The sequence below is a fragment of the Mesoplodon densirostris genome, chromosome 6, assembly GCF_025265405.1.
Source record: "Mesoplodon densirostris isolate mMesDen1 chromosome 6, mMesDen1 primary haplotype, whole genome shotgun sequence".
NCBI lineage: Eukaryota > Metazoa > Chordata > Mammalia > Artiodactyla > Ziphiidae > Mesoplodon > Mesoplodon densirostris.
In genome coordinates this window covers 123,002,388-123,130,684 of record NC_082666.1, presented here as the reverse complement: position 1 = coordinate 123,130,684, position 128,297 = coordinate 123,002,388, and the positions used below count along the sequence as shown (strand labels likewise).

At 39.2% G+C, this 128,297-nt stretch overlaps 1 protein-coding gene across 2 annotated transcripts; it reads right to left on the bottom strand.

The window, feature by feature from the left end:
- Positions 1–16,773: 16,773 nt before the first annotated feature.
- PPP2R2A (protein phosphatase 2 regulatory subunit Balpha) lies at positions 16,774–101,866 on the bottom strand. 2 transcript variants are annotated; one of them, XM_060102586.1, is made up of 10 exons: positions 101,557–101,866; positions 99,633–99,707; positions 47,939–48,036; positions 33,853–34,018; positions 26,821–26,933; positions 25,932–26,109; positions 23,954–24,118; positions 22,872–23,041; positions 20,297–20,388; positions 16,774–17,774 (listed from the first exon to the last, which is right to left on the bottom strand). In XM_060102586.1, the coding sequence occupies exons 1-10, from the start codon at positions 101,561–101,563 to the stop codon at positions 17,495–17,497; spliced, it is 1,344 nt and encodes a 447-aa protein (XP_059958569.1). In that variant the 5' UTR covers positions 101,564–101,866; the 3' UTR covers positions 16,774–17,494. The 2 variants fall into 2 exon arrangements, with proteins under 2 accessions (XP_059958569.1, XP_059958570.1); XM_060102587.1 differs by having other exon boundaries at positions 47,939–48,033.
- Positions 101,867–128,297: the final 26,431 nt, after the last annotated feature.

The following is a 128,297-nucleotide window of genomic DNA, read 5'->3' as shown; positions in this document are numbered from 1 at the left end:
TGTTTTTCATATATGATGTGAGGAAATGTGCTAATTTCATTCTTTTACATATAGCTGTCCTGTTTTCCTGGCACCACTTATTGAAGATACTGTCTTTTCTCAATTTTATATTCTTGCCTCCTCTGTCGTAGATTAATTGAGCATAAGTATGTGGGTTTATTTCTGGGCTCTCTGTTCTGTTCCTTTCATCTATGTATCTGTTTTTATGCCAGTACCATACTGTTTTGATTACTGTAGCTTTGTAGTGTAGTCTGAAGTCAAAGAGCATGATACCTCCAGCTTTGTTCTTTTTTTCTTAAGACTGTTTTGGCAATTTAGGGTCTTTTGTGGTTCCATATAAATTTTAGGATTAGTTGTTCTAGGTCTGTGAAAAATGTCATGGGTATTTTGATAGGGATTGCATTAAATCTGCAGATTGCGTTGGGTAGTATGGACATTTAAAAATATTAATTATTTTAATCCAAGAACACAGGATATCTTTCCATCTTTGTACCATCTTCAGTTTCCTTCATCAGTATTTTATGGTTTTCAGAGTATAGCTCTTTCACCTCCGTAGTTAAGTTTATTCTTAGTTATTTTATTTTATTTTTTATGAGATTTAAATAGGATTATTTTCTTGCTTTCTCTTTCTGATAGTTATTAGTATACAAAAAAGCAACAGATTTCTGTATATTAAGCTTGTATCCTGCAACTTTGTGAATTCATTTATTACTTCTCCAATAGCTTTTTGGTGGAGATTTTAGGTTTTTCTCTGTGCAGTGTCTGTCATCTGCAAATAGTGACAGTTTACTTCTTTCTGTATTTTCTTTGGGAAGGTGTCTGTTAAGGTCTTTGGCCCATTTTTTAAAAATCAGATCGTTTGTTTTCTTTGTTGAGTTTTAAAAGTTCTTTGTATATTTTGCAGAACAGTCCTTTATGAGATATGTCTTTTACAAATATCTTCTCCCAGTCTGTAAATTATCTTTTCTTTCTCTTGTCAGTGTCTTTCAAAGAGCTGAAGTTTTTTATTTTAATGAAGTTCACCTTATCAATAATTTCTTTCACAGATTGTGCCCTTGGTGTTGCAATGAAAAAGTCATTGCCAAAAGCAAGGTCTTCTAGATTTTTTTCCTATGTCATCTTCCAGTTTTATAGTTTTATGTTTTACATTTAGATCTGTGATCTGTTTTGAGCTAATTTTTGTGAAGGATGTAAAGTCTGTGTCTAGATTCATTTTTCTTCTTTAGCCTATTGATGTGATGGTTTACATTAATTGATTTTCTAATGTGAACTGGCCTTGCATACCTGGGATAAGTCCCACTTAGTTGTGGTATATACTTTTTTTAATACATTGTTGGATTTGATTTGCTAATATCTTTTGAGAATTTTTAAGTTTATGTTCATGGGAGATATCGGTTTGCAGTTTTCTTATAATGTCTTAGTCTGGTTTTGGTATTTGATACCCCAAGTTTGGTATTTGGTATTAGGGTATGCTGGCCTCATGGAATGCATTAAGAAGAATCCTCTCTGCTTCTATCCTCTGAAATAGATTCTAGAGAATTAATATGATTTCTTCATTAAATGGGTGTTATATAATTCACCAGTGAACCCATCGTGGCCTAGTGCTTTATGTTTTGGAAGATTTTTAATTATTAATTCAATTTCATTAATAGATATAGGCCTATTTAAATGGCCTGTTGCTTCTGGTGTGAGTTTTTTCACATCTTATCGTTCAAGAAATTCATCCATTTCATGTAGACTGTCAAATTTGTAAGTAGAGAGTTATTCATAGCATTCCTTTATTTTCCTTTTAATGTTCATGGGATCTGTATTGATGTTCCCCTGTTCATTTCTTATATTAATAATTTGTGTCCTTTCTCTTTTATTCTTAATTAGCCTAGTGAGTGGTTGATTGATTTTATTGATCTTTGAAAAGAACCAGCTATTTGTTTCTTTTATTTTTTCTATCAATTTTCTGTTTTCTATTTCATTGATTTTTCTTTTAGTTTTTATTACTTATTTTCTTCTGTGTACTTTTGACTTAATTTGTTCTTCTTTTTCTAGTTTCCTAAGATGGAACCTTACATTATTTATTTTAGATCTTTCTTCTTATTTTAATACATGCATTCAATAGTATAAATGTCTCTAAAGCATTGCTTTCACTGCCTTCCACAGATTGTGATTACTTATGCTTTAATTTTCATTTAGGTCAAATATTTTTATATTTCTCTTGAGATTTATTTGTTGACCCGTGTGTTATTTAGAAGTGTGTTGTTTAATCTCTGAGTCTTTTGTGATTTTCCAGCTTCTTTCTGTTATTGAATGCTAGTTTAATTCCACTGTGGACTGAGAGCAGTTATTATATGACCTCTATTCTTTTAAATTGGTAAAGGTGTGTTTTAGGGCCAGAATGTAATCTAGCTTGGTGAATGTTTGATATGAATTTGAGAAAAATGTGTATTCTGTGGTTTTGCATGAAGTAGTTTATAGATATCCGTTATATCCAGTTGAACAATGGTGCTGTTGATTTCCACTATGTCTTTAATGGTTTTCTGCCAGTCTAATCTGTCCATTTCTTACAGAGGTGTGTTGATGTCTCTGACCATAATAATGGATTCATCTATTTCTCCTTGCAGTTCTAGCTGTAAAGTATAAAGCTTTTTTTAAAATTAATTAATTTATTTATTTTTTATTTTTGGCTGTGTTGGGTCTTTGTTGCTGCACACGGGCTTTCTTTAGTTGCAACGAGCGGGGGCTACTCTTCATTGCAGTGAATGGGTTTCTCATTGCGGTGGCTTCTCTTGTTGCGGAACATGGGCTCTAGGAGAGTGGGCTCAGTAGTTGTGGCTTGTGGGCTCTAGAGCACAGGCTCAGTAGTTGTGGCGCACAGACTTAGTTGCTGCATGGCATGTGGGATCTTCCCGGACCAGGGCTCAAACCCACGTCCCCCGCATTGGCAGGCAGATTCTTAACCTCTGTGCCACCAGGGAAGTCCCCATTCCTTTACTTTTAATCTATGTTTGTTTTTCTGTTTAAAATAAACTTTTTTGTAGGTAACATGTAGGTGGGTGGTGTTTTTTGATTCACTCTGACAATCTCTGTCTTTTATTTGGCACATTTAGGCCATTTATGTTCAAAGTGATTATTGACATAGTTGGATTAATATTTACCACATTTATCACCATTTACTTTTTTTTCTTTTCTTTTATTCAGTTTATTTAAACTAACTAAATAAAAACAGTTTACCCATTTCTCCTACCCCGGTATTGTGCCTCTGGTGACCACCAATCTCTTCTCTGTATCTATGTGCTTGGTTTTATTTATTTATTTATTTGATTCCACATAAAAGAGAGATCATATGGTAATTGTCTTTCTCTGTCTGACTTATTTCAGTTAGCATAATGCCTTCAAGATACATCCATGTTGTGGCAAATGGCATGATTTCATTCTTTATTATTGCTGTTGCTTGTTACTGTCTTCTGTTTTTTGCCCAGGTTTTTCCTATTTTTTTTTTTTTTTTTTGGAGGGGACAGCACTTCTTTTTTTTTTTTTTTTTAATCTTTATTTATTTATTTTTTTTATTTTACAAATTTAATCAGTTATACATATACATATGTTCCCATATCCCCTCCCTTTTGCGTCTCCCTCCCACCCTCCCTATCCCACCCCTCCAGGCAGTCACAAAGAACCGAGCTGATCTCCCTGTGCTATGCGGCTGCTTCCCACTAGCTATCTACCTTACGTTTGGTAGTGTATATATGTCCATGCCGCTCTTTCACTTTGTCACAGCTTACCCTTCCCCCTCCCCATATCCTCAAGTCCATGCTCTAGTAGGTCTGTGTCTTTATTCCTGTCTTACTCCTAGGTTCTTGATGACATTTTTTTTCTTAAATTCCATATATATGTGTCAGCATACAGTATTTGTCTTTCTCTTTCTGACTTACTTCACTCTGTATGACAGACTCTAGGTCCATCCACCTCATTACAAATAGCTCAATTTCATTTCTTTTTATGGCTGAGTAATATTCCATTGTATATATGTGCCACATCTTCTTTACCCATTCATCCGATGATGGACACTTAGGTTGTTTCCATCTCCGGGCTATTGTAAATAGGGCTGCTATGAACATTTTGGTACATGTCTCTTTTTGAATTATGGTTTTCTCAGGGTATATGCCCAGTAGTGGGATTGCTGGGTCATATGGTAGTTCTATTTGTAGTTTTTTAAGGAACCTCCATACCGTTCTCCATAGTGGCTGTACCAATTCACATTCCCACCAGCAGTGCAAGAGTGTTCCCTTTTCTCCACACCCTCTCCAGCATTTATTGTTTCTAGATTTTTTGATGATGGCCATTCTGACTGGTGTGAGATGATATCTCATTGTAGTTTTGATTTGCATTTCTCTAATGAGTAAAGATGTTGAGCATCCTTTCATGTGTTTGTTGGCTGTCTGTATATCTTCTGTGGAGAAATGTCTCTTTAGGTCTTCTGCCCATTTTTGGATTGGGTTGTTTGTTTTTTTGCTATTGAGCTGCATGAGCTGCTTATAAATTTTGGAGATTAATCCTTTGTCAGTTGCTTCATTTGCAAATATTTTCTCCCATTCTGAGGGTTGTCTTTTGGTCTTGTTTATGGTTTCCTTTGCTGTGCAAAAGCTTTTAAGTTTCATTAGGTCCCATGTGTTTATTTTTGTCTTTATTTCCATTTCTCTAGGAGGTGGGTCAAAAAGGATCTTGCTGTGATTTATGTCATAGAGTGTTCTGCCTGTGTTTTCCTCTAGGAGTTTGATAGTGTCTGGCCTTACATTTAGGTCTTTAATCCATTTTGAACTTATTTTTGTGTATGGTGTTAGGGAGTGATCTAATCTCATACTTTTACATGTCCCTGTCCAGTTTTCCCAGCACCACTTATTGAAGAGACTGTCCTTTCTCCACTGTACATTCCTGCCTCCTTTATCAAAGATAAGGTGACCATATGTCCGTGGGTTTATCTCTGGGCTTTCTATCCTGTTCCATTGATCTATCTTTCTGTTTTTGTGCCAGTACCATACTGTCTTGATTACTGTAGCTTTGTAGTATAGTCTGAAGTCAGGGAGCCTGATTCCTCCAGCTCCATTTTTCGTTCTCAAGATTGCTTTGGCTATTTGGGGTCTTTTGTGTTTCCATACAAATTGTGAAATTTTTTGTTCTAGTTCTGTGAAAAATGCCATTGGTAGTTTGATAGGGATTGCATTGAATCTGTAGATTGCTTTGGGTAGTAGAGTCATTTTCACAATGTTGATTCTTCCAATCCAAGAACATGGTACATCGCTCCATCTATTTGTATCATCTTTAATTTCTTTCATCAGTGTCTTATAATTTTCTGCATACAGGTCTTTTGTCTCCTTAGGTAGGTTTATTCCTAGATATTTTATTCTGGTTTTTCCTATTTTTGTCTTCCACTCTTTTCCTGTCTTATGTAATTTTATTGGACATTTTATATGATTCCATTTTCTCTCCTTTCTTAGCATATCATTTATACTTTTTCCCCTCTTTTTTCAGTGGTTACCTTAGAGTTTGCAATATACATTTACAACTAATTCAGATCTACTTTCAAATAACACTGTACTGCTTCCCAGGTAGTATGAGCAACTTATAATAACAAAATAATCCTAATTCCTCCATCCCTTCTCTAGTATTATTTATTTATTTATTTATTTATTTATTATTTATTTATTTAGGGCTCTGTCGGGTCTTCATTGCTGCACGTGGGCTTTCTCTAGTTACAGTGAGCGGGGGCTGCTCTTTGTTGCAGTGCATGAGCTTCTTATTGCAGTGGCTTCTCTTGTTGCAGAGCATGGGCTCTAGAGCGCAGGCTCAGTAGTTGTGGCGCATGGGCCTAGCTGCTCCGTGGCATGTGGGATCTACCCGGACCAGGGCTCGAACCCATGTCCCCTGCATTGGCAGGCGGATTCTTAACCACTGTGCGACCAGGTAAGTCCCTTCTCTAGTATTATTGTTGTCATTTATTTCACTTACACGTGAGCATATACACATCGTTGATATTATTATTATTTTGAACAAACTGTTATCTGTTAAGTCAGTTAAGAATAAGAAAAATACCTTTTTATTTCACCTTCAGTTATTCCTTCTCCAATGCTTTTCCTGTCTTTCTGTAGATCCGAGTTTCTGACCTATATCATTTTCTTTCTCAAGAAAAACATTTCTTGCAAGGCAGGTCTACTGGAACAAATTTCCTCAATTTTTGTTTGAGAAAATCTTTATTTCTCTTTCATTTTTGAAGAATAATTTCACAGTATACAGAATTCTAGATTTTTTTTCCTCTCAACATTTTAAATATTTTACTCTCTTCTTGCTTTCATGATTTCAGAGGAGAGGTCACTTGTAATTCTTATCTTTGTTCCTCTGTAGATAAGGTGTTTTTTTCTTTAGCTTCTTAAGAATTTTTTTCTTTATCTTTGATTTTCTGTACTTTGAAAACAATATACCTTGGTGTCATTTTATTTTGTTTTGTTTTGCTTTTTATATTTTATTCAATTTTATTTATTTTTGGCTGCATTGGGTCTTTGTTGTGGCACGCGGGATCTTGTCGTTGTGACCTGTGAGGTTCTCTCTAGTTGTGGTGTGCGGGTTCCAGAGTGTGTGGGCTTTGTAGTTGCAGCACGCAGGCTTAGTTGCACCGTGGCATGTGGGATCTTAGTTCCCTGACCAGGGATCGAACCCCTGTCCCCTGCATTGGAAGGCGGATTCTTACCACTAGACTACCAGGGAAGTCCCTGTTTTGTTTTGCTTTTTTTTTGTGGTACGCGGTCCTCTCACTGTTGTGGCCTCTCCCGTTGCGGAGTACAGGCTCCAGACGCGCAGGCTCAGCGGCCATGGCTCATGGGCGCAGCCACTCAGCGGCATGTGGGATCTTCCTGGACCGGGAAACGAACCCATGTGCCCTGCATCGGCAAGCAGACTCTCAACCACTGCGCCAACAGGGAAGCCCTTGTTTTGCTTTTATCCTGCTTGGTGTTCTGTGTTTTTTGTATCAGTAATTTGGTATTTGACGTTAATTTAGGGGAAAACTCTTAAGTCATTTTTTTCAAATATTTCTTTTTTTCCTTTTTCTCCTTTTTTCTCCTTCTGTTATAAGCTGTGTATGTTACACCTTTTGTAGTTGTCCTACAGTTCTTTTGTAGTTTCCCTAAATGGGAAAACGATGAAGGAGATCATAGCAAGGCACATCATAATTATGTGGCCAAAAAAAAAAAGTGATAAAGAGAAAATCTTAAAAGCAGTAGCTAAAAAACGACACATGACTTACAGAGAGACAAAGATAAGAAAACAGCAAACTCCTCATTGAAAACTATGGAAGGCAGAAAGTATTGGAATTCCTTAAAAGTGCTGAAAGTAAAAAGTCTACCTAGACTCTATATCCAATGAAAATTTCCTTTAATAAATACATTACAAGGTATCACATCATCATTAAATATGCCAACATCATAATAGCTACTGTTTAATGCCAGGAAGTTTGCCACGTCAATTACTTCAGTTGATCCGCATCACACCCTGTGAGTTTAAGTATCATTATCAGTATCATTTTACCAATGAGTAATCTAAAGCTTAGATACATTGAGTAGCTTCAGCAGGGTTATAGAGGACTAATCAAAAAGCCAGGATATATTCACTCAATCATTCAATAAAATATTCTTTGAGCACTTATCAAGTGCCAGGCATGTTTTGGCATCCAGATCATGGCAGTTAAGAAAGCCTCTTTATTGTAGCTTCCTATCTCAGTAGTGAGACAGGTAATTATCAAATGCGTGATTGAAATAACTTCAGATAGTAACGAGCACCGAGAAGAAAATAGAAGGTCAGTGGTTGGTGATTAAGACTCACTGAAGGAGATGTGGACTAGAATATAGTCTGCAGAAACCTCTCTGAGGAGCAGACATTTGAACTAAGACATAAAGGAGCAGCCTTGTGATGATCGGAAACTTGGCATGCTCAGAGCGCAGGCAGGAGGCCTGGGAACGGGAGCAGAAGGTACGGACGGGAGCACGAGAAGAGGAAAAGGGAGCGAGACAACGGCCTGTTGTTCTTTAGCACTCGGTAAACTGCATTAGGGTTTCCTTGAGGTAGGGAAGCAGATTTCAGTTAAGGCAAAGTACATTACTGAGTAAAGCCTGAATTACTCCCAACTGCCCTGGTCAATGTCCCTTTCCCATATTTATTATGATGAGAAAAGCCACATGCAAGTGAGTTCCTAGTTAGGGGGGCAGGACATGTGGCCCAGCCGGCCCCACTCTGGGGGAAGGCCTGAAGATGAGTCTGTACCATAACGCATGTTATTTACCATGAGGGGACATTTGTGTATTACGTATGAGTTAAGCTGGGTCTAGATGCCAAAGAGTTTGTAAATACTACACTGTATGTAGTGGATGTATACACATTGCCTTCATCCAAACCCAGTTAGCTAATACATCAGGTAGAAGGTGGTGTCAGACATTTACAATAGCAGCTAAAGTTATTGTGTACTTAATATGAGCCAGGCTTTATAGGTACCTCATATAGATAATTTCCTATTTAGTTCTCTCAACAATCTTACAAGTTAGGTATTATTACTGTTTTACAAATAAGAAATCTGAGACACTTGCAAAGTACCATACACAAGATGACAGTGATAGAGCGAGTACTCGAACCCAGAACCATTTGACTGCAAAGCACAGACTCACCGCTACTATGCTCCCTTTTCATTTTCACACACATGTGAATGAAGTGGCCAGTGTATTCTGGTTGTAATCTAGTTTCTTGGCCTCCAAGGCACTGTCTAGAAAAATGGCTCCAGTTGGGCCAGATTCTTCTTTACCCGGATTTACAGAGATCCCACCTGAACACATCAGCTGCACTGCCAGGCACCCTTCCTTCAGAACTTTTTACTAATCACAGAGTTCCTACTTATTAGTTATGGGGTTATGCGAAGTTTAGTCTATGAGGTGTAATTATTTAGCATTTGACTTGTAGGAAAGGATTGGTTTCCTTTCAAATGCTCAAAAAAAAAAAAATGCTGGCTGCCTGTGCATTCATCCGGGGAATGATTTCTCTCAAATTATAGTTTTACTCTCCTGTCAAGAGAAAGAGCCACAGTTGTATCATGCAGAAAATATTTTGCCTTGATCCCTGAAGTTTCATCGAGTTTGAGAACTCTGCAGTGTTATTGCTTTTGGAAAAATAAGGACCAAATGATATAAATCAGTCAGGAAATGGACGTACTGATCCACAATTTTGGGAACTGCTTTGGCACCTGTAATATTGATATCTAAATTAGGATCTTAAGGGAATTCCCTGGAGGTCCAGTGGTTAAGAATCCGAGCTTTCACTGCTAAGGGCCTGGGTTCGATCCCTGGTGGGAGAACTAAGATCCCACAAGCCACACGGTGCAGGGCCAAAAGAAACAAACAAAAATAAATTAGGATCTTAAGCTTGTCGCACTAACAAAGCTTTGTCTACAGCCTTTCTGGTGGATACTGTGTATCCAAATTTTAAATGTAGTCTATTGATCTAGAACTTTCACTTTCAGGAAATTGGCCTAACAAAATAATCAAAGAGTCTGTACATGGATAGTCATTGCAGCATTATTAGCAACAAAAAATTTAGAAAAAAAAACTAGATGTGGCCAATAAAGTCAGTTTAATACGCAATGGTATATCCTTGTAATGCAGTCATTAAAAATGAAAATGTTTATCAGTGATGGGAAAATGTGGGCCATAATGTGAAAATAGTTTACAGAACAGTACGAATAGCACTCCATGTTTTGTATATATGAAAGCAAAACAAATGATCTCTGAGAGGTAGAACTGTGGATGGACTTTTTTTTTTCTTTACTGGCAGTCTAAAGTAGTGGTAGGACTGTGGGCTCTGGAGATGACCAACTGGGTAGTATTTACTAGCTGTGTAGCTCTAGGCAGGTTATTTGGAGAAAATTAATTTATGTAAAATCCTTAGTACAGTGCAATTATCATCATCGTCATCACCATTATAAAATGGAACTTAAGTAAAAATACAGATGTATGAGGTCTTTAACCTCAGAGAGACATTGTGTGTAATGTAGCGCAAAAAACCACAGGACCCGGAGTACGAAAAACCGGGTCCCGTGTCCAGGCTTACCAGTGGTGAGACGCTGGGCGAGTCACATCCTCTCTGAGCCTGATCAAGGGTCGAACAGGGACAGTCATCCTCTCTCACTATCTCAGGGATGTAGTAGGGATCAAATGGGATGTTTCTAAGAGCGCTACATAAACCATGATGTACTCTGCAAACTATTTTATAATTATTAATTATATTGAGTATGAATTCCATGTCATACCCAATTACAAATAATTTTGCCTTGTTTTGGCCCTAATTCTAAAGCAGAAGAGGTGTAAACTTAGTGGTTTCAGAAGGAAGAGAAGTAAGTAAACATGGTAGAATAAATTGAAGAATGAGCTGTTGAGAGGCCTTCTCATCCAGTGACCAAATCAACTTTTCTGCAAGATCGGTCATCATTTGCTGCCAGCTGAGAGTGAAGGGAGGCTAAGAGGAGGAAAGAACTTTATAATATTTTCTTAGACTGGCAGGGTTCCAGGCGTGGCATCACACCACATCCTGACCACCTTGTTCTTTGCCACTTAAGGTAACAACTACATAACCTGATCAGTGGATTCTTCCAGGCGTTACTAAGTAAACTGTGGGCAGCAAGAGTCTGATCTAGATTGGGGCTAATAAATGAACATTTTCGTAGATACTGTGAGGAAGCAAAATGTCACTTGGAAAACTTCAAATTATGGTGCTTCATTCCGCGGACTCTGCTGAGAAATTCAGAGAATAATACAATAATAATAAATTTCAGTTCTCCAAAGGGACGTATGTTACAGTTCTCTTTGTAGAGTGACTCACAGCTGTTGTGACCCTTGACAGAACAATTTTATAGTGTCATCTTTCAAATGAGGAGTCTGGTTTAATGACATTTGAGGTCCCTTTAAGCCATAAAGTAATTCTTTATTGATGTATATAGATCAAGGTTAATTAATGCTACTGGGGCACATTATTTGGTATTTTGGAGTGAATACTTCACCTATACCAAATTTTCCCTCTTATAACCTTAATGGAGTTCAGAATTAGAACACCACTAATAGAAATGAGAATGCAATGAAGGAATAAAATGATTCATAATAAAACTATCAAACATAAAAATGAACATAAAATAACTTTTTCTCATTTTAAGTTGGAGAAGGACTTTCTAACAATAAATAACTCTGGTTTGACTATGAAATAATAAATGAAAACCCAGTTTATGGTATTTTGTTAAAGTAGTCTGAGCAGACTAAGACAAAAGATAAGAGAATGTTATGAATAACTGTGCTCATAAATGTGACAGCTTAGGTGAAATGGACAATTTCCTTGAAGGGCAAACTGCCAAAACTCATTTAAGAAGTGATAGATAATTTGTGTAATTTTATGTCTTCAAAACAATTGAATTCAGATAACAACCTTTCAGTAAGGAGGCCCAAGTGGCATCACTGGTGAATTCTACCCAACATTTAAGGAAGAAATTATATGAATTCTATCTACAATCTTCAATAATATAGGTGAGGAGAGAAACATTTTATGAGGTCAGTATTACACTGACCAATGACATTAAAAAGTAAGGAAACTAGAGATCAATATCTCTCATGAACCTTGAAGCAAAAATACTGGTTCCACAATTAAAAATCAGTGTAATTCACCATGTCAACATTATGAAGAATGATCATTTTAATAGATGCAGAAAAAACATCTGACAAAATCCAACATCCATTCATGATTAAGAACTCTCAGAAAACTAGGAGTAAAAGGGAATTTCCTCAACCTGATAAAGACCATCTACAAAAATCTACACCTGATACACTTAATGGTAAAAGACTGCATGCTTGCCCCCTAATACTGGTGACAAGGCAAGGATGTGTCTGATATCACCATTCCTTTCACCATCATACTGGAAGGTCTAACCAGTGCAGCAAGACAAGAAAAAGAAATAAAAGGCGTTGGAAAGGAAAACTGGAAAGACTGGAAAAAAATAAAACATTTATTATAAATAATAATCTGCAGACATGACTACGTAGAAAACTTTTTAAAAATCTACATAAGTGAATCTGGCAAGGTGTCAGGATACAAGGTCAAAATACAAAAATCAATCGTATTTCTAGATATTAGCAATGAACATTTTGGAAATTGAAAATTTTTAAAGTACCATTTACAAAAGCACACACAAAAAAACCCATAAAGTACTAACAATATATGTGCAAGATCTGTATGCTAAAATCTAAAAACACCGATAAAAGAAATCAAAGACCTATATAAATGGAGCAACATGCTGCATTCATGGATCGGAGGACAAATATTAAAGAGGTCCACTCTCCCTGAACTGGTCTATGGATTCAGTGCAATCATCAAAATCCAAGCAGGTGGTTTTGTTCTTGTCAACAGGCTGATTCTAAAATGTACATAGCAAGGCAAAGGAACTAAAATTAGCAAAACAGTTTTCAAAAAGAACATAGTTGCATTACTTATGCAAAGCTACAGTGATCACGCAATGTAGTATGGGTGAAAGCTCAGACGTATAAACTAATGGAATAGTTCAGAAATAGACTAATGCTGTGTCAACTGATTTTCAGCAAAGGTGCAAAGAAAAATGAACCTCAATCTATATATGGTACATATATAATTTTTATATGTAAACAGATACAAAAACCAACTCAAATCAATCAGACGTAAATATAAAAACTGAAAACTATTAAACTTCTAAAAATATTAAAAATTTTTGTCACCTTAAGTTAGGCAGATTTCTTAGATATGACACCAAAAGCATAACCCATTAAAGAAAAAGTTGAAAAAGTGGACTTCTGTGAAAATTAAGAATTTCTGCTCTTCAAAAAGCTCTGTGCCAAGACAAACCTCATACTGGGAGAAAATACTTATAAAGCATATGTGATAAAGTCTGGTATCCAGATTATAGAAAATAATGTCTGACTAGAAATATGTAAACACAAATTGGGTTACCATTTTTGACTTTTTCTGATTGACCAAGATAAAACACGAGGTTTTTGTCCATTATTTAGAGTGTGAAGATAGGGGTGTATTTGTGATGGAACTTCCATTTTTGGAACAGAAATTTGACAATATGTACCAAATCTTAAATACACCCATATCCTTTAATACAGTAATTACAGTTCTAGGAATGTATCCTAAAAATCTTACACACCAAGGCTGGTATGTATGGTCACTATTCCAATATTTCCACTTGCAAAAATGAAAATAAAAATCAATCTTGGTAACAGGCACCAGTTAAATAAATAAAGGATCAGCCACAGATTATGAGGCTATGCAGAGGGGAAATCTGGCTTGAAGTATGCCCAGAAGAGAGAGAACAAAAGAAATTCATACAAATGTGAATGGGAGTTTTCTCTGCATGATTAACTGCTGGGGTATTTTTTCTTTTTTTTGGTCTATTTGAAGAACATGTATTCAGAAGGCAGAAGTTACTTTTTTTGTAAAGGAATTTAGACATTCCAGAGTTAACTCAGCATAAACGTGCAACCTGAAATTCCTGGTCTCCTTGTAAAGGAGAAAGCTAACATGGTACATAAGGATCTGATTTTCCAAGGGGAAGGGCGCAGACTGAGTCATCTGTGAGTGAGAGGGCAGTTCATAATTCTCTTCCAGCTTCATTTTTGCTACTCCTCCCGTAAGGTATGACCATGACAGCATAGTTGATATTTGGGTTCCCCCTCCATCACTCACTCCAGGATCATGCTGAATAGCGGTTTTATTTGGGCATAAATACACTTCGGACTTTCCCTTTATCAGGTTCCCAATTTCGTTTTTAATAATGAAGCTCTTTCAATATAGAAACAGAATCTCATTTATGCATTCTCAAAAATCAAAAATTGTGTTGGTCAAGGCTTAACTGGTGTCCCCTAGTGGGAAAGTCCTCAACTAACTGGCTGCTGTTCACGTAAGTGCAAAACATTTTAAAAAGGTAAATAAATACTAGCTTTCTCCCTTTAGGCCAGTTTAATTATTTTTGTTTGCCAAATTCCTCCTTTTGCAGGAAACTAAAGTTTGTAGTGCCTTCCTTTTTATAGGTACGTGCTAAGGTGGGCCTTTTCATACGTATTATTAACTTTAAGCCTGCAAGGTGGGCGTTCATTTCTTATGCAGTAGGTCACAAAGTTCAATACCATTATGCAATAACATGTCAAGGAGACAAAACTCAATTTATCATTACACTTAAAACCAGCATCTGAGAACCTCAAGATTTTGTAAATTCTCTAAGCTTTTGATCAACATCAAAGAGTGAGACATAATGTCTTGACCTTATATGCACAGTTACGAGATGAAGCTGAACGAGTTTCCAAGGCTTTCTGGAGAGGAGGGGTGTGTAAACCACCTCTTTTAACCATGGTCTCTCTCTCACACACACACAAAGCTTTAATTATCAACCGTCTGAACAGATAAATATCTAAAATAGTAGTGCTCTCAAATACTACAGTAAAATTGACTTGATTCTTGATTACCTAGCATATACCTGTCTTTTCTTTCTGTTTTGGGGGTAGGGGTTGGGCTTGGCTTTGTTCTTCCAGAAGTGCACATTACTATCTCCCCTTGAATTTTTATGTGGTAGAAAGAAGATGCTGAAGCAGTGTTCCCCAACAAGGTAATGGTTTAAATTTCACTAAAATACTTCTATCAGTAACTGTTTAGCTTTCACAAATAATTTTCCAAGAATAAACACGTTACTTGTATAAATACTGTTACAAACTAAAAGAACCTGTTTTATTATTTTTAGCTTTCCTTAGGAATGTCTGTGAACAGAATAATCCTCACATTGAAGGTTTTTTTTTTTTTTTTTTAAATCCTCACTTAATTTGAAAGGAAAAAGAGTGTGAATGTACTTTTCTATTCCAGAAAGTCTCAGGGCTTCACAGAAGAAACAGTAATACCCAATAGTTAAGTTATATAAACATGAGCTTATACAGATACAGATTTTATATAACTATTGCCCAGCCACTAAATAAAGATCAAGAGATTAACAGAATGAAAGTTCTTTTTCCTACCATAATTTTTCAAAAAGGTTAAGACAGAGGAATAGAATATGTATATATTTGTAGGTGTCAAGAGAAGAGGAGAATACAAGCAACTTGACAAGACTAAGTTTATTCTATAAAAGATTAACCACGACCATGAGTGGCTGGGCTTATAGTTTGCTACACCAAAGAAATTAAAAGTTGATACTTGAGAATATTGTTATAATAATTTATAATAGCATTCCTTTATAGAGGCATTTTAATTTGAGCAATGTTTCTCTCTTAAATATATAAAACTAACCCCTAGTGTCATGGATGAGAATCATAGCTACTGCTAAATGAAACAATTTCCAAGAGCTGTTTGATGGTGTTATTTCAATACCTACACCCAAACTTTAGGGAAACAATCTCCCAAAAAGATCTTCTGGAAAGCTGCCTGATCAGAGATAAAGAGTATCAGTGTCTGCTCATGGCAGGGGAATAGCCCACTTCCAAGTCAAGCATGAAGAAAAACACAAATTATGTATGTACCCAAGATCCCCAAATAAATTAGTAAAAGTACCATTAAGAATTATCAGACATATAATCAAAGTGTTTAAATACAAATTCAAATTTGTTAAGTCCAAAAGATACAGTAATTTTATTACATATAATTTCTCCTGTGTGCTAAAAACGTTAACTTACAAGACATAATATCTGTATAAGTGTAGAGGGAATTACGGTGGAATTCTTTAATCATTTTTCATTGGTGAGAAGAGAACAATAAGGTAGTGGACAAATAATGAGAAGCACTCAGAGTCCTCAAAAATTCAAGGTTGTATATTACTGCTCAACCAAAACATACTACCATTCTCTAATAGAAATGCCTACTCATTTATCTTTTAAAAATAAAGGTCATTCTTTCTCCATTAAAGCTTCTGCAAGACTGACACAAAGGTTCATTCTACCTATTAAAAATAGGGGTACTCTTCATCTTTGGATAAGGTATCACCATTTAGGGAAAATGTAGTCATATACATATTACTAAATTTTTATTTGAGGCAGCTGTTAGAATCCATTAAGCACTTTTGGAACACTGTACCTTTAAACTTTGTCTTTAACATTAATAGCTTTGGAAAACCAAAAATAAAAGAAAAACATCTATGACAAAGTACATTTCATTCAGATTTGATAGCAGTAAAATACAAAAAAAAATTTAGTGCAGTGTCAATTTTATCTATGTAAATCACTTGAAGATAGTTTTATGTTATGGTTTATGACTGACTGATTAAAAAAAGTTTTAACTTGTTTAAAAAGTTTAAGACTTTGACTTAGTATTTAGTAACGCAAAAATGAGATTAAGCACTGTAAAGTCTTTAAAAATGAAGTTCTACGAATTTGGTTCCCATTTACAACAGTTTCATTAACAGATAATGAATGAAGTGTAGATACAATGTATCCAATAGCCTTATAACTACAGTAAAAAAAAAAAATCTCTAGTAGCATGTATAGATCATGATATCCTTAGCAATATCAATATATAGTCAAAACATGTTCGTACAGAACCGATACCTCTCCTTCTCCATGTGAAAGAACACTGGTTAAAAATAATTAACAGAAATTCCCATAAAACAATGGAACCTCATTTCATTTCACTGCACCCAAAGCTATGACACAAAATATTGGCTTAAAGGGGTAGATGATTAAAAAGAAAAAGAAAACCAGATTCTCCATTCTTTGTCACTTTTATTCAGTAGTAGTTTTTTTTTTTGTCCTTATTTTCAGTGCCAGACACGGCAAGGAGTGATTACAGCCAACTGTTATGAAAACATTTGTTCGCAACACGCACCCCCTTTACCACTGACCCCAGACTGACTCGTTCCGTGTGCTTTCGTTCCTGCCTTGTTTATACCACCACCAAGACTGGGTGGAGGGGCGAGGGTAAGAGAGATGAGGGGGAGAGTCCAGGAGGCCGGAAGAGGAGGAATGCTACAAGCCACAGTAAGAAGGAGCTGTATTTAATTTAAAAAAGGGGGGAGGGGTGTACCCCACAAATGATACAGTAATGAGGATACACAATTAAATCCCATAAGCATGACTGAAGGCTTTCACTGTGTTTGACGTCATCACAATGGAAGGCATAAAAAGTGGAGTAAATCAATGTTGATACAGTCCAATCTAGTCCATTAGGCAAGATGGTGCAAGAAGTCATTTAAATTAAAAGTGCCCTACCCTTACCTAAATGGCTAGCAGACATGGAGAACACCACAGGGAGGAATCCACAGAGCTTTCTCCATGTAGCTATTAAAAATGTGTTGTCGAATGGCACATTGTCAAACACTGGAAAAGGGGCGCCACAATGGACCTCTCTCTTTTTTAAGTATGAATGCTAGATTCAACTATCTCAACTAAGCAGGAAGTGGGCTCTTCTGCTAGGAATGCCAACCCTAATTCACTTTGTCTTGAAATATATACAGATTGTTTGTAGTAGCTACAGCAATGATATTTTCCTTGGGGTGCCAGGCTGTATGAAGTATTTTCTTGTTGAAGTCTAGGCTGTCAACGCTTATTTCATCTTTCTTTCGCTTGCCACTTGCACACACTTTGCGTGGCTTCAGAACTGTGCGAGGTTTATTGTTTTCCCGTGATGCTTCTAGGGTTATGTCTCGCTTTGTGTTCCGGTCAAACATTCTGAAGAAATTATTGTAAGATCCAGTCATGACAACACTGTAAAAGTAGACAAAGCACTCAGTCAAATAATGAACATTAGTTTTCATTGGTGAAACCTTGCCTAGTCCTCCAAAGAGCGAGCTACTTCAAGGAGATTTGGATGTAAGGAGGGGGCGGCTGACACCAACCCAGGGAACAATCACTGGAATAAACTAGGAATACAGTATTAGTAAACTTGATTTTCTATTAATGACTCCTTTTCGTGACTACCAAAACTGTCACCAAAGTTGAAAGCATCCTCAAGTAAAGCTTGTAAGCAGTACTGAATTATCTTAGTTGAATATTTTTGGAACTTCAGTCTATGCAACCAACCAGACCAGCCAGCTTCTACCAACCAACCAACAACAAAAAACAAAACGATGGTATACAGCTTTCTGTAAGAAACCAATGCTTTATTTTATGATTTACATTATAAGCCATTTACGTCCCCAGGACCCTGTCTGGTTCAGACAATAACGTCTTATGTATGTTTATAAGAAATCTGCTTCAGAGTATATAAAGGAAGTAGCATATAATACAACTATTATTAACAAAATCGTTTAATCTATAACACTAAACATATTTTAAGCAAGTATTTTTTGACAAATATTTTTAATAGCATCAGCCTGCAGGGGCGCCACGTTCTTGCCTAAACCCTAAGACAAGTTCTCTGTCAGTCCTACTCGCCATCCATCACGGCTCAACATCTGCAAAGCAGCCCAATGAGCAAAACTTCACATGTTTGAAACCATTAATAAATTACTTACATCCTTCCCACATTGTTTAAATTATTATTGTAAATAAGATTATAGGACACCGGGAACTGTTTAAGGTAATGCTTGAAAACATCTCTGAATATTTACAAATATTATACATTATACAGGGTCACATATTAAATACAAATGATTAGGACCTATTCATTAATGTCAGTTCTCCCAAAGGACATGTCACAACATTTTAACCAAACTCAGGTCGGTGCATATACCTGAAGGTAATAAAACTATTTCTTTTAAAATAATTTCTGTAGTTGAGACTGGCATCCCCCATGTTAGCTGAACTTGTGAGGTTTTAATGGATTAGGGCACCTAGTCTATGCTATTTTAAAAGGTGTTAGCCAGCATTTCTGTGGTATTCTTGCCAAAAATGTATAACTGGAATCTAAACACGAGAGAATATTAGACAACACTCAAATTAAGGAAAATTCTACAAAATAAATTGCCTGGGGTTTTCAAAAAAGCCAAGGTCATGAAAGACAAGGGAAGAAGGAAGAACTCTTACAGATGAAAGGAGACTAATGAGCTGTGACAATTAAATGAAACATATACTTTTGGACTGGATACCAGATTTTTTTTCTCTGCTAGAAAGGACATCATTGAGAGAACTCGTGCTATTTATGGGGCTCTGTGGATTAGACGGCAGTACTGCATCAATGCAAATTTTTCTGCTTTAGATGCCTATACTGTCATTATATAGGAGAGAGTCTTTCAAAAAAAATTTTTTTATGTTAAGGGAAATCAACAATTTTCCCTGATAATGGAACACGACGTTTAAACACTACGAGGACGAGCTGGCCGAAGCACTGCGCCATATCCTGCTCCACCAGTATCGCCTTCCCTTTCCTGTCTCCTTGACGCCTCGGGTGAGCAGTGGCGTTCAGAGACGAAGCCTGCTTGCTCCTACTCCAGGTGTGCTGTGGCCAGCCTACGGGGCCTCATATTGTAATCAGATAAAAACCATTTTAAAAATCAGACAAAAGATAAATTATCCAAGTTCTATTATCTTCAAAAGCACCATGAAACCTGACTCATATCAAGCTTCAGCAATAAAACTATTGTTGAATAAAATACTCTAATGAGTACCTTGAAAGCAAGTTTAATAATACCAGAATTATGTTTTCTTTTACTATTGTCTGTTCTATTGGAACATAATAAATGAAATACATTTAAAAATGGAATGATTAAGACTTACTTATCCTTCGAAATAATGGTACACATTTTGATGAAGTTGTGGATTATAAAAAGCTTAATTACTTATGGTAATATGGTTAAAATAATACATGGTAATTACCTCTTCTCTTCTATGAGGTATTAATGTAGTACCTGGAAAAACCAGTGTGTAACGCTGCAAATGAAGTATCTACTGCCTAAATATTTCTAAAAACAATTTAATAGCAAAGTAACAACCAAACTGAAATTTCACCATTTTAACCACTGGCATGTCAAAAATGTGATTGATCTGGTTCATAAAAGGTAAAGTTTAAAATTTATATCATAATATATCTAGAATTTTTTGGTATACTTTCACATTTACTAGTGAAACATAATGTTTAATTTTTATCTGCCAACTGCTGTAAGATTACTAAATTTATTTCAAGGAAGCCCTAAGAAAAATGAAGTTGGGAAATGTAACTTATGTCAGTTTAAAAACAGGTTGGCCGTTAGTAAATGCAGCAACCATACTAGGAGTGAAGAAGTAAATTTCTCTCCTCTAATGAAATACAATTTGAATAAGAGGTTCAGTTCAAATTAAAATCAATTTACCTGTCAGATCCATTCCAACAACATTCAAATTTGTCAAATATGCAGTCATTTTCATATAGTGAACAAAGTTTACTTCTGAGGTATTCATGCACCTGGGGAAAAAACAAATATATATGTATACTTAGCTTACACCTTAAGATCTGCTGCTCTTGAAATTAGAAAATGGTTTAACAAGTCTATATTTTTTTAAGGCATATACAAACACGTATACATACCTTTTAATCTCATTAAAACTCAATTCTCAAAACAAACAAAAAACTCAGTTCTCTGAGAAACAGTAAAGGTGTTTTATCCTTTCACAGACATCTGATCCCCCTTCCATGAACACACATTTTCCTCTCTGTACAACAACACCCTTCTGGGCGTGGCACATGTACTCTACAAGCTCGACTGAAATATTTAGGCCAGAAAACATTTAAAACTGGCACAGATAAGAGACTAATTAAATAATACTATAGCAATATTTGAATTTGCTAACACTTGATTTTCAGCCCATTAATTGTTGATAAAAAACGTGCAATACTGTGGCTTTACTTCCTTTTTAACTACCATTTTTGGGGCATAAGTAACTGAAGCCTACAATATCTTATTAAGTGCATACGTTATGTATTGCATGACCCTGCCCTAGTTTGGTGATAAATTATATGGTTATTCCAGGTATGTGTTACGGAAATATTTGATATACTTGTAATTACTTATACAATATCCAAAGATAATGGAAATGTAGCTCTGTTTTTTGAAGTATAATTCTATGTTTACTCACTAGTATTTCACAAAGGGATCAACTAGAAAATAAATTAGTTACATAAAAAGTATTCTGAGAAATGATACAATTCTATATCAATATTACTAAATTACAAAGGACAGTTCCAAAGTATTTGTTGTGATCATAAGGGGAAAAAAAACAAGTTTCTATCTCACTATTCTTTTTTACTTAAAGAGAACCTTAAAAAGAAGTAATGATAGAAAAGAGTAGGTACACCTTGGGACTTCCCTGGTGGCACAGTGGTTAAGAATCCGCCTGCCAATGCAGGGGACATGGGTTCAAGCCCTAGTCCAGGAAGATCCCACATGCCGCAGAGCAACTAAGCCCGTGCGCCACCACTACTGAGCCTGCACTCTAGAGCCCACAAGCCACAACTACTGAGCCCACGTGCTACAACTACTGAAGCCCGCGCCCCTAGAGCCCATGCTCCGGAACGAGAAGCCACCACAATGAGAAGCCCACGCACTGCAACAAAGAGTAGCCCCCGCTCGCCAACTAGAGAAAGCCCACCTGCAGCAACAAAGACCCAACGCAGCCAAAAATAAATAAATAAATTATTATTTTTTTTTTAAAAAGAGTAGGTACCTTCTCAATGCTTAGAATTCTCTATGAAACAACCTAAAGTCACTTTAAGTGTCCATTTCAATTATACATATTCAATAATAGCTGAATCTGCATTGCTACATTTGAGCATGATGTGACTGTACTCCCAATCACTAATCTAGTACAGCACAGGTAGAAAAACTGCAAATCAGGTAAAATAGGTAAATCATGATAATTCAGTCAAGTTTTAGAGTGCACATACAGGGTTTCTCACCAAACAATCTAAGAGAATGACGTTAAGGTTCAGATCAATTATTCTCAGTGGGAATGGGGTGGTGGTGGTCATAGTGGTGGGGATCACTAGGATAGATCAGAATCTTGGCGGTTACACAAATTAATTTAAAAACAAAGCAGTATTGTATCCCTTTGTTGTTTCAATGTAGCATTTATTTTGAAATTTCAAATACCATTAAGGAGACTCTTAAGTGGTTCATGTTTGTCAAAGAGGATTAAAAAGCTTGAGGAACATCCTTCTAATTTTACTGAGAATGTACAATGTGAAGAAGGTACCATGTATAAAGTCTGTGTTCCTAAAGCAGTGTTAAATGTTTCCTACACTGCAGCTTAGGGCATAACACAGGTTTCTACTGGCCCCCCGACCCTATTCCCAGCTGTGCACATCTTCATTCTCTTCTCCAGAAGAAAGGGATCCACGGTAGCGGCTTGGCTGACAAGAAGAGAATCCAGAACTGACATCCTACAACAGAAAGGCAGCTCCTGAAGCTGTCTGCTGGGTTCTCACAAGTCCTTCTCCTTTAGGTTAAGACAACAGTTATTAACCAAAAGGAGAATGCTAGTTCACTTGACCGGGCACACCAAAGCTAAGCTCTAGTTCAACTAGCACGATCCAGACTCCATCCAGGACACCTCGACTAGGACTGACCATTCTCCCCAATCCTCTTCCGCCAGACCTTGATAGAGACCGTAATTCCATCCTCACTTTAAATGTAGATAACGGGAAAAAAGTTATTACTGCACCAAATTGGTAGCTTTACACTTTGAATACACAAACACAACCTATAAAAGTACATATAAATTTAACATAAGGAAAGGCAGTGTACTCATGGACCTCTGAAGGAAAAAGCCTAGTGGTGAACACGCACTGCATGGTACTGGGATTAACACATGGTACAAAATCCTTCTCTATAAACACTTAGAAGTAAGTAAACAGGTTATATACTCACTGAAAGAAAAAATTGCAAATACCTGGTATGTTTCCACAGGCCTGTTTTCCATATTTAAGTCCCAAATTTTGACTGACAAATAGTCTCTAGTCATCATATATCGACCACTATGGCTGAATTTTACATCAGAAATTGAAGAGATGATTTCAGAAAAAAAAGACCTGTTACTCGGATCTTCAGGTTCTTCAAACACTAAAAACAAGCAAAATAGGAGGGCTGAGGGCAATTTGTAAATATTGTGGCTTGGACAAAGCATTTACTCAAAAAACCATTCATCACCTTCCTAAGAGTGAGCTAAAAATGGCAGGGTAATAAAGAACCGAAAAACATCTCTCTGGCTGTAAGAACATACCCTCCCTGAGAGCTTCTTAAGAGAATGAGAGTGACTTAGTACTGAAGTCGAAGATGCAAAAGGACGTATGTAGCACAGCACCTTCCAGAGTCACTTGGCTAATTCAGCAGAACCAGATTCACTCAAGATGTCTGACTTCAGTGCACCAATCTGAGGTCCTGCACATACCTCACTGACTTTGCCTGTACTATCACCATGAGAAACACACCATTCCAACTCATACCCGCATTTTATTTTTTTAGTGGCCAGGTAAAATTATTTTGATAAGCAGCATGTACCAATCTTCATGAGTTTTTAAAATCTTCAACAACTTGAAGATAAGAATAATGCGATCCTTTAATTTTTTTAACCTGGTACTTTTCAAACTTGTTTAAGCCAAAGAAACCTCATCTCAGAAGAAATCTTCCTAGGAAGCTCAAAACATGAAGAAAGGAAGGGAGGGAGCAAAAGAGAGAAGGGAGGCAGGGAAGAAAGGAACTGCTCTACTTGAGTACAGGACTGGAGAACCCAACCCAAGTTCCCAAAGAATAGCATTCCATTAACAATACATCCACTGGGACTCAACAGACATGCCCCCAAGACAGCCTTCTATGCTCTTCCAGTAGAATAACCTATAATCCCTCATGTTGAGTCAGGCAGCTTACCAAAGAGAACAGGAGGTTTAAGACTTGTAAACCTATGTAAATGTAGTTACCATGTCTGAAGACAAACAGAAAATGTTATCTTTTGAAAACAAGATGCAATAAACTTACGTTTAGAATGCCTATCACAGAGGGCGGATGCCCTCATGTCACATAACCGAATAGTTCCTTTACTGCTGCTGTACACAAATGTGTGACAACTGTTTGGATGGAATTCTGCTGCTGTAATCACCTCTGTCAGCTCCTCCATATTGGCAGGCTTGATATCCACAATATCTGGACAGCAGTTTATTAAGGAATTTCCACTTAGAAAAAAGGTCAAGCATAATTTTATGTTTTTCAAATCTAAAATTCATTCATAGACTTAATAAGCACAACTATTAATTCTAAACTGCATATTACTACTTACATGAGTATAAATCCCAGAGGGATCAAAACTCTTAATGCGTGAAAAAAAGTCTGAGACGAAAACATGGGTGAATTTTAAATCACCTTAGAATGTAGAGGTCTTTTTTTTCTGAGTATGATACAAACCCCAGAAGCCATAAGAAAAAGACTGACACGCCATCTTCCTAAATATTAAGAACTTAGTGTACACTCCAAACAAAACAAAAGGAAAAATCTGGAAGGCGGCAAAAAAGGGAAACTGTTTGCACACAAACAATGGAGATGATTTACTTGATGTCAAAAAGGTGCTTTAAAAACAAAGAAATTCCAATAAGAATATAGGCAAATCCAACGAAAAATATGGAAAAGAACAAAAAGAAATATAAATGGTTGATAAATATGAAAACATGCTCAAATCTACTCAGGATGAAAGAAGCGAATCAAAACAAGAGAAGTTTTCACTAACTACACTGCTAAAGGTATAGGAAAACAGGCTCTTTTATACACTATAAACATACCTCGTTTCATTGTGCTTCACTTTTATTGAGCTTCACAGATACTGCATTTTTTTATAAATTGACGTTTTGTAGCAACCCTGCATCTAGCAAGTCTATCAGCGCCATTTTTCCAACTGCATTTGCTCACTTTGTGTCTCTGTCACATTTTGGTTATTATCACAATATTTCAAACTTTTACATTATTATTACATTTGTTATGGTGATCTGTGATCTTTGATGTCACTATTGTAATTGTTTTGGGGTGCCCTGAACTGTGCCCACAAGATGGTGAATTTAGTCAGTTGTTGAAAGGACAACCAAGGGCTTAGAACATTACATAAACTTAGTTGATAAAGCAGCAGCAAGGTTTGAGGGTACTGACTCCAGTTCTGAAGGGAAGTTCTACTGTGGGTGAAATGCTGTCAAACAGCACTGCAGACTACAGAGAAATCATTCATGAAAGGAAGAGTCAAAACTGACGTGGCAAACTTCGCTGTTGTCTTATTTCAGAGAAGTTGCCACACCTCCTCCACCCTTCAGCAGCCACCACTACAGGTATGCCTGTATTGGTAGAGTATGAATAATAGTAGTGTTAATTTTTCAAATGATACCTATTTGGAAAGACATACATTAATACTAGTTATAATAACTAATATTTATCAAGAACTTAAATACTTAAAAACAAACATATATATACATTTCTATATTTATATGTGTATAGTATATGTGTGTGTATATATCTCATATATCACACATTTGTATAAGCACAGAAAAATTTCAGGAGGATAACATAAACAATGAAAATGAGGTTTGGGAAAGTATTTATACTGCCACGCATCATGACTTGTATGAATTTCTTTTTCCAATCTTATTTTTATAATTAAAAACATTTTTTAAGAATAATACTCCACATATTTGTTTCTGTTACAAGAAACAGCTATTTAAAAAATTTTCTGTTTTCATAGGTACAAAACAGATGAATTCCTTAAAATTCTAAGAATCCAATTTTTAAATTGATACATTATGCTTTTTATCAAATAACTTCAGCCAATGTTTAATCACTTAAACACAAAGAAAAAATGGTATAAAGTAAGAAGCTACTATAAAAAGAATCAAAACACACTAAGGAGAGAGGAAAATAAATCCAGTATGGGCACAACATGCATTCTTTACCAAACACCCAAAAAAAGAAACCAAATGGATACTAAAACTCCTGTCTGTAATTTCCAGGTGCCAAAGATTAATCCGCAAGTCATCTGCAGATAAATACGTTTCATAATCACTATTAATAGAAATTGAGTTGATGTGATATGTATGAGCATTGGCAAATATTCGTCGTGGACTGGCCTCAACCATTAGATCCATGGGCCTAAAGACCGGCACCTGTCAATAAGACACATGAAAAACCGTTGATTACAAGATGTTTGTTGTTTACAAGAGCGCTGAAGGTCCAGAACGCTGCATTACTCCAGTTTTTGAGGGAACATAAGACAGTACAATATTACACAGATTTCGTTTTATAAAGCAACTGATGTTGACTGCTTATGTAAAGTGTTGAAATGGGAAGAAAAATGAAAATTTACCTTCTTTTACAGACAGCAGTACTATGAGAATCTGCAGTTTTTCCCAGTTTCAATCTTTTGCTTGAAAGACTTGCAAAGCTAATAAATGTTTATAATTTAAAGTGGCTAAAAAGGAAATTAGCCCGAAGCATCTAATTCTTGGTATTTTTTTAATTGCAACTAGAAGATTTAGTCCATTTCTACTTTTTTCATCTCCAAAGAAAGTTAACCTTGAAACTTAACCTTCTAACAGCTGACAATCAAACCATGAGAGCAGAAGAGAGTACGGTGGCACAGTATAAAACACAGGCTTGTGCTGAGTCCTGGTTCAGCCCCTGACCACAGTGAAACCTCTCTGTAGATCAGGGTCTGTTTAACATTTGAGTTATTAACATTCTATGTGGTTACCGAATCTTGGGAAAGAGCAGACTGTAATTATTCCTATTCATGTTCTGCTGAGTATCTATAACAGGAATACAAAACGTAATTCATCAGAATTAGAACCTTTTTTTTTTTTTTTAAATGTACTTACACGTAGTGTAGTGACTGTAGTTGGATCTCTATACCTTCCATCTTCCTCTTTCAAGTTATACCCTTCTGGTCTTTTGTCCCTTTCACTGATTTTCCATAATTTTATTGTTTTATCTGGGGAGAAAATAAAGAAAGTCCTCAAAAAAAAAGATTAAAACTGATAGAAGAAGAACACTTTAAGATATATTTAAACACACCATTTCGTATCCCAAGAATAAAATCCCTGATCTGACTTAACAGAAAACAGATTTCCTACTACCAGATGAATAAAAACATCCATACATAGAAAAACAGTAAAGAAATCGCACATTTATGTTAATGGCACTTGTAAAATTCCATTTGATATTAAAATCAAGTCACAGCCAGGTCCTTACCCTTCAAAAATAATTAAAGCTAAAGGGAAAAAATTGTGTATTTATGTACATATAAACACATATATGTCTATACATATATACAAACATATACATATATAATGCTTAATATTTAATTTTGCCAGGAGATGGAAACAACCTAAGTGTCCATCATCGGATGAATGGATAAAGAACATGTGGCACATATATACAATGGAATATTACTCAGCCATAAAAAGAAACGAAATTTGTAATGAGGTTGATGGACCTAGAGTCTGTCATACAGAGTGAAATAAGTCAGAAAGAGAAAGACAAATACCGTATGCTAACACATATATACGGAATCCAAAAAAAAAAAATGTCATGAAGAACCTAGGGGTAAGACAGGAATAAAGATACAGACCTACTAGAGAATGGACTTGAGGATATGGGGAGGGGGAAGGGTAAGCTGTGACAAAGTGAGAGAGGCATGGACGTATATACACTATCAAATGTAAAATAGATAGCTAGTGGGAAGCAGCCGCATAGCACAGGGAGATCAGCTCGGTGCTTTGTGACCACCTAGAGGGGTGGGAGGGAGGGAGACGCAAGAGGGAAGAGATATGGGAACATATGTATATGTATAACTGATTCACTTTGTTATAAAGCAGAAACTAACACACCATTGTAAAGCAATTATACTCCAATAAAGATTTTAAAAAATTAATTTTTACACAAACAACAAAGTCAGTTAAAATAGCCTACTATTTAGAATAAAAATGATAAAGAATATCTATCTCCCTTGGTCACACACTTCCTAGCAGTTGCTATCAAAGACTCCATAAATTTCTTCATAGGTCTGGATGGATCTGTTTTTAAAATCTTTCTTTTCCTCTGTTGCATCAGGGATTCAATTCAAGTAAGTAACAGGGCCTGAAAATAATTTACCAATTAAAAGCATACGTCCCCAAGTCCTTCAATCCCTGGTCTGGGAAGATCCCACATGCCATGGAGCAACTATGCCCGTGCACCACAAATACTGAAGCCTGCGCACCTAGAGCCCGTGCTCCACAACAAGAGAAGCCGCTGCAATTAGAAGACCTCGCACCGCAACTAGAGAAAAAGCCCATGCACAGCAACAAAGACCCGATGCAGCCGTAAATAAATAAATAAATAAGAATATGTTAAAAGAAAAAAAAGAATATATAGTGTTTTTAAAAATAAGCTTTAATTGTGAAGTAAGTTTAGAGTTACAGAGCAGTTGCAAAGAGTTTCAATATACCCGTCACCCAGTTTTTTCTAATGTCAGCATCTTATGCAACCTCAGTACATGTGTTAAAACTAAGAAATTAACATTTTACATTACCATTAACTGAACTCCAGACTTGACTCTGATTTCACCAGGTTTTCCACTAATGCCTCTTTTCTGTTCCAGGATCCAAATACCACTGTATTAGTTGTCAAGCTTCCTTGGTCTCTCTGACCTTACCGATTTCTCAGACTTCCCTTCGTTTTCCTCACCCTGACGGCTCTGAGAAGCAGTGGCAAGGTGCTGTGTAGAACGTCCCTGAACTGGGTATGTCTGCTCTTTCCTCATGAGCAGACTGGGATCATGGGTTTTTAGGAAGAGCCCAGAGGCGAAGCGAGTGTACACATAGCACCAACGTGACTTTTCCGCTGGTGATGTTAGATTTGATCATTTGGTTAAGGCAGTAACTGCCAGGTTTCACTACTTCCCCCTTGCCATACTCTATTCTTTGGAAGTGAGTCACTAAGTCCAGTCTACGCTTAAAAGGACAATTAAGTTACAGTCCCTGCATGGAGGAATATCTGTCCACATATTATTTGTAATCCTCCTTTGTAACAAGCGTCCCTTCTCCCCACTTACTTATTTATTCAGTCAACCATTTATATCACTATGGACTCAAGCACGTTCATTTAATATTATACTTTGTGTTACAATCCTGAAACTACACTTATAAAAGTATCACATTCTTAAGGGCCCTTCATAAGCAAATGGATATAACACAATTTGAAACAGCAGTGCATAAGGGCACCGTAGAACTCTGTCATGGAGAGGTGGCAGAGACTCCTCCAGCCCGGCCACCCCTCTCTGCCTGGTGCAGAAGAGCATGCTAAGCTGCCTGGGGGTGCCCTTTGCAGAGACGCAGTGTACACAGAGAAAAACTGCTAACTTCACTAACCTGTAACGTAGTATTTCATCTGAACCCTCTGTAATCTTGTTTTTCAGCTATATTGCAGTTAAGTTATATGTGTTTTCTATGTGCTATTTAGTTTATATATATTTATATAATTTAGGTAAAGAATGATATATTTTAGAATATTTAACTTGTCCCCAAATCTGTAATATAAATGAACCAAGGCCTGAATTCTACATTTTGGGAGAAAGTATCACCTAAGTATGATAAGGATGACCCCCCTCCCCCGGCACATACACATCCCCATGATTATCTTATGGCCTGTTCAAATTCTTCATCCTTACTAAAGATCCAAATAAAGAAATCACGATATACTTATCAAACATTTGAAATAAGACATAATTAGTGTTTGTGGTTCCTAGTAGTGTTACAGGAAGAAAATTCTAAAAAAACAAAAAGAAAGAAAAAAACTTGGGTGAACAGAATTTTAAAACAAATTAAACTTCAAAACAAAATTTTTTTTTTTTTTTTTTTTTTTTTTCTTTTTGCGGTATGTGGGCCTCTCACTGTTGTGGCCTCTCCCGTTGCGGAGCACAGGCTCCGGATGCGCAGGCCCAGCAGCCATGGCTCACGGGCCCAGCCGCTCCGCGGCATATGGGATCCTCCCAGACCGGGGCACGAACCCGTATCCCCTGCATCGGCAGGCGGACTCTTAACCACTGCGCCACCAGGGAGGCCCAACAAAAATTTTTAAGTGATAAAATTTGTAACTTAAGAGACTTTTAAAAACTTTTAATGGCATAAACAAAGGATCCAGAAGTACTACACAGTTTTAGTGCAGTGCCTGGGAACAAGGCAGGTCAGGAATTTTTTAAAAATCAAAATTCTTATGTTCTACAGTAGTGACCTTTTTATCTGGAGTTTTTGGTCCACAGTTGGAGGTACATGAGAATAATCAAACTCCATAAAACTGCATGCACAATTATGTGAATATACTCATTTTCTGTGAAGGGGATTATTAGATTCCTCAAAGAGAACTGTTGCTTCCAAAAAGTTAAGAACCACTGCTCTGCAGTGTTTCCCTGCACTGTGAACACTGATAACTTAAGAAGTCCACAACCCCAGCACCCCCCTCACCAGAGGATCAGACCAGGGAGAGCCATGCCACCAACTCTCCTCTGTGGGTGTGCAGCTTTTAGATAAAATCCAAAAAGCTTCTTAATAATAAGCTGTTAAAACACAACCTGTTTACGAGTGAACTTTGTATTATTCATATATTCAAAGATCCAGGGTCAAGAGATTAGAGTTGGACGTTTTTGCAATGTAGAGAAACTGAGGAGAATTCAGAGAAAGGCAAAAGAAGGTTAAAGAGAAAGAGAATAAAACCACTTGAAGAAACATTAAGTGAATAAAGTTATAAGAAGGTGACTATGAAGTTATTTAAGTAAAAACAATCTGGGAGGGCTTCCCTGGTGGCACAGTGGTTGAGAGTCCGCCTGCTGATGCAGGGGACACGGGTTCGTGCCCCGGTCCAGGAAGATCCCACATGCCGCGGAGCGGCTGGGCCCGTGAGCCATGGCCGCTGAGCCTGCGTGTCCGGAGCCTGTGCTCCGCAACGGGAGAGGCCACAGCAGTGAGAGGCCCACGTACCGCCGGGAAAAAAAAAAAAAAAATCTGGGAAACACTGAACAGTTTGTGATGATCGTGGAAAGCCAATACAAAGATGAAAAGTAAGATTAATTTGGGTTATTCAAAGCTGGAACGTTTGATCCTGTTTTCCACCGCTCTCCCCAGTAGTTTCTAATCTTTTTGTGAGTGTAAAGACCCATTACGTGTGGGGGGAAAAGGTACTATTGTGCTATATCTCACAGAGAAAACTATACGAAATAACAGAAAGATACTGCTCAGATTTAACAGAAGTTGACATTTTCCCATATTTGCTTTCTCTCTTTTGAAAGAATAAAGCTTTTCAGATACAGATTTTTAAGTCCTACTCCTCTTATCCTTTTTCCTATCTCACCATACCCAGACACAGCAGTTTGTAAAATGTCCATACTTGTTCTAGCCTTCCACAATGGACTCTATTTTTAGCACAAAAAATACAGCCCCCACCCCAAAATTTGTATTTTACTTAGTATTCATTAACAACAAAAAGACAGAAACCTACAATGCACTGTGTAGTGTCCTTTAAAATAATTTGTATTATTAATCAATGATTTTTCAGATTTACACAGGAATCCTATTTGGGAAACACTGTTGATTCTGTCCATAGAAAAATATTACATAGATTCACATAACCCGACCCAACCACTGCAATTTCCAGTGGTTTCTCCTTCCACTGAGCTTTTGTAGAGTTTAGTGTCTAGAAAGGCTCGCCTGGTTAAATGATGCCTTATCTCAAATCACAAAGAAGCACATGGAAACCTGCATGGAAGACACATGTGGATATAAATAAGAACTGAAAGAGATTTAAGATTTAATCCATAAGTGAACTGAAATGGGATTTGCTTCCAAATAATACTGAGAAGGATGGGGAGGAGAAGTACCTGAGAAACACAACTGGTGATGAACTGAGAACTGTTGAAGCTGGGTGTTGGGTATATGGGGCTTCATTATTCTGCTTCAGCTTGTACTTTAAAAATTCCCCTCTATAAAAAGTAAAATGATTTAGCCTCTAAGAAGTGAACTGGGACTTCCCTGGTGGCACAGAGGTTAAGAATCCGCCAGCCAGTGCAGGGGACATGGGTTCGAGCCCTGGTCCGGGAAGATCCCACATGCCACGGAGCAACTAAGCCCGTTTGCCACAACTACTGAGTCCGTTCGCCACAACTACTGAGCCCGCGTGTCTACCGCCCGTGCTCTGCAACAAGAGAAGCCACCGCAATGAGAAGCCCGCACACTGCAACGAAGAGTAGCCCCTGCTCGCCGCAACTAGAGAAAGCCCACGTACAGCAATGAAGACCCAACGCAGCCAAAATTTTTTTTTTAAAGTGAACCGCCAAAATTACTAAGAGCAAACACACTTCCTGGGACATTTACTTCCAAAGCAGAAACTACGTAAATGGTGTAATTACATATTATTTGTGTCAAAGAGCAGTATCTGAAGTGCTATTTGAAATAACTTAGTTACCTATGTAAATTAAAACCAAACCAAGATTAGAAGCCAACATGTGACATGAGTAAACATATGACCTCCATCTAGGGTGCTCTAAGTTACAAGCTTTAAATCATTATTTCTATTTATTTTTCTCTTAGTAAGAAGAGAGGGGAATGCAGTTTATGTGCAAAGAGAGGGGGTAGGTGGTACAGATTTCAATGGACTTGTTAGGGAGAGCTTTGACAACCAGAAAAATTGGCACCGAAGAGGAAGCAAACATTTATGTTGTCAGCTAGTGGTAGCATTCTGGGGAACGCATTTCCAATAATTGGATACAATGGGTGATAAGGCCTAAGGTGGATGAGGGCAGCACTTAATACTGTCTACTGGGTCACCCCCGAAGTCACCTGAATTTACATTCTGCCAAGTGCTAAAGAATGGTGAGGTCTAGGTGCTAAAATCTGATTTTATTAACACCGAGGGGATGAGAAAATGAGAGGTTTTCCCCAATCCTTGTGCCAGCCTCAAAAAACTTTTAATCTAAATTTTTACAGACTATGGCTACCCAGAACAGCTGGACGTACCCCTCAAGCACTCTAATGCTTCTCTTTAGACCCAAATCCACAGGGACAAACCAGGTCACACTAACTCATGTGAAAAAAATTTAGAAGAACAAAAGAAATGACCCACTTCTTAACCTGTCATAAGGGACTTTAACTTCTGGTAGAGTCATTATATAATTCTAACCCTCACTTAATAATGTTTCCTGAACAAACAAAACAGTATAAGAAGCATCTTCTTACAGCCATAAGGCTCGCTGGGAAGAAGGCAATGAGTCAACTCCGGTTTGTGTCCTTCCTGGATGAGGATCAAGTAAGAGGAGCGCTCTCCTAGAGAGTATCCTGGAATGGGGGCCGTCCTTTGACAGAGTGTTTTGTATTTACAGTTTGAAATACTCTTTGGAGAGTTAGGCACACTTAAAAAGGAAGAGGAAAGGAAATTAATATTTACCAAGCACTCACTATGTACACTAGGAATCATCACATTCACTCCTCACAGCCGCACTGTAACACAGATATTACCATCTCCAGTTTGCAGATGAGGGAAACTTGATTCAGTGTTAGTAACCTGCCCAAGGCGACTAAGCCAAGAAGTGGCAGAAACAGGATCTGACCCAAACACAATGGTAAAGCTCATTCTTTTCACTACAAACTGTGTGGACTAAAAGAAGTGGACACCTGAGGATCTCTTTCAAAGAATTTGAAAACTAAAAGACAATAAAAAAGGGAAGACAAAAAAGAAGAGTTTACATTCTACATAGGGAAAAAATATTTCCAAATGTCTATTTGCGGAGATCTCTTAACAACTACTCCTCTTTGAAAAGGGGAAAGCATCCTACAGGCTATGTGTACATACTGGGCATATGAAAAGAAAAAATTTACACTTACCATTGGTAGACAATAAAAACTGAGCAGCATTTTTCTGGGGTAACCACCTAATTTTGTTGATCTTTTCTTCTATTTCTAAACTTTTCAAGTAGTCAAACTCTGGTTCATGGCTCTGAAAGGTGCTGTAAACATTATATTCTCCTCTGCTATGAGACTGGATTTTGTTCTAAAATGGAAACAAAAATATTTGGACCAGTTGAGAAATATTTCAAATTAATCAAACATATAATCAATTCCAACAGACCCTGAATCTTATATACGTTATATTGTTTTTTATATTTAAAGGCTTTCAAGGAATAAATATAAATGCTTAAAAGAAAAAAAAAGGAAACGCTAAATAAAGCCTAGTAATTAGGCCCAATTCATAAGGAAAAGCGTTATTAAAATACGGATCATTTTGCTGATTACTTTACTTTTATCTATGACATAGTACAGAGGACTACTGAGCACACATAACAAAAAGTAAAGATTAAATAAGAAAAGCTCATCAGGAACAGCTGGCTGAGGCACACCTTCTTTCTCTGCCCACTGTTTTAAGGATCAGTTCTCTATCATTACTTAACATGATGTATTGTCCTCTTCCTTTCCCCTTCTCATGCCTGCCTTTAGGTCAATTCACTGCTGAAAAACTCTTTAAGAGAACAGCTCTCATAAATGCAACAGCACATCTGACTCCGACCTCCCCCACCCAACACCACAGTTACAGGGCTCTATTACCCACTGAGCCCACATTCAGCAATACCCAGCAGGCCTCACGCCATCAACAACTGCGCACCTTCCTTGAATTATCTTTCTTGTATTATGAGCCTAGCACATACCAACGATTTATTTCACTTAGTATCAGTGTGAGTGAATATAACTTAAGCTATTGGATAAAGAGTCTACCTGTGAACTTCTTCAGTTAACACTACCTTAGCAAAAATGAGAATTATAACCATGTTCAGAATTTTACCTTTTAATCCATCATCACATAATCTCACATAATCACACATCAAAAAACCTTTCCACCAAAAACATTAAATGTCTAGTTCAAAAAACCAATGGAAAAATAGTTTAAAAGAAAGATATTATTTATAATCAACTATTTTAAGTAAAAGTGAATTAGCAAATGAAATGTTTAAGATTACTTGATAATAAGAATGACCTGTTAGTCATTATTATTATTTCTCCTTATAAAAAGAAAACTTTATTGAGTCATCATCTTGTAAGTGTATGTTCTGGGTTGTTTTGTTCCAGTAGCTTGATTATCTGGATTGATCATTCATGGTTACAGTTGTATGTGGGTCCTCTGACTGTAGTATCAATCATTACTGAGTGGGTTTGCCAATACTGAGAATGCAGAGCATACCACAGAACAAAATCCACACTGGGGATACGGAAAGGGTAAAAATCAAACTCAGAACCTTGGTCTCATTACCATACTCTTACACCAAATCTGATAACTAACCCATTTAATGTGTACACGCTAATATCTCACCAGAAGAAATTCCGTAAGTCTTCCATTGAAAGTTACTCAGTCTCTAAACGTTTGTCATGTTACTCTCCAAAAAAAGCTACAATATAATGCAGTGTTTTTAACTTAAGCAAGAGACTACAGTACTATGTACACTAGGTCCCAGAGGTACACAGAAATTTAATAACACAGAATCTCTGCCTTCCGGTAACTTGTGTGTGTGAAACTTTAGTCAAAAATAGAAATTAAGGTCCATATAATTCAGGTAAGCAAAACAAAGAGCCCAGGTAAGCAGGGCCAAGGTATATGCAGAGACTAGGTCTATCAGGGTCTGTATTTGATGATAAGGAAAAGAAAAGCACAACCATATAAAAATATTTTCTACAACAGAAAAATAACATCATCCTTAAGACTCAAGAATAACTACATGGGTCTAAACATGATCTATTACATGATTCAGAAACAAAATCATTGGAGGTGTTTGGCCGTCTCAGTGGATTGCAAGAAGCACTGTTTCTTTCCGACAGGAAAAAAAATATATATATATATATATATGTATATATATATACACACACACACACCACACAAGGAGAAAGTTACAGCTGACAAGTTAAAGATACATGAGGCATGTGCACTCTCTCCTGAAACTATGCTAAAATTACAGTGAATTTTTAAAGACAATGGATAAGAACAAAACAATAACAGCAGAGATGACAGCAGCAGTGACAAATGAAAGAGGTCATAAAACAGATGCCATAAAACAATGACCGACTTAACGAACTGCAGAGAGCCGGACCCTAGCAGACGGTGCGATTTTCCCTAAAACATGGGGAGGGATGTTTACATTATAATGGTCACGACAGCACTGTTCTCGGCATGAACTAAGTACACTGAGCAAACGAAAAAAAGGAACATAATCCCAAGTCCTCAACACTGTGCCATTCGAACAAGAACGCATCAAAGTCAAAGAAGGCTATTTTTGTTTTAAAAACTCTCCTGCAATCAGAGAGAATCATGATACATTCCAGAATGCTTCATATTTGGGTTTTTCTTGCACAGCTTTCCAGAATCTATTTTCTTAACCACACAATCTATTTATGTGAAATCTTCTTAATGAATTTAGAAGCGCTTCATCCCAACACCCGTAATAGTATCTGGCATATAACAGGCATTCAATAAAAATTTTCTAAATGAACAAAAACACAGTCCACAAAAACAAAATCACATACTTCAACATGGACACAAAACAGAAGCCACAAATACATAAAGGATACTATATCATGATCAAGTTTTAAAGCCACAATGAGGACAGTGTGGTGCTCACACGAGAACTGACAAATATACCAATGGAATAGAACAGATGGCCCAGAAACAGGCCTGAATTTGGACAAAAGTGGCACTGCTGAGCCAGGATGGTCTTCTCACTAAATAGTTTTTGGTTAATTGGCTATTCATATATAATAAAACAAACCCTGACCCTTACTATACCTCAAGCCACTCATGTAAACTGATTCCAGGTGAATCAGAAATATAAATGTGAATATGTCTAGTACAACACTGTCCAAGCGAGCTTTCCGCAAATAGTCTGTATCTGTGCTGTCCAATATGGTAGCCACCAGCCACATCTGGTTACTGAGCACCTGAAATGTAGCTACTGTGACTAAGGAAGTGAACTTTAAATTTTACTTAATTTTAATTAATTAAAATTTAAATAGCCAAAGGGATCTACTAACTACCATACCAGAGAGCACAGATCTAAAAGATAACAGAAATGTAGATCTTCCTGGACCTTGGGGTAGAGAAGTATTTCTTATACAGGACAGAAAAAGCAGTTAAGTCTAGAGAAAACATTGATAAACTGAATTATATTAATATTAATAACCTCTATTTGTCCAAAGATACCATTCAGAAAAAATGAAAAGGTAAGTCACAGAATGGAAGATAGATACTTCCAACAAATACAACTGACAAAGGGTTCATATATTCAAAAAGTGCAAAAAGCCTACAAATCAATAAGAAAAATGACAGACAACCCAGCAGAAAACAAGTGCAAGAGATTTTAGTAGGCACTTCACAAAAGATGATATCCAATGGCCAATAAACACATAAAAAGATGCTGAACCTTGGCGTTAATCAAGAAAAGTACAAATTAAAACCACCGTAAGATACCCTCATAACCTCTGAATGTTTAAATTTTTAAATTACTGACAATACAAAGCACTGGCAAAGATGTGGCACAGTCAGAATTTTCATATATTGTTCATGAGAATAAAATTGGCAAAACCACTTTTTACTGTGTTGTCTACCAAAACTAAATGCCTACCCCCCCATGACATGATAATTTCATGCATGACAATGTGCACCAAAAAATCTGATCAAGAGTGTTCGCAGCAGCATTATTAAGCCATGAACTGAAACAACCAAAATGTCTGCATCTATTTATAACAGAATGGACAAATTGTGGTACAGTTTTACAAAAGAACATTATATAGCAATGAAAGTGAGCAAATTATTACACAAACATAAACTGAGCAAAAAGGCCAGACATAAAATACCAACTGTAGATTCGACTTATAAAACGTTCTATAACTACAAGCCAAACTAAGTGTTAGAAGACAGGCTTACAAGGGGAGGAAAGAGAAAGGAATGACTGGGAAGGGGAATGAGAAGGGTTAAAGGAAGGATGGGAAGTTCTGTGTGTGATAATACACTAGTGTTTTGTGCACTTTTCTGTGTATCTTTCAATAGAGCTTTTTAAAAAAACAGCATATAAACTGTGCAGCCACTTTGAAAACGGTATGGGCGTTCCTCAAAAAAATAAAAAATAGGGTTTCACTGGTGACACAGTGTTTAAGAATTCACCTGCCAATGCAGGGGACATAGGTTCAAGCCCTGGTCCGGGAAGATCCCACATGCTGTGGTGCAACTAAGCCCGTGTGCCACAACTCCTGAGCCTGCGCTCTAGAGCCCGCGAGCCACAACCACTGAAGCCCATGAGCCTAGAGCCCATGCTCCACAACAAGAGAAGCCACCGCAATGAGAAGGCCGCGCACCGCAACGAAGAGTAGCCCCTGCTCGCTGCAAGTAGAGAAAAGCCCGCGCGCAGCAACGAAGACCCAGTACAGCCAAAAATAAATAAATTTATTTTTTTTTTTTAAAAAAAGGGGACTTCCCTAGCGTTCCAGTGGTTAAGACTCCACGTTTCCACTGCAGGGGGCACAGGTTTGATCCCCTGTCAGGGAACTAAGATCCTGCATGCCACGAGGCACAGATGGGAAAAAAAAAAAAAAAAAAGAACTACCATATGATCCAGCAATCTGGTATACATCCAAAATAATTGAAAACAGAATCTCAAATGAGATTATTCACAATAGCTAAGAAGTGGAAACAACCTAAATGTCCATCGACTGATAAATGAATAAAGAAAATGTGGTGTGTGTGTGTATAATATACATTTAATGGAATATTATTCAGCCTTAAAAAAAAGGAACTCCTGTCATAGGCTACAACAAGGATGAACCTTAAGGACATTATGCCAAGTGAAATAAGCCAGTCAAAAATGACAAATACTGCATAATTCCACTTATACGGGGAATCTAAAGTAGTCGACCTCATAGAAACAGAAAGGAGAATGGTGACTGCCAGGGACTGGAGGGAGGAAGGAAGTTGCTGTTCGGTGGGTACAGAGGTTCAGCTATGCAGAACTGGGGGATTCTGTTGCATAACAATGTATATGTGGTTGGCAAAATTGTATTGTACGCATGGATATTTTGCCACAATTAAATAACAAACAGCACACAAAAACAAAATACAAATTATAAGAACACATTCAAATGGTTATCTATGAAGGAGAGGTGCATGGGAGAATGGGAGCACATTATGCAAATAAAAGTTAATGTACGTGTGACTACACACGTGCGTGCACGTGTTTGTTTACTTAAAGAAAGGGCCTCACCATGATCTATAATGGTAGTGTCATGAACTCAAGTATGCTCCTGAGGTTCAGACAAGCCAAAACAGAATATAAAACAGCAGTAAAATCCAATGATGTTTGAGCCAAACAAACATTTGGAAAGAGAATTAGAACTTCATTTCTTACACAAAAATAAATTCCAGAGGGAACAATTAAATATTTAAAAGTAAATAAAAGCAGCCAAAAGAAAGTACAATGGCAACTTTCTATAGAATTCTGAAGTGAAAAAGAGCTTCTACGTATAAAAATGAAAGCAAAGAGCAGAGAAAGGTGGACGTCTGTCTGACTAGGTAAGAATATTTAAAGGTTAAAAAAAAGTATACTGGGGAGAAAAGTGCATCTTAAGACAACAGGTTACTATCTTTCATGTGTAAAAGGTCCTTAAAAATAAGTAGGAAAAATATTAACACCCTCCTCTGAAAGATGAAAAGGTCATTTACCTAAAAAATGATCAGCAAATATATGTATAACTACTCATCATCATTAGTATTCAAAATTAAGGAATAATGTTTTGCCTTTAAACTGATGAAGAATAAAAAAACATGATAATGACCCCTGTTTTAATGATGAGAATATGGACAAAGTCATATAAAGTATATGAGAGAAGTATAAATTTACACAACTTTTCTGGAGGATAATTTATCCGTACTTATTGAAAGCCTTAAAAAGGTACTCAACAATTCCACTTCAAAGTATAACCTAATGAAAAACAATGATGAAAAGATGTATGAACAACTTAATGCATAAACAACCTAAGTAAATTATTCTTTGTGGAAATGATACACAGTTTTCATATTTTCCACGATAAACATATTAAGAATAATCAAGAGTTAAAAATGACTTCTTTGGGCCTCCCTGGTGGCGCAGTGGTTAAGAGTCCGCCTGCCGATGCAGGGGATACGGGTTCGTGCCCCGGTCTGGGAGGATCCCATATGCCGCGGAGCGGCTGGGCCCGTGAGCCATGGCCGCTGGGCCTGCGCATCCGGAGCCTGTGCTCCGCAACGGGAGAGGCCACAACAGTGAGAGGCCCGCATACCGCAAAAAGAAAAAAAAGAAAAAAAAAAAAAAAAAAAAAAAAAATGACTTCTTTGAAGGAACATCACTTGACGTTCTATAACAGCTAATTCTAAATATATAAAAAACTGCCTTGTGTTTTTACTAACTTCCTCTGCCTTAAATGAAACTCTGTGAAAATACAGAAAATATTTACTTTGCTCCTAGACCAAAACACAAAAAATTTTAGAAAACATTACATGTATTTTCGTTTGATCACATAAAAATGAGAAAAAAAATGATTTTTTTTTTCTTTTTTTTGGCGATACGCAGGCCTCTCACTGTTGTGGCCTCTCCCGTTGCGGAGCACAGGCTCTGGACGCGCAGGCTCAGCGGCCACGGCTCACGGGCCCAGCTGCTCTGCGGCATGTGGGATCTTCCCGGACCAGGGCACGAACTCGTGTCCCCTGCATCAGCAGGCGGACTCTCAACCACTGCGCCACCAGGGAAGCCCAAAAAAAGGACATTTTTTAAGCTTCCACATAGAACACTATGAAAACTTAGTTACCGTTTTTTAATGCTCCTTTAATCCTATTACTTGTTAGAGACAACCATTTGTTTTATATTTCAAAATGTAGTTGACCCTTGAACAACATGGGAGTCATGGGCGCCAAGTCTCTCTGCACAGTGGTAAGTCCACGTATAGCTCGTACTTAGCCCTCTGTATTGTGGCTCCACAGCTGTGGATTCAACCAACCATGAATTGTGTAGTACTGCAGCATTTACTATTGAAAATAATCCATGTGTAAGTGGACCCACGCAGTTCGAATCTGTGTTATTCAAGCGACACCTACAGTTAGTTTAAAGAGTTTTTGAGTCTTGTCAAACAGCAATTCAGGGACAGTGACAGAAATGGTACAAAACAAAATCAATTCATATCAGATAACAAACCACTATCAATGCACTCAGCAACCTAGGGGAGTTTTCTAGAATAAAGCAAAATACAAGATGGTGTAAACATAAAACAGACAAAAAATTTTCAAACTTTTTCCAAGCTCATCACAGTGATGGTAGTTGAAATACTTGAAGATTTTACAGGATCCTATTCAATTATATCCAATAGTAATAAGCTAATGCTCATTCACTGAGTGCTTATTATGTACTATGCTAATCAATATGTAATCTAGAAGAATGTCAGTCATAATTTCCTATTTATAAAACTACAACATAGGGCTTCCCTGGTGGCGCAGTGGTTGAGAGTCCGCCTGCCGATGCAGGGGACACAGGTTCGTGCCTCGGTCCGGGAAGATCCCACATGCCGTGGAGCGGCTGGGCCCGTGAGCCATGGCCGCTGAGCCTGCGCGTCCGGAGCCTGTGCTCCGCAACGGGAAAGGCCACAACAGTGAGAGGCCCGCATACCGCAAAAAAAAAAAAACAAACTACAACGTAGTGGGAGAGATAAAAAGGATACCTGGTTGCATCAATTAGAAAATCAAATCAAGTGGTATTATTCTTTACCTATGATATTCAAATAAAATTTAAAGAAAATGTGTTACGTTACAATTAATATACAGTTGACCCTTGAACAACGCGGGTTTGAACTGTGCAGGACCGCTCTTACATGGATATTTTTCAATAGCAAATATGACAGTACCACAGGTCAGCAGATGTGGAGGGCTGACCATAAATTACATAGGGATTAACCCCATGTAGTTCAAGGGTTAACTGTAATGCTTTAAAATGTTATAAAATCTAAAAGAGTTAATGTGATATTATTCAGATTATCTAACTACCCAGAATAATTTATTTCTAAACCATGACACAGAGTAAGAGCAGGGCATAGAGCAAATAATTTTAATTACTGGGAATATTAAGAAGTAAACTGAAACTAGAAATCTGGATAATAGATGGCTGAACAAGAGGGGTGGCTGGATGAACGAGTGAATACAAACGAGGACTAGAACCCAGGTCTTTAAACTCTCAGGTCTTTCAAACTCGTTCCAACTTTTCTCTCGCTAAGCCTCTACAGAGAAAACATCATACCTTAATGGCTACTATTAAGAAGTCTGATAAGTACTTTTCTCATTATTATAAAGTTAATGAAACTGATTTTCTTGTGTGATTTACACCATTTAGGCTCATTACTTAGAGGAGTAAGATTTTTTTTCATTGTGGATATTCATCCCAATTTATACAGAATTAGCTTTTTTTTTTTACCCACGACTAGCTGTGTGATCTTAGAGGAAACATTTATCTTCGCTAAATCTCAATTCATTTATAAATCTGTAATAAATTGAGGCATAGTAAGTGAGCATAACATCTTCGTTATTTTACTGTGAAGATTAATAAGATTTAGGGAGCTTGGCAGAGGGTCTGGCATATAAACTGTTGTTGCTATACCCATGTCAGAATGGGAAAAGCAATGGACAGGGAATCGGGATATGAAGGTTCCAGAGCAAGGGTTCACTTCTCTGTTAACTGTATGACTCTCCACGAGTAAACCTGCTGTCTGAGCCCCCCAGTTTCTTTATTGGTAAAAAGAGATTGCATTACCAGAGGTTACAAATTTGGGGCCCACAGACTACTCAACACCCAAGGGTCCATGGGATTTTATAAACTCGGATGTGGTAGAAATTTACATGTTATTTTTACTAATCTCTAGCTGAAATTCAGCATTTCTTTCAATTATGGATGTAGCAGCAGGCCACAGTGTTAGCAATACCACGACTTTGTCACTATAGAAATGACATGTTTTAAAATCACACTTCAGCTGTTAGTCACAAAAAAACACAGATTGCTCAAAAATAAGTGTTTTTAATAAATTGAAAAATATATTTCAATAGTTTCCTTCACAATCCTATGTACTTTATGCACTTAAAACATTCTTGAGAAGTCCACAGACGTTACCAGGCTACTGAAGGAAGCTACGGCACAGAAAGGATTAAGAACCCCGCAAACCCTATAAATTTTAGCTCTGAATTTCTATGAACACAACATAGACATAAAAAGTTCAAAAGAGGCAAAACAAATTCACAGTTAGTTCGGGATAGGGGGTAGTAGTGACAGGACAGAGAGGCTTCTGGAGTGCCAGTAATATCCCATTTCTTGACCCAGATGATAGTTACACAAATGTATTTGTTGTGAAAATCCATAGAACTGTACACATATAATTCTATGCATTTTTCTATATGCATGATCTATCTTGGAAAAACAGTTTAAACATATTTTTAGATAAGATAGCCTTGAAGCTGTATTTTGGAGCTTTTATCATTATCCTGGTATTGGAATGAAGTCAATTTTAATTTTAATTTTCTATCAGGTTAAGTCCCCAAAGGAGTTTATTAAAAGTAAGTAAAAGTAAGTAAGTAAGTAAAGTGAGTGAGTGAGTGAGTAAATAAATAAATAGATAGATAGATAGAGGAAAAGTGATAGTGTCTCTGGCTTCCAGAAATTCTGATTTGGTGGTTTTGAAGTGCAATCTAGGAATCTGCATTTTAACATTCTGGTTAAAATTTTTAGGTGGCTAGGTGCACTTATAGGTGATTCTAACATTTTGTACTCTGAAAGCACAACCTTAGATTAAAAAAATGAATGAAAAATGAAGACAGGTAAAGCCAAGCCTGGTAGCTTAGAAAAGGAAGCTTATTTTATAGATATTTTGATTTGGAAGAAACCACAGTGGTAGTATTTTCTTGAAGTTCTCCTATTCTTTCCACAATACTCCTGACAGATGGGCATCCAATTCTTGCGTACTTATTTCCATACACAAAATAAACTAATCTCTTCTTCCACATGAATCCCTAAGTTACAAGGCTCTTCGTCGTCTCTTCTTCTCCTGGCTTTACAGCCTTAGTCCCTCCCACCATTCCTCCCCAATGTTTCTAAACCTGCTATTCTGCTTGGCGCACAGTAAGTGCTATGTTAAGTGAACGGGGCCACATCACTCTAAAACAGTAGGATCTGTCCCTCCACCTAAACAACAGACTAAACCAAGCCCTTTGTATAAACGACATTGAATTCCGTTAAACCACATCTTGATTTTGAGTCCCATTCCAGTCCTTCTAAATAATTCAGAAAGGGAATACAAACATAGTAACAATACTATCCATCTTTTGAGATAAGCACACGAAGCTTTCTTCTATACTCTGTTAAGGAGTTTTGGGAATACCACATTAAGAACAAAAAAATGAGAAAGAAATCCTAGAAAGTAACCAGCAGTCATAGAAAACAGAAAACAAACGCTGCATAACAATCCAGAAAGAAATCAGAAAGGAACCACCTCTCTGCTCACTTTTCTCCTTAACTGTCCCTTAAAAATATCAACCCTCCCCCAACACTTTAGCTTCTCATGTGTATCAAAAAGCCTCAGAGGAATGTGAAGAAGTTCTGAGCAATCCAAAGCCAACAGGAAACCAACTACTTCAACAACTGCTGATCACCTAATATGAGCACCCATAGAAACAAAGAACCCTTAAAAACTACAGAACACCGCAACTTAACAGCTGCATGGAATCTCCCTCCAAATTATCATTATCAGAAGGAATGTATTGCACCATCCACTTTGTTGTCCAAAGCCATTATATACAAGCTGTGAACACTAGTAAGATGGGTCAGTTATTTCAGGACATGCTATAAAGAACACTGGATTAGACTCAAAGTTTTGGACTCTGACCATGTGATGCACATGATGCCTAAAGTCGATTTACCCTTGTGCCTCAAGTTCCCTACACGCCCTGCTTCTATCACAAAGATTCTGTCAAATAGAAAACCATTCAAACGTGTTAGTTATAAAAATACTATTAAATAACAGCAGAAAATGTTACAGGAACACCAGGCTGAAATATACTCAAACTGAATGAAGACCCTGTTTATTGACCACCCAGTTTCTCTGCCTGGGAAACAGATGGACAGGCAGCAAAGTGTGCCCGACAAGATGACAGGAAGAGGACCTGCCACACCTGAAGGGTAAAAGTGAGACAGAAAGGTGGGTTAAAGATGTCAGAGTTTGATGTGCAAGGTTCACTGCTGCTACAGTATGATCTTTTCTTCTTAATTAAGGGCAATAAAAAAAAGTGAGTGGAAATATGTACATCTCCAGTCAAGTGAATTTTAGCAAGGAACGCTGACCCTGTAGACACAACAGTTCAAACATCACTGTGTTTTGCAAGGAGAGCTAGCAACACCATCAGGGCCTAAGAAATGCTCACTTGTTCAGTGCCCGTGTACCTTGGAATGTATGTATAACAGCTGTGGTTGTTAGAAAAAGCTGGATTAAAATGTAGAGATCCAAGGTCTAATCCCAGCGCTTTGCTATTAAACTAAGCAATATAACTTTGTTATGTAAACTTCTGCTAAGATTTACCTAAACATTAGGAAAAGACTATCTCGAAGTTCTCTTCCAGTTTTTAAACTGTAACACTATTTTACAGACCTATAGCTATGAACTCATAAAATCTAACCTAAATATGTTAGGCATTGATATAAATGTAAGGTACACACATTTATAATCAACGACATAGATGCTGAATGTCCTGAAGACAGCATTATACTAGAAGCTCCAGTATAAGACAGGGCTTAAAAATGTGTAAAATATATTAGATAAAATGCATCAGATTAATATTAACAAGATCAAGTTTCAAGAGGGAAAGCCAGTAATTATCATCTTTGTTATTTAATCTATCCTTTAAAAAATACACTGATATTTATATTAAGTAATTTTCAAAAGACACGCTACTAATCTGAGTTTCTAGATAATTAATTTTTGTCTTTAACTCTTTTTTTTTTTTTTTTTTTTGCAGTACGCGGGCCTCTCACTGTTGTGGAGCACAAGCTCCGGATGCGCAGGCTCAGCGGCCATGGCTCAAGGGCCCAGCCGCTCCGCAGCACGTGGGATCTTCCCGGACCAGGGCACGAACCCGCGTCCCCTGCATCGGCAGGCGGACTCTCAACCACTGCGCCACCAGGGGAGCCCTGTCTTTAACTCTTAAATGCAGTTAAGAATGACAGACAACTTACACTTTTAAAGAACACAAAGCCCCCATGTGAAATGTAGGCTCTCTCAGAAACCCTCAATGTAAATCCCTTCAAGATGGAAGTGCTTAGGAAACAAACTTAATTTTAAATGCTTTTCTCCAAACACCCTTCTTTAAAACAAAAGTGTAGACTGCCATTAATTTTCAGTTAAAAAAAAAATACACGGAAGGGCCGAAAACGCCTACGGGAAAGCCAGCTCTAAATGCTGAATAACAAAATTAACACTCACATTTTGGTTACCTAACATGAAAGACATCAGAGCGCACTGAGAGAGAACATGTTGGAAGTTCTGGGTTCTGGTTGTTAGCTCTGCCACAAAGAAATCAAGTGATCTCTTAATAGCCTGGCTTTCTCATTTGTAAATAAAGGGAAAGGGTAATGACCTGTAAGGTTCCATTTCGACTCTTAAGTATTTCAAAATTCTTATGGTCACGTTTTTAGCTGCTTGAAAACAGGAACAGAAAACTGATTTTGCCCCCCTTCCCACAAGATCATTCTCTGTCAAGAAAAGCTTGAGTCTTATTTTCATATTTTCTTCCAACCAGAAAAAATAATAAATAAAAGGAGACATATTTAGTGTTTGTGCATCTTCGAATCAGACACTATTAATCATTTCTTTTAAAATTAAATTACCTACCTCACTGGGTGTTGTGAGGATTAATTCATTAGTGTTTGTAAAGCACTTTGAGATCCTCAGGTCAAAGGCGCTATAGAAGTGCAAAGTAGTAGTATTATTACTAGATTCTTGCTTATTTAAGGAATTTCACAATCCTTTAAAAGCTAACTCTGTGTTATGATTTAGACATCTATTTGTAAAACCCTGCATTTTATCCACATTACTTTTAACTCTTCTTGAATATCTTACAGATAGACAGGGGCAGAATGTTTGGAAACAAATGATAAAGGTTTAACTTTGATCTACAAATGGAGGGAGAGACTAAGGGAAAATCCATTGTGACAAATTTTGTTCAGCATAAAATTTTAGTGAGAAATCTTGTCAACCAGATTTAGAAGTGTGCCTAAGTTGTACCCAAAACAAAACCAAACCCTACTTTAATCACAGATTCTGCAATGAGAAATTCCTTTCTCCAAAGAGAAAGGGAAACGATTTTCAAATCAACTCCACTTTAAGAGGGGTACTGAGCTTATAAATTACGTTACATGCGTATACATGCAACTGTCATTTAAAACCTTTATACTTAAATCACAGTAATAGTATTAGTATAAACTGATGTCAAAATAATTGAGCAGCTTTTTCTTTAAACTACGCTCCCACCCCCAATTACACAAAGCAAACTATGCACTGAAAAAGATGTCAAAGCAATTTTGCTTTATGGAATTTTAAGAGGAAAAAAAAGAGGGCCAAGGCTTTAAAACCAGTTAAAATCTTTTATTCCACACTTCCCACCCCTTTCTCTAACCAAATCTTCTCACAATTAAATCAAAACAACACACACACGTACACATACACACACAGAGAGCTAAGAGAACCAGAGCCGTCTATACATTGGATACTCTGCTCGATAAACACACTTCTTTACAAATCTGCCCAACATCCTCTGATGAGATTCTCCAGCATAAGCTCCAGTCCCAAGAGCAAACTGAAATTTAGATATTAAACTTTAGATACTTACCTCCTGCTCCTGTTGAAAGATGACGACTCTACCACCTTTATCTCCAGTTGCTAGTAATTCTCCAGAATGATTAAATTCTACTGTAGAAATTATATCTGCTGTATAATTGAAACAAAAATGAAAAAAAAAAACCATTAGTTCTTCTTTCCCAACTCACTACAGAGTTTCTTAATGAGAACTTAGCATGTTTTTCCTAATACATTCCAAGTCTATATATCAACCTGCCATCAGAAATAAAGTAAATCTAAAGTTCTTTCATGAATATTTTGGTTCATCCAGAAGAAAAAAAACTCCCCGGAGTAAACCAGTGACACTATTTTAACAAACAGGAACACAACAAATAATAAAAACACTAGTGCTTTATTAATATTTCACTAAATTCATGAATGTAAAGAAATCAACAACTTGTGAAACATTCTATGACAGCACCATTAAACATTAATATCGGTAATTATTGTGCTAATTTTCTTTCTGATATACTTTTGATAAGCTACTTTATGCAAACCCAAAGATGGTCTATAAAATTAAGACAGATATAAATAAAATGGGGAAATTTTTAAAATGTAAAAATAATTAATTGCAGGTGGAAATTTAACAATCATAAATATGTAAATTCAAATTATGGCTTCTTAAACAAATGTTTGCAAATAGAACACACTTATACCAGCAATGCTTTGTGCTATGCACCTTCAACATGCACAGCTCTTCTTGTGGCTCCCAAACACAGCAGGGGCTACTAGAATCAGTCATGTTACACCCAAAGTCGGTGCTAACTTCACAGTCAAGTTCAAATAAAATTATCAGGGTTTTTTCCTTGCTTTTTGACACCAGAGCCATTTTCCTAAAGAAAAAAATCTAAGTTACAGAATTGGGCATTAAGATAAAGCAATTAAATTATACAATTCACCATTTTTACAAGCATTATGCCAAATTAGGAAAGACCCCATCATATGCATGTTATATAAACAATCAAACTTTTACTACAGGAGAAGGGTCATTTTCTTGCCTATATTATTAGCTAACTGTAAGAATTTTAAAATGTGACTTTATATAGTAAAGAACACTGTATACTTTAAATTTTAACACTTACTGACCAATGTATTGTATCATATCAATAACCTGTCCAGCACAGCATTTTACCATTTTCATTTTAGTGATTTTTCCAAGTTCAGCTTGATTTTAGAAAGCTTTCTTTGCTTCCTCCATTGTCTAGGTCCAAGGCACCTTACCTTTTTGGAACTCTCTGAGAACCTACTGAAAGTTCACATGCTGTCCCAAGAAACTGTACATATTTAAGTACACACAAAAATTTGCATATAATTTCAAAAGGTTTGGACAGCATCCCACCTCCAGGTTAAAACCTTTAGCCCAGACAACTCACCGTGGCCGGTGGTGTCAGGAGGAAAGAATAAATCTAGTGTTTACACTACATGCATATGCAACACCACGGGGTAAAAGTGAATATACTGTACTATTCTGTAAAGCCCAACGTAAATAAATACTTAAAAGCCACTCTATTAGGTGCTCTGTACTGTAGTTACTTCTGTAGTAAATATAATAAAGGATTAAAAACACACAGAGTCCCTGCACTTAAAGCACATTATAGTATAGTTACAGAGAGAAAGTAAGTAGGAGCTAACAATATCAGCACACATAGTTACAACTGATTTGAAGGCTAGATTCTAAAATCAGGGACTAAGGTAAAAGCCATACACAGTAAAAATTATCTTTAAATTCAAATCCCTCAGACAGGCACCACTTTGGAGATGAAAACTGTTTCTCTTGTTCTTTTAAGTCCAACTCAGCCAATTTTCCCTACAGCATTGATAGTTTGTGATTTCTTTGGCTAACTCATCAAATGAACTAGTTAATTTGAATATAAAGTCATGCTTCACCAAAAACACCTTATCTCTCGACTCCAGTGTATGCTCTTGGCTTGGTGAAGTGCTCACACCTGACACCAACTCCAGATTCACCCTCCTTTTCACTCAGTGGAATAACAGGAAGAGTAGGCTCAGTATTTAAATTATGTCCTCTTTCGCCAGGTCCAAATTGTTGCAGCCACCTAAACTAATTCCTTGTTAGGTAGATGAACTATCACAGATAAGACTTAACAGGGCATATGTCAGTGATCACGGTATGACCAGCCTGGCTGGCCTCTCTGTTGGGCAGCGGTAAAAAGTAGGCAGGACAGAACGCTGCAGGATGGGCTCCATTTCTAATGGGGAGAAATGTCGATCTTCCTTAGGTGAGCTGGACAGGGGTAAATCTAGAGGTGATTAAGTCAGTAAGGAGATCATTATAATAAGAGGATTGAGGAGATCTGGGACGGGGGTGGTGGCAGTAGGGATTCCACACCTGTATTATTCTTAGAGACAGAACAAGAATCAAGGAATAGAACAGCAGGCACAATACCCCCAAGTACTGAAGACATCACTGACTCACACAGCTGGTTATAATGAGGTCACTGAACATCGGACGGGGAAGGGAAGGAGACGTGTGCGCACGTGCATGGGGGGAGCACATGCATGGGGGGAGCACATGCATGGGGTGTGGAGGGGAGGACGGAGAAGAGGAAAAGACCAATAATTTAGTGCAGGACGCAACAGGAATAGTAAGACATCTGCTCTTACAATGTGTCACTTCTTATCCTAAGAATGGTTATTTTACAACAGGAGCTGCAGAGTAAAGTGAAATGATAGGTGCTTAGTACCAAACCAGCTTTGCAGCAAGGGTACAAAACTCTAAGAGGTACACTTGAGACAGGCTGAGGAACCCTAGAAACAAATGGCCTACACGGTGAGAGGCTGAACTTCAGGAAACGACAAGAAACAAAGATCTACATCATAAAAGTCAACCCTCTTTAAATCCTTGAGGGAGAGAAATATTGAGTGAAAGGCATACAATTTTCTCATTTTAGATATTTTTAATACACTACTGTTTGTGACTATCTTGCCAAAAGCCAATGAACAAACAGAAAATTTTAGAAATAGCTAACCAAGCCACTGATGCTTAGTGAGTAGTGTAGAGGAATTTTATTTGGGGGAGGGGTAGGCAGGCAGATTCATGGCCTCCTTGCTGTAATTTTTTTTTTTTTTTTTTTTCCTTTTTGCGTTATGTGGGCCTCTCACTGTTGTGGCCTCTCCCGTTGCGGAGCACAGGCTCCGGATGCGCAGGCCCAGCGGCCATGGCTCACGGGCCCAGCCGCTCCGCGGCATATGGGATCCTCCCAGACCGGGGCACGAACCCGTATCCCCTGCATCGGCAGGCGGACTCTCAACCACTGCGCCACCAGGGAGGCCCTCCTTGCTGTAATTTTTATACTGCATATATTTAATATAGCCATATTTCAGATAAGTAAATTATTGTCCTGGCTTGTATGATGAAGTTAAATAGGTACCACGCCATGGTGTTCCCTCCTCCTTCCCCACAATAAAAGAAAGGGGAGAAAAGAAACACCATGATTTCTGGATGCTTGGCCACCCGCACATGTGTGAGAGAGCCACCATATACACAAGCACCTATTAAATCTCCAAGTGTATGACTGCTTTTAAAGTTTTTCTGAGTTGTAAAATGCCTAGGTCTCACAAGGTCTCACTGAGAATACGACATAAAAATGACGAATAAAAGGGAGAATAAGATCAAATTCTGCTTTGTAGACCAAGAAAAATATCCAGGAATCCGTTATGGAGTATGCTATGAAACTGAGCTTTGAGCTGTATGTGCTTCTACACCCTGGTGTGCCAAGAAGGGGATATGGGTTTGCCTGGATACGGCAAGCACCCAACACCTGTAACCTCCAGTTTTGAGAAAGCTCTTTACCTCAGTGTGCCATACAAACATTTGTTTTCAAGTGTGCCAGGATGTGTAAAAGATGAGGAAGCACGGCTCTAAAAATAGTGCTCCCACATCATGTGCACTGATACCCAAATGAGCTTGGTCAAATACTGCTTGCTACCTAAGTTTTTGAAAGTAACACTAACTCTGCTCCTAGAAAATAGTCTTCTAATGTGCTGATTCCTGTGCCACTGAAAACTATTACAGAGTAGACGACTGCAGGAAGTCTACAACAGCACCGTTCGACAGAACTCTCTCGTTACCATGGAGGTGTCCTGTATCTGCGCTGTTCATACAGTAATCACTAACCACAGGTGGCTCCTGAATTTTTAACTTTAGCCGTGTGTCTAGGGGCTATCATACTGGACAGTCTAGGTCTAAAACATTACAGAGTGGACACTGACTTCTACTGAAAAGCCAAGAATGCTGGAACTGGGAGAATTCTGAACCTTTAAACAGTGCACTATGGGTAAAATAAAACTACTGTGCACACACACACCCAGATTGTTACCTCAAGGAGCAGGCTGAAAATATAAATGCATTTCATGAAAATTTAGATTCCTGAATACTATTTTTAAAACAAACTGTTAATGAAAGCCTCAAAAACTTGAGAACACTTTACTCTTGAGATTAAAGTCACTATCATATACTTTAAAAAGGCAAAGACATTAGCCTCACTGTTAGAGTCATATTACTGAACTCAAGGCAGGGTCCAGTATAACACATCAACTAGGTCTGTTCTCATAAACCAACAAAAAACTTCCTCTTCTAAAGAGAAAAATAGGAATCTTTCCTATGACCAATAAAAATGTTATTTCACAATGGAAAAAAACACCTGTGTTAATCATCTAAAGAACATTCTAATACAGTTAATAAAAAGGAAGGACTCTATCAGAACATCAGTCAACGGTCCTACTGTGCCTTAAGTCAACACACAGCCATTTTAGGCACACACTAAAGCGAGATTTAAAAGGCACAATCCGATTTTTGGTAAGAAAACTTAACACAACGTTTTTGACCTTTGTTATGAAATTCTATATACTATTAATAAAAACCAAGGAATTTATAATGTGTTATACAAAATGGAACTCTAATTTCTTCCAACCTCTTCGTTCTAGACTGTCAGCGCCCAGGTTTCATCCTAAGAAGGTGAAATAATCACTTTCTTTTGGGGGTGGAACGGTAATCGGTGGTGGTGGGAATGACAACAGCAGTGTTACTGGTCTGTCTTCGCTTCATCAGGCGCACCACCCCGTCCCCTTGTTACCTACCTTCTCTATTTCTTATGGACTCTAATAAACAGACTAGGACACAATCAGACAACCGAAGGTTCAAAAGTATAACACGCTCAGCATAAAAATCAGATGAGGGAAAATGAATAAATAGTATCTATAAATGGTAGTAATGAACAATAATGACTAAATATTAAGTGATCAAATTATTAGTAGCTCTGACATTCTCTAAATACTTCAACTCCTGCACTGTAAGACACCTGATGGGGTTACTCATTGATTTTATCATTCCATTTCAGGACTACAGTCCAAATAAATAATTTGGAAGAAACCAATTAAAATTAGTACCCACACGGTTACAGCTGAGTTATTAACACACTGGCATACGTCATTTTATTGCACTTCCCTTTACCATTCTTCGCAGGTACTGTGTTTGTTTACAAATTGGAGGTTTGTGGCAGCCCTGCGAGGACGAAGTCTATCAGCACTGTTTTTCCAACAGCGTTTGCTCACTTCATTTCTGTGTCACATTTTGGTTATTCTCTCAATATGCCAAACTTTTTCATTATTATTATTATTTTTAACAGTGATCTGTGATCAGTGATCTTTGATATTACTATTGCAAAAAGATTATGATAGCATTTTTAAAAAATAAAGTGTTTTTTCAATTAAGGTACATACGTTGTTTTTTTTAGACATAAATGCTATTGCACACTTAAGAGACTACAGTGTAGTGCAAACAACTCTTATATGCGTTGGGAAACCAAAAAAATTAATGTGACTCTACTTACTGCAGTCACCTGGAGCCAAACCCTCAACATCTGAGATGTGCCTGTTATGAAATAAGCCAAACGTATTTCAAACATCCGATAATGAGGAAATATAAAAGTAACCTCTAGTACACAGGTTGGAAAATTATGGCCCACCAGCTGTTTTTGTAAATAATGTTTTATTGGAACCCAGCCATGACCATTTGTTTATATATTGTCTTTGGCTGCTTTCACTTGACAACAGCAGGGTTGAACAGTTGAGACAGACTGAAAATATTTACTATCTGGCCCTTTACAAAAAATGCTCCCCAACCCCTGCTCTAGAATATTAATATAATTGGATATTAACATTAAATGAACAAATATGGCTTATGTGGGTACAGAGACACAACAAACTAATGTCAAAGCACACACTGTCTACAGACAGGCACAGCTATAAGATGCCAAGCACTACACTGAGTGAGCATTTACATATTCCTCCTTTAATCCTTGTAATACCACTATGGCATAGACATCATTTTCAATTAATAGGAGTGTACGAAAGCACGGAGAGATTAATTAACTTGCCTATCACACCTCTGTCAAGTGTCAGAGCCAAGATTCAAATTTAGCAGGTGTGAACAATCATATGGATAAGGTGGCAACACAGAATCCTATAAATCACTGGATGACGAATAAAGAAATAATATATGTGTTCAGTTTACTGCTTCTTTTTCATTGCCAAAATGTCTGTGTTCAATAAAACATGTAGAGTCAAACTACATCACCTTTATACTATTTACTAATGACCACATCACAGTTACTTGTAGCCCTACCATAAAACGGAGCATTTTTTTCAGCACCTGCTATATTCAAGGGGCTGGGTGATCCACAGTCTAAATTCTACCGTCTAAAGGGGCTTATAAGCAGAATGTAATCACAACAGATAAACAGTTAACCAAGAAAAGATTTAGTAAATGTTTAAGAGAACCAAAGAAGGAATATTGTAAGGCAAAATAAGCAATTATAAAATGAATTCTAAGACATAAAGACTGAGTAAACATATAAAGATGCTCCCTTCATTTTAAAAATAAAGGGGGAGGAATCAACTAGAATAAGCTGCTTACATGTTTTTACCCATCTGGATTACAGATTCCCAAAAGTTTCACTTGAAACATTTAACACAGCATCCACTGAATGCTGACAAACCTGATTCTGTTGTTTTTCTCAATATGATTAGTCTATTAAAAAAAATTTTTTTACTGACCTAAGAGAATTTTTATTGTTAAATATAGATACACTTTTTAATGAAACAAGAATGTGCAGTATTTTTTCAATAAAATTATGTCAGATCACAAACATTTTTACTTAATCCTAAATTTAACTTAACCTGGTCCAACCTGTTATTTATTCTTATTCCGCCCAGAAAACAATGCATATACTTTAACCCGTATTGCAAATTCACTTGCTCACAAAAACATTACTGAGCACTTACTTTGCTATCACTGAGACATCAGTATTAAGAGTCCCCCCCGTAAGAGCAGCTCACACTTACACAGTGCTGGGTACTGTGCTAAGTACCCCTCAATATGATTAGTCTTTAAAGCTAAGTAACACAGAAGAAAATTTAAAAGGTTAAAATTCATAAAATACTATAAACATTGCTGCAGCAAATAATTCTAAAAAATTCAAGCCTAGCTACTTTATGCATCACAAGATAGCATAAATCTCATGACAAGAGGCTCACAAAAATTCTATGAATAACCATGGTTTCTTAAAATTCTACATTTTAAATTTTATCTCAGAAGGGACCGCTCTGGCGAAAAAAGCAAGTGTCTGCGAAGACTTGCTGCAAGGGCAGCTGCCAGCGGGGCCTTCTAGGCATCAAATGAAACTTTCACGCCTGGAAGAAAATGAGCTCATTAGCAAGTTGGCTATGCTGAATCTTGCTTTTTTGCAAATAATATTTAATTTCCCACAAAACTCTACTAGGTAATCAGTCTCCTTTCCTTTTTGTTACATTTCAGTAAAAACAAAGGTTAACAAAGAACACTACAACTAACTGCATAAACGAAGGTGTCCCAAAAAAGTACCAATAAAAATGTGAAGTAACTTAGCACTTCCTCTTTCAAAAGTCTGAAGTGAAAGACAGAAGTCAAAATTAAAAATCTGTAATTGGTCTTCCGCTTCTGGCCACGGGGGAGTAAGACAATCTGGATTCAGCCTCTAGCTATGAATGACTAGAAAACGGAACAAAATATATGAAACTGTTTTCAGACAATGGACAACATGGAGTTTAGGACTGTGAACCCTTAGAGAAGAGTAAGTGAACCCTGTATTTGCCCTAACTTACCGCCGACAGTGCGGTGAGTCAGGAAGAATCCAAACATAGGCCAGCAACCTCACCGAGTTGTGGAGTCAGAAACTGGGGGTTAGGGAAAGCCAAAGCAGTTAGATTTTTTGGATAGAGTACAAAGAGAAAGTTCAAGGGATCTACAGAGATCACTAAAAATCTTTGGTTTAATACTGATCTGAAGACATGTGGTGTGCCACTCCACAAGGCCTAGAAAAGAACCATCAGAAAGTTTACAAGGGTTCAGAATAAAGAGGTCTCCCACTCAGTCAGAGTAAAGAAACCTCATAATTAATAAGGCATCAGGAAGAGTCCTCAGAAGGCTATCACCTTAGTGGTGAGACTAAATCAGCACCATATTGAATTTGTCTTGACAAAGCTTAAAAGCAAACATTGGAAAACTGATCTCAAGTAACTTAACTACTTGCAAGGATGGAATCCGACAATAACGTAAATTCATGTCTGGCATCTAAAATCACCAGGAATGTAAGGAAGCAGGAAAATATGACCCATAACCAGAAGAAAAACAAACCAATAGAAACAGAACCAGAAATGACAAAAATGATGGAAGAATCATTTTTAGAAGACAAGGGCCTTAAAATAGCTGTTGTAAATATGCTCCATGTGCTCAAGACAAAGAAGGAACATCTGAAAATGAAAAGTACACAATTTGAAATGAAAGATACACCGGATGGGATTAATAGATTAGATGCTGCAGTAGAAAAGGTCAAGAACTTGAAGGCCTAGTAACAGAATCAAAACAAAATGATGCAGAAGGGGGGAGAAAAAGAACAAAGACTTGATTTATAGGATAATATCAAGTTTTCTAACATATGTATGTATCACTGCAGTCCCAGGAAAAAAGGTGGGGAATATTTGGAAAAATGACCAGTATGTAAGTGCTCAAGCATGATGACAGCATATGTAGAATAATCAAACCAAGGGATAAATGCAGACTTACAAAGGTATACAGTAGTGGCAACTCAATAAACTTCAATAGTTTTTTGTTAGTGATGTGACTGCAAAATCATGAAGAATTCCAACATTTCAAAGCATAATCTTCCCCTGATTTACAAAGTAAACTTTAGTATACACATTAAACACATACTAAAAGTACCAAATAGAGTTGGGTTTTAGGCTTAGAAAATAAAGTCTTTTTCAGCACCACGAACATTTGGCAGAATATTCTAAATCATGCAGACCACGGGACAACTTCTTCCTGTTCAAGACTGTCCTGCAAACTGCAGAATAGCTAGCATACTCGGCCCATGCCTAGTAAGTGCCAATAATGCCTGTAATCATTGGTAAAATTAGGTAAAAAAAAGAATTCAGTAGGACTAGAGTTTATTAATATGTATATATTTGATAAAAAGGTATGGTGAAGATGTAATGGTCATAAATCTTTATACTCAAAGATTTTTACTTTATACTTCATATACTTCAGAGTTACTAGGAATAGAAGAGTTGACAATAATTATAGAAGGTGGACAAATCCTTTTCCACACCTGACAGATTAAAAATAGGTAGGGAGGGCGTCCCTGGTGGCGCAGTGGTTGAGAGTCCGCCTGCCCATGCAGGGGACACGGGTTCGTGCCCAGGTCCGGGAAGATCCCACATGCCGCGGAGCAGCTGGGCCCGTGAGCCGTGGCCACTGAGCCTGTGCATCCGGAGCCTGTGCTCCGCAACGGGAGAGGCCACAACAGTGAGAGGCCCGCGAACCGAAAAAAAAAAAAAAAAGGTGGGAAGGCAGGGAAGGGAGAAAGAAAGGACAGACACTTGAAAAATATAATTGACACACACACACACACACACACACACACACACACACACACACAGAACTTTATACCAATATAAAAATACATATTTCTTCCAAAGGGCTTTGCAATTTAAAAAACTCAGGTGCAGCGACAGAGCCCCTTAAAAAATTCTACTTATGGGCCTCCCTGGTGGCGCAGTGGTTAAGAGTCCGCCTGCCGATGCAGGGGATACGGGTTCGTGCCCCGGTCTGGGAGGATCCCATATGCCGCGGAGCGGCTGGGCCTGTGAGCCATGGCCGCTGGGCCTGCGCATCCGGAGCCTGTGCTCCGCAACGGGAGAGGCCACAACAGTGAGAGGCCTGCATACCGCAAAAAAAAAAAAAAAAAAAAAAAAAATTCTACTTATGAAGACCACATTCTCAATCACAATAAAATTAGCTAAAGATTAATAACCACTGGTTCTAATCAACCACTTAGTAACCTTAAACCTCTAAGGGCAAAGATAAAAATCAGTACTGCAATAAAAATATTTTAAAAGGTTTACAAAAACGTTAGTATATAAATATTTAAGTATTGTTCTTTTTAAAAGAGATACAATGATCACTATAAAACTAACCAACTTATAAAAACTGAAAGAATAAAAAACCTGAAATCCCACCACAAGGGATAACCATAGGTAATGAATGAACCATCTTTTAAGCAAACTCATGCAAATTGCAAAATATGTATGAGATGTATTGATATTTATATATGTTATAACTTCTGTAAGACCAATTTCAGTAATGGAATTATAATTAAAATTAACTTTACTCTTTTTTTTTGATCACACAAATAACTACTTTGTAAAAAACTGTAGTCATCTACTCTTAACCCCTCTTCTGAGAGAATTTCAATATAGTATATCCTTCCATAGTTTGTCCACATGTACTTCCCATGCTCAGTACAAAAAAATATCTATTGTGCTGAGAAAGAATGTTATCTACATTATATCGCTGTTAAAAAAACGTTACAAATCATATTTGATCCTACTTGTATAACATAAACAAAACGATCAGAGCATTATGGAATTGGTGACCAGAGCTTAGACAGGGAGACCAGTAACAGATACACGAATGACAGACAAATCTCTACAAAGTAAAAAAAAGTAACAAGGTAGCACTACACACCATTCAAATGACTAAACTTTTATTTAAAAATTGACAATGGCTGGTGCTGGTATTGAGCAACTGGAGCCCTCACATACAGTTGGTAGGAATGCAACCCACCTTGGGGGAAAAATTTGACAGTTTCTCATAAAGCTGAAAACAAACACCATGCAACCCAACAACCACATTACTAGATGTTTACCCAAGTCAAATGAAAACTTACATTCACACAAAAATCTGAATGCAAATGTTTATAGCAGCTTTATTTGTAATCACCAAAAACTGGACACAAACCAAATGATCCTCAACGGGTGAATGAATAAACAAAATGAGGTATATATCCATGCAATGAAGTACCACTCAGCAAAAAAGAAAAAGGAACAAACTACCAATAGAAGCAGTAACATGGATAAAATCCAAAATGCATTATGCTAAGTGATAGAAGCCAGATTTAAAAGGCTACACACTGTATGATTCCATTTATCTGACATTCTAGAAAAGGTATAACTACAGGGATAGGTGTGGGGTAGAGGCTGACTACAAGGGTAGTCAGGCTGACTTCACAAGATGGTATCTTCCTCGCTTTTATACACAAGTCAGAAACTACTTAATACATGTACACATAACAGAAAAGTTCCCCATTTTTCAAGCGTCATGGAACAAAATCTATATAACACAAGAGTTAACTGAGCTGGATCTTTTCGTCTTCTATAAGTTTATTTTATCATAATTTTGGACTTACAGAAGAGTTACAAGGACAGTACAGAGAGTTCCCATCTACACTCACCTAGTTTCTCCTATTGTTTACATCTTACATTACCAAGGTACATTTGTCACAACTAAGGGATTAACACTTGAATATGATTACTAACTAAACTCCACAGTTTTGTTCAGATTTCACTAGTTTTTCCCTACTGTTCTTTTTCAGTTCCAGGATACCACATTAGCTTCCTATGGTCTGTGACAATTTCTCAGGCTTTTCTTGTTTCTGTTGACCTTAACAGCTTTGAAGAGTACTGGTCAGGTACTTTGCAGCATGTCTCTCCATTTGGGACTGTGTTTTCCTCACAGCCAGACTGCAATTATGGGTTACTGGCAGGAAGATCACAGAGAGGAGGTGCCATTCTTATCACATCACATCAAGGGTACATCCTACCAGCATGACTTATTGATGACAACCCAGATGACCTGGCCAAGGTACTGTCTGCCAAGTTCCTCCAGCCACTCCACCCCCGCAGAATGTACTCCGGAAGAAATCACTAAAGGGGCAGAGAGAGGGAGAGGGAGTGTGTGTGTGTTAAGCTCCATCCCTTTGAGGGGGAGTAGCTAGTTAAATTATTTGGAATTCTTCTGTAAAGGAAATTTGTCTCTTCTCCCTCGTTTGTTTATCCACCAATCATCTATCAGTAGGAACTCACAGGCATTAATGTCATACTTTGGGTTATAATCTAATAATATGTAATTCCTGTGTTGCTCAAACTGTCCCTGATTTGGCCACTGAGAACTCTTTCAGACTGGCTCCTGGGTCCCTCTGACATATTCCCATCCTTCTGGTTTTTTTGAGCACTTCTGGAATATTTATTCTAATGTGTAACTTTCAGATATTACCACAAATTAAAGATGACTTCTAACTCATTCTGTAGTGACCTACTAAGTTTTAAGAACTGAATTCTCTCAGTTCTGAAGAGGAGTATAAATATACTGAGAACAAAAGGAACAGCTAGAGCACCGTAACTAACTCTCATCCTGGGATTATCTGACCAAGACTGAGACTTCTATCCTGGAATAGCTTCTCATTTGGTCAGCTGAGGTGCTAAAAGTTAAGAAACTAACTGTGTGTGTTGGCCTTCTTAGAAGTCTTAGCACATGCCTACAACTTGGATTTCATAATTCTAATCTTCCGGTACTCGCTGCTTTTTTTTCTTCTCAGATGTTGGGGAAGTGGGGTGAGAACACAGCAGGCAAACTACTTTCCGTTATAGTCAAGGGCCTGCTGTCAAACCATCCTGGCAGATAACGGCACAGAAATTAATTCTCATTTTGATCCAGTTTGTTTCAGCACTTAGAGTTCTCACTAAGAAGCCTGATATCTTGTAAAGCAAATAACGTCTAATAAAGATGTTAAAAAATAAAATAAATGTAAAAAAAAAAAAAAACAGCACGTTATCCTTGTTCGGACACACGACCATTTTCACGGTCTTTTCTCCTCTCTTCATTTAGTACACCCTATGTGGAGAACACTGAACTTCAGGATTGCCCCACACAGCTAAGCAGAATGTGATTCACCCAAATTTCTTCTCAAAGGTAACTAATTACTCCCTAGCATAGAAAATACTTTGCTGGATAATGCAGCTATAAAATGCCAGTTTTTTGATAAAGGGTAGGCAAGCTGAAGGTACAGTTATTTCCCTACAGACCGCTATGATGTTCCTTTGTCACTGTTGACCTCTAGAGGGAGCTCAAAGTTCTCGTTACTTTTTCCCAAAGGTCAGGACGCTCCTCCCACAAGTTTGCTGTGCCCAAAACTTAAGAACGTTTTATTTCGGCACCCCAAAAAGAAAGTTAAGTGTGTGCCATCCCTTCAGCAATTTCTTGCCCCGCAGAAGTGAGTAAGACGTGACCTGCTCACCTGCGGCGAGCAGGCCCCAACCACTTCTGCCTCTCTCCCTTCCCGACTCCTCTTTCCTACTTTGCACTGGCTAAGGCAGATCACTGTAGCCTGAAAGGCTGCAGGGAGGGCGGCACTCCTGCTGGCGGTAGCAGCCAGTGCACCTCCACCTCCCTCCCGCCAGGGCACATTGGCACGGAGGTGAGGCGAGGCTGCTCACATCTGCTCCAAGGACTGAGGGACCATTACCTTAGCACACCTCTACCACATTCTTGGGGCCACATCTGCAGGGAACTTGTGCAGGAAGTGACCAGAAGTCAGACTGGTCATTTCCCCACTGTCAAATTGCCATTTCTCCTTTCTGTATGACCCTAAGGAAGTAACTCAGCCCCTTGAAGACTTAATTTCCTTATCTTTAAATACCCACTTCAGAGTTGCTTTTAGGGCTAAACAAGCCATAAATGCAAAGAAATGATCCCTGAATTAGGCACACAGTAGGCACACTGGTTAAAAGAAGATGTGGGCTGGGGTTTGAGCTCTGCTGTACAAAACAGAAACAAGCAGTTTCCCTTGTTTCTAGACTATTCCAGTGAATCAATCTAGCCTAGGTAAAAAAAAGTTCCCCAAATGGTTCAGCTGAGCTCCCAGGAGCCTGAGGCTAAAGCCCAAACTAGGAACAAAGTACTGCAGCTGCCGGGCTTGCTGCTTCTCTGTAGATACAGTCAAGAGGCCTCAGGTTGAAGCACAACTGGTTGAGGATAGGATCCTGTACTTCTATCTCTTGGTCAAAATATCACCTCGATTTTACCATGATTTCCAAGAACAAAGTAAGTGCTAACGGCCTTCATAATAACCCTTTCTCAACCTCTGACTCAGTGACCGGGAACACATTATGAGATAAGCTCAACAAAGACCGCTGGCTATTGATGCTCATACAGAACCTACATTGTAATGTTGCCATGAGAGTCAGGGTCCATAAGGTGATTTCCAGAGATGTGTTCTGGAACCAGCCTCCCTTCTTTTTTACTTGTTCCTGGATAATCTGATATCATGTTTGGATAAAATGGAATGGAACAATACCCTCCTGCAACAAAGAACAGAAAGATAAACAGTTGCTAATACATTTAGTCTACAGGGGTGATTTAACAAACAAGCCTTGGTGTATTAATGTTATATATAATGTTAGAAAGTAGAGCTCTAAATTGACCATTCTAAGCCTAGTTACCATCTTCATTAGATGTTCACCAACTTTTAACGGACTCATAATTAAGTCCACTAAACAAATCATCTCATTAGGTTGCCTTATCGAAATAAAATGCAAATAGTTTCTCGTGGAGATTATACAAACAAGCAGTACTGCACAAAGCTCCTGCATCTATGCACGCCTTATTAAAATATTTTTATAACCAGATGGGTATCTGGTTATTAATATCTGCCTAAAATCTTTACAAACTAGGATTATTATGGCCACGCTATAAGAACCTGAAAGCACTTCACTGACCAACCAGCACAAATTTGTTTTCTGACAGAATTCCTTCAGCTCACCTACAAACTGGGTACAAAGAGGCAGAATATTTAGAAAAAGAGGTTAGAGGGCTTTAAGATACGATACAAATAACGTTATCGAATTTATTCTGATGACACAAGGAAGCCCACTGGGGAGTTTTAAATATGAGTAATCCAATTAGACATGCACCTTAGATTACTCAGGCTGAAGTGGACTGGGAATTGGGAGAAGGTTAAGTAGAGGGAAGCCTGGAGACAAACCTAGAGTTACTCCAGAAATCCTGGTAAGCAATGAAGGTGACCTGAGTGAATCAGTATTAGTGTAGTAACAATATTATAAGTAGCCAACATTTAAAATTCACTGACAGTATGTTAGGTATTTAATCTTCATAACAAATCTATGAAGCTAGTGGTATTAATATACCCATTTAACAGATGAAGAAACTAAAGCATGGAAGCAAAAGAGGGCACAGAAGTGTACAGACTTTACAATTCATTTATGAAGTGTATAAAGCAAGGCTTGATCATTAGTAAGCTGGGGAGAGCTGAAGATGAAAGCAAGAATAATGTCCAGGTTCTCATGCTGGCTGAATGTACTCATTACCATCAATGGACAGATATTTTACCTTACTTTAGGTATTCTTTAATAGCATCTAAATGGCAGGTCCAACTTCAGGTAAAAGAAAAAAGCTAAGCACCCACTGGCTAAGTTCAAAAGAGCACGTCACGAATGATTTCACCAAAACTCTTAACCAAAAGGAATACATCATACATTACTACAAAAAAAGTAATTTCGTTCAGAGCATTCTTTTTCCTCATCTTTTCCTTTTTTATCCTTTTCTGCTCGGTTCTGGTAGGTTAGTTTGCTCTAGGTGATAGTTCTCTGACCTTGTTTCAATTGTATTTACACTGCAACTCATTGTTTCTGCTATACTTTTTAAACAGTTATAATCGTATTTTTCAAATAATTTGAAATTAATTTCACGATTCCATTTTCAAAGATGCAATTTCTTTCATGAATCTTACTCAAAGAGAATTAAAGTTTTTCTCCACTTACTTGAACTAAAAGTTCATTCCTCTGACAACTGATTTTATTTTTTATAAATCCTGCACATTTCTGTTGTTTTGCTCATTCCTTCAACAAATTCTTAAGAGAGTCATTCCTTTAACAAATATTTTACTGAGCATCTAATACATGTTAAGACACTCCAGGTTATGCCAGCATTTCTAGGTGCTAGGGATATGGGAGTTCATAAGACAGACCAAAAAATCCCTGCCCTCATGGATCATACATTCTAGTGATGGGGGCATATGATAAACAAATGAATGATAAATATAAAATGTACCGGGTAGTGCTAATAAGTACTATACAAATACAGTAGGGTAGTCAAAGAAAGCCTCCCTGAGGAGACGACTTAGGCAGAAACCAAAATGAACAGGGAATTAGTCATCCAAGCTTGTAAAGTAAAGCATTCCAAGCAGAGGACCTAAGTAGAAATGAGTTTGCCAAACTTGATAAGACGAATGCAGAATAACGTGGTAGAAAAGATGGAGCATTTAACAGAGGCCAAACCATATTTCAGCCTTGTAAGCCATGGTAGGACTGTGGATTTGTCGTAAGTGATAAGAAGCCATTGGAGAGTTTTTAATTTATGTTTTAAAGTGCTCATCTGGTTCATAAGTTATTGCAGTAACCTGAGTAAGAGATGATGATGGTCTGAACTCAGGTGGCAGCCAGAGAAATGGATGAATTCAGAATACAATCTGAAGACAGCACTGCAGAACTTGCTGTGGTTTCAAGAGGTGTCACAGGAGGTGTCAAAGGATGATTCCAAGGTTTTAGAACCACGTCCAATGGAGGAAAGTCAGTGCCATTCACTGAGAAGAGACACACCAAGAAAGAGCAGGTTTGGGGTAAGAAAGGAGCCAAAAATTCCATTTTCACATCTTTGGTGTTGATTTCGACCAGACACACATGTAGAAATGTCATCCAGGCAGCTAGACAGATTTGACAGCTTATGGGAGGAAGAGGAGATATAAATTAGAGTATCATCAATTAGTAGAGACATTTAAGGACTAAATGTGATTTCCTAGAGAGCAAGTACAGATAAGAAAACAAGGTCTGGTCTGAGGACTGAGCCTTCAGGCTCTCCCACCATTAGCTGAAAAGGAGAAAGCAGCTAGGAAAGGAGATTTGCACCGGTACTACTGGTGAGGTAAGAAGAGCTTTTCTGGGCTTCCCTGGTGGCGCAGTGGTTGAGAGTCTGCCTGCCGATGCAGGGGACATGGGTTCGTGCCCCGGTCCGGGAAGATCCCACATGCCGCGGAGCGGCTGGGCCCGTGAGCCATGGCCGCTGAGCCTGTGTGTCCGGAGCCTGTGCTCTGCAACGGGAGAGGCCACAACAGTGAGAGGCTGCGTACCGCAAAAAAAAAAAAAAAAAAAGAGAGCTTTTCTGGAAGCCAGGCAAAGAGAGTCTTTCTAAAAAGAGGCAGTGATGGGGAATTCCCTGGTGGTCCAGTGGTTAGGACTCCGCGCTGCCACTGCAGGGGGCAGGGGTTCGACCCCTCGTTGGGGAACTAAGATCCCGCATGCCACGCAGCGCATCCAGAAAAAAATAAAATAAATAAATGAATAAATAAAAGGAGGCAGTGATGAACTGTGTCCGAAAGTGCATAGAAATCAAGGGAATGCTGAGAATTAAACTTGGATTTGGTGACATGCAGATTTTGGGGGTGATTTTCACAAAAGTGGTTTCAGGGAGTTGGTGTCCTTAAAATAAAAGTTATTTTCTGTGGCTTTATTTTACAGTTGTCAGGAGAAGCAGCCCTGGCACTGAGCTGTCTAGGCTGAAATCACTGCTCTGACAGTTTGAAATCTGGCTTGTGAAGGGATATCCTCTTTACGTCCGACACTGATGAAGATTCTCCCTGACTTTTATATGTCTTGGATTATGCTGGGAAACAGAGGGTTAAGCAAACACTGAAGCCGACTCATCATGCTCCAGAGGTGCTGACTTCTCAGGGGGCTGGGTATACTGAGTGTAGTGTGTTTTCAAGAAAAGCACTTGAGTGATACACTGGGTCATTCCAAGCCTGAAAAATGCTATTCTATTGCCCTATGTGAAGGATAGTTTCACCAATTTAAGATTCTCAGTTTACACAGTTTTTTCCTCAAAGTTTTCTACATGGCACTCCACTCACTGTCTTTTAGCACAGCAGGGTTCAACAAAACCTTCTGTGATCACAGAAATGTTCTATTCTGCACTGTTCAACATGGTAGCCACTAGCCACATGTAGCTATTTACTGAGCACTTGAACGGCCAGCAGTGAGAGAACGCATTTATTTTAATTAAGTTTAACAGTTACACATGGCTAGTGGCTACCACTAACTGGACAGCTCTAGCATACAGAAGACAAACACCGTGTCTACTTGAGATACCTTCCTTTGCCAGTAACCTGTTTCTTGTCTCAATACTTGTACTATTTATTTCCACATCTTAAAATTTAGAAATCCATTAGGCTATTTCTAGGTGTGGATCCCATTTATTTTGCTTGGTACGCACTTCAGTTATCTGTAAAAGAAGAGTATTAACAGACCCTTCCACATGGAAGTTGTACAGAGATTTTTAAATAAGTTTCAACTTGCCAAACACATGGCACATAGTAAGTGCTCAATAAGTGTTAAATATATTCCCTGAGCCCTTTTGATCTGTTCTCTCTGACCTCTCACTCTGAACTTTTATTCTACATGGAATCTACTATTTGTATTTCTTGTATTTTTGTCTATAATATTCATCTTATATTTTCCTGAGTTGCAGGGGTATTTCTACAGCCCTGTTACTTCCTGCCTCCAAAGAGTCAATAGTTAAGAATCACATATTTCACTTAAGAATTCCTTTTTCTGTTCCCTGATACTTTTTCTTCAAATGCTCAAGAGTCTCCTTGAGAATATTAATTAGTTCTTCTTTAAATTTCAATGTCTTCTCTTGTTTCTTGAAGTAAGTCTGTCACCTTCTCTTAGACTGCATCTGTGTCTATCTTTTTGTGTATTCAACTTTAAAGAGAAAGGTCTGTTTATGCAATATTGGGAACTGTGTTGGGTTCAATCAAAAAACATTTAGACCAAGTTCAAATCTTTGGGGATGGGGAGGTGTTTACATTGTTACTTCCTGTATTAGTTCTCAACTGCTGCCTAACAAATTACCCCAAATTTAGCAGCTTAAAACAGTGAACAAGTATTATCTCACAGTTCCCATGGATCAGGAATCTGAGTGTGGCTCAGCTGGGTGCATCTCACTCAGGATCTCTCAAAAGGCAGCAATGTGTCAGACAGGGTACCTGCCATCTCCAAACTTGATGAGGGCTGGTGGGGGAGGGTCTGCTTACACACCAAGCTCACGCACACGGCTGCGGGTCTTCAAGGGCTGCTGGCCACATGAGCTCCACAGGGAAGCTCACGAAGTGGGAGATGGCTTCCCTCAGAGCAAATGACAGGGCTGCCCAAAAGGCTTTGGTGGAAGACAAAGCGTTGTTGTAACCTAACCTTGAAAGTGACATCCCATCACTTTTGCCACACTTGTGGAAGCAAGTCACTAGGTCCGGCCATACTCAAGGGGAGGGACATAAGTACACAAGGACATGAGTGGGGGGCAGGGGTCACTGGGGGCCATCTTAGAGGTCGTCTGCCACACATTACCCTTAGTCAGCTTATCAATTCAGCAATATGTGGTCAGGAAGCAGGACTACAAGGCCAGAGAAGGAAGCTTTAGAGCAGGGAGTTTTAACATTGTGCTTCATGGTTAGTCTCTCTCCTACAACCATGGGTAGCCAGCCCCTCTCAACTGGTCACATTCCCCTTGGTAAGAACCACGCTGAGTCATTCAGCGTTTAACCTTGCTTCAAAGTACAAGATACCTCACCAACCAACTGCCCCACGAACCACCTTCAATTCTAGCTCTGGCTGCTCAAGGTAGGTTCCTTTAGTCACACCCCAGGAGGGATTCTCAACCACATAAATGAATCCAAGTCAGCTAATAAGGACTTCCCTCACTATGTTTCTCATCTGTACCATCTCCTGCCAAAATTCTTTTTAGTTTTGTTACGGCACTCTTCCAGGGTTTCCAAGGAAACTGAACTCTCCCCATTATGCTTCTTGGTCATTTCAGTGTGTTTGTCTGTTTGTTTTAACACATGGGCTTAGATCATCATCCTCCACTGGAAGTCAACACAGCGATTTGTTTAAGTAAAGCACTTTACACATTCCTTCAAAGACTCTGTTTTGATAAATATGACAGGAAATACTTGTTGGTTTTCTTAGTCATATAATTCAATCCTGTTGTTGGATAAAACAGAGACGTTTCAATCTACACCAGTTCCCAAGATACATTCTACTATGGTAATTTAAATAACTAAATTTTGCTGATTTCTAAAAAATGCAGTGTCACCAAACTTAGTTCAGTTTAAGATGCGACTAATTAGAAAACTTAGCACAGAAACGTTTTAACATTATCTTTAGAGGAATCACACACACAGCTGCTCTGCAGGATGAACTAATCAGAGGGCGTTGTAAAGAAGCCTCTACCACTATGTGTCCAGCAGGGGGCACCTAGCACTATGGGATGGACATAACACTTAAAAGACAAATCTGAAGTAAAAAACACCAACAGCATTCTCACTCACAAACGAAAATACCCATTTTTGGTTTAACAATAAAAAAATATTTTCCTATACCGTATTATTCCTATACCCCACCCTCATTCCCAGGAAGATAATTTATTCACCCTATTTCCTTAGCATACTAATAAAGTGGGAAGGAAGAGAATCAACAAAAACTCAATCAGATGTCAACAAATTTTCTGATGTGATACTCTGGTACTGGATAATCGGAATTCAGGTTCTCTGTCTTCTGCTGATGAATGTGTAGAAAACAGAATTAAGAAATACCTTAAGTAGACACAAGGCCACCACATACTGCTGCACAGGATCTAACCTACACAAGCAGCCATCCTGTACAGACATAAAAGGCACAATGCCTAAGGCTTAACCCTGTATCTGATCTCAACAAATTTCTAGGTGATATGTTGAGTCAAATGGCATTTTCAAACATTTTAGCACTTCATTTAAGGAATAAAATTACTTGTTATCTTAGCAAAGTTGTAGGATACAAAACCAATGCACAAAAATCGGTGGCATTTCTATATATTAAAAATGAGCAATACAAAAAGGAAATTCCTTTTACAATAGTATCGAAAAGAATAAAATATTTAAGAATAAACTTAATAAATGAGGTGAAAGACTTACACAAGGAAAACTACAAAACGTTACTGAAATAAATTAAAAACATAAATGGAAAGACATCCCATGTTCATGGATTGGGAGATTTAATAGTTAATATTGTTCAATATTACCCAAAGTGTTCTATAGACTCGATGTAATCCCTATCATCCTGATGATGTTTTTTGCAGAAATAGAAAAATCCATCCTAAAATTCATGTGGAATGTCAAGGGACCTGAAAAGCCAGACCAATCTTGAAAAAGAACAAAGTTGGAAGTCTTACACTTCCTGATTTCAAAAGTTACTGTGAAGCTAAGAAATCAACAGTATGGGACTGGCATAAATGCAGACATATAGTCCAATGGAATAGAGAGCCCAGAAATAAACACTATTCTACTCCACATCTGATCACACATGACCCTTCCACACATGGTCAAATGCTTTCTGACAAGGTCGTTTCAACACATGGTGTTGGAAAAACTGGATATCCACGTGTAAAAGAATGAAGTTGGACTCATACCTTATACCATTTACAAAAACTGACTTAAAATGGATCAAAGACCTCAACGTAAGACCTAAAAGTAGGACTTCCCTGGTGGCGCAGTGGTTAAGAATCCACCTTTCAATGCAGGGGACACGGGTTCGAGCCCTGGTCCAGGAAGATCCCACATGCTGCGGAGCAACGAAGCCCATGCACCACAACTACTGAACCTGCGCTCTAGAGGCCGTGAGCCACAACTACTGAGCCCACATGCCACAACTATTGAAGCCGGAGGGCCTAGAGCCCGTGCTCTGCAACAAGAGAAGCCACCGCAGTGAGAAGCCCAGGCACCACCACAAAGAGTAGCCCCTGCTCGCCACAACTAGAAAAAGCCTGTGCGCAGCAAGGAAGACCCAACACAGCCAAAAATAAATAAATAAAATAAAATTTTAAAAACACCTTAAACTATAAAACTCTTAGAAGAAACACAGGGGAAAAGCATCATGGCACTGGATTTGGCAATGATTTCTTGAATATGACACTGAAAAACAGGCAAAAAAAGAAAAAATAAATTGAACTTCACCAAAATTAAAACCTTTGGTGCAAAGGACACAAGTAACAGAATGAAAAGGCAACACATGGAATGAGAGAAAAACGTGCAAATCATAATCATATAAGGGATTAATATCCAGCATATATTAAGAACTCCGACAGATAAACAACAAAAAAATCCCCAATCTTAAGACAGGCAAAGGACCTGAAAAGACATTTCTCTAAAGATATACAAGTGGCCAATAAACACATGAAGATTTGCTCGGTATAACTAATCATCATGGACATGTAAATCAAAACCACAGTGTAAATCAAATCCACTTGACATCCATGAGGATGGCTATTATCAAAAACAAAAACAGAAAATAACTAGTGTAGGTAAGGATATGGAGAAACTGAAGCCCTGTACAACCTTGCTGGTGGGAATTAAAATGGTGCGGCCACTATGGAAAACAGTACAGTAATTCCTCAAAAGTTAAACACAGAATTATCTTATGATCCAGCAATTGCAATTCTGGGTATATACTCGAATGAATTCAAAGCACAGACTTGAACACCAGTGTTCAAAGCAGCGCTATTTACAAGAGCCAAAAGGTAGAAACAACCCAAACGTGCATGACAGATGAACTGGATAAACAAAATGGTATATACCTACAATGGACTATTCAGCCTTAAAAAGGAAAGAAATTCTGACACATGCGACCTACAGCATGGATGAGCTCTGAGGGCTGTTACAGATGGAACGTTTCTGTCCCCCCGGCCCCCAAAATTCATATGTTGAAATTCTAACCCTCCGTGTGATGCTCATTAGGAGGTGGGACCTCTGGGAGGCGATTAGGTCATGAGGGTAGGGCCTTCATAAATGGGATTAGTGTGCCCTTACAAAAGAGGCCCCAGAGAGCTCTCTCTCCCCTTGTGCCATGTGAGGACACAGTGAGAAGACAGCAATCTGTGAACCAGACACAGAATCTGCTGGTGCCTTCACCTTGGACTTCTAAGAACTGTGAGAAATAAACTGTTAATTTAAGCCACCCAGTCTCTGGTAGTTTGTTACGGCAGCCTGAATAGACAAAGATGAGGGGCATGTTAAGTGAAATAAGCCAGTCACAAAAGAACAAACACTGTATAATTCCACTCTTATTAGGTACCTAGAGTAGTCAGATTCATAGAGACAGAAAGTAGAATGGGAGTTACCAGGGGCTGGGAAAGGAGAGAACTGGGGAGTTACCATTTAATAGGTATGGAGTTTCAGTCTGGTAAGATGAAAAAAACTTCTGGAGATGGATGGCGGCGAAGGTTGCACCATAATGTGTCATGTACTTAATGCCAGTGAACTGTAAACTTATGTATATTTTATCACAATAAATTAGTTATCTCCCATAAGAAATTCCAAGGTAGGGCAATTAAATCCAATGTTAGTTAATTCACCAACTTATTTAATTAAAGATCCAGGTTCTTTTCATCTTTACATTCTGACAAAAGATAGCTACAGGGTTGGGATCTAGAGTTCTCAGTGTGGGAGAAAAAAGACATAAATACAGAATGGGAGAGGTAAGGAAGAACTCTGTGGCAGTCCATCGAAACTGGCTGATCAGTATAAACTAGTATTTTAAAAATCTTATGACAGAGTTATTTCAATCATATATGAAAGTAGGTAGAGAAGCAAACTATAACAAATTCCCACGTACCCAGCTTCAGCAATCACAAACTCATGGCCACTCTTGTTTGATCCATAAAGTCATCCCATATAATTTTTTGCACATCCCAGATATCAAATTATTTCACCCTTAAGTATTTCAGAAGTTATCTCTAAAAGATAAGACCACCACTCTTAATATAGCTAAACACCATACCTGAAAAAAATCAATAGTACTTTATCCCACATGAAAAAAATCAGTATTACAAATATCAAATATCCAGTATATGTTCAAATTTCCAATTGTCTTGCGTCAAAAAAAAGTTTAACTATCTGAATTACGATCCAATACGGTTTTCAAACTGCAATGGATTGATACATCCTTTTAGTTTTTTTAATCTATAGGTTCCCCCCTTTTTTTCTTGTAGTTTATCTCTTGATAAAACGTACTGCAGTTCATCCTATATGAACTCACGATTTAAAAACAAAACCCAGGACTTCCCTGGAGGTCCAGTGGTTAAGACTCCAGACTCCCAACACAGGGGGCACGGGTTCGATCCCTGGTTGGAGAACTAAGATCTCGCATGCCTCACAGTGTGGCCAAAACAAAAACAAATACGCCTTTTAATTTCCTAGTTCTGTCTAGAAAAAAATGACAGGGCCTAGGAATAAAGATATTCCAGCAGTAAAGAATACACTTAGTACATATGATGGTTTCCAAATACCATTCTCTACTAAAAGAACACAAAACTTCTTAGAAAAATAACTCCCAGTATGGCGGGGGGACAAGTACAACTGGAAACATCTTGTGTCAAAAGAATAGGGAATATTAAAAGACTGACTGGGACACGTAAAGGGAGAAGACTTGATGGGTCTCTCACTGGCCAAATTTAGGACAATTTGAGCATCAAAAGAAATGGTGGCATTAACAGATTGGGTGGCATTAATAGATTGTTAATACACTGAACAAAAAAGAACCTACAAGTCCACATTGACACTAAAAAGGAAAAGAGTCGGGAAATTAGAAGATCACCATTCTGCATCCACCAATGTAATAACTGCCTCAGGCAAGGACCATCAGTGATTCACTTATTAATTACAAAGGAGGGAAAAGGGCCTTTTCTGAGAGATCTAGTATATACTATATGACCAAGAGATCAATCATCAATAACAGGACAAATTTATTACATGATGTGATGCACCAGGAAGCACACTCTATGTACTCTTATGTAATATGTCTTCTCAAAAATGTTTAACATTGATTTAATTATGAGGAAACAATTGGTGAAATCCAGAAAGTGAGATATTTTATAACAAGCTTTGACTCTTCAAAATTAACAGAATGCTTTAGTTGGATCCTGAATTGAAAAAAATAGTTTTTTTTTTTTTTTAAGGACAGTTTTTGTGTCAGTTGGGGAAGTTTAAAAATGGACAGTGTAATAGAGAACATTTCTGAATTAATGCTAAATTACTTGGATATCATAATGGTACTGTGGTTGTGTAATAGAATATTCTTGCTCTTAAGAGATAAAAGCTGAGTTATTTAGGGGTAAAGCATCATGCTGTTTCCAATTTACTTTCAAAAAATTTAGAGGCCGGAGTACAGGTATAGATAAAGCAAATGTGGCAAAATGTTTACAACTGGTGAATATAAGTAAAATAAAGAATGGTTATCATCATATCTATTTTTCAATTTCTTTGTGGGCTTAAAATTTTTCAAAATAAAAGTTGGAAAAGGAAGGGATACAGGGATATAGCAACTCCAGATACATTCTCGTACAATGGCAGCAAAAAAGGAAGCTCTCTCCTCTCTGGGTCTCTTTTCAATGGGTTGCAAAGCCTTTCAGGGAACCACCCCTCTGGTTCCTGCCCCCAGGAGAGAGCTCTTCATATTTCATTGTATAGATCTAATATTATCTGTCTGACCTCATTTCACATTTAGCTTAGTCCTAAAACTATGAAGCCACCTATAATGGGAAAAAAAAAGCCAGACTGGCCTTTTCCTATCTAACCAGTGTGAAAACCAAGATCTAAGCTGGCATGTTTCTCCCAAATCTTCACTAAACCAGATAATCTCCCCTATTCTAACCAAGCTATCTATATAGGGCACCCATGACTGGGGGAGAGGGATTCATGCCTCTTACAAAGGAGATGTAGGCCTACTCCACCCCACTTCAAACAAGACACAATCAAAGTTGAAGATTTTAACTGTTACTACTCTAGAACCTATTCCATTCTGCATTAACCAACATTTTATCTGACAATGAAAGTTACAATAGCATTTTTTTATTTTTTAATTTCTTGAAGAAGATATCTAATGTCAGTTAGGTGCAGATGAGGTAGGAAGGAAAGAGCACTGAACTAAGGAATCATCAGGCCTGAGTAAAAAGTTCTAAGACTGACCCTGCAAGTGGCCATTTCCGTCTTTCTCCTTTTAGTAACAAAACACCCTGATACTCCCCACCGGGGGGCCCTCCATCCACACCCCCAGCAAAACCACGCACACAGTTTTTAACAGGAAAGTAGAGGTTACATTTCTTGGGCTCTTCTAAGGCCATGTGACCAAGTTCTGAACAATGGGATATGAGTATAAAATTTCCATGGCACATCCTTAAAAAGAAGCTCCTTGTCCTCCTCTCTTTGTCTCCCTCCCAAGGGCTGAACACAGATGTGAACCAGATCCGGCCATGCAGATAAGAGCAATACACTACGGAAGAGTAAAGACGAAGACATAAGAAACCTGGGGTGCTGGATAATCCCAGGAAAAAAGCAGCTTATCCATTTCCCACTCCTCTCTACCACTGGTGGCTTACATGAGAGAAATAAGCTTCCAATTTGGGGAACCACGGGGTATTTGGATCTTTTACAGCAGCTTGGTCTATAATAGCTTGTGTGACTCAGGGTACTTTTCTGGGCCTCATTTTACTGGTTCACAAAACTGAGATGAATGATATGAATGCTATTAACTTCTTTAGCTGGCTGTATTTTCTTTTGTTTTAAAAAACTAATATATACATTTAGTAAAATAAAACACTGAAGTTTTATATATGTTTAAATAAATGGGATGACATGTGAAAACACGCTGCACAATTTATATACCCTTTCAACAAATAATTACAAAATGCCCACTGAGTGCGCCGAATACTGTTACGTGCCTGAGATTATTCAAGATGCTAAGAATAAAGTGGTAGAAATAAAGAAATAGAGTTCATTGCCTCATGCGTGAAAACTTTAAACTTGAGAGAAAGCCTATAATAAGCAAGCAAACAATAAATAAGATTATTTCAAATAATAATGCGGGTGAAAAAGAGGGAAAAAAGCAGATAACACTGAGTGTACTTTGGGGTTGGGAGGGGACTCGAGTTAACTTACACTGGTAGTAAGGCCATGCAAAAATTTGGGTAATGTACATTCCAGGTTAAAAAGGCAAGTTGAAAGCCTTCAGCAAGAACAAGACTGTGTATGTGTATGCTCATGGAACACAAGGAGGAGATGACAGAAAAGATCTCAGAGGTAGGCAGAGGCAGCCTGGTACTAAGTATACAAATGGTATAGTACTAATATCAGGGGATGAGTGCTTCTGATAAAAAGAGAGAAAAATTATTACTCCCTTAATTCTGTCTTGGTTTCAGGAATAAGTGATGTTCCCAGCAGAAAATTATGAACTTAGTTGCCCTGCAATCAGTAACTGACTATAATCTTAATTTATTCACTTTGGGACAAACATTTCAACTAATTAAAAGTGATTTTAGAAGTAGGAAAAAAACCTTAAAAGTCATTAATATCTAATAAAGCTCAAGCTTTCGCTTGACATTTTAAAGATGTGAACAAATTTCACATGTGCATTCAGTCAACAAATATCTCATGAGCTTCTACTACGTATGCAGATGCTGAAGGTATCACAGTAAATAAAGACCTGGTCCTTGCAGAGTTTAATGTATCAAAACACACTTCAAAGTTTAAAAATTATAATAGTACATTTTTAAAAAACTCACTCCTTTTGGCTGATTCTTTAATGTCTAAAATTTGGTTTGAAAATAGTGTCTTTTACTTTAATTTCTCTCATTTTTTGCTCTAATTGAGGGAAAGATTCCACAATTTTCCAAGGCTTATAGTATATGGAGAATAATAGTACACAACGTTAGAATTTAAATATGAGAAAACAATTAAGTCTACCTTTACATTAAAAGAATTAGAAATATGAATTCTGTGAATTCTCCTGTTCCATGGCAGAGAAAGTGATTACCAAGTGTCCTGTCACATGAAGGAAACAGAACTATATTTATTGATCTACCTGTTAAACATGGAGATGCCAAACACTTCATTTAACTCTCCCCTTTAGATCCCACTAAAATGACAATAAATGAATAAAAACAGTTTAAGATAATAAGAACAAAGGAACATGCAGGGAAACAGCAGAGGACAATAACAAATGTGCTGGAAAACAGAAAGCAGGTAACTTAGCAAAATAAAGGAAACCAAAAACTAAAAGCACGTGGAGGGGGTTGCCAAGCAGAGACGAGGAGATTCCCCCCGCAGACTCACCCCGCAGACCATGCAAGGGGCCAGCACAGGACAACAGTGAGACATGGGGCTCAAAACAAGGCTACTGGTTGAAACATCTACATAAGATGCAGAGAAGTCCTACTCTCAAGGAGAGAACTATTTAGTTTCTGAAGAAACTGAGCCAGAGAAGATATTGGTTGGAGCTGAAGGTAAAGTACCAAACTGAAAACGAGATCAAGTGAAAGGATGCATACTCAGCAATGAGCTGACCTTCCTGGCTCTCAGGATGCCAGCAGCCAGGCTTAAGATATGACACCCCCCACACACACCTGCCTCTGAAAGTGTTCCTTCTGTTGAGACGCTGAGAATCCCCGGCTCATCACCTTACAGTGAGCCCACCAGCTGATTCGCTCTGTCAAAGGAACTCAAAGGAAACGGAATGCCAAGATTAGACTGATCTTCTCAAAGATACTCCGTCTACAAAACAGAGGTTGCTGAAAAAGGAATACTCCACAAAAAGCTTTTAAAAATATAATAACTGAGGGCTTCCCTGGTGGCGCAGTGGTCGGCAGTCCGCCTGCTGGTGCAGGGGACGTGGGTTCGTGCCCCGGTCCGGGAGGATCCCGCGTGCTGTGGAGCGGTTGGGCCCGTGGGCCGTGGCCACTGGGCCTGCGTGTCCGGAGCCTGTGCTCCGCGGAGGGAGAGGCCACAGCAGTGAGGGGCCCGCGTACTGCAAAAAAAAAATATATATATAGGGCTTCCCTTGTGGCGCAGTGGTTGAGAGTCCGCCTGCCGATGCAGGGGACATGGGTTCGTGCCCCGGTCCGGGAAGATCCCACATGCCGCGGAGCGGCTGGGCCCGTGAGCCATGGCCGCTGAGCCTGCGCATCCGGAGCCTGTGCTCTGCAACGGGAGAGGCCACAACAGTGAGAGGCCCGCGTACCGCAAAAAATAATAATAATAATAATAAATGTAAAAATATATATATATATATATATATATATATATATATAAAATAACTGAAATTGAAAAAATCAGTGAAAGAGTTGGAAACAAAATTGAGGAACTCTCCCAGAAAGAACAAAATGTAAAAATGATGGAAAATAGAAGGGAAACCCCCCCCCATAAAAACTAGAGGATCAATGCAGAAAGTCCAAGATTCACATATTAGGGGTTTCAGAAACAAACAGAGAAGAAAAAAAACTAAAGGAAATGAATCTGCAAGTTTAAAGGGGCCAACGAGTATTGGCCCAACTAACGAAAAAGACTCACACCATAGCACATCGTCCAGAGAGGAAAAAAGAATAGTGTGCTACAGAATAGCAACAGGCTTCTCAAATGCAACACTGGACAGTAGCAGACAGAAGAAATGCCTTCCAAATTCTGAGGAAAAATGATTTCCAATAACCAGCCAAACCCAAAAGTGTGAAGGCAGAATAAAGACATCTTTTCCAAGCAGGTAAGATCTCAAAAACTACCACCCATGAAATCTTTCTCATGACATACCAGATGCTGTACACCACTAAAATGAGGGAGTAAACCAAGAAAGAAAAAAACATGGCATCCAGGAACAAGGAGATCCAACACAGGAAAGGCAAAAGGAGTTCCCACGATGTTGATGTGAACGTGATAAGAACAAAGGAAAATCCCAAGGCTAAGCAATAAACTTAGAAAACACCCAGAGTATCAGAGGGACAGAGCTCAAGGCAAAAGTGAAACTGGTAGAACATACAATGTGCTTCAAAACACTGTCAGGAGAGCTAGTCTCCTGTCAGAAGATTCGAGGGTGATTCAGTGACAGATTCACAGAAAATGAAGCAAATCACTTCTGACTGAAACAGCATGATGGAGAACTCCAGGGGTCGAGGGGAGAGGAAATAATTGATTACCTGATTCTTTAGACCATGTAGAAAACTATATTGAAAGGCTACTGAAAGGTGTAGAAAGGAAACAGTGACGGTAGATTAAAACAAAAAAACAAAAACAAATGGAAAAACACGGTAATTATTATTCCTAGAAAAAACAATGTTATAGCAGAAATAATCATAATTCATTACCTGGCAGCGTGAACAGTATTTATATGGACATAATAATGTCTACTTTTGTATTTGTTTCCTATGACTGCTGTAACAAATTACCATAAATTTGGTGGCTTAACACACAAAAATTTATTTGCTTACGGTTCTGGAAGCCAGAAGTCCAAAATCAGTTTCACTGGACTAAAGGTATTGGCTAGGCTATCTCCTTCTAGAGACTCTAAGAAAGAATATGGTTTCTTGCCTTTTTAAGCTTCTGGAGGCCACCTGCATTCCTTGGCTTGTAATCCTTTCCTTGCTTCACTTCAACCTCTTGCTTCTGGTGTCACATATACTACTTCCTCCTTAGATCTTCTTATCTCCTCCTGTTTTCCTTACAAGTACCCTTGTGATTACATTTAGGGCCTAGGAGGATAAGCCCAAATAACCTCCCTGTCTCAAAAAATCCTTAATTTAATCACATCTCAAATCCCTTCATCATATAATATTCACTCATTCCCAGGGTTACAAAGTGGGTATCGTCTTTTGGGAGGGGGAGGGAGGCATTATTCAGCCTGTTTAAACTCACTCTAACATTGGTTTAAACAATAATAATGGTACAACCATCCTGAGGAAACAGAGCAGGAGCAGTAAGAGGGACAGAATAGAGCTCAATTCGTAGCTACTATTTATACCTGAGGATGTCTAAAATTGATAAAGAGCCGTAGGAGCAAACTCCCTAGAACTAGGAAAACAAATACCAGAAGAAACTGCTAGAAGAGTCTGAAGAAGCGGAGTCAAGGTGAGGATAGGTGAGGAGGGACAGAAAACTCAAAAGCATTTTGAAACTAATGACTTGTTAAACTATGTACATGAGCTATATGGATAAAATGAAAATCAGCCTAAAACAAAACTAAGATTAGGTGGCCGGGGAGGGAGAAGGCCTTATTGGAGACTGAAAAGGTAACTCAAGGCTAATGAAACAAACAGAAGAATCACAAACATAAAAATTAAAAGGTTAGTCATTTATACTTATTGAAACCTGTGTTAGAGATTATGAAATAACCAATTAAGGAGTTAAGATTTCACTTCTTAAATCATCCTTTTCACAGCACTGGGGGACAATCTACTTATAAAAGCAAATTAGCAAAAGCAAGCCCATAAGTATAGTAAGATCTTGGCCTGCGCTAAACTGAACTTGCAAACATGGATTTAACCTAACAGTTAGGGATGGCTAAAGTGTAGTGTACTATGATGCAAGCTGTTATTTTAACAGCTAGTACAAAGCTTCCCAGGAGGTGTTTATTCATTTATTGAACAACTGTTAACTGATGTGAGAAGAGCACAATGGGTCTATTCAGTATGTCAGAAATGCTGAGTAAAAGAATTAAGAGACTACCCTACCTGTTCCCCTTCCCCTAAAAAAGGCTATAAACTGCCTTGGCGCTCAAAGTGTGGACCGCAGACCACCAGAGCAGCCGCAGCAACAACATGGCCGTCATTGGAGCTGGTTAGAAGTGCAAAATCATAGGCTCCACCCGAGACCTACAAGCAGAATCATAATCTCCATTTTAACAAGATTCCCAGGAAATTCGTAAGCACATAAAGCTTGAGAAGTACCTGTACTGGGCTAACACCATCCCTCTGACAACAAAACAGCACACCTCTGAATAAGGAATGGAGGAGAGAAAAAGGGTGCTCACTGGTACAATAAAACTTGCTTTCTCTTCAGACGCCTTTTTTATGAGCTATCCATATACTCGACAGCCTACTCAAGGTTTGGTAAAGCATTCAGATCATCATAGAAACAGCTGAGGAGTGGAGGAAAGAAGAGTGGGAAAATACTTATAATATAAAAGAAGACTGTACTTATAATGTTGCCTTACATGGGGCGGGGGGTACGCGATAGGGCTTTTTTAGAGCCTCAGCAATTAGGGGTCAATACCTGTAACGGGATTTTCCTGAGATCACACCTTCAGGTGTCCCAAACTCCACTCTTACCTGCTCAGGGAAAATGAAGCTAATGGTGAAGGATGCTTTGGGCTCTACTGCCTGTTCCAAGTTCCCCCCCCCGCTCCCGAATTATATTATTCTTGAGAGAAGATGCTGAGTATACAATCACAGGGAAGAACAAAACACTGGAGGAACTTGAGAAAAATGGGAAGATGAGGCAAAAAATTAAAAATAAAAAAAAAAGCTTGAAATTCTGTTGCCCCACTTTTTTAAAAAACATCTTTATTGGAGTATAATTGCTTTACATTGTTGTGTTAGTTCCTGCTGTACAACAGTAAATCAGCTATATGTATACATATATCCCCATATCCCCTCCCTCTTGCATCTCCCTCCCACCCTCCCTATCCCACCCCTCTAGGTGGTCACAAAGCACCGAGCTGATCTCCCTGTGCTATGCGGCTGCTTCCCACTAGCTATCTATTTTACATTTGGTAGTGTATATATGTCCATGCCACTCTCTCACTTTGTCCCAGCTTACCCTTCCCCCTCCCCGTGTCCTCAAGTCCATTCTCCACGTCTGCATCTTTATTCCTGTCCTGCCCCTAGGTTCTTCAGAAGCTTTTTTTTTTTTAAGATTCCATATATATGTCTTAGCATATCTGACTTACTTCACTCTGTATGACAGACTCTAGGTCCATCCACCTCACTAAAGCTAACTCAATTTCACTTCTTTTTATGGCTGAGTAATATTCCCTTCTATATATGGGCCACATCTTCTTTATCCATTCATCTGTCGATGGACACTTAGGTTGCTTCCGTGTCCTGGCTATTGGAAATAGTGTTGCAATGAGCATTGTGGTACATGACTCTTTTTGAATTATGGTTTTCTCAGGGTATATGCCCAGTAGTGGGACTGCTGGGTCACATGGTAGTTCTATTTTTAGTTTTTTTGAGGAAACTCCATACTGTTCTCCATAGTGGCTGTATCACTTTACATTCCCACCAACAGTGCAAGAGGGTTCCTTTTTCTCCACACCCTCTCCAGCATTTACTGTTTGTAGATTTTTTGATGACGGCCATTCTGACAGGTGTGTGGTGATACCTCATTGTAGTTTTGATTTGCATTTCTCTAATGATTAGTGATGTTGAGCATCTTTTCATGTGTTTGTTGGCCATCTGTATGTCTTCTTTGGAGAAATGTCTATTTAGGTCTTCTGCCCATTTTTGGATTGGGTTGTTTGTTTTCTTGATATTGAGCTGCATGAGCTGCTTGTATATTTTGGAGATTAATCCTTTGTCAGTTGCTTCATTTGCAAATATTTTCTCCCATTCTGAGGGTTGTCTTTTGGTCTTGTTTATGGTCTCCTTGGCTGTGCAAAAGCTTTTAAGTTTCATTAGGTCCCATTTGTTTCTTTTTGTTTTTATTTCCATTTCTCTAGGAGGTGGGTCAAAAAGGATCTTGCTGTGATGTATGTCATAGAGTGTTCTGCCTATGTTTTCCTCTAAGAGTTTTATAGTATCTGGTCTTACATTTAGGTCTTTAATCCATTTTGAGTTTGTTTTGCCACACATTAATTTTAAATTAGTCAAATGAATAGGCAAAGTGCCAAACCCCAGCCTGACCCCAATCCTGATGAAATTAATCTTCCCACTTCTGTCTTTGGATTTCCCAAATTCCTAACCCAACCAAACTACAGTTGTATTCATTAATGCAACATACACTTACTGAAAGTGCCTGTAACCTGCCCCAAATCTCAAAACCAACTAGATTTTTTTAAATTTATGGGCTCATATAGGCTTTTATTCTTCTGTTGTTAATCTGCTAGCATTACGTAACTAAATAACTGCACCTACTAAATTTTCTGAGCACTTATTATGTGTCAAAACTAAGCACGCACATACATTTAATCCTCTGAATAACAAGGCAAGTCTATTAATTACCCCCATTTACAGATAAGAAAACACACTGTAGTTCTCAAATGTTTGTTTCTTTACCCTTTGGCCTTCCTTTGCCTGTCAAAAACAAACAAACAAAAATCACTTCTTTTAGAAAGTTTTCCACATCTACTCTTGACCCAAATTATTTCTTCTCTGTGCTTCCATACAACCTCCCTCAGGTATAATATGATGGGGGGGGGGGGAGGTGGTGCTAATACATATGAATAAGAAAGACAAGCACCCCCAAAGAACAACACACAAAGGACAGGGACAGAATCTACACACTTAAACACACGCAAACAAGTAAGTGGAAAAGATTTTTCTGAATGGTAGTATTGTGCCAGACATTGTCAACAGGTCAGGAAATGGGCACTCCCATTTACCGGTGGAGGAAGGGAAACCCAACACCACCTTTCTATGGCAATTTGGTAATACATACCATTAGCCTTAAAAAAAAGATCACACCTTTTGACTATTACGTTCTACTGCTAGAAATATACCCTAAAGTAATGATAAAATTCTCACAAGGATGTTCATCATAATTTATAATAGCAAAAATCATAAACAAATGAAATGTCCAAATTAAATATACCAGACATCCAATTAAATAACATACAGCCATTTATCTTCTGAAATGTTAACTGGGAAGAAGGCATAATACAAAACTATACGTGTAATGCCAGCTTTGAAAATATACATTCACAGCAGAAAAAGGACTGTACACTGGAAAGATCTATGCCAAAATGTTAATAGATGTTATTTAAAAATGGTGAGATTATATGTGGTTTTAGTTTTTTCACTTACTTATGACGGTTTTGAAGTCAGAAGAAACTAAGGTTCATCCCCTGGCTCCCCCACTTACCAACTGTGTGACCCTGGTCAATTTACTTTATCTAATCCTTGATATTCTCATGTATAAAATGAAAGTGGTAATACCTATCCTCCGAGATTAATGAGATAATGTATGCAACGTGCTTACACTAATAGGCAATCAGCTAAGTCCTGTGAGCACTTTTGTGTGTGTGTGTGTGGTACGCAGGCCTCTCACTGTTGTGGCCTCTCCTGTTGCGGAGCACAGGCTCCGGACGCGCAGGCTCAGCGGCCATGGCTCACGGGCCTAGACGCTCTGCGGCATGTGGGATCTTCCCAGACCGGGGCACGAACCCGTGTCCCCGGCATCGGCAGGCGGACTCTCAACCACTGCACCACCAGGGAAGCCCAATGAGCACTTTAAAAAAATATATCAACATTTTATGTTTATATTCTGAAAGTTATTTTTCCTTAAAGAATAAAAATTTGTAACATTAGCAAATTACCACATAACAAGAATTTGATAAAGCTGTATTATCAACTGAGCAGTATACAAATCAGGACATTTTAGCATTTTAAACAATGTTAACCAAATTCCCAAGAAATTCATCTGAGAACTAGAGATGGTGGATATGTGAACAAAGGGACCTATGTATTTATTGAACAGTCAGAAAGACACAGTAGAAAAAAAAATTAGGTCCTTGGGATCTAGCCTACTCTATAACATCTACTATAATCTTAATTAAATAATCACCAAAAAGACCAGGTCACTTCAGACTCTACCAGGAACAGTAAGGTTCAATTCCAGAAAGCTCAAGATCTAATTTAATAAGGGGTAAGACACAGACCCCAGGTATCAATGAACCCAAACTGTTATTTTTAAAGACTTTGATATCTTAGACATTAATAATTATAAATTTTACTTAGCTTTATTGCACACTAATTGCAAACCTAGATGTACATCCCAAACATATACAACCTTCTCAGCAACTCTTCAGGCTGAAGATACAGAAATCACCAGTTAAAAGAAATTGGTAGCTAAGGGGGCCTACAGACCTTTCCTATCATGGATTTCTGGAATATATTTTCCTACTTTTAAATCTAAAATGATGAACATGCTCCATTAAGTTAAAAACATGCAAATATGAAATACTTCTGGAATAACATATAAGAAATTTGTGACAGTATCTCTGGGGACACAGAACCTGGGAGAATGGGGTAAGAGGGAGACATGCTTTCTATGTATACCTCTTGTACTGTTTGTCTTTACCATTGTATACGTCTGTGTGTGTGTGTGTTTATATTAAATTCTGGTTAGTAAAATACAAAAATAATTGCCTTATGTTTGGTTTGTAAAAAAGATATGCAAACTAGATTTGCTTACTACAGTGGAGAAAGTCAGATGTAGATGTGGTCTGTATATGAGAAGTACTACAAAACAAAAGTTTTTTCTTTTGTAAATGGGAGTTTTTAATTGGCTCTAGAAATTTTTTTAAGAAACAGAATCTTACCTTGTCTCTCCTGTTTATTTTTTAGTTTATTTACTATTATTATTTTTTCAAATTCAGTGTACAAGTCAGCAGTTTTTACTGTATTCACAGAATTTTGTGACCATCACCCCTATCTAGTTCCAGAACATTTTCATCACCCCTTAGAGAAACGCTGTACCTGTTGGCAGCCACTCCCCTTACTCCCACCCTTCACGAGCCCTAGCAACCACTAATTTACTTTCTGTCTCAATATATTTGCCTATTCTGGACATTTCATATATATGGAATCATGTAGTATGTGGATTCTGTGACTGGCTTCTTCACTTAGCATGCTTTCAAAGTTCATCCACATTGCAGCATGTATCAGTACTTCATTCTTTTCTGTGGCTGTGTAAACATTCGTGTTCAAGTTTTTGTGGACACAGGTTTTCAATTCTCTTAGATATATACCTAGGAGTAGAATTGCTGGGTTACACAGCAAATCGGTGTTTAACTTTTTAAGGAACTGCCAAATTTCAAATGAAGGTTTTGAAACACAGGATACAAAGGAAAGGGACAAAAGGGCTTGTAAACTACCACAAACATTTGCCTGGAGAAATCTCCACTTATATTCATTAGTAAATTCAACTCATGACCATCTGAAAACACTGAAAGACATATTTATGTCTTAAAAAGACTTGAGACATGCTTAACAAGTATGTGTTAATAACAGAATGCTCCCAGAGTAGAACTGAGCATTCCCGACTTAAAGGACTATAATTCTAACAGTAAAGGAACTTCCAAATAACTTCAATTAGCTCTCACTTTATTTCCATGAGGCCTCGGGCATCAGTTACATAAATAAAATACAACACTTCAAAGTTATAGTGGGGTTTTCTTTCTAGTTGGTATTGGATTTTCTTACCATCATAGCTATAAATAACATATACAAACATCTCCATATGCCTTCAACCTACACCCATGACAACTGTCATCTACTTTCACAGAATAAAGGCCCTCCAACTGATAACAGCTTATTTGCAGTTAACTCTTTCAAAAATGTGGAAAATGCTCATGTTATGAGACCTCAGAATTAACACTACTACTTAATGTTATACACTCCTAGTTTCTCTAAAGCATAAATATAGACATCTCATTAAAAAAAAAAGACGAGATATATGTGATTCTTTGAACAACCAAGTATGTGTACTACAACACCATCTCAATATCAAGCAAAGTCAAGTCAACTTGGAAAAGGGGAAATGATTTACTACTCATATCCCAGCATTACCTATAAAAGTTTTACATACGATTAGTCAAGGATCTCCTGGTGACATGAACTGGTTAATACCAAAGGCTACAATGGAGAATGCTTATTGTAATAAAACTGACCTTCCTTAATATACCTAAAGTGATGGATTCATGTCTTCTATTTCTCTCACATTCTCCAAAATATTGGGCACTCAACAAGTACTTGTTGACTTGTAGATGAATACCTAAGGTCTCACCTTAGCACCATTCCCTATGAGAACCCGAGATTTAGATTTAATCAAATAGTATTTTTTTTAAAGCTGAACCACATAGAAGCAACATGGGAACCTAAAAAGTAGACAGAACAGTTTTACTAACTCATAGTCTTAGATTAACATTGCTCAACTTCTTGGAGCTTCAGTGCCCTTGTGTACAAAATGACAATAATGTCTACCTCAAAGGCTATTGTTAAGAAACGCAACCTTGTTCATTCCTTATCTACAATTTCATTATAAAGAAATGCAATGCAGTTATCACATTTTCCTATTATGGTGAAGACTCAGCCTAATTAAAGTATACACAAAACAACATACTGACTGTCTTTACTGTTAGTTTTACAGTAATGAAATGTGACTTACAAAATCTATGGGATTTTCTATTTTTAACCAGAAACTGCAAATGAGGTGAAACTTTGGTCAAAAATTTAGATTTTGCCTAATCTTATCCTGAAATAGCCTACAAAATAAAGTAACCCAGTTCTTGTCCTCAAACTGTTAATCTGGGATAACAGATTTGTATCACAGCAGTACCGATCTGTATTCTTTAATATCCTCTAATCTGATACTTTCATGTTCTGCTTAGGGTTCTTCCTGTCCACCTCCAATCACTTACAGAAAGTACTTATAGGATGTTCCTCCCCACAGAACCCCAGCTATATATAAAAAGGCTGGAAGTACACAATAGCTAAGAGGTGGAAACAAACTAAGTGTCTGTCAAAAGATGAATGGAAAAACAAAATGTGGTATATACATAAAATGAAATCAACCTTAAAAAGGAAGGAAATCCTGTCACACGCTACAACATGGATGAACCCTGAGGATATGAAATAAGCCAGTCACAAAAAGGCAAATACTGTATGATTCCACGTGTATGAGGTATTTGAAGTAGTCAAATTCACAGAAACAGAAGGCACAGTGGTGGATACCAGGGCAGAGGAGAGAATGGAGAGTTGTTGTTTAATGGGTCCAGTATCAGTTTTGCAAGACGAAGTTCTGGAGACCTGTTTCACAGTAATGTGAATACAGTTAGCACTACTGAACTGTACACATAAAAATGGTCAAGATGGGGGCTCCCTGGTGGTGCAGTGGTTGAGAGTCCGCCTGCCGATGCAGGGGACGCGGGTTCGTGCCCCGGAGCGGCTGGGCCCGTGAGCCATGGCCGCTGAGCCTGCGCGTCCGGAGCCTGTGCTCCGCAACGGGAGAGGCCACAGCAGTGAGAGGCCCGCGTACCGCCAAAAAAAAAGGTCAACATGGTAAACTTTATGTTTTTTTACAATGAAAAAAACATTAGGGAGCTAAAAAGTACATCACTTAAAGATGTGGTTCTGCTGCTAGAAAAAAATAATTCTTGTCAAGGGGAAAAAAGAAGACTACGAGCAATCCCTTCCCTACTACAAATTCTTATAACCATTTTTAACGTTGCATCCCTACATAAGGAATCTGACAAGAGTTACTGATTGCCTACAACAGCTTGTTTTCTTGAAATACAGCCTTCCCAATCTATTAGCCAACAGAAAATATTAAAGATTCCTCTTATGCTATCTTAAAAACACATCTACTCCAGGCCCACAAGACTCTCACCTTGTGGTAAACTGGGAAAGAAAAAAAAAAGACATGGGGAAACACCAAAAAGGTTGTTTCCACTTTCATAGGCAGCTGACCTGAAACTACAATGGCAAGTTCTAAAAAGTAACATTGTTCCAGATTTTCAAATAATTTAAAAAATGTTCCCACCAAACCCTTTTACCTACTTCGGCTTCTCTCTTAATACAGACTACTGAAGAAGAATTTAGATTCCTTCTGAATGAAGTATAAACAAGCAATTAGATAAAAATCCAATCGTGTAATATTTTTATCCATGGTTAAAGAGACAGTTTTTAATTAAAAAAAAAATCAAGATGGGAATACATTAAAGCTGTCAGGTCCAGTATCTTAGAAGATTCATCCCTCTAATATTATATCAGTAACAGTAAGTACTAAGAAGATTCCTAAGAAAGAATACCCTTTTAACAGTCCAAAAACTATCGTTACCATATAAAATATCCTTAACTCCTCCAACTTAACCATATAGGCATATAATCATAGACAAATTGTTAGATTAAAGCAGAGGCTCTTAAACAGGGTCATTGGTCCATGAACCCCCTTGAACTGGATGAAAGAGATCATTCAAGGACTTCAGAAAAGAAAATTCCAGTTGATATCTGAACATTCAGAGAGAAAGTCAACCTATAGAAACTAAAATTACAAGAGCCTGACCCTTGGTAAAGTGGCACACAGAAGCATTCAATAATGAATTGCCAGGAATTCCACATATGCCACAGGCAAAGATCTAGATGACATTTTAATCAGCTACAGCTAACATTAACTAAAAATGTCCGTATTAATAAAAAATTAGCTATTTTTAAAATAAACTCAATGTTTATTTTAAAATGTTTAAACATGGATGGAAAATTGGTAAAGCTAGTTTTAAAAGTCCTACATACTTTGACAATTTTTTTTAAATGGTAGAAAAGTAGCCACAAAAAAACCCTGAAAATACTAAGCAATAAATAGTTGATACTGCATTCTTCAAATGGGAAACTCAGCAACTATTTAAATATAGAATTATGCTGCATTTTAAAGTAGAATTTAAAGAAAAACACTGTTCCTTCTCCTTTCCTCCCTTTAGTGGTTAAGAGTTGAAAATAGTTACCATGCCAATTCTGTGCCTTTCTTACAAGAAAAAAATAACACATCAAACCACTACATGTCGGGTTCAAAATAAAACGCAATGTCAAGGGCACCAACTCATTTCTAATGACCAGGCAGCCAACCCAGAAATGGCACTAGACTAGGCTTTAAGGAATTCAGTAATCCTACATTAAGTATTAATGATAACTGGACCTCAGCAGAGATAGTGGGAAAAGCCCTAAAAAACTGAAGGCAGATTTAATTTGGTACCTAAAGAACAGCAAGGGAGGAAGTAGGCTGAAACAATCTGAAGTCATAGGAAAGCTTTAAATACACATGCACAAAAGCAGCACTTTATGATTCTTTCTGATCACTTACAGTTCTTTTTTTTTTTTTTTTTTTTTTTGCAGTACGCGGGCCTCTCACTGTTGTGGCCTCTCCCGTTGCGGAGCACAGGTTCCGGACGCGCAGGCTCAGTGGCCATGGCTCACGGGCCCAGCCGCTCCAAGGCATGCGGGATCTTCCCGGACCGGGGCATGAACCCACGTCCCCTGCATCGGCAGGTGGACTCCCAACCACTGCGCCACCAGGGAAGCCCCCATGAGATTCTTTTAAAGCAACAGAACAATGAAATTAACAGACTAAGCCCACAGTTGTGAGGTATTTCTGGATGGCAGAATTTCCTTATACTATTAAAATCTGAAGACCCCAAAGATATTTTAAATTTTCAAATACTTTCTTATTTAAAAATGTAATAAGCAGGGACTTCCCTGGTGGCACAGTGGTTGAGAAGCCGCCTGCCAATGCAGGGGACACGGGTTTGATCCCTGGTTCGGGAGGATCCCACATGCCCCAGAGCAACTAAGCCCGTGCTTCACAACTACTAAAGCCTGGGCGCCCCAGAGCCCGCGAGCCGTAACTACTGAAGCCTGCATGCCTAGAGCCCGTGCTCCGCAAAAAGAGAAGCCACTGCAGTGAGAAACCCATGCACCACAACGAAGAGTAGCCCCCACTCGCCGCAACTAGAGAAAAGCCCACGTGCAGCAACAAAGACCCAAAGCAGCCAAAAAACAAGAATGTAATAAAAAGCCCTACACATTAACAAAAACGTTATAAAAAGAAAAAAAAGAGACTACTGCCCCCCCCTCCAAAATTAGTGAGAAGGCTCCCCTGGGTGGCGCAGTGGTTGAGAGTCCGCCTGCCTTGCAGGGGACACGGGTTCGTGCCCCGGTCCGGTAAGATCCCACATGCCATGGAGCAGCTAGGCCCGGAGTCATGGCCGCTGAGCCTGTGCTTCTCCGCAACGGGAGAAGCCACAACAGTGAGAGGCCCGCGTACCGCAAAAAAAAAAAAAAATTAGTGAGAAGAACGGCATTGTTTTACATTGCTGCAAATCTTTTTAATATCTGACTTAACAGAAGATGCTGAGATTCTCTTAATTGCTTCTGCATTCAACATACTACACTATGTTGTGTAGGTTAAATATATATGAAGAAATCCAGTCTTAGGTATGTAGTTGGTAACGGAGGTATAGTTTCTTTTTTTAATAGATGTTGACTTTTATTTTTTTAAGCTTTATTTATTATTTATTTAATTTTATTTATTTTTGGCTGTGTCGGGGCTTAGTTGCAGCATGCGGGATCTTCTGTTGCAGCACACGGCCTTCTCTATAGTTGTGGCGTGCGGGTTTTCTCTTCTCTAGTTGGGGCGCACAGGCACCAGGGCGCGTGGGCTCTGTAGTTTGCAGCACACAGGCTTTAGCTGAGGTTCGTTAGCTCAGTAGTTCTGGCACAAGGGCTTAGTTGCCCCGAGGCATGTGGGATCTTAGTTCCCTGACCAAGGATCAACCTGTGTCCCCTGCATTGTAAGGCAGATTCTTTACCACTGGACCACCAGGGAAGTCCTGGGAGGAATAGTTTAATAGGCTTTTCAGGTAGTTACGGATGTCTCTTTGATACTACAGCAAAACTCAACACGTGATAGTTTCTTAAAGGTTTATGGAGTCTGAAACCATATCAGTTGTCTGTTATATTAGAATCCAATGCTCTATCTTGCACTTTTACTTATGCATAACTTTTTAACATCACAAGCATTGGCCATTCAGTTATGCAGATTTTCCAAATGTTGACACATTTTATTACACAGTATTAAAAATCACAATCATTAATATTACTACTGATCTCATCTGAAATATCTGTAAGTATTCAGAAGTTATCAAGCTCAGGAGATACACGTTTTCCAAAACTTTGAGTTTTGCTTGAAAGCTCAGATTTTATCATGGGCAACAAATACTGTCCATTGAGGTAACAGATTCACCGTTCATTTGAGAAAATGTCTGTCAAATATACAAGTCTAGGTAGTTTGTCAGTAGCTCTTTCTAGTAAAAATAATGTTCCATGAAAAGAGCAACTACTTCAGCTTGAAACAAATAATTGCACCCATACTTTTCCTTCAACCACTGTACTCTGTCTGGCCTAGAACAATGCTTTAAGTGTACTTCCCATTCTGTCACACAGAATGCTCACCACACATGTACTCAAGAGCCAAGACTTGGGCTTCCCTGGTGGCGCAGTGGTCGAGAATATGTCTGCTAATGCAGGGGACACGGGTTCGAGCCCTGGTCTGGGAGGATCCCACATGCCACGGAGCAACTACACCTGTGAGCCACAACTACTGAGCCTGCGCGTCTGGAGCCTGTGCTCCGCAACAAGATAGGCCGCGATAGTGAGAGGCCCGTGCACTGCGATGAAGTGTGGCCCTCGCTTGCCACAACTAGAGAAAGCCCACGCACAAGAAATGAAGACCCAACGCAGCAAAAAATTAATTAATTAATTTTAAAAAAAGTCAAGACTTTCAATAGCAGAGACTTGACAAAATTAATTTTTACTGTTTCATCAAAGACATTACATAAAACAGGCATTTTAAAACTGCTGGTACATGGCAATGAAGATTACCATGACTACTGGTACCATTTGGTGCCAAGGCCTTGATACATGCTAAGATGCCAGCAGATTTACCAACCCTTGCTTTTGTACCATTGGTGCAAATGTCAACACAGTGAAAAAGGCAAATATTATCTTAGTATTATTATGAAAATAGTTTCAACTTCAGAGACCTTCTGATACAGTTGAGGGGTTGCCAGACCACACATCAAAACTGAATAAATGATCGCTATTTTGACTGTGGTTACAGACACCCTGTGACCAGAAAAATGCACCTATGTATAAACACACACATTACAACTTTACATACAACATCAGAAGGTTCAAAAATCCCTTATCGAATGTCCTAGCTTAAGAATTCCATTAGCAAAAGATTCAGTAAATCTCCAAATTGGATTTAATTACTTCAAAACAACAATAATCTACTTGGCATTACAAATAAACTCTAAACAAGTCACATTCCAACAAGCTCACACACCTTCACCTAAACTAAAAGAAGCAGCTCAAGTTTTTAAATAAATAAAATTACATGAGGGAAATATAAAGATCTGAGGTAAGAATCCCAGCTCTACCACCTGCTCAAGGAAACAGTTAGTAAACTAGCCTTCCTAGCCGAGTTTCCTGTCTCTATGGAAAAACAACAGCGTCTATTTATTTCAAAGATTAATAAATTAATATCGATAAAGCACCTAAAACAGTACCTGGCACATAATTGAGAAATCTAATTTATATATTAACAGGCTTTACTTCTCTTTCCTTCTACTAAGGAAGCAACTTGCAGACCTTTGATTACTCAATTTTAATTTCCATTATCACCGAAGAGAAGGAAGGGAAAAGAGATTGTAATTGAGAATATTAGCTAAAACATCTATCTCCAACCCTTTAATTTTCCGATTTAACAGCATGAGAAGCTTAAAATAAAGTTTACCTTTCTTCCTGCAACTCAAATAGGCAAATATAGATGTATAAATATGTAATATATGGTAATCTTTTTACTGATTTAATAAAATTAATTCTTTGCTTCAGTCTCTCATCATTCTGCTTATTCCACAATTTTCAAAAATTTTAAAATATAGTTCACTATAAGAGAGTACTAAAAAATGCCTAAGTGTAATTTTTGGTTTATTTTAGTAACCTGAGACAAAATGCCATTATCACTTGTATTTTTTTTTTTTTTTTACCAATAAAGGGGTAAGAAAAAAATTTTAGCATCTTAAAAGAAAACAAGGATACTGCCTAATACTAGATAAATATGATCATTCATGTTATTTAATGGGCGAAGTTACACTACTTTAAGTGATGGTACTGCATTAGTACCAGACTTCTGTCAGCAGTAATGCTAGTGCTGAGAGAAAGAAGTGTGACATGCGAAACAAGGTAAGAATGTTAACTAATACCTTTGCTGTGAGTCATTACGTTTTGTAATACAGCTGATGTGCCAATGTTCTGAAATTTGCTAAAAATGGGGTTCTACTATTTTCTTCTACTAATTGACCCTAGTGCTTAAATCTAACATGCATACTACTCTAAGAAACACAGAACACAAATGATCTTAAAATCTATTTATATTGTAGCATAAAACATACTGAATGGATTTAAAACCCTCAAATTTTGTGTGATACCCCAAAGATTATTTGCTTCTCAAATTTTATTTATGTCCTTATTCAGGGAGTATTTAGACTCTCCCAATGAAAGTTTTTTTTCCCAAGAACCAGTCCACAAGTCTAAGTCCAAAAAATAAACAGGAAGAAGTGTTGAAAAGATGTAATACATTTAGATCCAAGTTTCACTGACTTCATGTAATAAAATCATACCCTAAAATAATATCCTACGAAAGAAAGTTTAAGAATGTCAAATATGGAGATGAGGAAAATTATACTTACATTAATTAATGAAAATAAAAATTTATTATTTAATACTTAATATTAAATGGTGAAAATTTGCATTAAAATAATTAAAATAACCATATTGGTTAATTTTTCCTTATCTTTCACCCAAAATTACACACTTCAGATTATCCACGTGTATTTGAATTTTTAATAATTTTATTTTCACAAGTAAGATTTGAACAAATTAACAAATTATCAGAATTGCTACTGCAAAAAATCATGAGGAAAAAGTCCTTACTGTTTCACATTAAAATGATGAACTTGGTTTTCTAGTTTGTTGAAACTAGATTTTAAAAACAAAACCAATAATATCTCTATTAGTGAATAACACAGAACCGGGAAGGAGTCAAGTCATGAAAGTTGTAAATGGACAGCACCGGCCACATGCTGATGTTGGGTGATGGGAGTTCATTACACTCTTCCATCTTCTTCCTGTAATGTTCAAAATCTCCATAATGAAGTGTTTTAAAAAATCGAAAAGAACTAGGCAAATTAAAAAACAGGCGGGGCTTCCCTGGTGGCGCAGTGGTTGAGAGTTTGCCTGCCAATGCAGGGGACACGGGTTCATGCCCTGGTCCGGGAAGATCCCGCATGCCGCGGACCGGCTAGGCCCGTGAGCCACAACTACTGAGCCTGCGCGTCTGGAGCCCGTGCTCCGCAACGGGGGAGGCCGCGATAGTGAGAGGCCCGCGCACCGCGATGAGGAGTGGCCCCCACTTGCCACAACTAGAGAAAGTCCTCGCACAGAAACGAAGACCCAACACAGCCAAAAATAAATAAATAAATAAAATTTAAAAATAAAAAAAAATAAAAAATAAAAAACAGGCAATTATTAGCTTCAGGGAAAATGAAGGGATGCACAAGAAATGAGCAACACTCCAGTGTAGTACCGGCTCAGTAGGGAACATCTGCATCCTCGTAACAATGTTAGCACTGACTTCTAATTTAACCACAACATGTGATATAACACTGGGGTAAACGGACAAAAACGTCAAAAACAGCTTAATCTTCATCTACCATGGAAGGAAGTCAATTGAAAATGTCTAAAATTGAAAGAAATAGAAGTATAATTTTATTCACAAAAAATGTAATTAAGCCCAAGTGAATACAGCTAGAAGAAGGGTTCAACATAATTGCCTTTAGGAGAAGGGCTAAGGAGGATTAGGGAGTGAGTGTGGAAGGGATTGCCATTTTTCATCCTTTAGTACAGTATGGGATTTTTTTTAAAACCTTTTTCATTGTGAAGTCTAACAAATATAGAAAATCAAAATCAAAACAACAATCTTCAGGTTAATCAGTTATTACAAACATCTGTACAACCACCATCCAGGTCAATTTGCCATCCCATGAGCCTTCCCAGAACCCCTGGCAATCACAACTGCCTATCATTGCTTAAAGATAACCACTACCCTGGCTTTTACAGTTAATTACTTTGTAGCTATTCTTTATAGAGTTTTACCAGCTTCATATGTGTCTCTAAATCTATGGTTTAATTCTAAATGTTTCTGAACTTTATATCTGTGGAATCAAAGAGTATGTACAAAACATATACATACCATTTTCCTCACTTTGGCTGATGGGAAGCTGCTAGTAGCCTTTAAAGACAATTGCCCAGTTTCCTCATTCTCCTGCTCTCCCTTACTCATCATAAATATTCAAGTAATAACAATAGCTAAACCCTTATTATGTGCTGGGTTTCTGTTTTAGGAATATTAACTCATTTAATCATCAAAACAACATCCGAAGACCAGTTTTACTGCCATCCTCATTTTACAGACGGGAAAACGGGCACGAAGAGGTTGAGTTAACCCGCCCAAGACCATACAGCTAGTAGGTGACTGGGCAGGATTCACACCATGGACTTTGTGCTCTGACCTACCTTCTCATGGGAGAATAGCTATCAATAAAGGAAAAACTAAAAGTGCAGGATGTGATAAAATGTTATTACTGTTACTATGAAGGTTAAAATAAAAACTACATGAGAATGATTTTAGTGCCTCATCCTTCTCCCAAACAATTAGCTATATTAAAGGTAAACTACTTAAAAGTGCCTGAAGAGCCGTGTGCGTAGAATAAGTACCCCAACACAGGCTATAACTGTCCTGTAGGGTTTACATGGGCCAAAAGACAATGAGAGTATCTGATCAAATGTCAAAATTCTGTCCTAGTTCTGTAATGTTATTTAAGGAAAAATTCTGAGCCTTGAGTAACTAAGTCCACTGTCTTATTTTTAAATTAAGGCCCCCAGAGAGTCTAACATCTCAAACAATTTAACTTACCAGTAATAATAATGTGGGGCTGTCTCTTTTCTAAGACATCTTTGAGAGTTAACAAGATTAAGAGTACAAGAACAACCGAAATCAGCTAATCCAGTTCTGTTTTCTTAAGGCTAAGCATACTGGAACTCAGAAGAGTACTTACCCAAAGTGACATACACTAGTCTGTCACTAGGATAGAAACCCAAGGTCTCCTCGCTTCTTTCTACTACACGGCTATATACCATCAGTCCACTTACAAAGCTGCCAAGTAAATAAATTCACGATTGCCAAAAGTATGTCTCAGTCACGCCACCTTTCACCCATACTTGACCCCCTTCATAACCTCATTATAGTAAATTTTCTTCCTCCATTCAATAAATACTGGACACCTACTGTGTTCCAGGCTTTCTTTTAAGCATAGCAGTTTATATACAGAATGTCCCACATACAGCTCACGGTACAACAGTAGAGGTTTGGGGTACTAATATTATAAATACAAAATGCTACGAAGGAAGATTCTTAAAGTACTCCCGAAAAAGGGAGGTGAGTAAAAGGGTTACAGGCATGACCTGAAGGATAAATATGATTCTGACAAGAGAACTGTGGCAGGAGTATCAGGCATTCCAAGGTAGGAACAGCAAAACAAAAACAAAAACAAAAAAAACCACGAAGTCCCCAAGGTAAGAGTGTACAGGACTTGTTTGAAGAACAGTATCCATTTAGCTGGATCGTAAACCACACTAGCAAATAAACTTAGAGAAGTAGGGGCCATACCAGTGAGAAGTCTCACATTCTAGACTAAAATATCTGAATATAATTCATAAGCCTGTGGATACAGTGACCACTAAAGATTTCTGAGGAAAATAAAACTGGGATGGCATTTAAGATTAACTTAGAAGCAAAACATGACAAGAAGCAGGGAATCATTTAGGAAGTTAGAGTAATCCTGATGAGAGATACTGAGAACCTTAACCAAGGTAAAAGTGGGTATGGAAAGAAGATTAAAGCATTACAGGAGTAAAAAGAGTATGCCATGACAGCTGAATACATGTAGGAGGGGAAAGACAATTTGGTGCCTTTGATGGAAAAGAACTTCGGATGTACTGTTAACAGAAAACAGGCAAGCTAAACTAAAGGTTGAGCCAGATGTAACCCATTTAGAGACTATAATCTAAACCAAGGGGGAAATGTATTACTCTTACTTTATTTCAGAAAAGTAAACCTTCTCTTAGTAAAATAAACATAATAGACTATGATGTGCAAACTACAGTATGCAAAAAACCCAAATTAAAGCTGCATAATTTGAAAATTGGGTGCTTTTTATACTTACTGCATTTGTATAGACATAGGTACTAGAATAAATCATATTTCTATTAAAATATACATACCAAGCTTCAGCATAAGATACTAGGAATGCACTGTATGTTAAAATTAATATTTAACAACCACAGATGAAAATTATTTAATGAATCAGTTGCAAAATGCAGTTACTAAGTATTAGCAGAAGAAAATTACCACTGATCCATCATACATGTCACAAACTATCATTTGGTTCAGTTAAGTTTGGAATCATCAATTTCTTCTGATTAAATCAAATGCATGTGGTCTTTGCCTGTTTAACAGTGAACTACGTGCAGGGTTTGTATTCTAGACACCTTGGAGCCCTAGTGCTCAGCATTTAGGAGGCCCCTAGAAGATCTTTGATAAAGGGAATAAATGGGCATCAACAAAGGAATGTGTTTCAAGTATACAGCACTTTCATAACTTGGCGAGTATTACACAACAGCACAGAACTAATGATCCAATATCTGAGTGCCTGCTGTTCAATAGGTAATGGAATTACAAAATGAGGAACACATGACTCCTCCCTGGAACTTAGGATTTATTTCTCTGAACAAGCCAAACACCACAGGCTTCATCGGAAGACCCTGATTTACACTATTTGTATGACCATCAGTGAGTCTCTTAACTTCTTTAAGCTTCCAGTTTCTCATCTGAAAGACAGATGAGGATTCAATAGAAAGAAATGTGAGGGCGCTCTGTATCAGAAGTACAGTGTATGCCAGGTGGCTCCCCACACAACTCAGAAAACTGATCAGGTACTTAATTAAGAATGACATCGAGGACTTCCCTGGTGGCGCAGTGGTTGAGAGTCTGCCTGCCGATGCAGGAGACACGGGTTCGAGACCTGGTCCGGCAAGACCCCACATGCCGCGGTGCAACTAAGCCCGTGCGCCACAACTACTGAGCATGCGCCCTAGAGCCTGCGAGCCACAACTACTGAGCCCACATGCCACAACTACTGAAGCCCGCGTGCCTAGAGCCCGTGCTCCACAACAAGAGAAGCCACCGCAATGAGAAGTCCGCGCACCGCAACAAAGAGTAGCCCCCACTCGCCGCAACTAAAGAAAACCCATGCGTAACGAAGACCCAACGCAGCCAAAAATGTTAAAATGTAAATAAATTTAAAAATTAAAAAAAAAAAACAAAAACGAATAACATTGACACAAGCAAATCCAAGCATTCAACTGGCTCAACACAAGGCCATCATCCTACCGTCACCTGGAAAAACCCTCAAAACAAACAGTACACTGACAGTAAGTCAGAAATAGGATCTTATTATGAGGACAACACAATCCAGAGACAGATAATTTATAAATTTTCACTAGACAAATTTTTGAAAATTAAAAGTACATATTTTAATTTATCTGAGTATTAGAAAATTCCTACGGTAATTCAAACACACAATACTATTAAAATTCAAACTTTAATATTTCTGAACAATGAAATAATAAAACTACTTTATAGAATATAATGTCTCCTCCATCTCAAGACTTCCTCCATCTAAGACCATCTCAAATGAATGCAAAATCCTAAAGTTTCAAAACTTTAGAATTTTGAAATACACTAATAAACAAATCTGGGGAAAAAAACTAAAGCCCTTCCACTGATCAAATCCAGCTTCAAAATACACAACAATAAGCTCTCCAGAAGACATGCTATATATCTATAACACCGTTATTTTCTTATCCACCTAAGTTAATCTTTACAAGACAATTAAATGCAACATTTGAGCCAGCATTTCTTCACAGAATATGCCAATCAACACCACACGCTCATAATAGGCAAGTGCAGAAAAACTAAAAATCTCCCCTCAAAAATGGAAGATGCTATCAAGAATATTTCTGAGCTAAACACTGATGGCACCTATTTCAACTAAATTATCTAAAAACAGTGTACAACCATGAAAATGCATCACCATTTATTTGTACGTGAAATTTACACAGCAAGGACACCTTTACCGCATGGACCTTAGACTTTTCTTGTGACGGTTTTATATATATCATCATCTAGTGCTCCTCACTTTATTCAGGAAAAAAATAATAATAAAACACGGCATAAGTAATAAAAAATTTAAGATTATGTTCCAGAAAGATGACTTTTAAAACTGTTCTTTCCCTGCTTGGACAACAAACATAAAACGTCCTTAAACTAGAACAGACTCAGCTGAAAGGAAATCCTTCAGCAACAGAGATTTTGTAAAGGTTCTATATCCAAATTCTGCATTATTAAATGCTTTCTTACCTTCTGCTACATCATCATCTACTGCTCCTTTCACCTGAGAAAAACACCACTGAATATCATTCCCTCCTCCAGCTCCTGGAAAAAGAAAACATACCAATTAAAACTGAGTCTTACTCATGTTTACTCTCATAAACACAGAGATGGCATCCATAGTTGGCATGATACTAACAGCCTGGTACTGCCCACACATACAACCACCACCCCACAGCACTAATCTGGAAAAAGGTTAGTCCCCAATAGTTGGTATTGCATTAAAAAAGAGAGAGAGATTCCAGGTCTGAAATATTTAAAGGCCATGTACTATCGTTACCATTGTACATCAGTTCAAAAGTTCCCTTCCATTTTCCCTTCCCCTCAGACACAGTAAAAGCCTTACTTCAAGCAAGACCTACCAGAGAAAAGTAAATACCGAAAGTTAAAGAGTTTTCCTTTAAGGCTACAAAAGGCTGCAGGAGAGTTAATAAGGTTAAGCTACCATAAAACACGGAACGAAGAGAAAACTTCAGGAACATCACTGCCCGAGTGAGAAGCGATGATTCATATGACCCCTATCACCACAGCGTACAGACAGCAAACACAATCTCACCACCCATTTCTTTGCAGTTCATTACCAGCAAATCACTGGCTCCAGAGAGGAAAAGAAACTGAATTGAATGCTGGTGAAGAGATTGCCAAAAGGAAGCTTGGTTTGCCTCCCTTCACCTAACCCGTCAGAATCCAAAGGGCCTGGCAAAGAATTAATTTCGCTCATTTGTCATCATCTTGGGCAGAACAATTTTAATTTCACTTAATCATTCAACAAGGCCAAAAAGCAACTTATGCATAGCAAACCCTAAGTCAATCCAATATGTTAACTTTTTTACAGGTTTGATTATCTATCTAAATATTGATAAAAGCACGGAAAACTGGTTTAGTCCCTGAATGTTTCCATTTCACTGCCAAGCAGGGAGGGGGTAACGTCCTGGATCTATGGAGAAAGAAACTGAATCTAGATCTAGGACTGATTCTACCAGAGGAAGGAAGATATTCAGCAACACCAAAATGTACAAAAATAATCCTCGAAGCAATTACCTTTCTCTTCCTTCACCTCCATTCCTTGCTAAATATTCCAACCTGGTTTTCTCTCTGCATCTCTCCCCCTCCGCCCCAAGCTTTTACCTAAATCTCTCTCCTCTTGGCTATTTATATCTCTGAGCTCCACAACTATTTTAACTAACTCCATGAAACCCTTTTGGGAAAAGGACATCTGCACAAAAGCTAACATGCAAAACGGAAAGTTTAAATTACATTTTTCACGCAACTCGCTGTATTAGAGGCCTTGCACTCTTTGGACCTAAAGGGTAAAAAAAAACGAAAGGGAGATGGTTCCAGACAAAAAAAAAAAATTCAGGCTTACAGTCTCCAAAATATACGTACCCACAGTGGAAAGAAATACACGTTATGTCCCCATTGTATTTTAACTTATAAAGCACTCTTCCTTCTCAGTGCAAAATATATTTATTTGTAGGAACACCCAAAAAGGCTTGCAGCAGGGAGAAACACAGGAATTAAAGGAAGAGCCGCAGAAAAGCCCCCTGGGGGGGGGCGGGGGCGGAGGTTCCACCGGGCTCCCAAGCGCAGGGACGAATCGGCACTCGCCCCTACCCCGCCCCACCCACGCCTTACCCCTCGGCTCGCCGGCACACACCCCACCCCCACCCATGCCCAGGCTCCAGCCCTCCTGTTCAAAGCCATTTCGATACCACAGCGACCACTCGCCTCTCCAGAACCCGCCCCACCCCCACCCCAGCCCACTTCACCAATTCCCCGAAATCCCAGGGGTGCCCCGTGGCTCTCCGAGAGGCGCAAGCAGTCGCTAGGGGGTGATGGAGGGAGGAGGAAGGAAGCAGTGCCTTGTCAGTGGAGAGGGTGATTTCTCCTTTACCTGCCATGTTGCGCTGCAAATGGTGACCCTGCTGGGTTCCTCGGGGTCTCCGCTTCCTGAACTCACCCCCCTCACCTGGGGATGGGGGGGTAGAGAGGGCGGATGGCGGCGGATGGCACCTGTGGGGGGAGGGGGCGGGGGTCGGGGGAGAAGGAAGGAGGGGCTGGCAAACCAGCCGGCGCGATGGTGGATTTCACTCTTGGTCTTCCCCACTCTTGCTTTTTCTCCAGCGGCGGCGGCGGCGGCTACGACAGCGACGGCGGCGGCGGCAGCGGCAGGGCAGGCGACTCCACTTTCAAAATGGCGCCGGCTGGCCTGGACAGTGACGTCACCAGGAGGGCGGAGCCGCAGGCCTGGGCCGGAGGGGCGGGGCGGGGCGAGGGCTGGAGCGGGGAGCGGAGGGGGAGGGGCGGGGGAGCGGCCCGGCGGGCTCCTGGCCCCGCCCCTTCCCGCCTCGCCCCGCCCGTTCCCGCCTCGCCCCGCCTGCTGCGTCCCCTCCGGCCTGGCCCGCGCGCTCCCAGTCTCAGGCGGTTCCCCCTCTGCCCGCCCTGCCGGTCCCAGTCCGAGGTCCTGCGGCACATCGGTGCCCACACCGTCGCACCAGTGCATGGACTCTGGGGCCGGCTCAGTGGTCCAGTTAACGTGGTCGCTCGTAGAGATTGGTGGGGTCCTGTGTCTTTGCAGAGAATACCCGTACTGTATTGCTACTTAAAATAATGACACTGTGGGGCAGCCCCCCGGCCAGTGAAATACAGGGACGGTAGCGCTGACTCGTTGCTCAGGCAAGGTGAAAGTTCGCGGATCTGAGGAGAACGTAGCTGGGCTGGTGCCATCTGGGTGAATTAAGTTACCTTCTCATGGGCCCTGGAACTGAGGCGAGAGCCCTTGGCAAAGGAAGGCAGTTAAGAGTGGTTTCAAAAAAGAAAACTCAGTTTGCTAGCAGCAGAATATGCCCGAAAGGGTGGCCCAGGTCTGTCCGGCCAAAAGTGTAGAAATAGTAGTTAAGATGGGCTCTGAAGCCAGGATGTCAAATGCTGACTCCACGCACGAGATGAGGGTAACTATCCTACCTTATAGATTGTTTCGAAGATTAAATGACTTAATTTGAGTACATGATAAACGTTAGCTGCAGTTATTATTAGATTTGTACTGAAAGCATCTTCAGTGGAGTTAAAGGGTATAAGGAAAAAAATAAACTGGAAACACCAGTCATCAGTCAAGAGGGGGTGTGTACTTCTTTCAAAGACGCACTAAAGATGCAGTCACTATATACTGTACACTTTACATATCTCACTTAATCTCCACAATATTCCTGTAAGATAGAGAACCACAATTTCCACATGAAAACTGTGAAAACATCCAGGATTTAACCTTCAGGCAGAAAGGGGTGATAAGGCATTCAGAGACCAAGGAGAAGTTTATGATTATTTATATACTTCCTCTCCATTATCTCCACTTTCTGCCTTATTCTCTCTCTTTTTTTTTTTCTCCGGTACGCGGGCCTCTCACTTGTGGCCTCTCCCGTTGCGGAGCACAGGCTCCGGACGCGCAGGCTCAGCGGCCATGGCTCACGGGCCTAGCCGCTCCACGGCATGTGGGATCTTCCCGGACCGGGGCACGAACCCGTGTCCCTGGCATCGGCAGGCGGACTCTCAACCACTGCGCCACTAGGGAAGCCCTCTGCCTTATTCTTTTTTTTTTTTTTTTTTTTTTTTTTTTTTTTGCGGTACACAGGCCTCTCACTGTTGTGGCCTCTCCCGTTGCAGAGCACAGGCTCCGGACGCTCAGGCTCAGCGGCCATGGCTCACGGGCCCAGCCGCTCCATAGCATGTGGGATCTTCCCGGACCGGGGCACGAACCAGTGTCCCCTGCATCGGCAGGCAGACTCTCAACCACTGCACCACCAGGGAAGCCCCCTCTGCCTTATTCTTGATCTGTGGAGCAGTTTGGTTTCAAAATTCCTCCACAGTGGAACAGCTACACCGCTGTATTATTCTTCCTCCGTTTCTACATTAATATTTTTCATGTAACCAATGAACAAACCAAAACTAAAAATCCACCCTGTATCTGTCATCTTTCAGCTACCTGAAAGATACAAAACTTTAATGCAGTGTGTGCTGTACTGACTTCTATTTTGGTTGATTTCGTAAATGTATTTCTCTGGATATGCCTTTACTCTTTGTTTTCCTTTTCATGTTCTCTGCCCTTGTTCGATAACTCAATCCTATACTCTCTAAAAAACCTTAACCAGAAAAGAGAGAATAGATCATTAAACTAGAGGACTGGCACCCCTATACACAAGTCATTTTTCTTTTTTATGCTTCATTTTTTTGCCATGTGTTAAGATTTGTGTCTTCACACTTCCTGAAAAATGATTTGGTCTACATAAATGATTTGTTCTTCTTAGGCACCAAAGAGCCTGCCTAGAAACTGGGATAATTTTAACAGAAGTTCATATAGCACTGACTATGTGCCGTGTGCTGTTCTAAGAACAATACATAGAGTCTTGAAAGTACTACATGTCTGTGGAAGCTGAGATGAGCCTAATACGCAAGGATCAGTGCCCTCTGGAGCCCTGGTATGAGTGACCTGGCACTTTTTGACCCTGGGCAGTCTTTTCAGTGGACCACAAACTCCCTCCCTTTCCTTTGAATGGCACTTAGGAAGAGAGGCCAGAAGACCCATTAGCCCAATGACAAGAGTTGCTCTTGTTCATCTCCCTGCCCTTATCTTACATTCTATCTTCCATCCTCTGCACTATAGCTCTGTCCCTGCTGCTTCACAGAAACAGTTTCTGGCAAGGTCATTAACGGTCTTCAAGTTACCAAATGCAATGGTCACTTCTTTGGTTTTCTCTTTCTCTCCTTCCCCAAAGCATTTGAAGCTGCTGATCACCCCATGCTTAATGAGACCCTTGTTTTTCTTGACACATTATTAGTTCCCCCCAAACTTTCTATGCACCCCTTTCAGCTTCCCTTGCTGGCTCCTCCTCTCAGAACACCCTCTAAATGTCCTGTCTCTCTGGGTCTTCTCTAATTTCACACTCTTCTGGGCAACTTCATTCAGTATTTACAGATATTTACAGGTGTAAATACCATGTATTTACCAGTGACTGCCAAATCTAGACCTCCAGCTCTGTTCTTGCCTTGGAACTGCAGACACACACCTCTACTTGCCTACGTGACATTTCTACAGATGTCCAATAAACATTTCAAACAAGGGACCTCCCTGGTGGCGCAGTGGTTAAGAATCCACCTTCCAACACAGGGGACGTGGGTTTGATCCCGGGTCGGGGAACTAAGATCCCACATGCCGTGGGGCAACTGAGCCTGCACACCACAACTAGAGAGCCCGAGTGCCACAACTAGAGAGAAGCCTGCACGCCACAACGAAAGATCCCGCGTGCCGCAGCTAAGACCTGACACAGCCAAATAAATAAATAAATAAATATATTTTTAAAAAAAGATCCCACGTGTCTCAACTAAGACCCAGTGCAGCCGAAATAAATAAATAAATATCTTTTTTTAAAAATGTAGATGTAACTACCTCCAGGAAGGCTTCCCTGATATTTTCCCCATTCCCTACCCACCTTAAGCTGTGTTAGATGCCCTTCCAAAATATTCTCATAAAATCTAATGCACTGGGGCTTCCCTGGTGGCACAGTGGCTAGGAATCCACCTGCCAGTGCAGGGGACACGGGTTCGAGCCCTGGTCCAGGAAGATCCCACATGCTGTGGAGCAACTGAGCCCGTGCACCACAGCTACTGACCCTGTGCTCTAGAGCCCGCGGGCCACAACTACTGAAGCCCACATACCTAGAGCCCATGCTCCACAACGAAGAGTAGCCTCTGCTGGCCTCAACTAGAGGAAGCCGGTGTGTGGCAACAAAGACCCAATACAGCCAAAAATAACCAAATAAATTAAAAAATAATAAATTTATTTTTAAAAATCTAATGCACTTCTCTCTTACCAGATCATGTTAGAATTATCTAAATATGTGTCTGTTACTAGACTGAGTTCTGTGAGGGTAGGAAGTATGTCATATTCACCTCCATATCATAAGCCACCTAATTTGTTGGATTGATGGATGAGTGAATAAATCTCTCTGGCTTGGGAAGAAAACCACTGACATGTTGGCTCCTTATCACTTACTGTATCCTAAGTGTTTTCCCTCCCCCTTCTTAATCCTGGAAGAAAGAGACATTTTACAAATTATCTTGGTCATGCTGATCTACATTTGTTAGGCAATAGTTGGTTAAAGATGTAAGTTGCTTATAGGCAGAGTCATCCCCACTACTTCCAACTGGTCCTTTGTCCCCGAATACATATTATCTAAGAGAATCCCATAGACACCATTCCCTCACCAACATGAACCACGTGCTATTATGCAGGCATTTTTCCATGTGAGCCTGAGCCAAAACTTCAACAACTGACCACATGTCGGATGCACAAAGTAATAGTTCCTAGCAGAGATGGGTTCAGCTTAGGCACACCAAGAGGAAAACTCCCTCTGGGTTTTCCTGATGATATCCTTCAGTCTGTAAGGCCTGGAGGTGTTTTGCTTCCAATCTGAGCTGAAAGGCACTAAAGGACACCCACAATCTCACCAGCAGAACGGAGCTAACGGGACTCACCCGTGGGTTTTTGCAAGAAGGCTTTTTAAAGAATGTTATATGATGAGAGGAGAATCACTTGAAAGTTGTTCTTTTCCTTGGAGTTAAGATGAACACAAACCTCCTCCACAGTAAGTAGAAGTGGCACTTAGATGTTCCTCTCCTCTAGGCAGTTAGAACTTAGGGTGTCTAGGAAAACCCATCAACTCAAAGGTAAAAGGTGAGGTCCCTGGGACTTCTCTGGCGGCCCAGTGGATAGGACTCTGCACTTCCTCTGCAGTGGGCACAGGTTCAATCCCTGGTCGGGGAACTAATATACTGCATGCCATGTAGCGAGGCCAAAAAATAAATAAATAAAATAAAAATAAAAGAGAGAGGTCCCTGATTAGAAAATGATATCATTTAGGAACTATATTCAATATCCTGTGATAAACCATAATGGAAAAGAATATGAAAAAGAATACATATATATGCATAGCTGAATCACTTTGTTGTACAACAGAAATTAACACATTATAAATCGACTATACTTGAATAAAATAAATTTTAAAAAGAGAAAATGATATGGTTTAAAACACTGGCAAACCCGTCAGAGCCACGCTTTCTGATATGGAACAGGTTCAAGGGCTTTACAGGGAATATTATAAGCAGATGTCAGCTTTTTACATAATTTCTAAATATCTATAAATTTGGCCTGGAAGACAGTTTCCCAAGACTCTGCAGAGTCTAGACTATAATGACAATTCACCCCACAATGTTCAAGGTGTAGAACTCACTATGAAATCACCAAAATATCCTACACTAGCAGGTGTTTAAGAAAAACAATAGTGAACCCACCAGGAGGATTATTATGTCATCAAACGTTTGGGAAAACAGAGGAAATTGCTTGTGCTTTAGGAAAAGGATACAAAATACTGATACAATATGATCAAAGTAGTAAAACAAACATACACCAGATATGTAGAGTCCAAAATACAAAGGAAATGCACAAGGTGCTCACAGCAATGTCTCTGGGCAGTGACACAATGAGTAATTTTTTCTCCTTTGACATTTGCATTTCTCCAAATATCCTATAATCTGTATATACTGGGAAAAGAATAAACTTAATTTTAAAATCCATTCTAATGCTGGTAGTAGAGCATGATGATAAAGTCTATGTTGCAGATTTCCCACATTAAAGTAAAGGTTGTAGTTCATTATAACTGTATACACAGATGTGATTTAATCCATGGCTTTACCCTAAAACCGAGAAATTTCTGTTTTGGTCTTTTAACATTATGTATATTTAAAGATGAAGGAAAGATTAGTAAATTCATGCCATTACCTTCTGTTTATAAATTGCAACCAAAAATCTTGTCTTATGCTTTCATGGGAGATACAGTCTATAAATATACAGCCTGAAATCTCTTTGGTGTGACATGTAAACTTTATGAAATTAAACATTATCTCTGAAATCTACTTTCAGTGTTGTTTATTAAATGATCATAAATGCTCTGTAACATAGACAAAGTATTATTCAAAAGGCCTACTTGCTTGAAGTATGTCTGTTTCCATGCTGTAGATCTTCAAGGTGGCATTTGAGTTTAGCTATGGCACCAGTACATATTTTATGCTTAAATAACAGAAATGTATAGGCTCAAAGTTGAAAGGAAATTCACACTAACTAGTTCAGTTCTCACAATGGATATTTGAATTTCCTATTCAAGATGCCCTCCAGTGTTCATTCAGCCTTTGCTTAAAAACTTCCAACTAACCAAGGACTAAAATCTATTCTATTCTTAGATGGCTATAATCACTAAGTCATTCTTCCCTGTATTGTACAGAAATGTACCTCACTGCAGCTGTATTCTGCAGAGTCTGGCTCTCCCATCTGGGACCTCTTCAACATGAGCACAAAAGTGGTTTAGATATTGGAATATAATCATGTCTTCTAAATTTTCTCTTCTCCACAGTAATTAACTTAGCTTCTTCAAAGCTTCCTTCCTTGATCCAGCTTTGATCTATGTATCAGTGTATTATCTCAGTCAATATCCTCTGCATATAGTCTAACTGTTCCAAACCGTCATATAATGATGCCCAGAACTAAATATAACGATGCAGGCCTGACAATTACCCATCTGAGTGAAATTGTTACCTGCCCTCTTCTGCAAACCATATTTCCATTAGCCAAGAGTCCACTGGATTTGACAATCACGTACTGTGATCTGGGCCCTTTTCCCTGCATAGCTGTTAACACATACACAGTTCCTTAATCTTTTTTCCCAGTGGTTCATTTTTTGGATTGATACATAATCTCTGGAACATAGTAGGAACTTGATAAATATTTGGATAAACAAATAGAAGGTTTTATCTTATTCTCTATTAATTGTTTCCTTCATAATTGAGATTTTATTGGTAATAACTTGATGACCAGTTCATAGAAATTATGACTAATTTGTAAGAAAGCCTAAAAAGTCATGTAGTTATAATTCTTTCTACAGAATTATTCCAAATACTTGTCAACTTAAAATTTGGTAGCAAAATGTTTTTTATTTTTATTATATTTTAAATTTATTTATTTCATCTTATTTATTTTTGGCTGTGTTAGGTCTTCATTGCTGTGCGTGGGCTTTCTCTAGTTGCTGCCAGCAGGGGCTACTCTTCGTTGTGGTGCGTGGGCTTCTCAGTGCGGTGGCTTCTCTTGTTGTGGATCACGGGCTTTAGGCATGCGGGCTTCAGCAGTTGTGGTGCACGGGCTTTGTTGCTCCGTGGCATGTGGGATCTTCCCCGACCAGGGCTCGAACCCATGTCCCCTGCATTGGCAGGCGGATTCTTAACCACTGTGCCACGAGGGAAGCCCGCAAAATGCTTTTTAAACGAGGATGTCAAATATATTATCTTAAGGCATTGATAAGTTCTTACATCTGGAGCCCCCTGATTCCATGATTATCAGTCATACTACATGCTCAAAAATTTATACATTACACACTAACAAATTATTAGGAAAAAGTGGACTACCACACCCAAAGGTATTACTGATAGCTCATACGTCTGACAGGGGTGCCTCTTTTTTTTTTTCTCTCTCTTTTTTGGCCACACCACATGGCTTGTGAGATCTCAGTTCCCCAACCAGGGATTGAACCCTGGCCCCAGGCAGTGGAAGTGCTGAGTCCTAACCACTGGATCGCTAGTGAATTCCCAGGGGATGCCTCTTAAAAAGAGCTTTCGGGACTTCCCTGGTGATCCAGTAGTTAAGACTTCCCTTTCCAATGCAGGGGGTTCGGGTTTGATCCATGGTCGGGGAGCTAAGATCCCACATGCCTCGCGGCCAAAAATCCAAAACATAAAACAGAAGCAATATTGTAACAAATTCAATAAAGACTAAAAATGGTCCACATCAAAAACAAAAACGAAAATCTGGGCTTCCCTGGTGGTGCAGTGGTTAAGAATCCGCCTGCCAATGCAGGGACATGGGTTCAAGCCCTGGTCGCGGAAGAACCCACATGCCGCAGAGCAACTAAGCCCGTGCACCCCAACTACTGAGCCTGCGCTCTAGAGCCCACGAGCCACAACTACTGAAGCCCACGTGCCTAGAGCCCATGTTCTGGAACAAGAGAAGCCACCGAGATGAGACACCCATGAAAGCCCACACAGCAGTGAAAACCAAAGGCAGCCAAAAATAAAATAAAATTAAATTAAATTTTTAAAAAATCTTTTAAAAAAGAAGAGAGAGAGAGAGAGTTTTCAGGGAGTTTCCTGGTGGCCTAATGGTTAGGATTCTGGGCTTTCACTGCCGTGGCCCGGGTTTGATCCCTGGTTGTGGAACTGAGATCCCCCAAGCCACGTGGCCAAAAATAAATAAATAAATAAAAATAAAGAGAGCTTTCAGGCTCCAGCTCCAAAGATTCTAATTTACTATGTCCCTTAAGAAGCTTCCAACCATATGATCCACCAATCCCATTTCTGGGTATATATCCAAAGGAAATGAAAGTAAGACCTCAAAGAATTATCTGTGCTCTCATGTTCGGTGCAACATTATTCACAATAGCCAAGATATGAAACAAATCTTAGAGTCTGTCAACAGAAGAATGAATTTTAAAAATGTGACGTATATATAGGGATATTATTCCGCCTTGAAAAGGGAGATCCTGCCATTTGAAGCAATATGGATGAAACTGGAGGACATTATACTAAGCGAAATAAGCAAGACACAGAAAGCAAATACTGCATGATTTCACTTATGTAAATCTGCAAGAGTCAGACTCATAGAAGCAGAGAGTAGAGTGGTGGTTGCCAGGGGCTGGGAGGGAGGGAGGAAGGGGGAGATGTTAATCAAAAGGATACAAAGTTGCAGTTACGTAGGATGAATGAGTTCTGGGGATCTAATGTACAGCATGGTGACTATAATTAATAATACCATATTTATCATACACTGAGACTTTGCTGAGGCTTCCCTGGTGGTCCAGTGGTTAGGACTCTGAGTTTCCACTGCAGAGGGCAGGGGTGCAACTCCTGGTCAGGGAACTGAGATCCCACATGCTGCGTCGTGCAGTCAAAAACAAAATTTGCTAAGACAGTAGATTTCAGATGCTCTCATCACACGCACACACACACACACACACACACCAGTAACTGTGAGGAGATGAATACCATAATTAGCTTGATTGTAGAAATCATTTCACTCTATGTGTATAAAATGCCATGCTGTACACCTTAAGTATATACATAGTTTTTATAAATCAATCTTCTAGATGAATCTGATGTGCAGTCAAATTTGAGAATCACTGACGTAGTATATCTACACATTTGATCAACATGCTATAAGGTGTCTGATGGAAATTATTAATAGGAAATGTTAAGGGGCAGGCTACTTACAGCACACCCACAAAACAGTGCTCTTCAATCTATTTTCCACAAGATATTAAGTATTCTGTGGGGGGGAAAAAAGGATTCTATGGTCAAAAATGTTGGGGGACACGAGGTGTAAATGGGTTCTTTACTGTGTGATTTTTTTAAATATACAGTTGACCTTAGCACAACACTGGGGTTAGGGGCACCCACCCTCTGAACAGTTGAAAATCTGCTTGTAACTTGTAGTTGGCCCTCTGCATTGGCAACTCCTCCAATCCAAGATTCCCAGCCACAGATTCGACAAATCACAGATTGTGTTGTACTGTAGTATTTACTATTGAAAAAAACCTGCTTATAAATGGAGCTGTGCAGTTCAAACCTGTGTTTTTCAGGGGTCACCTGTACCTTGTGAATCTGTAACAGATGAGATCTAACATGAAGCACTCCCCCAAACGTGGGGGACAAGAGACTGATCCATTAGCCAGTGTTATTTGAGTATAATCATTCAATAGTGAAGTATTAATTTAAATGAAGAAGAATCTAAACCCACATTTCTCCATATTTTCTTATAAATAAAAAAATTTCACTGCAATTCCATTTATTTTCTTTTTTCTTTCCTTTTTATGTTTTTAATTTTTTTTTAAATCTTTCCCTAAAGATGCTCTTTTTTTTTTTTTTTCCCCTAAAGATGTTCTTTCACTCATAGACTGTGGTTGCTGGAACAAGCTTGTACTCAGCTCTTGAGAGCTGATTGTTAAGTTTTTTAGGAATTTCGTGAGCTGGTTGTCAAAAAACAGACATTATTAGAAATTAAATTATGTAAACGTACAATTAAATCATGTATGTTATAAACAAAGGTAATAAATACTCAAATATCATCACTTCTTAATTATTTTACTACATTTTACTATTTACTAGGTTCTTGGGGTTATTTACATCTATTGTAACTGTGTGGTGGGAACTGGTCATGATGGGAATATTTGCACCTCAGAAATAAGCAAATGCTAGAAATCAGGGCCCCTCCCATCCCACATCAGAAAGCTGGAAAAAATTGTTAAACATTTACCAGCACATCATTGCCCATGCATTGGGCAGTGACTTTCCCCCATAAGTGAATCTCTGTCCTACAGCTGTACTCTGCTTTCCTTCCTAATCAGTATATTTTTACCCTAAAGTGTTTCCTCCCATTGACATTTTCCCGTTATGATGACCCTCATCTCCATGATAAGTCTGAACTTTTTATTTTAAAATTTCAATCTTAGGGGAGTTCCCTGGTGGTCCAGTGGTTAGGACTCTGTGGTCTCACTGCTGGGCCCCAGGTTCGATCCCTGGTTGGGGAACTAAGATCCCACAAGCCACTTGGTGCAGCCGAAAAAAAATTCAATTTTAGGATGTTTACTAAAACATGCCTGTACATTGGATGTGAACCTTTTTTCTACTGAGATGGCAAAATAGTGATGTTGGAACACGTGTGGTCACGAATGAAGATTGACCAAACAACATCAAAAGCAATCAATGCTTACAAATAAATGTTGCTTTTGAGTTGCAGTAAAGATCGATTTGGATATGCTAGAACCGGTTACTTATTCATTTCTAACCCTACTGCCAGTTAATATTGCTTCCATCATTTCCCCCCAGAAGTCAGTCCACAACCCTGCTCCAACGTTTGATAATGTACTTTAGGATTTATTTAAGTTATTTTTTCTGTGCTTCAACCTCAGTTTGGACATCCATTATACTAGGTTTATTGTATCTTGCCATTATCCCCTCCCTACTCATATCTAGCTCAGTGCACTCCGTAGTTAAGTCACAAGAAATTCTTTAGTGCTAATAGTTTTTCCAAGCCCCTGGTGGGAGATTTGGCACTGTCCTTCATTATTCTCATTGACACCACTGATGAAACAGCACTTCTCTAAGGTCTTACTTACACACATTTCCTTACTAACACACATTCTTAGTCATGGAACATTCAACCCCCAATCCTAGATCTTTGATGTAGGATGAATAGACCTTCTATTCATCAGTTTCACACTAACTATTTAGATAAGCTATTGGGTCTGATGCATTCAAGAACCGAGGGGTCCTCTAATATTGATTACTGGATCCTATTCAACCATATCCAAGTTCAGTCCAAGTTGCCTCTAGGCCCTTCAGCAACAAACAGTTTGTCACTTAACCATCCAGAAAATAGCCTTTGATATTGACACATACTTCCCAATGTCCTACCTCAACAATAGCACTCCTGGATTCAAACGTTGGTCCAACACTGAGTCTGCTTCAAGCGCTGAAAGCCCCCGAAAAGTACAGGGAAAGAGATGCCTTTGCAGGTCTTCCTGTGTTCGCCTTGTGCATTTTTGAGTGAGCCAAAGCCCTGTTCTTTTCAGTTTTTACCACAATTCAGGTTTCAGATCTCATATTATTATTCATGACAACAAAATCAACAATAATATCCTGCATTTGGATAGTACATTCGCTTTGTCATGTATATTATCTCAAAGATGTTCATGAGATAGATGAGGACACATTGGGGTTCTAAGAGATTAAGGCATTTGTTATTAAATGCTGGTAGCTTGCTTGAGGTCACCCAGCTGGTTAGTGGAGAGGCTGGGAGCTGAGAGCCAGTTTTTGGCTCAATCCACTCAATTTAATGTTTATTCTGTTATCCTACCCAGCTGTTTGTTTCTCTAGTGTTTTCCTTGGTACCATACTTTGGCCCAGAGCACTTACAGAAGATACATCCTCAAACACACACATTTTAAAAACAGTCAAACTAGAACTGGCTGAGTAAAAATTCCCTAGGGGGGGAAACATGTAAACTCACCTATGAGGCTCCAAAATAATAGTCTGGTATGAGTGTACCCCTCATCTTTAGAACAGACTCTCCTCTCACCTCCAAAAAGCTTATGAATGCTTCCACCAACCCTTGAAGATGACTTTAGAGAAAATTGAAAGCTTAATGAATCAAATCCAGCTTACACTTAATAGACCTGCAAAAATCTCTCTGACATGGTGTGTTGGTAGCTTTTTGCAATAAAAATGTTAATTTAATAACTTCTTAATTTGGAAGGCAATAAAGCTATGACAAAAGATGAACTTCAAAATTGCTTTCAGCAAGGGAAATTAGGTGAGGTACCACTCTGCAAATGCTATTTGAAGCAGCCACCTCCAGAACCTAACCTCCTCCACTACAGCAAAGTTCGCAATCCCCACCATGTTGCAGAAGGAAAAATACGTGGTTCTTTGGAAGGTCACATGAGGATGCTATCAAGTGCCCCACCTATGTCTCCTGCCAGAGTCCTTTCCAACCTAAGAAGATTTACCTCCAACGCAAGTACCCGCCTCCATAATTTAGCCTCTTTTATCCCTATAGGTTTCATGGCCCCAGGCAACTCATCTAGGGGGAAATACTGCTTTGTGTCGGGAGAGGGAGGCTAATCAAAATCAAGACAACATGATAAGGTAGTAATAGCTCCAACAAAGTTGGAAGACAGTGCCACAGCTAAAGAATAAATGGGCTTAAGCTGTTTCCATTTAGCAAAATCTACAGTAACAGCAAACGAACTGAAGACCCCCAGGGCTTGGTAAGCCACTCATTTAAGATCATTGAATTAACCAGACTGCGATGTTAGGAAATGACACAGCAACAGTTGGGTGGACGTTGAAGTATTGATAACTGAGATCTAAATATTTTAAAGGGATTGTGTAGCCTTGAGTGAGTCCTGTTCCCAATTGGTCCCAATCTTGATGAGAAATGGAGACCCAAAAGACAATCTCAAGAGTTTTATACTAGGAGTTCACTCCATGTCGATGCAGAGAGATCATAAAAGGCTTACCAAACATCTCAGAATCTGGTAACTACATTCAACCCCTTGGGGAAAAACCCAGGTGGTGCAGGAGAGCTATATAATTAGCCCATTTGGAAACAGCATCCTTCTCAGATAAGGAGATGGCGCTCTGTTCCTGGAAGGTCCCCAAAGCGTAAAAGTGTAACAGGGTAACTCATAAGAGCCCCACCTATGGAAAACTGACTGGAGGTCCCACTGATATCACCAACCAAGACTTGGCAGATGTTAAAATCCAGCCCTTGGTGGTGGGGGGGGGAGGGTGGTGGTGGGATGAACTGGGAGATTGGGATTGACATATATACACTAATATGTATTAAATAGGTAACTAATAAGAACCTGCTGTATAAAAAAATAAATAAAATAAAATTCAAAAATTCAAAAAAAAAAAAAAAAATCCAGCCCTAAGCAGACAGAGCCTAACTTGGAAAGAGGGCGGGTCTGTCTTTTTTTTTTTTAATGAATTTATTTATTTTTGGCTGCGTTGGGTCTTCGTTGCTGCACGCAGGCTTTCTCTAATTGCAGTGCACAGGCTTCTCATTGCGGTGGCTTCTCTTGTTGCAGAGAATGGGCTCTAGGCGCGTGGGCTTCAGTAGTTGTGGCACGCGGGCTCTAGAGCGCAGGCTCAGTAGTTGTGGCGCACGGGCTTAGTTGCTCTGCAGCATGTGGGATCTTCCCGGACCAGGGATCGAACCCATGTCCCCTGCATTGGCAGGCGGATTCTTAACCACTGCGCCACCAGGGAAGTCCCGGGTCTGTCTTTTAACAAGTAAAAAATGCGGCAGAAATCAAAACATCGTCTTCTCAAAAAGGAAACCTATGGTGGGTAAGAGAACCAGTGTGCTCAACTGGGAAGCAACACTGCATCTCTGGGAAGGAGAGTAGTCAACCCAGAGAGGCTTCTACAGAGTGAAAGTTTCATAACCGGAAACCCCACGAGGAAGGAAGTGGAGTACAAGATACAGGACACACACCTGAGACCTCACTACCACTGAAAGTGTGTTCGTGAAACCGTTGTCTCAGAGTCCACGTGTTACCCCATTGGAATGCTAGGATCTAGATGAAAGACGGAAAAAGAGCAGTAACCAGAGTTAGAACCAGCCAACTTTTCTTTTTTTTTTTTTTTTTTGCGGTACGCGGGCCTCTCACTGTCGTGGCCTCTCCCGTTGCGGAGCACAGGCTCAGGAAGCGCAGGCTCAGCGGCCATGGCTCACGGGTCCAGCTGCTCCGCGGCATGTGGGATCTTCCCGGACCGAGGCACGAACCCGTGTACCCTGCATCGGCAGGCGGACTCTCAACCACTGCGTCACCAGGGAAGCCCCTCAACTTTTCTTTTGATTGACAATTTGGTGTTCTCAATGGGAAGAGCTGGCAGATGAGTTCAAGGGCATTGAAAAACTACTAATAGCCACTCTCCACACAGGATCATTGATGGTAGAATTATCAGTATGGTGACAGATAATGTAAAATGACAGATAATGGTAAATGGGTTTTAGAGGGAAATAAGGCCAGATTTGCCTGTTGTTGTTATTTTTGTTGCTGTTTTTTTTCTTTCAAAAGTGTCTAGGTTTGGCTGATAAGAAGGTGTATGGCCACCTCATTAATGAGTTACATTAGCTTTCTCTACTCACCTGGTCTCTCTCAGCCATAGGAGCCCCAGTCAGCCTGGCATCATGGAAGATGAGAATACACTGAATTCAGAAGACCTGGGTCCTGACCCTGACCCTGCCACTCACAGCTGAGACCTCAGGCAGGGATGTCACCCACTTGGATGGCTTTCTCATTTATAAAATGAAAGAAATGGCACTTGAGTCTCTCAGGGGTCTCTTTGAGTTCTAAAATTATGACTATAGGAAAAAACCTTTTGTTTTTTGCCTACTCAACCCCACCCGCTCAGTCTTCACCTTACTCTTCACCTCCTACGACGAAAGGAACATCACTCCGTAGATGTTTCTGCCTCGTCTCTGGACGTCTTCACTCACGCAGATTTAACTGAGTCACCTACCTCTTCAAAATCAGCTTAAAAAAAATTTTTTTTTGGTCCCCACCACCTCTTTGTCTTCTGCTCTTTCGGTAAAGCATGCTCATGAGATCAGATGGAGTTTAATAATCCAGGGCAGCTTTGGTTTTCTTTTGCTTCTTTTTCTCCCCATTATAAGCTCTGAGTCAGATGAGGTCTTTCTTAAGTGGTGGTTGAACAATACATTTCTTAGTGACATACTAAATAACATGAGGTGAAAGACAATTATTAGCTTAAAGAGGAAGTTGTTATACCCCACACAGAAAAGACACAATGTCACACAGGAAGACACAGAAGACACAGGGGTTTGTAAGGGGCTGGAATGCCCAGATTAACTGAAGTATGCTCTTAATTATGGGGATGCAGTAGAATAGTATTTCTCAACCATGATTTAACATCCAAATCACCCGGGAGCTTTAAATACTGTTGATGCCTTGCTCCCACCCTCCAGAAATTCTGATTTAATTGATCTGGGATGTGGATTTGGACACACCTTGGGATTTTTAAAACTCCCCTTGGGATTCTAACATATAGTCAAGACTGAGAACCATTGCAAGAAGAGAAGTTGAAAATTGTGCTGAAAACAATTGGATCCAGAGATTCATTTTACAAAGGTGTGGTCTTGGAATTCGGCATTTGAAACAGTCACCATGGAGACGGGCCTCAAAGAATTTTGGAAAGAAGATCCATTCCAGAACTTTCTTTATCTAATCCTCCCATGCCTATGGGAGAATCCTAACTTGAGGTCAGTGAACCCCACGATACTGAATGCAAAATATTCTCTGCGTATGTGAATGTGCATTGTTCCAAGCACAAGACCCATAGTTTTCATCAGATTTTTAAAGAAGATCATGACCTGAAATATTAAAAACCACCATTTATTGGAAAGAAAAAGATTATATGAGATGATTACTTTGGGAGAGCAAATATCCTTATATTGGTTGAATACTGGTCCTTTAAGGATCATCCCTGGGGGTCAGTGTTCCTGGTTAAAAAAAGTGTCACTCACAATAATGTATTTAAAATTTTTTTATTTTATTGAAGGATAGTTGATTTACAATGTTGTATTAATTTACAATGTTGTATTAATTTCTGCTGTACAACAAAGTGACTCAGTTATACACATATAGACATTCTTTCTTTATATTCTTTTCCATATGGTTTATCACAGGATATTGAATGGAGGAGGTAGGGAGGGAGAGGGATGAACTGGGAGTTTGGGGTTGGTAGATGCAAACTATTACATTTAGAATGCATAAACAAAAAGGTCCTAATGTAGAGCACAGGGAACCATATTCAATATCTGTGGTGCATTTTTATTAGGTCCTCTACTCTGATGAAATGGGGTTAATGCCACCTGTTCTGTCCCACAGGTGTGTCATGTGACACAGCAGCATGGCCAGTTTTGCTGTTGGTGCTAAGTGAATGAATTGCTTTCAGGAGGAAATAACAATGGCAACAGAAGAAGCAAATATTTACCTCGCACTTCCTAGCAGTGCCAGACACCCGTCTAAGCCCTTGACATACATTAACTCATTTGTGCTGCACAGCAGCCCTAGGAGGTAAGGACCACCATCCTCCTTTTACAGGTAAGAAAATGGAAGCAGAGAGTCTAAGTAACTCAACAAGATCTCTCAGCAAAGAAGTGGCAGAATTGAGACTCAAACGTAGGCTGTCTGACTCCAGGGTCCACCCTTAACTAAATGTCACAGAAATGAAATGACCGATTGGACAACTAGTAACAAATGTTTTGAAAAGCTGTCACGACTGCAAAGCAAGTCATACACTTTATCATCATCACCACTATTACCAGGCTAGAGATTTAGGGTGACAATAACAACGAACATGACAACCCCGTAGTTGAGAGAACTGAAGGCAGTGAAATACGCTCTTTTTCTGTTTGTTTACCAAGAATTTCTACTCTACAATTGCTGCTGAGAACATGACCTTCCTCCTAAGCGCCCATGAGAGACATGCCTTTGAAGAAAGGCAGACCGATTACTCCAAACCTTGAAGATGACAAGCAGGCTGCTTTGGTTTGACGTGGCAGTCATCCCCACTCTCCTTTGTCACTAGACTGAATTCCTCTGCAGAAAGTCTGAGAGCACAGTCATGATAAGCATGCGATTTTATACCACCACCATCTGCTGGCGCTCCATAAATGATTCCACGCTAAATACAGGTCCTCCTGATTACCCAAGGAGCTACCGCCTCCAGGTCGTGCTTGGAGATGTGCTTCACAGTTTTGGACCTGGAAGGAGAAAGAACTTGGACATCCTTCAGGGTGAAACTTCAGGTCCTTCCAGAGAAATCAACTCTGGGGCCAAATGCAAACTATCCGTGACCTCCATCATGTCACTCTAACTCCTAAACGTTGATAGAAAATGCTATGATATTCATCCATGTCGCATTCTTTTTTTTGGTCAGCCAAAGCTCTGCGATTCGGAATTTCACTGTGAAATCCTGAACCTTCTTCTGCACCTAAATGGCATGCCCTTGCTTGACCAATGACCTCTAGGAGGCCAGTATCCCTGAAGACTTGCTGTCCTCTGTCACCAAACAGAACATCCTGGGGAAACTGTGCAGCCATGTTACGGATCTTGTCTGCCTGTGTTGCCACCAGAAGTCACATAGTGACACAAACAAAGCACAGGGAAATGGAAAGGCAGACATGTGACATCCTCACCCTCCCAGAGGAGTTGAACATGTTTCTGCAAGTGTCAGAAACAGAAGAGAATTGTCAAAAGTTGACTGAATAGCTTGTGTGTTGTGAAATGTCACAGGTTTTTTATTGTTCGGTGACAATGTAAAAACTGCAAGATTTTTCATCAAAATGGAAAAGAAAAATGAAGAGTAGCTCTAAACACAGTGGTATAAGTCAACAGATGATCACAGTACCTGTGTTGTTCCATCCCCACTTGGATGTCACCGCCATGTTTGTTTAGGTATCTGCTTACAGGCTTTACATTTTTTTTTTTTTTGGCTGCACCACATGGCTCGTGGGATCTTAGTTCCCCCATCAGAAATCAAACCCAGCCCCAGCAGTGAAAACACCGAGTCCTAACCACTGGACCGCCAGGGAATTCCCCAGGCTTTGCATTTCTACGTGCACGTGTTTCTGACTCTCTCTCTTGACCACCTGCTGAGAGATGCCAAATCTCCAGAAGGTCTCCTTGGATTCTTCCCCACAGTTACTTGGCTTCTTTCTTCTTTGAGGATGCCCTGACTACTGAGTGGGAGGGAATTTGATCCAGTTCAAAATAAGCCTGCTTCCTTCCTCTGCCCCCGAACTCCTCATCCCCCACCTGCAATTACATAATGGATGAAGTCCAAAATACTGACTTGGGAGAGAGAGAAAAAATATTTGTGGGGACGTAGAAGGGACTTTTTGGTTATATGATGAGCCTGTCTCACATGTGATGAGGACTAATGGACCCGCCAGCCAGCTGGCTACCTAGGACATCAATCTAAAAGGTATATTCAGGGGACTTCCCTGGCGGTCCAGTGGTTAAAAATCTGTGCTTCCATTGCCGAGGGCATGGGTTTGATCCCTGGTCGGGGAACTAAGATCCTGCATGCCTTACGGTGCAGCCAAAAAAGAAAAAAAAGAAAAAAAGAAAGGTGTATTCAACCGTCATTGGGGTAGAGTGGAACAATCCCACCCAGTTATTTCACCTAAGTGGTGAAATATACATCAGCCCTGCTATCACCAAAGAAGAGCGTGCCCTGGAAGAAAAACAAAGCCCTTCCCCCTTGTACCTTTAGCATTTTGTGGCACACGCATGTAAGGTCCAGGTACAACTTTATTCAGGTCCTCCCCCAGCCTTGAAGGCAGCCAGCTGACAGTGGTCTGAATAATGGATGACACTGTGCTGTTTACCTGGAACAACTTATTTTTATTTAAATTGGAAACTATGCTCTCTGCCTTCTAAGGAGCTGTCTGGTTCAGAAATTCAGGGGAAAAAAAATCTCATAAATCTATTATTTTGAACATAAAGAGGTGTGCACTATGTATTATTTCTTTTAAAAAAATGAGTTCCTCTTTAACCCCGCTAAATAGATGATATAAAAAAAAAATACAGGGCTTCCCTGGTGGCACAGTGGTTGAGAGTCCGCCTGCCGATGCAGGGGACACAGGTTCGTGCCCCGGTCCAGGAAGATCCCACATGCCGCAGAGCGGCCAGGCCCGTGAGCCATGGCCGCTGAGCCTGCGCGTCCTGAGCCTGTGCTCCGCAACGGGAGAGGCCACGACAGTGAGAGGCCCGCGTACCGCAAAAACAAAAACAAAAAAAACAAAACATTGGTTTAAAGGGTGCATAATCACTGGTCTGCCTGAGGCCGACTAGTTTACATCAAGTTCTATATATTCACATTATATCAGCCTGGTAAACCACTCTGATGATCTGTAGTCTTTTGAAAACAGTCAAAATGATATATCAAATCCTACTACCTGAGAAATGTTAGAAATACCTGGTATACTGAGGCCTACATTTTATTCTGTACCAGAATCATGTGGAAACCTTTTCTTTTATTTTCTTTTCTTTAAAACTACAGATTTGGGCTTCCCTGGTGGCGCAGTGGTTGAGAGTCCGCCTGCCGATGCAGGGGACACGGGTTCGTGCCCCGATCCCGGAAGATCCCACATGCCGCGGAGCGGCTGGGCCCGCGAGCCATGGCCGCGGAGCCTGTGTGTCCGGAGCCTGTGCTCCGCAACGGGAGAGGCCACAGCAGTGAGAGGCCCGTGTACAGCAAAAAAAATAAATAAATAAATAAAAAAAAAAAAAAAAAAAAAACTACAGATTTATAGGTCCTAGCTGAGACCTGAATCATTCAGAAACGGAGTCTAGGAATCTCTATCTTTTAAAATCCCGATGCGTTTCTTCTATGACCCATTGGAGAGCCAGGATTTGAGAACCTCCAATTCAGTCCACGGACCCTGATGAACCAACCTCATACAGATGACGAATGTGCAGCTCAGGAGGTCCCAGGCCGTTATTCAGCATGTGCCTATGGAGTGTTTGCTTTGTGCCAGGCACTGTTGCATGTGCAGAGGCTACATCAGCAGACAGAATAGGACCAAATCTACTAGTTCAGTTGTTTGTTCAAAGTAATTCATTAAATTATCACCTACCCATCATGTATTTTTTTAAGCTACGTTCTGGACATACGAAGATAAAAGAGGCATTGTCCCTGCCTTCGAGAAGCTTTTAGTCTAGTGAGAGACGAGTATGGAAACAGATCATTACAACACAATAAGGTAAATTCTATATAGTAGAGATCCACGTGGGGCAGGACAAAAACAAGTGGAAACAGGGAGGACTAGAGGCCATTCACGCCCACGATGATTTTTAACATCACTCTCTGTTTTTATGCAGTTTTCTTATTCTGTTAGTATGGTCTTCAGTTAGTCATTTGGGAGCTACGAATCAGATGTAAGACTAGAATGCTGATTTAAGTTTTCGGTGTCACTAAGGCCTGTATGATTAAACTACAATACAACTGCGTGAAATTAATTGCTAAGCTGGTAAGGTACTACTAAAAAGTGCCACTGAGGGGTAGACAAGTAGTAGTGCGAGTGGGACTGGTAGGTGGAGGGAATCCAAGATGGGAGGGGAAAGGGAATGGACTTATTTATATATGTATTATACTCCCAGGGCACATCACACCTGCTACCTTATGAAAGCCTCATTGGAACCTTCAAGGCAGTTATTATTACCAATCGTCCCTCCTCTGACAGAGGAAGATACAGAGGTTCAGAGTGGCTGAGAAACTTGCCCAACGTCACACAGCTCTAAAGCGAGAGAGCTGGCCTGCAAATTTCAGGTTTTCCAAGACTCCCAGCCTTGGGATTCTCCCATTCCACCTCCCAAGGGTCCTGCATTTCCCGAGGTTCCCGTCACTGGTCTAACAAAGCCCTAGACACAACCCTCTGTGCTGGATTACTGACTTGGAAGTTGCATTGGAAAGGAACGGGAACCATGCACGGGGTGCCCTGATCCTCTAAGCATGCAGCTTTCCTAGGCATTGGAGACATCACCCAGGGTTCAGCCAGAGGAAAGCATTGTTTGAGGAACCAGGCGCCGGCGATGGCCGGGGTGAGATAAGGCTGCTGACGATTGCCGAGAGGCTGCTGCAGGGGCCTGCTCCATTCAAGCAGGAAAATGTGTCACTTCCTCCTGGCTCCTATATCATTTCTCTGCGGGGGAGGAGGGGGAAGGAGCCAAGCCTTGAAAGAATTTAGAATGGGGCCGGGCGGGGTGAGGGGGAAGGCCAGTCGGGGTGGAAGAGTAGGGTTTAACCGGCTCTGGCTACACCCTATTTCAAAGCCCCGGCATATTCTTACTCCTTGACTCCTGGGAGGCCTACCCTTCTAACTGCGTCCTCATCCTTTTTTCAGTTCAGTGCTGGAATCTCAGCACATTTACTCCTCCTCGACCTCCTCCTCATATGCAAATCTCACTCCTCAATCTTGGCTGCATTTATTTTTCTGCAAAGCCGAAACGTTTAGAGCTGGCTAAATGCATCCCCCCTTCTCCACAGCCCCACCCAATAGAAATGTGTACACACACACACACACACACACACACACACAGACACGGCACCCAGTGCCTGGTTCCCACAGAACAGCTATTTTAAAGAGTGCTGGTTTTGCTAACAGCTCCACTCAGCTATTTCTCCCTTGTGATCTCATTGGAAAAGTAGTGAAAGGAAAGGAAAAAGTAGGGTTAATGCTAAACCAATTTGCGTCTGCAGAGGAGCTCCAGTCATTTTGAAATGGAAGAGCTTATCCTGTTTAACTTTCTGCAGAGGAGAAAACTGGGGCCCGCAGAGATTAAATGACTTATTCCCAAGCTCACAGCTGGTGTGGAGTGGAGCCCAGGCTGCAGCCTGGGTCCCCACGGTGGACTTTGCTCTGTTGTTAGAGATCAGGCCAGAGGGGGCTTGGACAGGCGGGCATTTCCAATGCCCACAGCTCTTCTTCCTTCTGTAATTCTCTACGTGTGCATAACTGTACCACTAGAGCTTTTGTGGCATTTGAGGGCCTTCCTTGAACCCCGCCTTAAATGGCTGTCTCCTCAAACATCCTGAAAGCTGGGCTCGCCGCTCACGTGCCTTTTGAGTTTCACAGGAGGTAACTCCTTCAACCTTTCCTTCTGAAGCCACCTAGACTTTGGCAACAACCAGCTTCCTTATTTGCCCTGTTCCTTATTTGGAAGCCGCTGAGCTTTCCCCCAAACATGTTGGGACCATGCTAATTGGCGAGGTGTGTGTCAACACATGTAAACTCACCGGCCAGCTTGCATTGTTCACCTTTCAAAGTACTTCCAGGAGAGAAGCCGGTTCCCTTCCCAGCCCTCGCTGGATACCACACACACCCAGCCCACGGGATCAGAAGGGCTTGTGCAAGGAGAATTTCCTGTTCTGCTGACTCATCTCCTGCAACGAGATGGAAGACACGTTTATATTTTCTTTTCCAGCTGTTAAAGGGCAAAGGGAGTCTTACGAGGTTGGGGCTCTTGGAAATGAGGTCCAGTACAGGCAGCGCGCGGCACGTAGTAGGGCTGAATAAATGAGCGTTGTTGAATATACTCATGGTGGCCCCAAGAGCCCACTGAGAGTGGTGAGTGCTCAGGGGAGGGGTGCAAGGCTGGCTGGGGGTGGACCATCCCTAAGGGGCTTTGAGCTTCCATTTTGGAGGGAAGCTTCTGACTCTTGGCCAAGAGGACAATTTAAAGAAGGCATGCCTGGGTTTCATTTGTGAATGGGTAACAATGCAGCAGCCAGACTTGGTACCCCATATGCTTTCCGACTGAAAACAAAGGCATTCCTCTTCTCCAAGCAAACCTAAATCGAGGGAAGGATGATTCAACACAGTGTAGGAAACAGCAGGAAATCCGTCAATAGCATTTACATCTGGAAGGCAATAGAGCCAGATTTTTGGCAAACGAGACTGGAATTAAGGGGGAAAAAAAGGATCCTGATAAGATTTGTGTATTTCAATGTATGTACATTTTACCTTAAAAAATTATGTACATACTAACGGAGTAGGGGTGGGGAGGGATGGGTACATGAGGTCCTATGATAATATTCTGTTTATTTTGTAATGTTTGAAATTTTTCATAATAAAAACATTTTAAACACTTGGATCCTATCTTTTGGCTCTAATTTTCAGTGCTTCCTCATGACTTTTATTTCTATACTTCAACATCTTCATCTAATATAGGAATATCTCGATGTATTCCTTCTTGGTAAGGATATTCAGAGTATTTGTGAAATCATGTATAGGAAAGTACTTGGTAAATTACAGTGGTTTAAGGAATGTATTAGTTAGAAAAGACACGTTTACATGGTAAAGGTAATCTGAGCCCATACTAAAAAAAATTCAAGCCGAACGAAGATATAATGTGGAAGTTTCTCCCAGTACTTTCCTCCAAAAGCAATCACCGTTATAATAGGCATTCCACGGATATGAAATTTCCTATTTTCACATGAAATTTTTAAGTAACTTGAAACTTCTAGGCCAGGGTGGGTCTCAGACTTTAGGAGAGATTCATTGAGGTGGAACCCAGAACTGCACATTTCTCACCAGCCTTTCAGGGGCATAGGAATCCCTTGTTGCAATGCAGATTCTGACGCAGTCGGTCAGGGGTGGGGTCTGAGAGTCTGCATTTCTAACCGGCTCCCGCACGATGCTGGTCCAGGACCACACTTTGAATGGCAAGGCTTTGAACATTTCTTACTCTACCTGGAGAACTCCTTAGAAAAAGGAGGCTTATTCCAAATACTTGCAGTAAAGTAGTGAAGCACATAGAATTCTAAGAATTAAAACAATACTGAAAAACGCCCTGAAATCGATAAACATCCCGTCCAAAATCACCTCAGACATGCTCTGAACCTGAGAACCAGTGAGCACCCACTCAAGGAGGGCAGGTTCTTATAACTTCATTTCTTCTGGGCTCTAGACTCTACAGCAAAAAGGAAATCCTCTGTGCCACCCAACAGGTGCCCCCCAGGTACAAAATCACATTTTCTACCGCATACAACTCCTAATTTTCTCACTTCACTGCTCCCCTCAAACGACACCTGATCTCAAAAGATCTCTCGAGCTTTTAGCTTCAGCTTTTTGTGGGTTAAAGTTGAACAAACAGATAAGGTGCTGACAAATGTATATATTATATACATATATATATGGTATAAACAATATAAAATTGGGGACTTCTTGTCAGGAGGGCAGGGGTTCATTTGGCATATATATTGATTAAAGTTCGGGGAACTATTACAAACAGCCCTGCCTTTAACACTTGGAAGAACATCTGTGAAGTCATCCACAGGGGCATAAAAATTATTTTGAGCTGAAGACATTGGAGGGTCAACAGATGCAGCAAGAGGCTTTGTCTGACCACCCCCCAACCTCCCCCTTCCCCATCACCCTATCCAACTAAAAGAAATTCTGGGAGTGAGGCTGTCATAATTCCCCCGTCTTCTCCAGGAAGGAGACCTAGAATGCAACTCCCATAAATTCCTTCTCCCAGGGAGTTTCATGCCCCCAAAGAAGATGAAGAGGACCACTCATTCGTGCATAAACAAACATTATTACAAACTATCTTATCTCCCATTTTGTTCTCCTAAAAACTTCTTTGTTTTTCCTAAAGAAACCCATTTGGTCTTTCCAAAAGAACCCTTTTCTCCCTCCTCCCTTTTCTCTATTAAATTATTTAAATAACCCCCTAACTTAAGGTATTGAGCTGAGCTACTTTCTATATGCGCTCCTGAGTACCTATGTGAATAAACATCGTCTTTTCTCTTGAAATGCTGGCTTTTGTCAATTTAATTCACAGGCCCTCAAGCACTTAACTTACCTCCCTGACACCTATTAATAGTACCTCATATTTGGTAGAAAACTCTTGAAGGAGAGCAAGTATTACTTCTTTTCCATTTGAAAAAAAATTTTTTTTAATTGTGGTGCAATACACATAACATAAAAATTACCACTGTAACCATTTTCTGAGTACAGTTCAGTATTATTAAGTATAAAGTAAGTCCCTGATATACGAACGAGTTCTGTTCTGAGAGTGCGTTCATAGGTCCAACAAAGTTAGCCTAGGTACCCAATTAACACAGTTGGCTGTATAGTACTGTACTGCAATAGGTTTATAATACTTCCCACACAAATAATACATTAAAAAACAAACACAAAAAATAAAGAAAACATTTTTAATCTTACAGTACAGGACCTTGAAAAGTACAGTAGTACCAGTTACACCACCGCTGCTTTTACGCTTGCTTCTGGACATCCTGGGCCTGAAATAAAGTTATTATACTACTGTAGTCTATACAGTACTGTACAGTAAAGTACACAAAAGCATAACCACTTGTAGAGGATGCACGCACGTGTCAATGTACACCAGACACGTGAACTAACTTACGTTATTGGACATGCCAGCGCACATTTGCATCTTTGAAAGTTTGCAACTTGAAGGTCTTCATGTAGGGGACTTACTGTATTCACATGGTTGTATGATCCACTCCCAGGACTTTTTCACCTTGCAAAACTGATACTCTATACCTATTTAAAAAAACAGTTCCCCCGCGCGCCTAGAGCCCGTGCTCCGCAACACAATGAGAAGCCCGCACACCACAATGAAGAGTAGCTCCCGCTCGCCACAACTAGAGAAAGCTCGCGTGCAGCAACGAAGACCCAACGCAGCCAAAATAATTTAAAAAGACTCAAAAAACAAACAGCTCCGCATTTCCCTGTCCCCCCAGCCCCTGGCAACCACCATTCTACTTTCTGTTTCTATGAATTTGAATAATCTAGTTGCTTCATACACATGAATCACACAGTAGTTGTCTTTTTGTAACTGGTTTATTTCTCTTAGTATAATGTCCTTAAGGTTTATTCCTTTATTTGAAATGTTTTTAACAAAATGAATACTCATTCATAGAGGTATTCCAGAGTCAATGTCCCGTGAAGTTTCCTCTTGTCAGATTTTATTTTTGTAAGGATGAGTTTTAGCTGAGTGTGTGTGCGTCTGTATGCATGTGTGCCTATGTGCGTGTACGTGTGAGTATGCATACGCTCACATGCATGCCTTGTGCCTGTCTGTATGATTTGTTTTATTTTTCTTGTCAAGGCTGGTACTTCACCATCTGAAAAGCTCTAAGTGATTCATGTCATCTTACCTCACACTATTCCTGTTAAGTCATGAAGCTAAAATAAATAGACATTTGAGAAACAAGTGAGTCGTTGGTTCAAAGTCAGATTGCAGGGCTGTTCTGTTTGTGTCTGAATTGTCTCCAGCGCTGTTCTAGGGGAGACAGCGTCTTGGTTGTAATCCCTGAGTAGGTCAGCTTGGTGTGTGTTCCGTGGGCAACATAGCCACTTCTAGCCCTGCCCCCCTCTTGATTCACAAAGGGGGCGCGTGACCATGGGAG

Bases quoted from the DNA above. Each gene is read 5' to 3' on its own strand.
- PPP2R2A (XM_060102586.1), bottom strand. The intron at 26,110-26,820 runs GTAAGTACATTT...TCTTATTGACAG, and splicing joins CTACAGTCACTACACTACGT to GTGCCGGTCTTTAGGCCCAT. The intron at 23,042-23,953 runs GTAAGTTTATTG...GCTTGTTTTTAG, and splicing joins CTGTGATAGGCATTCTAAAC to TGTTTGAAGAACCTGAAGAT.